The 144,179-nt window shown below is 39.7% G+C and overlaps 3 protein-coding genes and 1 pseudogene across 7 annotated transcripts; 3 read left to right on the top strand and 1 right to left on the bottom strand.

Annotated features, from left to right (window-relative positions):
* The first annotated feature begins 7,521 nt into the window (after positions 1 to 7,521).
* On the top strand, positions 7,522 to 41,923 carry Pnpt1 (polyribonucleotide nucleotidyltransferase 1). The gene is made up of 28 exons (XM_028891518.2): positions 7,522 to 7,710; positions 10,086 to 10,146; positions 10,834 to 10,908; positions 11,535 to 11,640; positions 12,495 to 12,544; positions 13,904 to 13,967; positions 14,252 to 14,299; positions 15,178 to 15,291; positions 15,449 to 15,635; positions 16,259 to 16,310; positions 16,838 to 16,893; positions 19,163 to 19,261; positions 19,593 to 19,695; positions 25,261 to 25,331; positions 26,547 to 26,583; positions 27,400 to 27,466; positions 27,546 to 27,635; positions 28,919 to 28,972; positions 33,497 to 33,603; positions 34,386 to 34,457; positions 34,549 to 34,612; positions 35,158 to 35,241; positions 36,055 to 36,138; positions 37,374 to 37,480; positions 37,588 to 37,643; positions 39,542 to 39,620; positions 40,480 to 40,527; positions 41,657 to 41,923. The coding sequence occupies exons 1-28, from the start codon at positions 7,541 to 7,543 to the stop codon at positions 41,810 to 41,812; spliced, it is 2,361 nt and encodes a 786-aa protein (XP_028747351.1). The 5' UTR covers positions 7,522 to 7,540; the 3' UTR covers positions 41,813 to 41,923.
* Positions 41,924 to 52,735: 10,812 nt separating this feature from the next.
* Positions 52,736 to 110,846, top strand: Ppp4r3b (protein phosphatase 4 regulatory subunit 3B). Of its 4 annotated transcripts, none has more exons than XM_028891543.2 (16): positions 52,736 to 53,171; positions 54,286 to 54,341; positions 67,059 to 67,157; positions 72,525 to 73,148; positions 76,775 to 76,852; positions 78,029 to 78,145; positions 79,089 to 79,205; positions 85,556 to 85,687; positions 87,556 to 87,658; positions 89,585 to 89,626; positions 91,752 to 91,910; positions 96,441 to 96,610; positions 98,412 to 98,551; positions 98,941 to 99,104; positions 100,916 to 101,118; positions 109,295 to 110,846. In XM_028891543.2, the coding sequence occupies exons 1-16, from the start codon at positions 53,030 to 53,032 to the stop codon at positions 109,388 to 109,390; spliced, it is 2,442 nt and encodes an 813-aa protein (XP_028747376.1). In that variant the 5' UTR covers positions 52,736 to 53,029; the 3' UTR covers positions 109,391 to 110,846. The 4 variants fall into 4 exon arrangements, with proteins under 4 accessions (XP_028747376.1, XP_028747374.1, XP_037064811.1 ...); XM_028891541.2 differs by having other exon boundaries at positions 98,920 to 99,104; XM_037208916.1 differs by lacking the exon at positions 89,585 to 89,626 and having other exon boundaries at positions 98,920 to 99,104.
* Positions 59,517 to 59,652, top strand: LOC114708334 (annotated as a pseudogene).
* Positions 110,847 to 112,942: 2,096 nt separating the features above from the next.
* Positions 112,943 to 138,344, bottom strand: Cfap36 (cilia and flagella associated protein 36). 2 transcript variants are annotated; one of them, XM_028891546.2, is made up of 10 exons: positions 138,057 to 138,344; positions 136,074 to 136,138; positions 135,021 to 135,122; positions 126,223 to 126,337; positions 122,384 to 122,471; positions 119,942 to 119,993; positions 117,270 to 117,372; positions 113,863 to 113,912; positions 113,564 to 113,713; positions 112,943 to 113,110 (listed from the first exon to the last, which is right to left on the bottom strand). In XM_028891546.2, the coding sequence occupies exons 1-10, from the start codon at positions 138,169 to 138,171 to the stop codon at positions 113,009 to 113,011; spliced, it is 942 nt and encodes a 313-aa protein (XP_028747379.1). In that variant the 5' UTR covers positions 138,172 to 138,344; the 3' UTR covers positions 112,943 to 113,008. The 2 variants fall into 2 exon arrangements, with proteins under 2 accessions (XP_028747379.1, XP_028747378.1); XM_028891545.2 differs by having other exon boundaries at positions 113,863 to 114,002; positions 138,057 to 138,342.
* Between the last annotated feature and the right edge of the window lie 5,835 nt (positions 138,345 to 144,179).

Raw genomic sequence — 144,179 nt, 5'->3', positions numbered from 1 at the left:
GTTAATTGCCTCTGGTGATAAGCTCTGTCTGAGAGCACAAGGATAAAAGAAAGCAACCTGGCTTCCCTCAGTGATGGACTATACGCTGTAAACTGGAATAAATCCTTTTCTCCTCCTAAAGTTGCTTTTAATCATGGTGCTGGGGAACTGGGCCAGGTGAGGCCTGATTAGGGAGGTGCACCTGTCCTAACGCGAGCCTAGGGATAACAAAACCTCCCTGACAAAAGAGCAGAGGTCTGAATACAAGCTGCACAGACCCTGGAAACGGAAATGGAGAAGGGACAAATTCCTCCCCAGAAGGTGCAAGACCTGGGGAAAGCTGCTAGAGTTTGAGGCAGATTCAGGGGGAAAGCCTCTACCTTCAGAAGCAGAAAAGCTGCCACTGTGGCATCAGGAAATGCTTCTGGGGCAGAGGGAATAAACTGAGACCAAACTGAGAGCTGTCTGGGAGAAAATCTCGCTGAAGGAACTGTGGGAGAGCTGTTTTAAGTGCTTTGGTTTTTAAGTGCTGTCTGGCTAAGGAAGGTGCCCACCTCAAAAGCATGCTGGTGGGGCAGGTGCAAGTCTGATCTGGGGCCAGAAAAACGTCTATTCAAGCCAGTTCAGGGCGAATGGAAATCTTCCCATCTCCCGTGGTTGGCAGCTCAAAATGCTTGGTTCAAACCTCCTGGATGAAAACTTTGAAAGCAAGCCCAGTAAAACAGAACAGGAAGTTGACTCCTGGACCTGAAAAGAACTATGGGAAATAGAGTCCATAAAGGTAGCCTGTAACAGCGGACTGATATAAGAGAAATGCATTTTGGGAAAGGTAGTTTTTCTGCTAAAGATGTCGACAGTGCCTGGAAAAAACATTTTTCAGCTCGAAAAAATGTTCATAGTAAACTTAAAATACAACTTTTAAAAGATTAAGAAGGAGCAAAATCATCTATGAGGTTGTCGAATGTTAGTTCCAAGGAAAAATCATAAGAATACTAAACTTGGAGCTGTACAGGTTTTTGTTTTTTGTTTTGTTTTGTTTTGTTTTGTTTTTGTCTACTTTGGGAAAATACCTTATTTTCCCTAATAGCTGTGTTACGGTAGTTGGATGACAAAAAGCTACCTATAAGAGGAAAGAAAACACTTTAAAACCCTTAAAAAAGCAAGGGAAAGCAGTCTGTACACTGAACATTGTTTTAGATATGAAGAAACTTATGGGCAACTAAAAAGTTCTTTGCCTTTTGAACAAACAGCCTGCAATGAATGATTCCTCTTCAAATCTAATAAGGGGACAAGGAAACAGGCATTCAAAAAGGAATAACTGCTTTATAGACGGAGATCAAGCTTCAAAAAACCCAACTGTCTTACAAAATAGAGTTGCTTCATAAGAAAACAATGTTAAATCAGGATGTTTGCTTAGTGGATGCACTAATGTTTGTGAGAGCAATCTGTGTTAAATAACTCACAGTTAGAGTGTATCACAGCTACTAACAATAATATTAGGGGTTGAGAAGTTAATGAAGAATATGAAACATGAAAGCACATTTACGTTCTTGACTCCTTTGAATAGTAGCAGTTTTGTGAAAATATTGGGCTGATAAAAATCTATCGGAAACACCAGCATTGTTAAAGAACGCATGGCAAATGCAGCTTTAACTCCCGGTGGAAAACAGTCTGCGAGTTGCCAGCTGAGCAGTTCAGAAACAGAATGTTCCTTACAAGGCTTTTCTTCTCTTTTCTTTCCTTGTGAGTTTGCTGTAAACTAAAATAGCTCTTAGCAGAGTTTTTAGAAGATCTGGAAGGCATAAAGTACTGTTTAGCAACAGAACTCACTAAATCCCAGAGTTAAGAGAGCCATTAAAGAAATAGACTCTTGTTTCAAAAGAACTCTCAGAACTATCAAAGCTAATTATAAGCTCTGAATTTTAGAAATGATTTGCATTCAGCCTGTCTAGTTAAGAGACTCTTTCTAATCGTTATAGTGATAATAATTAAGAGTAAGAAGTAGAAAATTATTCTGTCTTGTTACATCTCTTCTAAGTGTTCAGAAATCTTTTAGGTGTGTGCTAAGTTACATATATGCTAATGGTAGCCCTATAGAGTTTGCTTAATAGTTCTTAGGCATATAAGTGTGTAAAATACATCTATAGAATTTAAGACATGTAGTAATAAGTTTGTAAGAGGTAAAAACATGTAGGAAATGGCCATGATGTAAGTTTAAAGAAGTATATAAGAAATACATTTGCTAATATAGTTTTATAGAGTTGTAAGAAATAAGTATCTGTTAATATGTTATATGTGAGTTTGTGAAAAAGTGTAAATATTGAGTGTGAGTCTATGCTTAATGTATATGGTGAAGGAACCTGAGACACAGAAGATAGTATCCTAGGAGACTGCAAGCTGGCAGTCTGAGCAGGTTTCAAAAGCTCTAGAAGCCACTAAGAAGCTAAGAATGGCATATGTCAGAACCAGCACAACAACCACAAACAGGCATCTGCAGCAGAGATCCACTGGAAAACTAATGCAATACAGAAAACCCTGAGATAGCAGCAAAAACAGCGCAGTTTAAAATGCTACTGTAACTAAAAATGTCTCTGGTTTGAGAAGGAAAGTTTCAGAGATGCTTGTCTGAGCTAAAATTGCTAACGGCAAAAAGGTTTGGGTTGTAAAATGTTTCCTCATATTTGGAAATAGAAGTCTAGTACCAGAATTTTTTTTTGAACTTTTTGAACTTAAAAAAATGAAATAAAACTACAAAAAGGTTTTGGTTATGGATTTCTTCATATTTGGAAGGCTGATACCAGAATTTATTATTTAAATTTGGGCACTTAAGAAATGAATAATAGTGATTTCATTGCAATGGGACAATTTTGAATTTACTTATGGTGATGACCTAGGAACTGTTTTATGGAACTGTGTATGTTAAAATGGAATTACTTATGGAACTGGTTTTGTGTTACAAATGGAACTGTTTAAACAGAAAAGTTTGGGTTTTCTTTTAACTAGGTTTGAGTTTTGTTTTAAAAAAATTATTTATAAATATATAAGGAGTAGTTACAATTGAATTAAGGTTGAATGTATGTTTGCAGAAATTATGTTAGCCTATTGATATTAATGCACCCTGGTTTGGGAAGTTAAGGAAATATTTAAGTTTGATGTGAAAACATCTGAAGCTTTTCTTCTGTTCTGTTAGCAAGAAATTCAAATGGTTCTATAAAGAGTTTAAGTTGTAAGACTGAGAAAATTGTAACTATTTATAGTACCGTTTATGTTAGTTCAAATGGTTCTATTAAGAGTTTGCTTTGATTTGTAAGTTTGTGAGAATTGTAACTATGTACAGCAATATTTATGTTAACCTGTTAATGGTAATGATGAAGCTAAGGGATTCTGTAAGTTTGCAGTTGCATTAAGAGTTTTTGGTTTAAAAAGGGCTGGATGCAGCTAAAGACTGCTGTAGTCACCTTGAACCCAATCAAAAAGCAAAATGCCATCTTTATCATCCTCTTCTCCCATATTGGGAGGTGTGACCGCTATGGAGATTGCCGTGAGCTCTTAATGAGGAGTTGTTTTTTATATATTAAGAAAGGGGGACCTGTGAGAACCCATTTTCAAGTTTCCTAGTGGCTGTACCCAGCAGGTCCGCATAGAGAGGATGATTTGACCATGGGCCTGAGTGCAGGTGTCTGAGATGGTCTGCACTTGGCTGTGCTGGAAGGAGGTCTTTTGCTCCACCCCTTGGTGTCTCTATAAAAACCCTGGCCAGAGACAGTCGGGGCCCGTTGGAATAGGTTCCAGGCCCTCTTGAGGCTGTTCTGTATTTTCTGTTTATCTCCACATTCTAAACCCTTCTATCTAATATTTCCTGAGGCTCATACTCAAGAGCGCTCTGGGGAAATGTGGGGGTGGTGGGTAGCCTCCCCCGGCCCCAGTCCACACTATCTCCCCCTTTTTTGTTTTTTAATTTATATGTCTGGAAATCATGTTGAAGAGATCTAACAGGGCTTGTCAGTCACTAGAGGGTGACTGGAAGAAGGATGAGAATGAACACAACAGCTAGAAAAATGCCCAAATTGCTAATAAATCACCAAAGGTGTTTCCTGTCAGAAAGGAATTTAAAGAATTCATACATCTTTTCACTGCCAAGGAAGCTGAGAGAGATTGTAGCAGAGCCTCTGAGGAAAGGGCAGCCCAGCCCTTGAGCTGGAGAATTCAAGGTCAAGGGCAAGGTATGTGAGCCACACCCTGTAACAGATAGGGACTGAGGATACTGGGAGAAACTGGCAGCCAGGTCCAGCTTTGATATGTTAATTAGGCTCCTTAGCTTATTGTCCTGAGTTTGAAACTTAACATTTCACTCTTTTTGCTGACAATAAGTGAATGGTCAGGGAAGAGGAAATCCATCCATGACTACATTCTGCTGACATTGGGGTGTGGCAGTTAGGGACCCAAAAAGTGGGAATGTTGACCAAATCCAGGAAGAGCAGTTGTTTCACTTGTCCAGGCTCTTTGGGAATTTCTGGAGCTGGGAAGACTGTTAGGCAACAGCTGGAGCAGTGTGTCTTTAGCTGACTGGAAATCAGCTGGGACAGGTGCATAGTAAGCAGTGTGCCGTCTGTAACCGACTGGAAATCAGCTGGGACAGGTGCATAGCAGGGCAGAACATAGTTTTTTTCTTTTAGATGTACATTTGAAACTTCCAGGTCCATGGTCCTGGTAGCTGAGGGAGGAGAGTCCCAAGACCAGGAAAGGGAAGAGGTCCCGAGTTCCCACCCCATAGGAACAGGCAGATAGGGAAACAGGCTACTGACTGACAGTACTTATCTAGAGTCTATTTGAGAGGTGGATCCAAGTAAATTCCCTGAAGCTTACAAGAACCTTTTCCAAGTTCATAAAAAGTTCCAGATATGTTGGCATTACCATTGTTTCTAATCTGTACCATTGTGTGTAAATTCACACTGTAGCCAGGCAGTGGTGGCACTCGCCTTTAATCCTAGCACTTGGGAGACAGGGGGAGGTTGATCTCTGTAAGTTCAAGGCCAGCCTGGGCTACAGAGTAAGTTCCAGAACAGGCACCAAAGCTACACAGAGAAACCCTGTCTCGAAAAACCAAAAGAAAAAAAAAATCGCATTGTAGAAAAGTCAGTTAACTGATGTCTGTAAAGAGCTGGAGTTGATTCATGCTTTTGAATCCTAGCAAAAGCTGTATCTTTCGGTTAAAAAGTATGAACATTTTTTTCCTCTGTCCAGAGAGCCAGATATAGATTGAACAGATCACCATGCAGTACACACCACCTATGTCTGCCTGGGGAAAGGACAGGGCATCTTACTCAGTACTGAGTTCACCAGAATGACACATGGGACAAAGGGTACATGTGCCAAGCGTACATGCAAAGACACAGAGGCATGAGAAAAGTGGAACATTGCAGGGCAGTATGTTCAGTTTATTTGGAGTATAAAAAGGAGATAGAGATAAATAGATTGGTAAATTAAAGTTCCTAAAAAACCAAGTAGAATACGAAATGTTTATACACCATGAGAAACAGAAAGCTACTGAAATTTGAAGTGAGACACCTTGTATTTGAGATCAGAAAGCACCACCTGGCTGTGATGTAAAACTTTGTAAGATTTTGTGTGTCCTTGCACTTCTGTGGAGATCAGAGTTCAACAAGCTGGAGTCGGCCCTCTCCCTTTATCCTGTGGATTATAGGAATCAAGCTCAGACCATCAGGCTTGGTGACAAAGCGATGAACCATCTTGCAGGCACCAAAGCAGTGTTTTAAAGTTGAATAGGCTGTGTTCTTTCTTAAGAAAACTCTCTTGCATGCCCCAGTGTCCCCTGATACTTTTAGTTACAATGTTAGTAAATGTCTACAAATGTACAATAAGATGTAGACTCATTAGTCTTGCAGTTTTTGGACAGTTATCTGTCCCAAGAAAAAGTAAAAAGTAAAATAAATGTATATAATTTCAAACCAAACTACAAGCTAATTTATACTTTGATTAAGCATATCTTCATGCAATGATGTTTTCTTTAGTAACGTTGCCACACAAAGAACACGGTTATATTATTTTGATGTAGTTTAATTTGACTATGAAAGAAAAAAAGATAAGAGAAAAGGGGATATAAGAAACACTGCTAGTGGATTTAGATGGAAGCACCTTTAATATTCTCCAAGAGTCATAGAGAAATTCCTTTTAAATTACACTGTAGCTGTGGAACATAGTTAGGAAAACTATACTTCCAGAATGTGAAAACCTCAGAAATCAGTTTCAGTTGCTACAATCACAAGAATTTAAACTTTGTTATGTTTCTGTCTTTGTGCTAACCCTAAAACTACCTAGCATAAACATACTGTGAAAAAAAGCTCTGGCACAGATTTCAAAGCTTGTATTAGCTTTTGAGTCTATGACTCAATTACTACCATTCCAATCATTTTAGACTGACATAAGGAGGTAAAGATAGACTCCTTCGCCATTTTTTATGCACCTCTCCAACATTTACAACTGAACAAAAACTAAATTGTTCCAGGGGTTCTCAAACAAGAGCTAGTTTGTTTTATTTTGTTTTGTTTGCTTATGTATGTGTATATGGTATTTGTGTGTGTGTGTGTGTGTGTGTGTGTGTGTGTGTGTGTGTGTGTGTATGCGAGTTGACATGTGTGTGGATACATATGTGTATACAGGTGCACGGGCATGTGGTACGCACGTGACATCTGCCTGTGGAGGCCAGAGATTCACATACCCTGTCTTGCCTAATAAGGCTCTACTGATATTTTGCGGTTGGGGAGTCAGGGTCTCTTGCTGAACCTGGAGCTCTCAGGCAAGTCTAGCAAGCCAGCTTGGTCTGTGGATTTAATATGAACCTCCAAGAGCTGGAATTACAGGCGGCTGCCACTGGGTGAGAGGGAGATCTCTTCCAAAGCCCTTCCATAGATACGAAGCTAGTCCTTACTTAACCGAACCAAATAATCATGTTTTGTTCAGTACTAATTTTTTTAAACCATAAGCAGGGCTTTTTTTTTTTTTAAGGTTTACTTATTTATTATATATACAGTGTTCTGCTTGCACATATCCTTGCAGGCCAGAAGAGGGCACCAGATCTCATTACAGATGGTTGTGAGCCACCATGTGGTTGCTGGGAATTGAACTCAGGACCTCTGGAAGAGCAGGCAGTGCTCTTAACCCCTGAGCCATCTCTCCAGGCCACTAATTTATTGTTACATATATTTATTAAATACGTTGTTCTAAGACTTTCTTTTAAACTGTGATAAGAGAGAGAGAGAGAGAGAGAATTTAAAGGACTTTCTTTAATTCTGTGTAATTTTTTAAAGCTATTTATTTTTCAAGTGTAAGGTCAGAAAAAAAAGGTGGGGGGGAAGAAAAGCTGAACAGAAACGCATCCTGGTGGTTTGACCCTCTCGGACCTACGTAGAAGGCCGAGGCTGGCTTCCCTGGCGGTGTCTAGGCTCCCCAGAAACGAAACCGCGACGGGCCCCGCCCACACGGCCCCGCCCACACGCCGGCTGGCCAATGAGGAGCCGCTCGGGCCGCGCGCGCGGGTGTCATGGCGGCCTGCAGGCAGTGCTGCTCTTACCTGCGGCTGCGGCCGCTGGGCTGCGGTCCTCCCCGCGCCCTCGGCCGGCCCGGGCGGAGTCGGGCGCTCACCTCTTCGCAGGTGCGAGAGCTGTGGAGCAGCACCGGGTCGCGAGCGGTGGCCGTGGACCTGGGCCACAGGTAAGGAACAGCGTGACTTGGCGGACTTTTCACGCGGTGTCCCGTCCCGCCAGCCTTGGAGGCCAAATCTCCCAGGGTGGGACTCCAGCAGCCTGAGTCTCTTTTAACTCTCTACTCCAAACCTAAGTTCGAGATTTCCTCCTCCGGATCCGAAGTCTGTCTCCCTGGGCCCTCCCCTCTCCCACGCTGGCCGCTGCCCATTGCTTCTTGATCCAGCCCCGAGCTCTGTGGTGGATTTCCTTCCGAGTCTGAGCTGCCTGTGCCCCTGACACCCTTTCTCTGTATTTTCTGAAACCTTGGGCTCTGAATTGGGAAACCTGCCACCTCGAGGTACCCCATTGTCTGTGTGCCCAGCTCAGTTCTGCCAAAAGCGAGGCTAGTGGGAAGGGACCGTCGTTTTGTTGAATACCAGTTGTATGATAAACACAGCCCTGTTAAACCTGTAGTGAAGGTACTATTGCCTTCATTTTGTAGTTAAGACAACAGAGGGTCAGAAAGGGTAAATTTCTCAGAATTAACAAAGCTAGGGCACCTGCACACAGACACACACGAGAGAGACAGAATGAGAGTGTGTTTTTTCCCTGAAGCTCTACTTTCTGTGGCAGGCAGCTGCCCCTGCCCTTCCTTGGCATCTTTCCCATCTCACCAGGTCCTGCTCATTGTGTCATTCTTCTTATTTATTTTATTTTCAGAGTATTTAGGTAGGCATTCATTCACATGGTTTGACATATTAATACTTCAGAGCTCTTCCCCCAGTTCCCATAACCCCCAGTTTCAAACCCCAGAGGCCATCCATGTAGTATGGGTCCTCTATGCATTACATATAATATTGAAAAGTAAATTGGTAAGAGACAAAGTGAACAACAACAAAAAAATCATGAATTCAGTAGTTTTCTTGGCAACCACCAAAAGTCCATGTTCCCGAAACATAATCATCCCGTCTTTCTGCATTATCAGAATTCATTGAGTAACAACAAACTCACACACTGTATCAGTTCTGTTAACCAAAATTTGCCAAGTAGTTCTACTTTCGTTGTCAGTTACTAATATCAACTGTCAGAGTACACCTTACATCCCACACTGTAATAATAACTGTGTTTGTATATATGTAGGTGCAGGGTGACTACAGAATCAACTATGCTGAGTATTCAAGGAGTTGAAGAAGACTTACTAGACAAAAGCAAAGAGCTAGGACAGATAGCGGCTGCTGCTGTAGTCTCAGCTGGACAGCTGCTGGAGGCCCATAGGGCCCGGCCACAGGGTGGGGCTCAGTTGAGGAGTTGAGGGTCATAACTGAATTCAGATGGGTGACATACAGATATATAGGCCTGCAACAATTTGAGTGGCGCATGCCAACCAGCTCAGCTGGAGCCTTAGGAACAGTCGGTTCTCTGCTGATGAGACAGCACACCCTGGGCTCATCACTAGATGTCCTTCCGGGGTCCAGGAGAGAGAGTTGCACCCTTCATTGGTTGGCCGAGTTTGATGAGTTCTTGGCCCTGTTTTTTCCTTACACACCTTTAATATACCTGTGTGCTCATATATATGTTTGATAAGTTTGTAGGTCATACCTTTTTGCTTCTAGAACTAAGTTATGTACACACCTGTGCCTTATGGATGGTTCTAGACAGGAGCTGGTGTCTGCTTGCATAAGTTACATCTTACGTGTTTGGCTTTTAATGCACATCAAAAAAGACATTGTTTAATCCAAATTTATGGAGATTTACTCCTGCAGCTTTTTTCCCCAAGAGTTTTAATTTTTTTGTTTTAAAAGAGCTATTCCTAAAAGGAATAGTGTCTATTTTGAGTTTTTACTTTTGTGTATAGTATGTGGCCATCCAGCCATCTCCACACCTTTGATTGAAAAAGACTATTCTTCCACCATTAAATTATCTTGACACTGTTGAGCATGAAAGTCATTATTAATAGTATTATTATTTATTAAGTTTTAAGTTAGCATTCACAATACTGTTATTTATCAGAAGATAAAAGTCTTTATTATTTTTAATATAGCATAACAAAATACTATTATATATCAGAACATGAAAGTATTTGTAGTCAATATTCAAAAGTGTATACTTTTTCCAGAAAGTAATGAGGGAAAATTTTAAGGTATTTTAATTAGGGAAGAGAACAGTCCATGTGTTAAGGTTTCTACAGCAAATGAGTTATGAGATGGGACTACCATTAGTAGTTAGGAATCCTGTTTCTCCCTGACCTGCTTACCCGTCCACCAGGTGAGTCCTTTGCCTTGGTTTCTATCATCCAGCTGCACTTACATCTCCTGCATACTTTGGCTTTTTTTTTTTTTTTTTTTTTACTAAGCTAAGACATGTACTGGTGTCATTTTGTATTAATTTTTTATTTTTAAACAGAAAATTAGAAATATCCTCTGGAAAACTGGCAAGATTTGCAGATGGCTGTGCTGTGGTACAGGTAAGAAACTAGTCTGTATTTTAAAATCAAAGTGTGGCTGGGTATCTGTGTGCCATCATAAGTCATCATATGGTATTAGGAATTAGTTCAGCTACAACTAAGTATTTCTGTGTCAGAACCATGCATGCTAGGCCAGCAAAGTCAGTGTTGGATCTATTAAATAATCTTTAGGAACTCTTCCAAACTTTGGCCTTTATTATATTCTGTTAGTAAAAATCTATTATGCTTTTGTTCTAGAAAAGGTGTTTTTATTATGCTTTTTATTCTTGAAAATTTTTCTTTATAGTGTAAATTTCCTCATAAAGAGTAAAAAGTGTGATTCAATTCATAGATGTGACTAAGCCATTAGCCATTTCTCCATGTGAAAACCTCAGTGAGTATTCTAATACTGATCATGGTCAGATAGAAAGGATTAATACTGCACTGGTTACAGTCATGGAAGAAGAGCTCTTCTGTTGAGCCAGGTGTGGTGTTGCAAGCCCTTAAACCCCGCACTCTGGACCTCTGTAGGCAGAAGAAGGTGGATCTCCCAGGCCAAGGAGGGCCACGTAGTGAGACATGATTTCAAAGATAGAGAGAGAGCTTTCATTGAGTTTATTTGGAATGGGGATTCATTCAGTTGCTGTTTACACATTAATGTCTGATTTCAAAGAAATTTACTGGTATTTTTGTATGTGTTCAACCAAGTCAGGCGATACTGCAGTAATGGTCACAGCGGTCAGTAAAACAAAACCCTCACCTTCCCAGTTCATGCCGCTGGTGGTAAGTATTTGCTTATTTATCTGCCTCCAGAATAGTATGAATGTAGCATTTGTAACACCCTGTCAAGTGTCTGAAGTTAAAACTAAACTACACAACAAAGGATTGCCCTTACATGTTTGAGACTGTGTCAGTTAAGAGGATGTGAACTGATGGCTAAGAGTGAACTTATTTCATTTGTCGAGGTTGACGAGCTCGTTGGAAGTGTGCAAGTATGTTGCTGTTAAGGAAACAGTGATTTGTTGTCTTTGTGGGTATTCTTCCAGTTTAAGTGTGCAATTATATGTTAAGTGAAGAATTAAGTAGGATTTTTGTGTTTTTCTGATATGCTAAGCAGAAGGCAATTGTGTCTCACAGGGTTAATGCACAAAGTGGGGAGGAAGGGGCACTATTGACTGGATCAGGGTGAGCTGCTGTGGAAAGTCACCTGACTGCCAATGAAGGGCTTGTTTTCATCAGAGTTGAAGCACTCTATATACTCTTCTTCCCCTGAGTCATTTAAAAGAATGCTAAAAGCAAATTAAATATTATCTTCCTGTCCTCTAGACTATGTTGTCAGCACCTCAGGAAGTTGGTGCTCATGTAGCGGTTCTTGGGATGTGAGACTTAATTCTTCACTGCTACTTCAGGTTGACTACAGACAGAAGGCTGCAGCAGCAGGAAGAATCCCAACAAACTACCTTAGAAGAGAGATTGGCTCTTCTGACAAGGAAATTCTTACAAGTCGAATAATAGGTAAGATATTAGCAGGGGTGCTGCCCTTCTCCACGGGACTTCTTTCCACCTCTGCTCTGCAGGGTCTCCTAAGCTTCCTTTCGTCCTGTGTCTGTGGTTGTTATTTACTGTCAGATGTATGCTTCATGAGAGGAAAAACTTGTGTCTTCACTATCAAATTCTTATACCTTGTGTAGAGGCATTCAGTAAATACTGACCATGTCTGTTCTCTGTTAAATGTATCCCTTGTGGTTTTTCATTTTTATGTTCAACTTAGTAACTCCTAAAAGCATTGTATTTATCAGCTATTGAAGTATGTCTATCATTTTCCAGGTCTTTTTTGAGAAGGAAGAGGCATGAGTATGTGGGTGGGTGGCTGTGGTGGTGGAGAGAGGTGGGAGATGGAGGGGTGGTAGTGGGTGGTGGTGATGGTGGTGATGAAACACTAGGCTATTCACATGCTAGGTAAGCACTGTCCTACTAAGTAAAGTCACCAGCCTAATAATATTCCAGCTCTTTGACATCTACAAATATTATGGGATCATTGGTAGTCTACAGCTTTTCTACCCAATGATTGCTAGCTTGTACATTTTTTTTTTTTGCTTGTACATATTTATATACATTCCTCAGACAAAGTGAACCAAATGAAGGTTTTCTTTGTGTCTGCTATTGATCTTCAGCCTCTTCCTCTGATTTGTTGTTAGGTAATTATCTGTATTAATGAAAGTGTTTATATTTATCGGTGTTTTTCTTAACACGTAGTCTTTTTGTTTGTGTCTGTGACATATTCAACAGCTGTCTATTAGTTCAGTAGTTTTGAATTCTAAGGCAGCTCTGCCAGGGCCATTTAATATTTTTTTTCTTTGTTTTGACAGATCGTTCAATTAGACCTCTCTTTCCAGCTGGCTATTTTTATGATACTCAGGTAAATTCTGCTTTGGTTTGTTACCAGATAGTATATTTTAAAATTATTTAATCCCTATAACTTTTTAAAGAAAGCTTTATAAAGGATTTTTATGGTACTTTATGGTACTTAAGTCACTTTAAAAGGCAGTACTTTGAAAAACTGTGTGATTGGTGTCATTTTGAGCTAATGCCAGAGTTACGAGTATGAGTAAGGGACTGTTGGGAACTCTCTAGCAAGGCTGAACAAGAATCTAAAAAGTTCTGTGTTAGGAAATAAATGAGTGTATATACAAGTGTGATAGTTATGGGTGTAGCCAGACTAGGTGGCTGGATTTTGTAGGTCTAATTTATAATAGTCCATTAGGATAATCAACATAACTATTTGTTTTGATTTGGTAAACAACATCTAAATCTCTATAGCTCAGTCTGGGTTTGAACTCTGTGCATAGCCTAGGCTAACCTCAAACACATGGCAGTCTGTCTGCCTTGGCCTTCCAAATGCTGAGATTACAGCAATGAGCCATCATGACCAGCTTATCACAATTAACTTTTTTTTTCTGGTTTTTTCAGGACAGGGTTTCTCTGTGTAGCTTTGGAGCCTATTCTGGAACTCTCTCTGTAGACTAATCTGGCCTTGAACTCACAGAGATCCACCTGTCTCTGCCTCCCCGGTGCTGGGATTAAAGGCATGTGCCACCACTGCCCGGCTCACAATTAATTTTTATAATACATCTTTGTTTCTAGGTCTTCTGAACTTCTATTATATTTTATAATACTTTTTGAGTATTCTTTTCTTTCCTCAAGGTGCTTCTTTTCTTTCCTCAAGGTGCTCATATTATTAGTTAGGTGTACTTAGAAAGCCATTTTATTAACTGCACTAGTATACCTTTGAGAGGACCTCAGAGCCTCAAGGAAATTATTCTTTTAAAAATTTAACATAGGTACATCGTTGCAATATAAACTGATAATAATACAAGTACATAGCTAACATTTACAGCTACTGTCGCATATCTAGTATTGTCACAAGTTCTTTACATCCCACATTTCTGGAGTTCTACAGAACTCCTCAGGAAGATGCTATATTGTTTCTCAAAGAAACAGATCTGAATATGCGACTTGGTAGTAAAAGTGAAGCCCTGGGTTCAACAATGCCTGGGAGACACACACACCACATACCCTTAAAAAGAAAATGAGGAAACTGAAATTTTGAATGCCTAGTGTCAAAGATTTAGTTAAATGATATCTAACTTTAAGGGATTTAGATATTGATCGTATACTTCTTATATTTTAGGCCAAGTTGCTAATTTAAATCATAATCTGCCAACATCAGTGGCTGTTGTTGTTGTCTATATGTCTAATTTGTTTCCCTTGTTGCCAGGTGATTTGTAATCTGCTAGCAGTAGATGGCATCAATGAACCTGATATCCTGGCAATTAATGGTGGTAAGTATAAGAACACCAGCCAAAGTGATAACTGTTGGGTTTTTTTTTTTTTTTTTTTTTTTTTTTTTTTTTTTTTTTTGGTTTTTCGAGACAAGGTTTCTCTGTGTAGCTTTGCGCCTTTCCTGGAATTCACTCTGTAGCCCAGGCTGGCCTCGAACTCACAGAGATCTGCCTGGCTCTGCCTCCCGAGTGCTGGGATTAAAGGCATGCGCCGCCACTGTTGGTTTTTTTTTAAAGCAATGAAATACTGTAATTTCATTTTTTATTTTTCTCCTTTTTTAAAGCTTCTGTAGCTCTCTCCTTATCAGACATTCCTTGGAATGGACCTATTGGTAAGTTACAATTTGAAAGTATGAGCTGCTGTTTATATTCTTTCAGTGATGATGAGCATATTGTTGGTGCTGATTTATTACTTCTTGGGAAGCTGAACTAGATAGCATTCTAAGATTCTTGCAGGTCTTTCAGGCCTTTTCATTCTTGCTTTGGGTTTTGTTACTAGTAACTCTGTTATAGTGCTATTGGTTTTATGGCCTAGACTTCTTAGTTTCCTTTCTTTGTGAGATCTTTTCTTTCTTTTCAGTGGGGAATTACCACAGTACATACTCTTTCAAGATAAAACAAACATGTTTATGACTTAAAACCCTATAAGTGTAACCATACAGTCTGCTAATGACTTAAGTTTGTAACTGTCAAGTGTCCTCAGTACTAGCAATGGGCTAAGCACTGAAGGAAAAACGGCTGTCTGGGTAGCAGCAGTAGAAAGGTTGAAGAGGCTCTTCTTGCTTTTAGCATGAGTAAGGGGAAGAGAGGGAGATTTAGTTACAAAGAGTACTTATTAGAATGGCAGAGACAAGGTGCTTGAAAAAATGATATAAAAGGGCAGGTCTTCTTAAAGTAGCCAGTGTGTAAGGGAAACGTCAGTGGGAGAGAAGTGCAAGCGTTTGCTTTGGGTGGAGTAGTCTGGATATAGAGAAGAGCAAGAGCGTGATCAAAAGGTGTGCAAAAATCATTTGACTTGAGGGATTCAGAGCATCCCACTGAGCCTACCAAGGAAGATGGGATAGGGTTCTTTCTGGACTTCACTAACATGGGAGAAATAGAAATTTCATTCTGTTGTCAGAAAGACAGTGGATTGAAGCTGCTACTAGAATAATACTGTGAAAATTGCCAGTTTTAATTAAATAATTGCTAACATTTTAATATGTTTTAGGGGCAGTACGAATAGGAATGATTGATGGAGAATGTGTTGTTAACCCAACAAGGAAAGAAATGTCTTCTAGTACTTTAAATTTAGTGGTTGCTGGAGCACCTAAAAGCCAAATTGGTAAATAATTTAAATATTTTCATTCTGGATTTTACTTGCAAGTTGTACTTTCTTCTTTTGTTATTTGTGTCTTTGTTTTTCATTTTAAAATCCTCTGCTGGTGAAAGGTCCTCCAGCAGCAATCGTCTCCTTCCTCTCCTCCTTCCTCTCTACCTAGTCATGTTGGAAGCCTCCGCAGAGAACGTTCTCCAGCAGGACTTCTGTCATGCTGTCAAAGTGGGAGTGAAGCACACCCAGCAGATAATTCAGGGCATCCAGCAGTTGGTAAAAGAAATTGGTGTTGCCAAGAGGACACCCCAGAAGATATTCACCCCTTCACCAGAGATTGTGAAATATGCTCATATGTAAGAACACCTGTGCAGATGGGACATTGTCACCAGGCTCAGTTTCCTCTGAGGAAATGCACTTTGCAAGCTTCACATGTAGCCCTTAAGTCATTACTGTGAACATCTATCTGATACCGACAGGGGGTAAACCCAGCATATGGAATAAACTTAATCCAAGACATAAATTTAAATCTCAAGTGAAAAGGACAGACATTTGTTGTTTAAAAATCAGATCCTTTATCTCTCCATGTCCAGGGAAAAGAGAGTAAAACATAGGATATTTGAATATCTAGGAAACGGTTGGATTTCTCAAAAAGAACCAGCCCCATGCCTAGGGCTTACAATGGTGCCTGGCAATGCTTAGAACAGGAAGGCACTCGGCAAATGTGAATGAATCTGAGGTGGAATTAGATGAGCAGTAAAGAAGGAGGGAGTGTCATGCCATGTGAGTGACTTGCCTGAAAGATGCAAAGAAATCTGTTCTGGGTTATAAACATGTAGCAGTAACATGCAGCAGCATTTAAGTTTTGTGACATACTAATTATTTAGTTTGTAGTTCGTTGCTGTTTAATATTTGTTTCAGTTATAAGAACTTCATAGTTCTATTATTGTTTTGCCAACATTTATTTTATGCTTAATAGAATCGCCATGGAGAAACTCTATGCAGTTTTTACGGATTATGAACATGATAAAGTAAGTATACCTTAAGTTTTGTGTGAAGATTACTTCTGTTATAACTCATTCAAACTCTGTTGGTGCATGTCAGTCCTATTTGTCTTCACGAACTCTCTGGCCAGGCCTGAGGCTGTGGCTCAGGAGTAGAGAGTTGTCCTGTTCCTGAGACCCGTGGTGGACTGGCAGCACTGCAGAGGGAAGACTCTCTCACAAACATTCATAAAGCGGTTCCTCCTGGAGAGCTCACACCCACACCCCACCTGTGTCTTGCTTCTTTTCCGGTGCCTTTCTTCCTCTCAGCCCTACTGCTTAAAAACTCTCAACTTCAACTGGACTTTCCTTTGTAAAGCTAAGTCAAAGCCTACCTGTTTGTTTCTCTGTTCTTTTGTTAAGACACATTTTAAGGAAATGTGCAAATGTAATTTAAACTAATTAAATCAGGTTTTAATCTTTAAGGAATGTTCTTACAGTGCGCTCCTTGTGTAGCATTGAAAACAGAAATGAGAATGTTTCATATTTATATACTAACATCAATGCTGTTTTAGATTTCTAGAGATGAAGCTGTTAACAAGATAAGACTAGATACAGAGGAGCAACTGAAAGGGTAAGTTCTATTTTCATTTTTAAGGGGGTTGAAAGAAAAACATTGTTGTTTTTTTAAACACATACATTTGTTTTCAAATTTTAGTGGTAAGACCTTGACAAACTCAGTTATTCTCATAGTTCCTCAGTTTTATCTTGAATCTGTAATAATGACAAATCATGGAGTGACTGCCATGTTAACTTCTAGAATGTGGCTAACACTAGGCTTGAGTATATAAAAAAATGTTCCTTTCTTATCTGCTTCAGGGTTTTAATGTGCTAGTCCTTTGCCTGTCATTTGAAAACCTAAAAATATATTTTTTTTAATTCTTGAGTCAAAAAAAGAAAAGGCAGCTGGGCACACACCTTTACTCTCAGCAGCTGGGCGGCAGAGGCAGGGGGATCTCTGTTAGTTTTAGGCCAGGCTGATCTGCATAGTTCCAGAACAGCCAGGGTTGTGTAGAGAGACCCTGTCTCAAAAATCAAGAAAAAGAAAAAGCCAAGGAAGGAGAAAAGACCCCAGGTTGGGCTCTAGCTCAGCAGTGTTTGCCCAGCATGCATGAGGCCCTGTGTTATTCCTCCAATACTAAAAGCAAAAAGTACTTAACAATACATTCTTGAGTCTATCTGTGACATAATACCAATAATATCTGGTTTATATATATTAAATAATATTTGCATCTATGCCTGGCACATACACAGACATCATTTAACACGCTACTGTTGTTATTCCTAACATCGTCTGGAATCACAAGAGGTGGTTAACTCTGCACAAATCACTAAGCAGAATATCTTATTATAGAACATTATTCTTATAACAACTTAAATATGAGGAAATATTGATGTACAGTTCTTAATAATTTTTCCACCAAGAGAGAAGTGCCCTCTTGTGGGAGTATTTATCCAATTTTAAAATAAAAATTCTTCTGCATTTATGTTAATGCCATTACTTATCTTCAACATAGTTTAGGTTTTTTTTTTAATCAAGGGTAAGAAATTATGGTCAGCAAGATGGCTCAGCAGTTAACAGTGCTTGCTGAGCAAGCCTGGAAACCTGAGTTTGACCCCTGGAATTCACAAAAAGGTGGAAGAAAAAAACTGACTCCATATAGCTGTCCTCTGACCTCTATACGTACACCATGGCATGAATGCCCGTACACATTTCTCATGCTCACATATGCAGTAATCAATTGATCAATAAGTTTTTAAGAGAATGGAAATGAGTCAGAGGTAGTGGTTCAGGCCTGTAAGCACCCTGGAAGCTAAGGCAGTCACATTGTGGATTCAAGGACATCCTGGGCTACACAGCAAGACTGTCTTAAAAAAGCAAAACTAACAAGTATTTTAAACTGTGAGTGTGGCTTTGTAGAAACCTGTCTCACGTGTGAACCCTGGGTTCTGCCCAGCACTACCAAAAAGCTCGTTGTGTGATGAAATACAATACTATCTCTTTCTGTGGCCATCTTTTATGTTCAGATTACTTTAAAATTATACATTACTTAATAAAGCAAGAGACTGGTCCATGGCATTACTTAAAGGCAGTGTAACAACATTTAAAAGCATAAGCCTGTGAGGCAGGCAGATGAGTATCGTGTCACCGCTGGATGGTTCTCTAGGGATGTGCTGTGTGGTCTCAGGCGGTGGCTGTTTGTTTCTGTTTCTTGTGGTCCTCCCCTTGCCAGGCGAGCAGCCTCCGTAGCCTTCAGCCCCAGCCCTACTCTGCTTTAAGCCTTGCCTGTCTTCCGTTTTCTGGGGGGTTTGTTTGTTTGTTTGTTTGTTTGTTTGTTTGTTTGGGGGGGTGGTAATAATAGACTCTTCCTTATAGGCTATTATGGAAGTTAGAGGTATTTAAAGCAAAGCATGCCTGTAAAGAGCCTGGCCCATGAAAATAGTTGGTAAGTGTTAGTTTAAAAGGTAGCTGGGCAGCTGGTAGGGATTTGTAATGAAGAAAACTGTTTCTCAATTTACAGATTAAAAGTTCACAAAGTAAAAGATAACTGAAGGTCAGCTATTAGTTAACCCTCTTCCTAATGTGGGTGTCTGGATTGGTCAGGTAACACGACAGAAGAGAAGTGGATCATAGCATGTCGTTCTGGTAAAAACACAAGCTAAGTTCCTATGACTGGCTTAAGAGCATTTGATTTATGTGCTTTGTTTGCCCAAGAAATAAGTGTTCGGACATCTCCCCTGGTTTGTCCACAATACTTGATTTGATTCTGTGAACCTTGGAGAACTTATCTTCCCAAAAGATAAGTTTTTTATTTTGTTTTGATTTGTCTTTTTTCTATAGAAAAATTTCCAGAGGTCGACCAATTTGAAATAATAGAATCCTTCAATGTTGTTGCAAAGGAGGTTTTCAGAAGTATTATTTTGAATGAATACAAAAGGTAAATATACCCTCTTGTGGTAGAATTGAAGCAGGTGCTGTGCCTGCAAGTTGCCTTTGAAAGTAGCAGCTGACTTAAAGGAGGGAACTGGTTTGTTCATTTTATAAATGAGCATCTGTTGGCAAGTGTATGGATTGTGTGGCTGTGGCTCTCTCTTGATGTATAAATCACACCTCCGGACACTGATTTGGTGGGACTCAGAATGGAACCCAAGTATTTATATTACTGTTTACAGTTCTAACAAGTTACTGTAGGCAGCTGGTGTTGAGAATTTAATAGCAGAGATAATTACTTTTCTGACTTCCTGTACAACTTTACTACTTTATTACAGGTGTGATGGACGAGATTTGACTTCACTTAGGAATATAAATTGTGAGGTAGATATGTTTAAAACACTTCATGGATCAGCATTATTTCAGAGAGGACAGACACAGGTAAAATGTGTTTGAAAGTTATTTGTTTAATTATATCTTCAATGTAGATACTGTAAGTTTGGGTGTGTGTGTGTGTGTGTGTGTGTGTGTGTGTGTGTGTGTGTGTGTGTGTCCTTGTTTGAAATCAGGGAATCTCTTTTGTTGTTTACAACTACATTTGCATAGGAAGTTGGACTGTGAGCTTCTACTCTCTCCACTCCCCATCTCTCATGCACCAGAATTACAGATGCATACTACTGTGCCCAACTCTCTTTGTTTGGTTAGTTGGTTGATTGGGGGTTGTTTGTTTGTTTGTTTGTTTGTTTTTGATTTTTCAAGACAAGGTCTCTGTAGCCCTGCTGTCCTGGAACTCGATCTATAGACCAGGCTGGCCTCTAACTCAGAGATCCACCTGCCTCTGCTTCCCAAGTGGTGTGGGCCACTGCCACCCATCTTTTTTTTTTCTTTCTTTCTTTTTTGAGATGGGGTCTCGCTGATGTATTGTATTTTACTTTGTTGTGATAGTGTTACTGTAGCCTCGGTTGGTCTGGAACTCATAAATAAGCCTTTGCTTTCTGAGTGCCTAAAGTACGGGCATGCATCACTATGCACAACCTCAATATGTTTATTAATATAATTTAAGTACTTTTAAGGCATAATTTCAATGTAGTAAAGTATACATTTTTAGCATATATGGAATTTTTGTGTGTAGTTTTTTATTTGTCTTATATTGCTCTTGGAGCCCTGCTGCATGGTCTGGGCTGGAGCTCCTCTGCAGCACAGGCTGCCCACAAACTTGTGTTCCTCCTGCCTTGCTGCCGAGGGCACGGCTTAGCCCGATGTCTAAGATGTTTGATTTGATATGTTTAAATGTATACACATGGACAACAGGTGCCACAATTAAAATTAATTAATGTGTAACGGGCAGTGGTAGCACACACCTTTAATCCCAACAATCAGGAAGCAGAGACAGGTGGATCTCTGAGTTCTAGGCCAGCTTGGTCTACAAAGTGAGCTCCAGGACAGCTAGGACTGTTACAGAGAGAAACCCTGTCTCGAAAAACCAAAGGAAAAAAAAAAGAATTAATATATTGGTACCAGTTCATAGCTCAGTGTTGGGACTTCGCTAGTATGTGAGAAGCCCTGGGTTCAGTCCCCAACACCACAAAAAGAAAGCACACAAGCATGATAAGCACACAGTAACTCTAAAAGTATTCTCTCTCACCTGTCTTTGCAGCGCCTTCTTCCTGCTTGCCTTCCTCCAGGAAACTGCTTTTATTGCTATAAGTTCACTTCATTTCCAGGACTGTTGAGTATTTTAATTTTTGTTTTAATATTAGAAGTAGCACAAAACTAAGTTACTCAGTCTCCTTGTTCTAGGGTATGTTGTCATTGTTCATCCATTCATGATCCTTTGTTTGCTTTCTACATTCACTGTGAACCTGTCATAATCATTTTCTTCACAGAGGTACCTGCTCTCTGGTATTTACATTGGTTCCACTGTTGACTTGTTCATTTACCCATGTACTCATTGTTTTCTGGGGGTACAATGTTTGACGCCTCTCTTCCTCACATTAATCACTACTTAAAACCTAATAAGTACAAAGTTGTATTTTGTTGCTTTGGTTTGTATTTCCCTGCTTCCTAGTAAGACCTGTGTAAGAACCCGTGGGTGGGATCACTGTCTGAGCCATGCCCAGGAGGACTGCACACCCGTTTTCCTGCAGATCATCTCACCTAGAGTTGTGTGACTTGAGGCACTGGATCAGGTCAACTTCTATCTTTCTGTCCAGATTTCTTGGCCAGCTTTTAGGTTGATTTATTTCTCTGTTTTTAATATTGCTTACAGTACTTTACTGCTGTTTTGAAATAATGTCTTAGATGTTTTGGACATTAATCCTTTTCAGTAACAAACCACACTGTATGCACATAACTTCATCTTCATCTGCATTACAGTTTTATTTTAGTAGCCTCTGGGTGTATAGAATTAGCCTGGAGTCTTGAGTTCTGATGTAGCATGAATCTTAAAGAGTCTTATTAATAAAAACAAACCCGGAGCCAGGTATTGGGGTGAAAGCTGGAAGATCAGAGAAGCAGAACAAGCCACAGCTACCTTACCTTGCCAGTTCCTCAGCTGATCCTGTTTCCTCAGACTGGAAGGAAGCCTCTGAGTCCTTATCCAAATGGCTCTTAGCTGAACTGCTTCTCGAAAGCCTGAATGCTTAACCAGCCAAAAGCTTCTAGTTTCTGGTCTTCACGCCTTATATATCTTTCTGCTTTCTGCCATCACTCCGTGGGATTAAAGGCTCACTTCCTGGGATTAAAGGCGTGAGTCACCATGCCTGGCTATTTCCAGTGTGGCCTTGAACTCACAGAGATCCATGCCTCCAGAAGGCTAGGATTAAAGGTGTGAGTGCCACCATTTTCTGGCCTCTGTATCTAGTGGCTGTTCTGTTCTCTGACCCCAGATCAGTTTATAAGGGTGCACAGTATTTGGGGGAACACAATACCACCACATTCTGATGTGGTTAACCCATCTCCTTTTTACTTCTTTTTGAGCATCATTCTTATTCCCAGAGTGACAAAATTATGCACCTGTTTTTTTCTTTCTTTCGGGTATTAAGTGCTAAATTTAGACAGTTAATTTATCTTTGATCATATTGCGGTATATGGTCTATAGGGAAACCAATTCACTAATCATTTATTTTTCCCACTGATTTTTGATAACTTATATTCAAAGTTTATACCAGCATTTTAAAACTATACTCTCTTCATTGTTTTGTGGATTTTCTAGGCCAATATCATTTTTGTTTTCAAGCATTTGGGGTACACCTTAATGTCTGAAATACATCTTCCCTATTTACATACCATTCCCCACAAAACTGTTTTAGCTTTTCATGGTACATTGGTTCCTTCATTTGAATGTTAGAATTATGCCAGTTTCAAATAGTCCTTCTAGAATTACATTGGAACTGCACTGAATTAAAACACTCATCTGAGAAAGAAATGGCAGTTTTACGGTGCTAACAGAGGATGTAGCGTCTCACCTTCGATTCATTTCCTCTTGTGCTTTCCAGTGAGACATTAAAGATATGTCCAGTTACATGTTCTGGATAATTCTGTCGCCTCTTCTCAGTCTCTGCCTTTTAACCGAAGTGCATGGTCAGTTTATGCTTAATCTAGTGACTAATGTGATCAGCTTTAGGCCCGTTGCTTCATTGTTGGTTTCTCTTTGACCCATCTCTTTTTTTCCGTTCCCCTTGTCGCCTTGCACATTCCCTAGAAGTCCGTTTAGTTTATCCGTTTGCTTCAGCGCTGCACCTGTGCATTATTTCTGTGGTGATTACAGAGATAGTAGACATCTCTGCTTTCTCTGAGTCTCAGAGTTAAAATAAGGAAACTCTGCACCCATCTCCATGGATTTTCACCCACTTCTATCCTCTATGCTCTGTTGTACCTTTCGCTCACAAGGCAGTACTGTAACTTTGAACAGTTAGATGCATTTAAAAGAGAGAAAGGGTAGTCTTTTATTTTTATACTGACCCACATGTTCGCCATTTTTGACATTTTTAATACCTTCAAAAATGTGTCAGTGCTACATCAAAGAAAAGAGTCGTCCTCCTGGAGGAGTTTAGATCAAGAGTGAACCCAGATTTGAATTCTCCACTTCCCCTGTCTTCAATCTACCACTCTTGTCAATGGACTTTGCTCTGTATTTATTGAACAGCAGAGAAAACATGATGTGGGAAAGGAGTGAAGAATCTCTTAGTCAGTTCTTACCAGGAGTTCACAAGGGAAGAAATTACATCCGCTGTTGCCACAAATAGTTATTGTGGATACTTGTTTTCTTTAAGGTTGCTTTCAACCTATTGGCTGCCGTCAGCAAATGATCATCACGGTGCACACACACACACACACAGGAAGGACAGCTGAGGCAGAGTACGGTTAGTTCCATTGCTTTCTTCAAGACTATTTAAATAGGCTGAGTGCACTGTAGAGAAACAGATTGAGTACATCATTTTAAATGGTCTCAAAGCCTATGATAGACTTGGTTGTGAGGTTGAGCAGAAATTCAGTTTCTAAAGGCAAGAGTTATTTTCAGAAAAAGCTGTTTTAACACCTGAAGATCCAAGCAAGTCTTTCTGACTAGACTGACTTCAGTATTGTCCTGTAGGTCTTCAGACAGACTCTTGGTTTTTGTTTTTGTTTGTTTTTTTCTAATCTGAAAATGACTCTGCTTTTGCCATTATATTTAGTCCTTTTTCTTGGTATAGAATTATATGGATTGGATTGGTGGTGGGAGTGTTTACTCTTTTTTCTTTGAGCACTTAAAGATGTGGTATTTCTTGTTCTTTATTTTTTTATCGGATAAGGACTCATCCAAATCATTCCCTATATATTATTTATTGTTTTTATGTGAGTGTGGTCAAGATGTGTTCTTTGTCTTAGATTTCAGCAGTATGACTATGAAAAGGTGCTTTTCTTGGAATATGTCATACTTAGAATTTCAAGCTTCAGTCTACAAATGTGTCTTTTCATTAAGCCTGACCAGTTTCAACTATTATTAGTTTTTCAAATATTACTTTTCTTGCCTTACTTTCTTCTCTCTTGGAGCTGCAAATGCATATTCTAGACTCTTTCATATTACCATACAGGACCCTGTGAATGTGTTCCCTTCAGAGTGGGTGACTTCCATTTTCCTTTCCTTTTTATCTCCCTCTTCCCTTTCTCCCATGCTTAAGATCAAATTCAGGACCATGCTAGTTAACTGCTCTGCAGTGAGCTGCCTCCAACCTCTGGATAATTTGTATCTGTCTGTCTGTCTGTTCTCTGACTTGGTCATTGTTCAGTGCCTCAGTTATAAATCTAGCTGCAAGAAATCTTTGACATGAATCAGATTTCAGCTAAGGATCCTGTTCCATTCCTTGTGTTTTCTCTTGAGAATGTTTCCAGGTTGCTTCTGATGCTGAACCTTGGGAATGATACACTGTTGAGTTCTAGGCTGTGATTTCAATCTACAAAGAGTTTTTGTTTTTGGTTTTTTTTTTTTTTTTTGGACCCTGTGTTGAGGCTTCATTTATGGAATAACATTCTTTTTTTTATGAATATTCCTTCTTCTTTCTCCCCCTCAGCAGCCCTAGTGAGCCATACTTAGGCTATGTGTTAGCCTTTTGAATTGTTGAGATTTACAATGAGCTTGAGTATTTCAGGGTGAATGTACACTTCCTGCAATAGCTGCCATTGCTAGCATTGTGTAGTATGTATTTATATATTACACTTTTTTCTTTTAAGAAAATTAAGTTTGCTAGATATTTTTAGTTTGGGGCTGGGAGTACAGCTAGTATGCAAGGCCCTCAATTCAATCCCCAACACACACATGCGCGCGCGCGTGTACACACACACACACACACACACACACACACACACACACACACACACGGAAAGAGAGAGAAAATGAACAGACCAACAAACTGTGTACGCATGTTTGTATGTATGTGTACTCATTTATGCATGAATATTTACTTTTGGTTTTAATCTTTGTTGTTAATATTTTCAAGCTTAAAGAATAATTTGTTCTTTTCGTAGGTACTCTGTACTGTTACATTTGATTCATTAGAATCCAGTATTAAATCAGATCAAATTATAACAGCTATAAAGTAAGTTATATTTTTATGTTATATTTTGTGTTTTCACTAAATAGTCTTTTTGTGTGCACTAGTACTTTATTCTACTCTCATCACTAGCAAACCCTTAAAGGGCATTGCTGTTCTGTTTGTTTGCTCTTTTGAGATAAGGCCTCAGTATATAGCTCCAGCTTGGTTCAGGTTCATAGCAATCATCCTGCTTCAACCTTTTGAGTGCTGGAATTATAGATAGGAGCCCCCAGAGCTGACTTGGTTATTATGTTTATAGCCTCTATCTCTATATACTTCATTTTCTGTCTACACAGTTAGAATTGCAAAGAAATCTTCTTTGTTGGTAGACCATATTTTCTTCTGTATCGTTGGTTTGGAACACATTTACAAAGCATTCATTCTGTAATGTGATTTCATTTAGCTCATGTCCCTAGAAACATTCTCCGGGACCAACTTCTCAGGTAATCTTGAATAAATTTTGTTTTATAAAAGAGAGGACAGATCCATAAGAGTGAAATCCTGGGTGCTAAAAATAAGCCACAGACTGTTAATGAACACTGTCTGGTTTCAACTGATACTATAATTTTGTGTTCCCTCCTGTTCCTCCAAACTCACCAGCCCCGCTGCATCATCATCTTGAGACTTGTAGCCTTCCTACCTAACTGATGGTAGTTAGTAACCCCTAATGTTTTCAGAATTGCTACCCACATCCCCAACTCTCATGTACATAATAAATTAACAGTGTGCAGACTGGAGGTGTGTAGCTCAGGTAGTCTCCATCACCACCTGAATCTTGCATAGTGGCGCACACCTGTAGTCAGCACAGAGGCTCAAAGAGCAGTAACCCAAGGCTTGTCCTTGACTACATAGCAAATTGGATACATGAGACCCTGTCTCTAAAAAGCAATAATGTGACTTTTTTTCTTTTGAAGGAAAATTGTTTTCCACAATCAATCTAGAATCCAGTTGTAAGTCCCAGTTGCAGGCAAACGTCTCGCTCTCAGCTACTCAAGGGGCTGAAGCAGGAGCATTGCTTAAGTGTCTGCATAGTAAGAGACTATGCGGAACAAAGCAAAGCCCAGCCATCCTCTGTGTTTCAAGTGTTACGTCTCAGACCAACACTTCTTAATACTTGATTGTTTTTCTGAAAGCATAAAGAACCATTTTTAGTGGCTTATGGAAGTAAATTTGCTTATGTCCATATAATATTTTTAATATTATTCCTTTTTCTTACAGTGGGGTAAAAGATAAAAATTTCATGCTGCACTATGAGGTAAGATTATTTTTTCTCCCAACATTTTTATTGTGAAAAGTTTCTAGGATATAGCAAAACTAAAAGAACTTGATAGTGTGCTCACTCCCTTGGTCCTCCCATTAACATTTTATCATTTATCTGTGAAGACTGATTTGGTAATTATTTTATTGCTTAGAAAAGAGATGTAGATGAGTAGCTTTCCAGTGAGTAACTCTCTGTTTCCAGTCCCCACATGGTGGTTTATATAATCACCCCAACTCCAAATCTAGCACCTTCTTCTGGCCTCCATAGACTCCAGGCACACACATACACAGACAGACATATAGGCAAAACACTCATATACATAAAATAAAAATAAATAGATCTTTAAATGAAATAAATTTTCATAACCATTTCCCACCCTCTAATCTACTTACACAATAGAAATAGCTAATTTTAAATTTTTTTTAAAAGTAACTTTATTTTATGTGCATGGGTATAAAGGTGTCAGATCCCCTGGAACTGGAGTTACAGAACTGGAGTTGTGAGCTGCCATGTGGGTGCTGGGAATTGAACCCGGGTCCTCTGAAAGAGCAGCCATCTCCCCATCCCCACAAATAGCTAATTTTAGTAATGTGATACATACTTCAGATTTTTCAGACATCTTCCAGACAGATAGATAACATTGATAGATGATAGATACGTAGGAGAGAGAGAGAGAGAGAGAGAGAGAGAGAGGGAATACTTTTTAGAATAAAAGTGAGATTCTGTTGTTTTGTAATTTGTTTTATTGTTTTGGTAATGTATCTTAGGCATCTTTCCATGTCACTTATGTGTGTGTATTTTGTTTTGAAGTTTCCTCCTTATGCAACCAATGAAATTGGCAAAGTTACTGGTGTAAATAGAAGAGAACTTGGGCATGGTGAGTACAATTCTCAGCTTGTGTTATATTCTTAGAGAGACTTAGTGCATTTTGCTCATTGTTTTGTATTCCGATTTAGGTGCTCTTGCTGAGAAAGCTTTGTTTCCTGTTATTCCCAAAGATTTTCCTTTTACCATAAGAGTCACATCCGAAGTCCTTGAGTCAAACGGTACGATATTGCAGTATTTCTTTCCTAGAAAAGACTAGAATCCCTGACTCAGTCTTCACCTGCCTAAGACTACATTGTCATGATTACTACTACAGAACTTCAAGCCTGCTGCAGGAGAAAATATGTTAAGTTGTTCATGCCGTTGTCTTGAATCTGTTCTTAGCTACTGAGTTATTTTGAAAGCTCTTTAAAAACAAGTATTTCTCTCTTTGTATGTATTATAATACACCTGATTTGGGTAACTGTTTTTTTGCAAACAAACAGCAGAGCAAGTTAAGCTTGGAGAGGAATCCATCAGACAAGGGTAGCTGACACATATTAGAGATGAATAATAAATAAGTAGGCGCCTAGAGAGAAACAAGGCTAAAAGGTCAAAGTTAAATAGAATAAATTAGTCCATGAGTCAAGACGAGGTATCATCATGAGGCAGAATGGGCAGAGTTCTTCAGGGTCTAGCAGTCATGTCAGGTGGTCACAGATTTTTAAGGCAACAACAAAGTTAGCTCAGAATGAAGACTTTTCTGTTCTTTACTAGTTGGGGCTGGACTTCTGGTCCAATGAGAGAGCTAGGGCCCTATATCTATACCTTCTGATTAAAGCAACAGAAATAGCACTAGTCCTTCTGGGAGGTTTCTGTGCTCAGAATCTTTGCAGCAAAATGGTACATTAGAATTCTTCATAGTAATGGGAATCCTATGCAATACTCTGGAGAAACTTAAATTTAAATTTAAGTAACTACTTTTTGGCCAATGGCTACCATATTGTACCATGTTGCTATGTACTTTGTAACTTAGGAGATATTGACTTGAATGTTTTATATTTTCATTTGTTTGTTTATGTATTGGTATGGTCATAGGTATGAGTCGCGGGTGAGTTAGGGTTGGCAGAAATGTGTGTGTGCAGACACACAGAGACCAGAGAGAAAATCATGTGTCCCGCTCTCTCACTTGCCACCTTATTTCTTTGATTCAGGATTTCTCACTGATCCTGGAGCTAGGCTGGCAGCCAGCAAGCCACAGTGATCCCCCTGTCTCTGTACCCCGTGGCACTTGAGTTCCATGCACATCTGGCCACACACCCAGCCTTTTTGTTATGAGTACAAGGGATTCAAACTCAGATCCTCATACCTGCACAGCCCCTTAAGTGATTTTACAAAGAAGGAAGACTACTGACTGTTTATGTTCAAGTATAATATATTATAAGGAATTGACACTAGTCATTTTCTATATTTTAAGAAATCAATATATTACAATACAAGTGGTTCTTTTTTTTTTTTTCAATAGGGTCATCTTCTATGGCATCTGCATGTGGTGGAAGTTTGGCATTAATGGATGCAGGTAAAAAAAAAAAATTATGTCCCCAAACAGTTAGTACTTTACATATATATTTTATGAGCACAGAATATGAGATTTGTTTAAGTTGGATTTAATGAGTCAAAATCAGATTATAGATTACCAACCTAGGCCAGACACAAAATAATTACAAAGTAGAACATCAGAAAGACATTGGCTGAAGTTCTTATTTTCAACTAAAAGACACTACATATTTATAAATTTGCTTTGGTGACCCAATGAACTTTCTCCCATTCCAAAAGTGGAAACTTCTAGAATTGATTCCAGTCAATAAAGCAGTTTCAATTAGTAAACAAAAGAATTTTGTTTTAGAATCCATAAGGCAAAGTAATCTTTGAGTCAGTTTATAGTAGCCATGGAGAGAGTAGCACTCCAAAAATATGCTCAGAATTGTAGGAAGGTATACTGAAAGTAGCCTGATGCAGTCCCCGTCTGTGACCCTGAGAGAAAAAGAGTTCACATTTTAGGCTTTCAAGAGCACTGTCTGGCAAACAGGTGCAATGCTACTCAAAAAGAAAGAAGAGAGGGTTTCTCTGCTAAGTTGTCAAATTCTCAATATAGATATGAAATATAGAAAGGAGAATGTCTTACTTAGGGTTTCCTTCTATTGCTGTGAAGAGGCACCATGACTAAGAAAACTCTTATAAAGGAAACATTTAATTGGGGCTGACGTACAATTTCAGAGGTTTAGTCCATTATCATCACGGTGAGAGGCATGGCATCCAGGCAGACCTGGTGCTGGAGAAGGAGCTGGGAGTTCTCTGTCTTGATCCATAGGCAGCAGCTGTGTGCCACACTGGGTACAGCTTGAGCATAGGAGACCTCAAAGCCTGCCCTCACCGTGACACACTTCCTCCAACAAGGCTCTCCTAATCGCACCACTCCCTATGGGTCAAGCATTCAAATACATGAGTCTCTGGGGCCATGCGCTATTCAGAGCTCCACAGAGGATAAACTAAAGAGGAAGTGAAGCAGTCGTGTGAGTATATGCTAATGTTACTTAGAAACATTAAAGCAGGCCAAAACAAACACTGCTAATGACCTTTTCCTAGTTTCTAGTCAGTAGAGGTAAATGTAATACAACTTTCTATTGTTTTCTGTTCTGTTCTCTCATTGGCTCTCTTAGCCCAGCTACATCACTTCCTCTTCCTACACAGCTCTGTCACTTTCTGTCTGTCTGTACAGACCTCCAGACCTCTATGATTGGTACTGGGATTAAAGGCGTATGTCACCACGCTTGGCTCTGTTCCCTAGTGTGGCTTTGAACACACAAAGATCCAGCCTGCTAAGTGATGGGATTAAGGGCATAATGGCTTTCTTTTTCCTCTGATTCTCCAGGCAAGCTTTATTTATCAAAGCACAAAATATCTAGGAACAGCATATACACTATATATTAATTATTTTTCTGTTGCTGTGATAAAATACCATGACTAAAGCAACTTATGAAAAAGTATTCAGCTGGGCAGGGGTGGCACACACACCTTTAATTCTAGCACTTGGGAGGTAGAGGCAAGTGGATCTCTGTGAATTGGAGGCTAGCCTGGGCTACAAAGTGAGTTCCAGGACAGCTAGGACTATTACACAGAGAAACCCTGTCTCGAAAAATTAAAAAAAAAAAAAAAAAAAAAAAAACCCAGAGTAAGAAAAAGAAAGGGTTCAAGTTGGCCTACAATTACAGAGGGTCAAGGAGCTGAGAGATCATGTCTCAACTGCAAACACAAAGCAGAGAGAGAAAACTGGAAATGGGGGCCAGTCTGTGAACTCTCAAAGCCTGCCTCCATTTATAGACTTCCTCCATTAAGGCCTAACCACCTCCCAAACAGCACCACAAACTGGGGACATTCTCATCCACACCACCTCAATGTCCTAAACATTTTTGGACCCCCAGCTTGGGCTAGAGAGATGGCTGAGAAGTTAGTAGCATATACTGCTCTTAATCAGGACCTGAGTCTTATAACATCAGCTCTGAAGGGTCTGGCTCCAAGTAAAGCACACACATACACATGATTAGAAAACAAATCTTTAACAACAAATCTCCGGCCTTCAGATATAACCAAGTGAAACGGTGCTTGCTGAGCATGCAGGAGCATTTGTATTAAGCACCCCGTCACCACAACAGACAGACAAACAAACCTAAGAGCAGGTTATGGAAAGCTTAAAGGATTCTATGTTTTAGTTTTATTTCTTTAACTAGATTCTATTTCAGTAAAGAACTCCTGGAAACAGTTTGTCTAAGCAGACCCAGGCTCTGGCCAAGAGATCCAGGTATAAGGAATAGACAGTTAAGAAAACATTGTAGAAGCTGATGAGATGGCTCATTGGTTAAGAGCACTTGATACTCATCCAGAGGACCTGGATTTGGTTCCAGCACCCTTATGGTGGCTCAGCCATCTATAACTCTAGTTCCAGGGAATCCATTGCACTCTACCGGCATCCACAGGCAGCAGGCACACACCTAGTATACTGACATACATTTGGACAAAACACTCATATACATAAAGCAAAATAAATAAATCTTTAAAAAGAAGACATTATTGCAGTAATAGTTAAAACCAGAAGTATAGATAAGATCACCTAGAATGAAAGGAGCTATCCATCACATTGCTTTATTCTGAAATAAATTCCAAGTGGTCAAAACTTAAACTTTAAAGAAAAAAAGAGAAAAGCAAAAGCTTTTACCAAAACTTGGAGAAGAAATGTCTTTCTAAGCAAAATCTAAGAACCATGATCTCATAAACTATAAGAATTCTCCGTAAAAAACCTCATTGTTATCAAAGTGAACAAGCCAGGCAATAACACATTTTTTTGTTTGTTTTTTGTTTGTTTGTTGGTTGGTTGGTTTTTCGAGACAGGGTTTCTCTGTGTAGATTTGCGCCTTTCCTGGGACTCACTCTGTAGACCAGGCTGACCTCGAACTCACAGAGATCCGCCTGGCTCTGCCTCCCAAGTGCTGGGATTAAAGGCGTGTGCCACCACCGCCCGGCCAATAACACATTTTAGTTTAATAACAAATCTTGGAGAGCTCCTATAGCATTAAGACAAGAAAAGGTTTTCAAGAGTGCATACAAATCAGTATGAAAAGACAAATAACAAAGTAAAATAAAATTGTGCCACATTAACATAAAAAAGAAACCAAATAAAATTTTAAAAAAATAACCATTTTTCAATTAGCAAAAATAAAAGGGGAGGATTAACAAGAATAATCAAGAAAGACTTGATGAGTTAGAGGCAGGAAGAAGAGAAGCTCAAAGCCAACCTTGACTATATAACAAATTTTGGCCATTCTAGGCCACATGAGTCTCTCTCTCTCTCTCTCTCTCTCTCTCTCTCTCTCTCTCTCTCTCTCTCTCACACACACACACACACACACACACACACACACACACACACGCGTCAAAGTTTGACAGTTTGAACAAGTATAAATGCCCATGCCCTTTGACTAGGTACCTCCTCTATGGCATATTAGAGTAGATGGTTCAGTGCAGTGCACTGATGACCTAAGTTTGATCCCAGGATCCCACAAAGTGGCAGGAGAGAACAGACTCCAGGGTTGTCCTCTGACCTCTACATGCACACAGTAGAACACATGTGACTGTACTTAAATACACAATAAAATAAAAATTTAAAAATTTTGTTTTAACTGGAAGTGGTGTAACATACCTTTAATCCCAGTACTTTTGAGACTGAGGCAGACAGATAGATCTTCAAGGCCAGCAGGACTACACAGTGAAATCCTGTCTCATTTTATATAGGGCTGGAGAGATAGCTCAGAGATTAAGAGCACCAACTGCTTTTCCAGAGGTCCTGAGTTCAATTCCCAGCACCCACATGGTGGCTCACAACCATCTGTAAAGAGATCTGGCACCCTCTTCTATATACATAATAAATAAATAAATCTTTAAAAAAGTTGTTTTATATATGGGAGCCATGCATGGTAGTATATATTTCATACTTATAACCATAGCACTCGGGAGACTGAGGCAGGAAGATATTATCTCAAAATAATGAGGAAAACATATATGTACTCTTTTATATTTTATTTATTTATTACATATATGAGGATTAGTATGCAGTAGATTTGTTGCTAAATAAAAAGGGCAAGGTACCAGATAATGCATATATCATGTTTCTCACAAATAATATAAAGATTATGTTTATATGTACAACATTTATAATTGTATACAGAAATTTCTAGAAAACTATTCTAATAGTACTGCCATGGGGAGGTGAACTGGACAGGGTTTGAAGAAGGAACCAAAACCAAAATAGCAGAGCACAGATAACTTCAGAGTTTGCTCTCTTAGGTTTTTGCCAAGTGTGGTTATTATCTGTTGCTTCACAAGTCATTATTAAAGGATCAAAAAGAAATGAGATGGGGTTTTTCAGCTCGATTTGGTGACTTAGAGAACGCCATCTCCTTACATTAAAATCATGTCAGCAGAATTTCAGCATGTTTCATGCTACCACATGTATTATACACAAACCTTCTTGTTGTTTTTTTAATTCTAGGAGTCCCAATTTCATCTGCTGTTGCGGGTGTAGCAGTGGGATTGGTAACTAAAAACAATCCAGAGAAAGGTGAAATAGAAGATTATCGTTTGCTGACAGATATTCTGGCAAGTATATTCCCAGTTTGAAATATTTACAAGTATATTTAAAAGTATATGCTTAGACCAATCATGGTGGCATACACCTGTATAGGCTGAGGCAGAAATATCAGTAGTCATAATCTAATCTAGATTACATAGCAAGTTCCAGACCAACATGGGCCATGTGGTGAGACAAAAAAAAAATCAAAGACATATAGAAACTTCAGCCTAGAACAGTGGTTCTCAACCTGTGGGTCCCAGCCCCTTTGGAGGGGGTCAAATGACCTTTCCACAGGAGTCAACTAAGACCAATGTATTACACAGATATTTACATTGCAATTCATAATAGTAGCAAAACTACAGTTATGAAGTAGCAACGAATAATTTTATGGTTGGAGTCCCCGCAACATGAGGAGCTGTATTAAAGGGTCACAGCATTAGGAAGGGTGAGGACCACTAGAAGAATGTTTGTACTTGAGGAGTAGACATGCAGTGTTTATTTCTTCTGTTTGCCTTGGATTTAAAGGATACCTATCACTATATGCTTATCTAAAATGGCTCCCTTTGGGATAATTCTAAGTTAATTTTTATGTATTTATTAGGAACAGGCATGAGCTAAACATAAGATGATATTTCCAAAGACAAGCTTGTGCACTGGAGCAGCAGCCAAGCAGCAGAGGCGGCTCCGCATTTAACGTTAGAGGACGTGACTTACCGTAGCCAGAGCTAGGACTTGACGGTCTCCTACAGAGGCTGTGGGTGACTGTGGGTTCTCTAAAACTTTACCATGATCTCTTGAACTGTTGAAGGGAATTGAAGACTACAATGGTGACATGGATTTCAAAATAGCCGGGACAAATAAGGGAATAACTGCATTACAGGTACACCTTGTTTCATTTTTAAGTGTGTGAATAATGGTGTGAGCCACTGTTTATGTATTTAGTTTATTCATTTTTGGCTGTTCTGTATTAGGCTGATATTAAATTACCTGGAATACCAATTAAAATTGTGATGGAAGCCATTCAGCAAGCATCAGGTAAGTCAATATGCCTTATGCTGCCCTCATTTCTGTCTGGTCTGTTAGTAGGACCTAAAATTCCCGCTAAGCTTACTATAAAATACCAGTGTGGCCAATGGAAGAATGTTTGCCTGTGATGTATTGGGTCAGGTCCCCAGCACCATCAAAACAGGAAGAGTGGAGCCCTGTAACTTCACGTGATTAAGTATTAATTATTGATCACATGACAGACTACCCAAACTTTTTGAAAAAAAGCAATGAAATTTTAATTTTTTATGAAGCAAGCAGCTTTCTGAGCTAGGAGTTTGGAGAAGTACATGAGGCATAGAAGTGACCCTGAAGATGATTGGAATATGAAGAGCCTCCGTTCCGAGCAGAGCTGTGATTGCACACCAGGGAAACCGAGAGGGGAACTGGTCAGATCACACTCACTGTGTCAGATCACACTCACTGTGTCAGATCACACTCACTGTGTCAGATCACACTCACTATGTCAGATCACACTCACTATGTCAGATCATCACTATGTCAGATCACACTCATTCCATTGCTGCTTCTTCTAGTGGCAAAGAAGGAAATACTACAGATAATGAGCAGAGCAATTTCAAAACCTCGAGCATCTAGAAAAGAAAATGGACCAGTTGTAGGTAAGACATTAAACTTATTACTGATAGCTTGATAAACGTTAGTGTTTAAACATTTATTTTTCTTAACAAAATAAAATATTTAAGTACTTTTATTGCTAAATACTTTCAAAGAAAAAACTCCTTTTACAATCATTCACTTATTTGTGTGTGAGTGTGGGTGGGCATGCACATGCTACACTGTGTGTCTAGCAGTCAGAGGACAACTTGTGGGAATTGACTCTCCTCTTCTACCACAGGAGTCCTGGAGATTGAACTCAGGTTATTAGGCCTCGAAGCACATGCCTTTACCCACTTAGCCATCTTACCAACCCTAGAAAAAAGATTTAAAATGTTCTTTCCGCCAGGCGGTGGTGGCGCACACATTTAATCTCAGCACTTGGGAGATAGAGCCAGGCAGATCTCTGTGAGTTCCAGGCCAGCCTGATCTACAGAGAGAGTTCCAGGACAGGCACCAAAACTACAGAGAGAAACCCTGTCTCAAAAAAAAAAAAAAAAAAAAAAAAGAGAAAAAGAAAAAAAAAAAAGAAAGAAATGGAAAAGTGAGAACATATACATTTACTCAGATTTAATCATTACACTATGTATACATGTATCAAAAATCACAATAAATACATAAAATTTCTGTGTTCTTATATATCATTTAAAAAATAAATTTGTTTATATTGGAAAAACCAAACTTTAAATTTGAGAACATACTTATGTACATTTTCCAATAATTTTAATAACAGTGAATTTCTTCTGTTTCATAATGAAAGATCTGTACATACGTTTAGGTTCATATGTCTTTACATGATTGTATGCATTGCATTTCAGAAACAGTTAAGGTTCCATTGTCAAAACGAGCAAAATTTGTTGGACCTGGTGGATATCACTTAAAAAAACTTCAAGCTGACACAGGTAAGAGTTAAATACCAAACCATGTAAGTTTGCTATTTCATCTCTACAGTGTTACTCCAAAAATAGTATCTAAGAGATAAGGGAAAGATCAGAGGAAAAGTCTAAGATACCTTGCCTGTGAGTTTTCTGTGGGACTCTTGTCAGTCACTGAATTTTAATGTTCAGCTCTATTGAAGAAGAATAAAGCGGCATGGTGGAGCATGCCTGTGACCCCAGTTTTTGATGACAGCCTGAACACAATGTAGCAAGACACTATCTTAGAAAAGAGAAAGGATGACAGAATCCATCATACTCCCTTCATAATTAGACTTGAACATTCCCAGATAATTTTTAGTTTTTATAACTAAATAACTTAGAGGTTATTAAGCCCTCCTACTTCTTCAGCTTTCACTTAGTTTCATTTAGACTTTTTTTGTTTAAAGAGTATATGCAGAGACCAGGTGCATCCAGGGGCAGAGGCAGGCAGCTCTCAGTGAGTTCAAGGCTAGCCTGCTCTACATACTGAGTTCCAAGCCAGCCAGCCAAGGCCACATTTATTTGAGACTTTGTTTCAAAACAAACAAAAACAACAAGAGTATTTGCAGAAATGGTCACATTTTAACTTGTTTCTTCTAGAAGCAATGTTGAGATGACCAAATAGTTATTTTGAGCATGTTAGAAGACAATAAGCGGAATTGCCTTAGCCAGTGTTAAGAGTAAGAAACTAAAAAAAAAAAAAAAAAAAAAAAAGCGGGGCGGTGGTGGCCCACGCCTTTAATCCCAGCACTCGGGAGGCAGAGCTAGGCGGATCTCTGAGTTCGAGGCCAGCCTGGGCTACCAAGTTGAGTCCCAGGAAAGGCGCAAAGCTACACAGAGAAACCCTGTCTCGAAAAACCAAAAAAATAAAAAGAGTAAGAAACTGACATGTTCATTCTAAAGGATGAAAACAAAAGTGTTCTGCTACAATTTCTAGTCATAATTAAAGAGCAAAACAAAAGCCATCAAAACTAGGTCTGCTGTGTTAGGACATGGTTCAGTGTTGTATCCATGGGACCCAGTACCTGGCAGGAGAGTGACGCCTTCGCTAAGGGACAGTCACTGACACAGAGAACCCAAACCAGCTGCTCCCAGGTCGCTCCTTAGTCTCACATTTGCTTTTTAGATTAGTCTCCGCTAGCATGAGCTTGTTCATTTTAATGTGTTACCTCTTTTTTGTCCCTCCCACCCCTCACCATGATGCTGGGTTTATTCTAAAGGTGTAACAGTTAGTCAGGTTGATGAAGAAACCTTCTCCATATTTGCACCAACACCTAGTGCAATGCATGAGGCAAGAGACTTCATTACTGAAATTTGCAGAGATGATGTAAGTATAGATCTTAGGATAGTTTTTCTTTTTCTTTTTTTTTTTTTTTTTTTTTTTTTTTTTGCTGTTATCTTTATTAACCTAATGATTTATTTTGCACTTTACAGCAAGAACAACAATTAGAATTTGGAGCAGTTTATACTGCTACAATAACTGAAATCAGGTAATTACAAATAAACAATGGGTTCACTTTTTACTGCAAGCCCAGAATCACTTTGTATTTAGATACATGCCAATAACCGTGTGTGTGTGTGTGTGTGTGTGTGTGTGTGTGTGTGTGTGAGAGAGAGAGAGAGAGAGAGAGAGAGAGAGAGAGATTGTATGTAGCTGGGAGTGACTCTGTTTTCTCTCTTTATTCTTATATGTGTGGATGTTTTGCCTGCAAGTATGTCTACCCACCATGCTGTGCCTGAAGAGGCGAGAAAAGGATGTTGAATCCCTCAGGACTAGAATTAGATGGTTGTGAGCCACTAGGCAGGTGCTGAGAATTGAACCTGAGTTCTCTGGAAAATCAAGAAGGGCACTTAGCCACTGAACTTCCCTCCAGCCCCACCTCCTTTTTGTGTTTTATTGTGTTTATTGTCTATGTGTTTGGATGTTTTGCTTACATGTATATCTTATTACATCATATGTGTGTCTGGTACCTACAGAGGCCAGAAGAGAGCATCAGAGTTCCTTGAACTAGTTACAGATGGATGTGAGCAGCTATGTAGGTGCTGAGACCCAAACCCAAGTCCTCTGGAAAAGCAGCCAGTACTCTTAATTGCTGATCCACCTCTCCATCTGACTCTGGCCTTCTGATCCTCTGGCTTCCACCTCTGTAATGCTAGGGGGTCTACACCCCCATAACTTGTTTTTGTAGTGCTGGGGACCAAACCCTGGGCCGTGGGCATGGGAGTCCTCTACCAGCTGACCTACATCCCTAGCCCCATGGAATTCTTTTCTATTTTTTAAGCTAATTTTATTTTCTGTGCCATTGTAGTTTTCAGTTCTATAATAGATTCTGCCAGAATTTTTTTCTTAAACTGAATTTTTTACCATATTTTATTTTCATTTTTTTGAATTTCAATTTATTTTGAATTTTTGTGTTCAAAATTTACATTTTCTACCAATTTTATTTTCCCCCAAACTGTAAGCCTAAAACATATAAATTAGTATTTCCTTTTCATTGTTATTGTTTCTGCAACTATTATATGATAATTTAATTAACACATTTTCAAATCACTTTCAACTTCAAAGTATTTTTACCAAGTGAAATTATCCCAAAATGCCACTTCTTTAAAAAAAATTATTTAGAATATTTCTTCAAAGTTTTTTCAAATTAATGAAAGGGAATGGGATAATCTGTTTAACATTACAGGTGAAAAATAAGCAATACAATTGATTGTTTTCTGACTAGAGAAAAAAGGAAGAGAACTTCACGTAGCCGTCCATTCTTAGGTCCAGTTTGCCCTCCCTCTTCTACGTGGCACCCAGACATCCAGACATACTTACGGGCAAAACATTCATACATACTAAATAAGTCTAAAGTAATAAAATCTTATAAATATGAAGAGAAACACAGGTGAATATGTATCTAAAAACTTTATCTTTCTTGGTCATTTGAGTCACAAATATTTAAATATAGGGCATAATTTCCTATTGAAAGTATTTGAGCTCAGGATATGTGACTTACTATCAGCACTCTTGAGATCCTAGGTTCAATCCCAAGTACTGTGAGACAGGAAGCGGGAGACAGACAAAGGGGAGAGGATATGAGAGAAGTATATTTGTTATATAGTCATAAGAATGTATCCTAGAAGCCAGGCATGGTGGTACACACCTTTGGTCCCAGCACTCAGGAAACAGGCAAGTGGATCTCTGTGTGTTTGAGGCCAGCCTCGTCCTACATAGTGAGTTTCAGGACTATACAGTAGATGCTATCTCAAAAAAAAACCAAGAAGAATAATATATCCTAGAATGTAGTCTGGACTCATTTGACACCCTGCTCCGGAGAAAGCATCAGTTCTGTTTGTCAGTACACATACTTACTGTTTTAACCAAGCTGATCTCTTTTTGTAGAGACACTGGAGTAATGGTAAAACTGTATCCAAACATGACTGCTGTGCTACTTCATAACACCCAACTTGACCAACGAAAGGTAAAAGGAAGGACGCATTTGTGTGTGTGTGTGTGTGTGTGTGTGTGTGTGTGTGGTGAATGTGCATGGTGTGAGTACACATGTGGATGCAGGCATAGCGTGTCCTGCTCTGGGACGCCCCATCTTACTGCCTTGAGATTGGTCTCTCACAATCTGCAGTTTGTCACTCCTCATCTAAGCCGGTGGCCAGCAAGCTCCAAAGATCCTCCCTCTCTTCATCCCCTATAGTACTAGGGTCACAGTCACATGAATAACTATTCCTGGCTTTTTATACAGATGCTGGGGGTTTGAACTCAAGTCCTCGTTTTTTTGTGCGGCAAATGTCCTTATCTTCTGAGCCATCTCCCCAGACCAGACTTGACTTCAGGAAAGGCGCAAAGCTACACAGAGAAACCCTGTCTCGAAAAACCAAAAAAAAACCTAATATAAAAATTACCTAAACTGTTGAGAATTGTGTATTTTGCCTAGTAATAGTTCAAGTACACCAGCCACTAATGTTTGTAATGATGAAATGTAAAGAAATTGAACAGCCCTCTTTAAAGGACTATAGTTTGAATATTCACTTATACTGCTTCAGCTACTCATATGAAAGGACATTCTTGGCATATAGAGTGAGCCGCATCCCTAGCCCACATTTAACAGGACACACTAAATAGACGTTTGAAGGGCTGCACACTGAAGTAGTTTTCTACAAATAGTTTCGGGTGGTTTTCATTTTCTTCTGACTACTTTTATGTTGTTTTCAACCTTTGTAATTAATAGATTTTATTAGAAAAACAAATATAGCTGTTCACTTGGGGAAAGGTGTTCACTTCTGTTGTTACTAGATAATTACATATAACTAACTTTTTTTTTTTAGATTAAACATCCCACTGCCCTAGGATTAGAAGTTGGCCAAGAAATTCAGGTACTTGTGTTCGGTTCTTTAAAGGTGTGAATTTTACTTAAAGTTCCAATTAGTATTTTTGAAGGAATAGAATAAGCACCTTTGGCTTATATTTCTGTACAGTGTTTCTTTTAGAAGTCACAGTGGCTTAACCAGACTTGCTAAGGATTTAGAATAAGATCCTTTCCCTCAAGGAGATCACAATTTAGCTTTTTTAAAAAAAAATCCACTTTAAAGCTGTGCAGATTGTCATTTGGAAACAGACTTAATAAGGTGGTTGAAAGCCTTGTCATCTTTTTTAGTGGTTGAGACTTTGTACTTGACATTAAATTAAATTTTTTAACTTAATAAGAATAATGTCGTTGGGGTCTAGAATTCTGATACTAAAACTGGCCCTATCTTGTAGTCCTCTATCAGTGAATCGAAGTTGTTGCTGATCTGGGTGTGTTCTGGTTACACCTGAGTAAGGCCATGAGTTTATTCCCATTCCAGGCTCTTATTGTTTAAGCATCTCTGGGTAAAGATGAGGCCCAAGATAACACCACTCCACATAATGTTTGCTTTACATCGAAGGGGACTTCATGCCTGTTGCACTTTCCCTTGTTTGTCTTCTTCATGGAAAACTGTGCTCTAGTGCAGTGGTGCCTGAGTCATAGGAAAAATACAAAGCCCTATCTGAACTGTGACTTTGGTCTTAAAGTATAGGGACCTAGAAACCATAAAAAGGCAGTTTTAGAAGACTAATTTGAAAACTAAATGTCTGCTCGCTCTCTCTCTCTCTCTCTCTCTCTCTCTCTCTCTCTCTCTCTCTCTCTCTCTCTCTCTCTCTCTCTCTCTCTCTCTCTCTCTCTCTTTTTTCCTGTTTGGTTGATTGGTTTGTTTTAGTCAGTAGCTCAGACTAGCATCAAACTCAAGCCTCCTACGGAGTTCTGGGATTATAATAGGGCACTATGCTTTGATTCTTTTTTTGGTCTTTTTATAACAGCTATTTAACCAGATTGTATTTATTGAGTGTGTCTCTACATATTACTGAGCTGTGCTTTTATTAGACACATATAAATATTAATTACTGACTTATTTGGACAACGCAAATTTAAATGTCTTTGAAGTTACATGTCAACTTTAAAGTCAATCTGTTTCTTTAACATAGGTCAAATATTTTGGCCGTGATCCAGCTGATGGAAGAATGAGGCTTTCTCGAAAAGTGCTTCAGTCTCCAGCTGTGACTGCTGTCAAGACTCTGAGTGACAGGAGCAGCGTTGTCATGGGAGAGCCTGTTCCACAGTCGTCCAACTCTTCCCCTTGACCCCTTTTGGAAATGGTCTTCAACAGTGACATTCTGCAAAACATTGTAATAGTCCTGTTTATGTGTAGATTATACATGATTTAAATATAATTATTTGTATGAAAATGCTCATTTCTATAGAAGGATTTCTTTGTCTCGCCAGCCAGCTCTTAAATCACAACATGGAGATTTATTATCAATTATGAAACCTTGGCCAATAGCTTAGGCTTGTTTTTCGCTAACTCTTATAACTTAAATTAACCCATTTCTACTAAACAGTGTGCTGCCCCATGTTCGTTTACCTAATCTACATACCATCCATCCTGCTTTCCTGCTTCCTCCATGTCTCCTCACAACCCCACCCTTCTCCTCAGCATCCTCTGTGCCTAGAAAGCCTGCCTAGCTATTGGCCGTTCAGCTCTTTATTAAACCAATCTGAGTGACACACCTCCACAGTGTACACAAAGATTATTCTACAACACATTTCATGTGCCTTTTTTATTTCAGGAGCAACCTATATTTGCTTATTTTTATTTAGATTATAAATCAATAAATATTAAAAATAAGCTATTTTTATATCTTAGGAAAGATTACCTTTTTGTTCCTGTAATTGTAAACTACTGAAAAATAATAGACCATTTATGCTCTCCTAAGGATCTTTTCCTGTACCTTCTTTCTCTTCATATATAGTAATAGCCATTTTCCCTTAGTCATCTTATGGCTCACCATAAGTCATCTTATGCCCAACAACTGTGCTTGCCTACTCCTATTTTACATACTAAAACTTGCCATTTTGAAAGCCAGAACCTTTTCTTCAGAGCAATTACACATTTAATTGGCATTGAGGGAGCTAATTTGATTCAGTTTTTAATGGTATATCTTTCAGTTACAAAGCCATAATATAGTGGTATGAATCTTATAAATGGGATTCTTGCTAAAACAGGGTTTCTCTGTGTAGCCCTGGATGTCCTCGAACTTGCTCTGTAGACCAGGCTGGCCTCAAAATCACAGAGATCCCAAGTGCTAGGATTAACCACGTCCAACTTTTTTTTTAATTACCTAAATATAAAACATTATGAACCCATTAGATAACACTAGGTCGTTCTTTGTGTATGTAATTGGCACTGAGTGGATATATATTCTTGGTATAAGAGGTGGGGGAACCAATTAGATGAATGATATAATTTCTAGAAATAGCTGTCAAGTTCATTGTCGTAATTTTTTTTTTTCTTTAGACAAGGTCTTGCTGTGTAGCCTCAGATGGCCTGAAACTGGGATCTACCTGTCTGACCCTAGAGTGCCACAGCCAAGGCATGTGCCACCATATCCAGCTGATTGCTGTAATTTAAAACATGCGATTAGTCCACAAAAAGTAAAAACTACATAATTTAGACTGTCTAATCCTTTTACAAATCTTATAAAAACATATGTGAATTCTTACTCAGGCAGGGCTAATTCATAAGACATTAAATATGTATCTGTCCAAGCCAAAGACTTTTAAGATACATTTATACATAAGTCAACAAACATTATTCTGTGTGAAATAGCATATTAGACAGCATTGATACCCTTTCTAAAATAGGGACAATTAATGGAAAATTAAAGATCAAATTTGATTTCTATATTTGATATACTGTTATTTAGTAATAGTAACCAACCACCATAATCCTTAGTTTAAGGGACAATAACCATTAGTGGTTGGATTTCAGAATTATAATTTTGTTTTCTTAAATTTGCTCTTATTTTTCAAAGGGACCTTAAACTGCTAATAATTTGGAAAAACTGAAGCCAGTTCTTAGAACTCCAGAGGAGTACCAGAGTTAAATGGGCAGCAGAGGCACTTCACCTCTGCACAAACCAGGAACCACCATTTGAGCCAGAACTTCTCTCTGTCTTTATTCAAATCATAGTAGTGTTCCAGAATTTCTTGTTTGTTTGTTTTTGTTTTTTTAAGACAGGGTTTCTCAATGTAGCTTTGGAGCCTGTCCTGGAACTTACTCTGTAGACCAGGCTCCAGAGATCCGCCTGCCTCTGCCTCCTGAGTGCTGGGATTAAAGGTGTGTGGGTAATTTCTAATGAAGGTTTTGTTTTGTTTTATTTGATTTTGTTTTTTGGAGACAGGGTTTCTCTATATAGCCACGGCTGTCCGGGAACTTGCTCTGTAGACCAGGCTGTCCTTGAACTCAGAGATTTGCTGGTGTGTGCCACCACCGCCAGGCCCTCTAATGAAGTTTATAATCTGGGGCTGTCATATGCCAAAAACTAATTTATAGTACCCGAATACTGGTATTTGCAAATTGTTTTTTATGACCTTTTTATTGACATACAATGAATTAAGTGTTCTGATTTTTTCATGTTTGTTTGTTTGTTTGTTTGTTTTGTGCGCTTAGAAGCCGTTGTGCATGTGTGGGGATCAGGACGACTTGTAGAAGTTGTTTCTCTCCTACTCTGTAGGTTCCAGGAAACAAACTCGGGTCATCAGACTTGACAATAATTATTGCACCTTTACTGAGCCATCTTATTTGCTCAAATTATGGTTTTTATGTGATTATTTTTCTCCTCTTCCAGAACATCTTAAATCCCTGGATCAGCAGCTGCCTGTGTTCAGCTCAGCCAGGCATCATGTTCACTCACTCATTACTGTGGACTAAACACTAACATGTGCAGGATATCAGCAAGCAGAGCTGAAGTGTGAAGAAAGCTGGCAGTCAGTGTACAACATCTGATGGAGTGCAGGTGCTCTCAGTTAGAAAGGCGTTGGGGTAAGGGGTTGGAGTGTCTGTCCTACTGCTGCAGTGTAGACTGTGAGCAAGATCAACCTGGGGAGCCCAGATCACAGTCTACTGAGGGAGCCAAGGCAGAAACTGAAGCAGAGGTCATGAGGAATGCTGCTTACTGGCTTGCTCCCCATGGCTTACTCAGTCTATCATCTTTTTTTTTTTTTTTAATAAATATTTATCATTATCATCATTATATATATATATGGTGGGGTTTTCAAGACAGGGTTTCTCTGTGTAGACCAGGCTGGCCTCACAGAGATCTGCCTGCCTCTGCCCCCCAAGAGCTGGGATTAAAGGTGTGTGCCACCATCACCCGGCAGCCCCGATTGCTACCTTATAACATCTAGTGAACTGGGCCCTGGCACATCAAGCATTAATCAATAAAATGCCCCCATAGACTTGACCATAGAAGCATTTTCTCACTTGAGACTCCCTTTTCCCAGATGATCCTGGCTTGCATAAAGTTGACCAAAAAATTACACACACACACACACACACACACACACACACACACACACACACACCCCAACCAGGACAGGTGATAAGAAGTTACTGTTTGAAATGAAATGGTCGAGAACCACTTCACTGAATAGATAATATTTAAAAAGAGACCTGAATGAAATAGAGGAAGGAGATGTGAAGACATTTGAGAAACAGAATTTCAGATAGAGGCCTTCACTTTCATTTGGTATTCTGTATTCAAAAACAAAAATAACGATTTTATAAACCAATTTCACATAGTATAGTCTTTTGCTTTGTATTAAGAATACAGATAAGGGATGGAGAGATGGCTCAGAGGTTAAGAGCATTGACTGCTCTTCCAGAGGTCCTCAGCTCAATTCCCAGCAACCCCATGGTGGCTCACAACCATCTATAATAAGATCTGATGACCCACATTGTGGAAGAGAAGCATCTCCCTCGACTTGTTCTCAGACCTCCAAATATACATCATGGTACTTGAGTACCACTGCCAGGTAAATAAATGTAATAAAATTTATTTTTTAAAAAAAGAATATAGACAAGTGGATATAGCAGGTAACATTTTCAAAACATTTAATCAAGCAAACATATGCTTGGTTATTTCCAAGGAATAAACAGAATCATGAACAGTTTAAAAGGCTTTGACAAAAACTTTCTCATTAAACTTGACAATAGGAAAGCCAGACAGTAGAAATGGAAAAGAAAATAGACTCATTGAGAGTCAAAGATAAAAAAGCAGTGGTTAAGTCTCATGGGTGGATAGAATATAGGGTTGAAAAAGAAACAATTGTATTGCCAGTTTTAGCCTGAGGGTTGTGAAGATAATAGGTTCTGATAGCAGTGGAAAACTTGCTAGATACAGTGAAGCCATCAACCAGCATAGAGATGGCTGTCAGAGGAAGCAGCTGGAGACTGCCGTATGGTTTTTGTGGAGTCTAGCCAGAGAGAGAGGGTATCTAACCAAAGAAAGCATTCCATCCAAGTCAAGCTGGTCAGCAAGTGAAGTCACTGGGGTTGTATACAGGATCAATGGGCAACAGACATGAAGCTACCCCAAAAGAAATTCCTGCCCCAGTGGTGAATCTTGTGACCCTCCCCTTCTCAACTGGAGAATGTTAATAGGCCCTGAATTCAGTCCCTGGCAACACACACCAAACAAAAAAACCTGCCTCTTAGGACTATAGTGCTACAGTATGATGTACTGTTTCCTTTGGAAACTTAATGTAGTTACTAATTAATAAAAAGTGGATAAACACTCTAGTAAAGGGTCCTTGCAGTATAGCCCTAACTTCCCTGGCACTCACTATCAAACAGGCTGATAACAACTTGAAGCTATCTTTTTGTCTCTGCTTCCCGAGTGTTAGAGTTGCATGTATGCATCATGGCTCTGATTTTTGTTGTTTCGGGCTTTTGTTTGTTTGTTTTTGTTTTTGAAAGTCATGTTAGGGGCCAATGAGAAGGCTCAGCAGATACAGGCACTTGCCACCAAGTCTGACAACCTAAGTTCAATGCCTAGGCCCATGTGATGGAAAGAATTGATTCCCCCAAGTTGTCCTCTGACTTCACACATACTGGCAGGTGATTGCACACATGCTCAATAAATATAAAAAGGTTTAAAAGAAAAGGTTGGGCCAGCAAGATATTTTGTGGGTAAAGGCACTTGCCATCAAGCCTGAGTTCGATCCTAGAGACCCACATACATTGTAGAATATTATTTTAAGATGTGTTACATTTGTTTATATTGTGGAACATTTGTTTAATTATGCAAAGCTGTGTTGCATTTTTTTATGTTGCATTTGTTTTAACTCTGTGAAGATGTGATTCTTTGCCTGTCTAAAGCACCTGATGGTCTAATAAAGAGCTGAACTGGCTAATAGCAAGACAGGAGAAAGGACAGCCAGGGTTGGCAGGCAGAGAGAATAAACAGAAGTCTAGGAAAAGTAGCAAGAACAAGGAAAGGAAGACACCAGGGGCCAGCCACCCAACCACACAGCCAGCCATGGAGTAAGAGTGAAAGTAAGATTACTGAAGTAAGAAAAGGAAAACGCCCAGAGGCAAATGGTAGATGGGATAATTTAAGTTAAGAAAAGCTGGCAAGAAACAAGCCAAGCTAAATGCTGGGAATGTATAATTAAGAATAAACCTCCATGTGTGGTTTATTTGGGAGCTGGGTGGTGGGCCCCCCAAAGGAACAAAAACAACCAACAACACACATAGTATAAAGAGAATACTGACACAAGTCCTGACCTCCACATATGTGTAATGGCACATGTATGTGCACATACACACACTAAATAAATAAACATGCATTTTTAAATTATGTGATAGGTGTAACAAAAGTTCAACCCCAGAACACACATAAAAAGCTAAACGTGGTGGTTTGCACTTGTAATCCCAACACTGGGGAGATGGAGACAAGTACGTGGTGCTCCTGACCAGCCAATGTGGCCTTACCTGAAAACTCCAAGCTAGTAAAGAGACTGTCTCAAAATGAATGACACTGGAGGCCTCTACACACACACACACACACACCACACACACACACACACAGGCATTTCATACAGTGATGAGTTGGTCATAGGGGCAGGCACCTGTAACCCCCAAGCTCCTCATAGTAAAGCTGTAGAATCTTTTGAGTCCAAATATTTGACCCTAGTTTGGGTAACAGTGAGACCTCTTCTTAAAAACAAACAAAAAGTTGGGTAGAGAAAACAGGATATTAACTAAAAAAAAAAAAAAAAAAAAAAGGGAAACTTTCTAAGAAGTGGAATTTGAATTGCTTCTTAATATAGAGAAGTCATGTGAACCTGACTTAGGGATGACAACAAAGGGGAGAGGCAGATTTGAGTAGAAGCTGTGTCATATGTGGATGAAGATAAACAGGATACACAGTGAAAGGTTTAGAAATTTTTTTCTGTATGTGCTAGGAGCACTGAAAAACATCATGTTTCATGAAAACTACATCGAGCAGTTGCCTGCTAATATTTTTTAATTGTGGCTATAAAATTCCCATAATTGCCAAGAATTCATAAACTAGAAGAGACGATGCTAAAAAATAAAACACGGGCTAGAGAGATGGCTCAGAGGTTAAGAACACTGGCTGTTCTTCCAGAGGTCCTGAGTTCAATTCCCAGCAACCACATGGTGGCTCACAACCATCTGTAATGAGATCTGGCACCCTCTTCTGGCCTGCAGGGATACATGCAAACAGAACACTGTATACAAAATAAATAAAAAATCTTTAAAAAAAAAAAAAACACAAAATGTGTAGATAATTAACATAAATTTTAATAAAATATTTGAGGGGCAAACATCACCAGATGCCAAGAAAATGGCTTACAAAACTCAGTGTACATAATGTCCTTAATTTTGCAAATATAATAAAAAATTAGAAACAGGCTGGAGAGGTGGCTCAGCAGTTAGGAACACTTGGCACTCTTGCAGAGGATCGGAGATAGGTTCCCAGCACCTACATGGTGGCTTATAACCACCTGTAAACCACAGTACCGGGGGATCTGACACCCTCTTCTAACCTAAGCAGGATCCTGAATGCATATGGTGCACACATAAATAAATCGTTAAAGTATTAGAAACAACATTGGAGGCATGGCCGTCAAAAGTCCGGAACAAAATAACCACCATTATTCAAAACTCTGGTGGTCTTATCAATGAGATTAAAAGGGGGTGTCAGAAAAACAAACATTTGCAGATGATCACCCAAACCACTTATTACAAAACAATTAGGATTTACAAATGAGCATGTCAATGATGCTTCATCAGGAAATAGCTGTCTTCTTCAGGAGTCCAAAGCTGCTATGTGAAGAGCTCCTCTCCACTTTCTCAGCAAAAGCCATCACATTTCCAGGCTTTGAAGAGCTAAGCCAGCAGTGTTTGTCCCATCCCTGTAGTCCACAATAGGGTTAAATATCTGCTCCCAAGGAGTACAAGTCAATAGTTATAAAGCCCTCTAACTGAACACTTTGAAAACCTAATCCAAAGTATACTCTGACTTCCCAATACCACATGCTAGCTGATTCAAGTGTATAATCTGCCCTCTTTAACAGGCCCAGCAAGTCCCCACAGATTGTGCTAAGATTTAAACTTAATTACCATTCTCTTCACAGCTAGAAGAGAAAATCAGAGCAAATATAGTAAAGGACATTTCAAGAGGGAAGTGCTTGCTTTCACAAGGACTTACGAGCTGCTTCTACAAGGTCTGAGGGTCCAGAGGTGTCTTGAATACCAAAATCCCTAAGGGGCTCTCATCCACTTTTTTTTTTAATTAAATATTTTATTCATTCCACATACCAACCACAGACCACCCCCATCCCTCCTACCACTATCCCCCAGCCTTCCCTCCCCAGACCACCTTCCCATCCCCTCCTTCAAAAAGGTATGGCCTCCCATGGGGAGTCAGCAAAGCATGGTACATTCAGTAGAGGAAGGTCCAAGGCCCCTCCCCTGCATCAAGGCTGTGTAAGGTGTCCCACCATAGGCAATGGGTTCCAAAAAGCCAGTTCAGGCACATGGATAGATCCTATTTCCACTGTCAGGGGGCCCTCAAACAGACCAAGCTACACAACTGTCTCGCCTATGCAGAGGTCCCAGTCCAGTCCTGTGCATGCTCCACAGCTGTCGGTCCAAAATTCATGAGTTCCCACTAGCTTGGTTCACTTGTCTCTGTAGGTTTCCCCATCATGGTCTTGATGCCCCTTGCTCATAGAATCCCTCTTCTCTCTTTGACTGGACTTCCGGAGCTCGGCCTGGTGCTTGGCTGTGGCTCTCTGCATCTGTTTCCATCAGTTACTGGATGATGGCTCTATGATGACAGGATATTCACCAATCTGGATTACCAGGGTAGGCCAGCTCAGGCACCTCATCCACATTTTAAGGCTTCAGGTTTTCCTAGTGAGAGCCTTGATTACATAGCAGAGACTAGGCTGAGCATTCAAATATCTTTAGATAGAGCTCCATGACCCTCAAATCCCATGTCTACCCTTAAACTGCAAGAAATAAGTTGAGCTGAAGACTACCCCTTGGGACCTAGATTTAGCCTCTGAAATACCCTGAGTATCTCAATTGCAGTCTCTAAGTATTTCCTTCATATTTTTCAGGTGCCTGAATTTTTGCACAGGCAACATGGTTCCCCTCCTTTAGAATATTTGTACCTCAATAGCTGGCGATCCGCATCAGAATGGCCACATTGTGCCAGACTACATAAAACCATTTCCAAATCCAATCCTACTGCTTGTTTTCTTAACTTAGTTAAATCACCTGTGATGGCTATTCTTGGTTGTCAACTTGATTACATCTGGAACTAACAAAAACCCAACCAGCTGGGTAGGTACATGTGATGGTCAGAATGAAAATGGACCCCACAGGCTCATAGGGAGTGGCACTGTCTGAAAGGATTAGGTGTGGCCATGTTAAGAGGAAGTGTGTCAATGGGGGTGGGCTTAGGGGTTTTATAAGTTCAAGCCAGGCCCAGTGGCTTTGTCTCCCTGCTGCCTGTGTATCCAGACGTACAACTCTCAGCTGCCTCTCAGCACCATGTCTGCCTGTGCACTGCCATGCTTCCTGCCATGATGAGAATGGACTGAATCTCTGAACTATAAGCCAGCCCCAATTAAATGTTCTCTCCTATACGAGTTGTGGTCATGGTGCCTTTTCACAGCAATAAAACCCTAAGACAGTACATGTAGGTACAGAGGGATTTTTTTTCTTAATTAAATCATTTGAAGTGGGAAGACCCACATTTAATCTCGATCTTTTGAGGTGCGAAGATTCACCTTTAATCTGGGCCACACCTGCTGGTAGCCTATGTAAAGGACTTGGAAGAAGGAAGGTTGTTCTCTTCGCCTCCATGTTCCTGCTCTTGCTTTCACTGACAAGTCCAGTCCTTCTCTAGACCCTACTTCTTTGTGATCCTGGCATATATGGAAGACCAGCTGAGACATCCAGCCCTGTGGACTTGAACTACTGGATTCTTAGACCTTCCATTGGTATATAGCCATTATGGGACTAGCTGGCCCACACTCTGTAAGCACACACGAACGTGAGCGCGCATATGAAAAACTTTCTCTAAAATAAGATAAACCATGAAACCTAATGGAAAAGAAAAATGTTCAAAAATTATTTAATATTTCAAGATAGTGACAGCCGCATTAAACCAAGTATGTTAATAGGCCACACACCAAAAGCGGGCCCCATTCTAGCATCACACACCTGTGTGAGGGCGCTCTAATGGGGAGTGATAGAGTCAGTGTTTCCTGGAGAAAAACTCAACAGCAGGAAGCAGGAGCTGGAGACCTTGCATTGCCAAAGTTTCTCTGTCCTTTTATTTTTTTATGTATAAAGGTATTACTTATAAAAAACAAATGACATCGGGGGCTCGGTTGGACTAGAACTTTTTGGGGTAGATCTCCGATGCTGTCTTGAAGTATTAACGGAGCCAAAAACACTCTACAGAAAATGCTCTGGGAACCCTGATACTCCCTGTCATAAAGGCTAAATGGACTTCCAGAATCTGTCCAGTGGCGTTGTCAAGGCCTTTCTCCTGAGGAATGGCCAATTGAAAGATGCTTTGAAATAACCCTGGGAGTGTCCTCTAACATTGGGGAAAAATTAAAAAAAAAAAAAAAAAAACGGACCTATGGAAAGCTCTCGATAGCCTTTCCAAAATAACTATTTTCGCCAGCCCAATGTACGTTTGTCCATGTAAGTCACAGCAATGCCCAGCACACGGACACCTGAAGTCCCTTCATCATAGACAGTGCCCGCTCTGCACCGTGGGCTGGCCCAGGGCCCGCAGACGCCCCTGTCTCAGCGTTCCCAAGTGCAGCCATCACAGGCAGGTAGCGCGCCGGGCTATGTGTTGAGGAAAGCAATTATAAATCAAATTATTTTTAATCAAGCGCCTACTGTACGTAAGATCCGCCTTTCAGCGTGCTGGTGAAGAGTTCACACCTAACCAACCTCGTCAAGTGTGGTGAGGACTACAACTCCCAAAATGCACCGGGGGTCAACATGTGCGCTTATCCCATGTTTTCCAGTCGGGGCCGAGCTGAGGCACCGTGTCGAGGACGGAGGGGCGGCCTGGGCCTCACGGTGAGCCGCGAGCGTCGGCCCCACTGAGGACCCGCAACCTTCAGCACGCCGGCCGAGCGCCCGCCTCGCCTCCAGCCCCGCAGCTTCCTGACGCGCAAACGCAGCCTCTCAGTGGCCGGCGGCGGGGCGCTTCCGTGCGGCGCCGCAGCCGCCTGCTGCTCACGGCGGCCCCGGGACGCGGCCACGCGTGTGGTGACGGGCCGCCCCCGGCCTCCCGACTCCTCAGCCCGCCTCTGCCCTTCCCTCGGCGCCCGCCCGGAGCGCGCGCCCGCCGCCCCCGCGGGCCCCCGGGAGCACGCCGGCGGCGCCCCCGCTCCAGACGCCGTCCCGCGTCGCGGGCAGAGGCCTCGCGAGAACCGCCCGCCCCGCGAGATCCCCGAGCCAGGGGCCGGGCCGGAAGAGGAGGAAGTCCCTCCTGGGCCTTCTCGCCACCGTCACGTGGTCCTCGCGAGAGCGCCGGGTCTGGCTTCCCGGAAGTGTGCCGGAGCGAGGGGTGCCGTGCCGCGGGCTCGTCGGCCACCGTAGCCCCTGCCGGGACAGCCCGGCGAACCTGCTGGAAGAGGAAGAGAAAGGCAGGGAGAGTCGGGTTACAAGATGGCGGGTCTGTAGTGGTTACCGCGGCGGCGGCGGCGGCGAGCGAGCTCTGCGGGCACCGGGGAGGCACGGAGGCTGTGCGCACGGGCGGAGGAGCGGAGCGGAGGGCACGAGCGCAGGGCTCCCGATGGCGCTCGTCACCCCTCGCGGCTAGGCCCCGGGAGCCATGGTGAAGTCGGGCCTCTCCGGAGCCGCCGCCGCCGCCGCCGGCTCTCAGGAGTGAGGGGCACCGGCGAGGGAGCGAGGAGGCGGCGGCCCGGGCGCGGCCAGCGCCACCATGTCGGACACACGGCGGCGGGTGAAGGTCTACACCCTGAACGAAGACCGGCAGTGGGACGACCGCGGCACCGGGCACGTCGCCTCCACCTACGTCGAGGAGCTCAAGGGGATGTCGCTGCTGGTGCGCGCCGAGTCGGACGGTAAGGACCGGAGGGAGCCCTCGGCGCCGCCCGGAGCCTGCCCTCCACGGTAAAAACAAACCTGGGCCCGGCGGCGGCCCGGCAGACGAGGACGCCGGTGCCTCCGCCTCCGCCCCTGCCTGCTGGGTGAGGTCTAGAGTGGAAGTCGGCAGGGGACCAGATAGGCATCCCGCCCGTGGGATGACACCCGCTCCCCTCCTTACGTAGGGTCTCGTTTGTGTCTGGTATAAAAGGGTAGTGGACCTGTTCCGAGTGCCTCAGAAACAGGTTTCAGATGCTGCAGTCGACAAGAACTGAGGAAAACTGAAACGGACTGTTTCTTGGAGCAGACGGTTGCCACGATACAGACACGGGCACATACGTCTTTACTTTTTGATCCCTCCAGGTTGCCTTTATAGAAGAGTGGGAAAAGTTCCACTCTTCTGTAAAGGGTTCCACGGTCTCAGCAAGTTAGAAAACCAAAGCAGACTTTGAAGTTGTATATGTTGATTGCAGAATTCATAGAAAGCATTTTAATATTAAAAACTGACAGCCATAACTGCAACAGCTATTGCCTGTACTCAAGAACTACCCAATTGGAGCAACTGATATATGTAGGTAATAGAATAACAATCTTAGATTTATTTTCGGCAATGTTGTACCAATGCAGAGTCCCTTTATTAGTCAAAGGCATTTATTTCTACATTATGAGGGGTTTTTTTGATGTTGTTCATTGTCATAGGAGAAGGATAAGTGTAATTTGTATAGTAAGTCTCTTCAAGGTCCTTGTAATTTGTTGTGTTAGACAGGAAACGCAATGAAACAGCTTTTGTTAAAGTTAGTCTTCAAATGGTCTCTTAGGCCCAAATGGTCCATTAGACCCTAAAAGTTTTATTTTAGTGTTCTCATAGTCTGAATATTGGTTTCACATAATTTTTTCCTCTAAAGACATGGAGATGGTAAATATGTAGCCTAGATCTGTGGAGAAAATATACATTAAAATACATTTTATAGCTTCAGATGTTCAGCTAGTGAGAAGACGTGAAACATTTGTAAGATGTGTGCTAGCTATTGATGAAGGCTTTATTTATAATTTGAGACTTACATCCTTTTTTTCTTTCTTAAACTCTTTCAGGATCTCTACTCTTGGAGTCAAAGATAAATCCAAATACTGCATATCAGAAACAGCAGGCAAGTAGTTGTTAATCTTTAAATTGAAAGACTGAATCTGTCATCCTGAAGTAATGTGACAGAGATGGGAATAGTTTCCATATGAGGAAAAAAGCCTGGTGACTAAAGTTAGAGACCACATGTGTTCACCTTTCAGGTTGGTAGGGTTTAAGACTGAAAAGTAGTTTTTATATTGGCAGTTTAAATTGTTTTTTAGTTTAGCCACTGTTTGTATTAGAAAACAATGTATTCTTTGGTCTTGTTTAAAGTAAGCCAAGTCTCTGCTATATGCTCTGCACTGAACTATTTGTTCTGAATCACATTTGAAAGAAATGGCTTAAAAGAATGCTCAAACTCCTCAGTTACCACCATTAAGAAAAAAATTCAACCGTGGTAGGGCATACCTTTAAACCCACCACTTGGGAGGCAGAGGCAGGTAGATCTCTGAATTCGAAAACAGCCTGGTCTACAAAGCAAGTTCCAGGACAGCCAGGGCTACATAGAAAAACCGAGCTGGAGAGATGGCTCAGCGGTTAAGAGCACTGACTGCTCTTCCAGAGGACCCAGGTTCAATTCCCAGCACCCACATGGCAGCTCACACCTGTCTATAACTCCAGTTCCGGGGGGACCTGACACCCTTGCACAGACAGATAGATATGCAGGGAAAACACCAATGCACATAAAAGAAAAAGAAAAACCAAAATCAAAGGGGGATACTTTTAAAGCAAGGAAAGCCTGTGTGTGGTGTGAAATTGGAGCCTATTAAGGTTTTTTTTTTTTTTTAAAGTAGCGTTTAAGTTCTGCTTTAATTGTATGTGTATTTTTTAATAAAATCAATTGATACTCTATAAATATACTGGTAATTAACATTTTCTCTTAATATTATTTATCACTTTGGAAAAGGAAATCTGTGTTGTATTAGTTTTCCTAATTAGTTAACATGGAGATAGCACTGAGTCATTCTTTATTTGTGAATGTTTTCATTTTCATTATGAAATATTATCAAAATTGAATAGTGTAGAGAATAATATAATGGGCTCTGTTGTAGCACCATCAGATTTACCATTATTAACATATTATATCATTTTCAGTCTTTTTGTAATGTTTAATATGAGTAGAGGTAAAAAAATCTGCTTTGTATCTATCTCATTTTATCCATTCTCTATTCCCCCTGTGGTAACTCTGTACTAAAATTACTGTGTATTCTTTCCATACATGCTTTTATACCTTTCCTGCGTATGTCTTTTGTGTGTTCTTAAATTTACACTATTGATACCATACTTCTACATGTATTCTGAAATTTGTATTTTCACGCTTTTTGGAAGATTTGTGTTATTGTAGGTAGATTTTAAAAATGCTGTATTATATTCTGATGAATTGATATATATCAACGAGACATTTGGATTATTTCCTCTCTGTGTGGGTGCGCGCACATGCTTGCATGCGTGCGGTATGTAAAGTCACAATGACAGACTTTGTAAGGAAAAGAGAAATTATTTTAGGTTTATAATTACAGCATCAAGTCTACCTTCAAGGTCTATGAAAATTTGGATGCTATAAACACTTCACATAAGAAATAAAATCACATTTATTGCAAAGCTTACTAATCTTAAAAATTTTAATGTAAATAATTATGCATGCAGTACATTCTTATTTCCTTGAAATATTTTAGTATTCAACTGGTAGCTTTTTTTCCTCTTAGACAATTTTTATATGTGTCTGTCTTTTGGTGAATAATTCAATTAAAACATTTGTCTTGAATATTTGAATGTTTCTCTGTATCTTAGATATGTTTAAGGAAATTTAAACAAATGTGATTTCTAACTCAACTAGGCTGATAGTTATCTGTGTTTGCATGGAGTTTTGTGAGCTTTTGCTTGTTGGTGGAGAAATACTAACATTTTGCCATCTTTCTTTCCCTACCTATATGAATATAAAATGATTAGGACATTGCTAAGTGTGACTCCTAAGTCATGAGCAGTTCCCTACACATTTAGTTGTAATAACAATTCTTAACTTGTGTAAGTGATCTTTTAGCTACTATTACTATTGAAAAGATCATATTAGCCAGATGGCGGTGATGCACGCCTTTAATCCCAGCACTCAGGAGGCAGAGCCAGGAGGATCTCTGTGAGTTCAAGGCCAGCCTGGTCTATAGAGCAAGATCCAGGACAGGCTCCAAAACTATACACAGAGAAACCTTGTCTCCAAGAGGAAAAAAAGAAAAAGAAGAGGTCATATTTATAAAACAGTTCTCTATCACTTAAAAAATGGGCAATGGTTCTTTTAATACTTAAGAATTTTGAAGCATACTTTCATGTATAATGTTACTATCTAGAAAACCAGTTCCTGATAAATTGGATTTTTTTAATACACTTAAGTAATGCAAAGTATTGGAGAAAATAAATTTTAAAGATTTATGGCATCTGAAAATGTTCTCTAACCAGTCACATTTAAGTAATGTAGTTCAAGGCTGCATATCTTTATGACACTTTCATATACATCCCCTACATGCACACACATACATCACTCTAAGAGTTATAAGAGAATTCTTTGGTAATGAAAGGAATATGGAAAAGCATTGTGTGAATACAGGAGTGAAAACATGTAAATGGAGTCACCTGTTTTATTTTCTTTAATCTTTTTTAAATTGGGAGGACCTTTCTAGTGGAAGTCATAGAGCCATTTGGAGTTAAATTTAGTTTCTTTGTAATACGTGCAGTTTTTTCCTATTTTAACCAAAGTCTTGCTCAGGTTGCACTTTTTATCAGGTTACACGAGTTGGAATTTTAATACACCATTATTTTTATGTTTACTAGAATTATCACATTATCAACATTTGAGATTTTAAAGATTATTCTAGAAAGCTGCCAAAATTTAAAAAAAAAATGTTATTCATAGCTGGGTTTTTAATTAAAAACATGAGCAAATGGCTTGTTTATAGAATATTTTTCTATATTAAAATATGTTGAATAAATTCAGATAATTATTTAATATTCACAGTTACAGTCCTAAAATTATCGAACTGCTTAATTGTTTGCTCAGAATACATTGGTTTCCCTTTCCCAAAAGCAAAGTTCTGGATTAATGGGCTTGCTTAAAATGTGTTAGAATAAGTCGTTGTCAGATAACTGAAGAGCTGAAGGCTGTCAGTGACTCACAGTATTTCCTACCCTGTCTAATACTGAAAAGGGGAGAGACGGAAAGGAGATGTGTTTCCTTAATACACTGACACACTAGGAAGAAAAGAAAATGTTTATGCAGTACAGCGTGAAACAAAGTGTCTGATACATGTTTCAGAGTTTAGTTACTTAAAATCAATCCTGCTGATCTTGACGAAATCAGAAGTCAACATATTATAGTATTCCTTTTTTTGTTTGTTTGTTTTTTTGTTTTTCGAGACAGGGTTTCTGTGTGTAGCTTTGCGCCTTTCCTGGAACTCACTATGTAGACCAGGCTGGCCTCGAACTCACAGAGATCCGCCTGCCTCTGCCTCCCGAGTGCTGGGATTAAAGGCGTGCGCCACCACTGCCCGGCTATCATAGTATTCCTATATAAATGCATATTTAACATAGTTTTGTGCTCATGAGTCTAAAAGATTAGTCCTCACCCTGGTGAAACAATAGAATAATAAGATACCTAATACATTTTTTAGCCTAGACCTCAGTGAAAATGCATGTGAAACAGGTATATTACAACACGAAATACTATAAACAGCAAACTTGTATTCCACAGGTGTGGGCAGTAGAAAATTAGAGACAGGAGAAAGTGTTAGAGGCTGGAATCTATAAGAACTTCATTCTTGGTAGAGATGGTAGTCGCTGAAATCAATAATATACCTGCTTGAATTGCAGTCTATTCACAGAAGTTTTTGTTTGTTTGTTTTTTATTTGAGAGTTTGGTGTACCAAGCAAGAGTGGGCCATTATCAATTCTTATTGGAGACCTAAAATGATGAAAGTGATACTGTGTTTAAGGAAACCAGTGTGACAGCAACATGAGTAATAATGAGAGGAGCATGGTGGGACAAAAAAGCTTTGGGTGGGAAAACCTTTTGGAGTAATTGTGATTCAAGAAATGAAAATCTGGTAAATAGACTTGAAGCAGAACTCTGGTATGTTTTCAAGGGACTACTAGAGGACGTGGTGAAGGATTGGCCATCAAAAAAAAGAAATCAGGCCACTGCCTGCTGACTGTTTTGTGTTTTTATTATTATTTGGTGTTTTGGGCCAGAAAGTGAGGGTTCTTTCCAGAAAGTGAGACATTGAGCAGGCTTGCATTCCTCTTTTAGTGTGAGGCTTGGTAATTAAATAAATCTTTTTTATGTGCAGTGTGTTGACATGGGTAATTAAAAATGAGTGTTTGAAGTCTCTCCTACCTCTAGTCCATATGGTTTGTATTGCTAACAGTCATTACCATTTTCTTTCTTTGTTTTTGTTATTGGTTGGTTGGTTTTTGAAATAGGGTCTCACTCTGTAGCCTTGGCTGTCCTGGAGCTCACTGTGTAGACTGAGCTGGCCTCAAACTCGTAGAGATAGGTCTGTCTGCCTCTGTCTCTCAAGTGCTGGGATTAAATGTATGAGCCACCATGCCAATCACCTTCCCATTTTCTTATAGTCCATCGTCTTCCAGTGATGCATATGTAAACAGACTGTGTAGGCATACTCTCCCTTGTGTAGGCACACATGACAGCATTCTGTGTGCTGTTCTGGGCCTTTTTGTTTTGTTTTTTTAAACTTGGACTTTAAAGCAAGTGAAATAAATGAAGTCTTATTTATTTCACTTATTGATTTTTATCTTCGTGTATATATTGTAAATGAAGTCTTAATATTAAGCATCTGGAGCTAGTGGTAGGGTTTGAGTTAGTAAAGCAGATCCTCTCTAAGAATCATAAAATGAACTTTTTGCTCCAGCAAGGGACCACCCCCTTGGTAGAAAGAAATTATGAACAAAGCTTAAGTCAGCTTTGTTGAACTGCCCACAGTATTCATTGGCCCAGTAATTAGTAGGCTGTTGTTTACAGGCTGCTCCTAATCTTCTTTAGGGTTGTTTTGTTTTTTAAATTAAGTTTGAAAATTTTTGAAGTGGCTTGGTTTTGGTTCTGTTTGTGGTGTGTGTGTTGGGGGGTGGGGTGTCAAATCCAGTGCTAAGTAATCACTCTGCCATTGACCTACTTCCCGGTCCTTGGAAGAATTTTCAGATTACCTGGCAGGGGCGATACCATGATCACAAAGGTGGTTTTCTCAGGATGAGGTTTATCCATTGCACTCCAAATGTGCTGACCCCTGCAGTTTCCCCAAATGTGATAAAGGGGACTTGATTTGTACTCTTGCCTGAAACAAACTAACAAAAAAATGATCCAAAATACATTATATCAGTCTTCAGATAAATGAAAGAATATTTGGGGTTGGGATCATGCTGTAGTCCAAGCAGACAGTTGATTAAGGGGACTCGGAGATGTTGAAAGAGACAGATGAGTTTAAACAAATTTATTTATTTTATGTGTGTGTTTTGCCTGCACCTGCGGAGGCCAGAAGAGGGCCATGTGGGTGCTGGAAATTGAACCGGGGTCCTCTGGAAGAGCAGCCAGTGTAACATCTCTAACCCCTAAAAGGTTTTTTGTTTTTGTTTTTGTTTTAAGATCTTAAAGGTTTTTACTTTTATGTACAAAGATTAGCACAATCTTTTCCACTGGGTAGATGGCCTTGAATAATCCCACTCAAAGAAGTCAATGCCCTACATGGAGAAATGGCTCAGGACAAATTATAGAAATTATACCTGAAAGGATAGTTTTCCTAAGTGGATTTTAAAGTTAGAGTTGAAAGAGCTGGTGAAGGATTAGGCCCAGATAATAAGAAGAAAAGGACTGTAATAATTTTTGCAGTGCTGAGGAATCAAGTCCAGGGTCTCATACAGGTTAAGCCAGTTCTGTGCTATTGAGTTGCACCCTGGCCAGGTATTTTTGTTATTTCTTTGAGTTGATTAAGCATCACACGTGCTAGGCAAAAGCTTTACCTTTGAATGATATCTCAAATCCATTTTTAGCTTTTAGCTTTGGGACAGAGACTTGCTAAGTTTCCAGGACTGACTTTAAACTCATTGTGGAACCCAGGCAGACCTTTACCTTGCAATTATCCTGCCTCCTACTCCTCAGTAACTGTAGTTACAGGTATGTGCCAACAGGCCCAGTTGTTGTAGTTGCTTTAATTGAAGAAAAACAAAAACAAAAACAAAACATAATAGTTCAAAAAATTTAGAGTGTTGGCTTCAAAGTTAGTTATGTGGGGAATAGAGTACTGAGTGTATAAAAAAGTTTTTGCCGGGCGGTGGTGGCGCACGCCTTTAATCCCAGCACTCGGGAGGCAGAGGCAGGTGGATCTCTGTGAGTTCGAGGCCAGCGTGGGCTACCAAGTGAGTTCCAGGAAAGGTGCAAAGCTACACAGAGAAACCCTGTCTCGAAAAACCAAAAAAAAAAAAGTTTTCTTACAGATTGTTGTGGCAGTCGACAACTTTACTTCCAGCACTTGGAAAGCAAAGGCAAATGGCATGCAAAGGTGTGTTGAGACCAGCCTGGTCTACCTACTGAGCTTCAGGCCATCCAGAGCCACACAAACCCCTGTCTCTCAATAAGAACAAAAGCAAAAACCAAGAAAAGGAAAGGAAAGAAATTGATGATGTAAGGGCACTCAATTACTTTAATTCAGGTTTTGTTGTTTTACCCGCGCATATTTTTTAGGAAGTCAGAGTCAGAATGATTTGAGCCTTAGATACCTGCATAACCAATTTGGATTTTATTCTGTAGTTGTAGTGGTAATCCAAAATGGAATATTTAGTATGAAGCATGAGAGTTTAAAGATTTATTTGTTTATTTTTAACTGGGGGTGGGAGGCAGGCAAGGGCATGTGCACATGAGTGCAGGTGATCGATCAGAGGTCAGAAGTATGGAATCCCTCTGGAGCTGGAGTTACATGTGGTTGTGAGCTGCCCAACTTAGGTGGTGGGCACCAAACTCAGGTCTATGCTCTTAGCCACAAAACCATCTCTCTTGCTCTACATGAGGTTTTAAAAGAAACCTGCCTCTTTATTGGTTTTCTCAAAAGGAAATGATAGTTGATGTCTAGTAAGTCAGTGGTTGAGTCCCAAAAGCTATGTGACCCTCTGAGTGAAAAGTAACATTTCTGTGAGAAGTCTTTTCTCATACTGTCAGTTATTGTTGCCTAGCTACTTAACCCTAACAAAACAGATCAAGTACAAAAGTTGAAAACAATATAAATAGAAATGAAGATAATGGTCAAACTTACATTTAGACTCCTATTGTTAGCAGTCAGCAGTGTGACAAACTGGGAACTATGATGCTGTGACAAGAAGTTAGGACTCCACAAAATTTTTAGGTATTAAAAAATATTTTAGCCAGGCAAAGTTGGTGCACACCTTTAATCCCAGCTCTCAGGAGGCAGGCAATTGGATCTCTCAATTCAAGGAGAGCCTGATCTACAGATTTTGTTCCAGGACAGCCAGGGTTTCTACACAGAGAAACCCTGTCTTAATAATAATAATAATAATAATAATAATAATAATAATAATAATAATTTTCTACTATTTGCAGGGTTACTATGCTCTAAAAATACTGATGGTTAATAGTAAATGGTTTACCATTCAAACATTGAACATTTTGCTTATTTCATCTTCATATAATCCTTTTGTTTCTTTTGTATGTGTGTTGTATGAAGTAATTGTTGCTTTGAAACAGGGTCTAAGGATGTAGTCCTAGTTGGCCTAGAACTCATATAGACCTGGCTGTCCTTGAAGTCACAGAGATCCACCTGCCTCTGCCTCCTTAAAGGTGTACACCACCACACTCAGCTTGTATATAAGATATTAGTAAATTAAGACATAATCCATGTTTTGGAGACTGTTATTCATGAATCTTCAAATGGGTTGTTAAGATGATTTGGACTAAGGGGAAGATGGAGAACCTGAGTGGGTGCCCAGATGCATTAAATGGATCTGACTATAGTTGCTCTCCCTTTATCTTTAGAACTTTCTTTATTACCTGCCCCCACACGCCCCTTAGGATTGGGGTGTGTGTGTGTGTGTATGTGTGTGTGTGTGTGTGAATGTATGTGTATGCATGGGTGCAGGTATTGCAGAAGACTGAAGAGAGTGTAACTCCCCTATGGTTGGAGTTACAGGCACTTACAAGCTATGCCATATGAGTGCTGGGAACCAAACTCTGGTCTTATGCAATAGCAACAAGTGCTCTTAACTGCTGAACCATCTCTCTACACATCTCCCTTCTACTAGTTTTTAAAAAGGGTTTGAAAGCACATCTGTAGATGGTATAAGCAACTGAAGCACCTCATAAAATTTGAAATAATTTTGATGGCAAATTTCCTTTTTAAGGTATATAATCAAGAAAAGGGTAGAGCAAAGATTTCCAAAATGCTAGCTGGGATTGCAGGCACACCCAGCTTATGTGTGTGCTGGTTAGTTTTTGCCAGCTTGGCACAAACTAGAGTCACTTGGGAAGAAGGAACCTTGATTGAAAAATTGATTCCAGACTGACGTAGGCCCTCTGCATTATGTGTGTAGCTTGGTCTTCTTGTGGGACTTTTAACAATGGGAGCAGGGGTGTCTCTCTGTCTAACTGTTTTGCTGTCTTTTGGGACCCTATTCCTCCCTCATATTGGGGTTTACCTTTCCCAGCCTTAATACAAGGGGAGGTGCTTAGTCTTACTGCAATTTGATGTGCCATGTTTTGTTGCTATCCATGGGAGGCCTGCCCTTTTCTGAAGGAAAAGGGAGGAGGAGTGGATCGGGGGTGTGGGGAGAAGGAAAGGAAACTGGAGTTGGGATGTAAAATAAATAAATAAATTTAAAAGAAAAGGGAAAATTGATTCCATCAGTTGCTTGGTGGGCATGTCGTGGAGCATTTTCTTGATTACTGATTAATGGAGAAGGGCCCAGCTCACTGTAAGCATTGCCATTCCATGGCAGATGTAGGCAGATAAACTGAGCAAGCCAATAAGCAGCTTTCCTCCATTATCTCTGTTTCTGTTCTTACCTTCAGATTACTGCCATGCATTTCTGTTTTGGCTTTTTGGCTTCCCTCAATGATGAAAATGAATAAACTCCTCTTCCAGTTGTTTCAGTCATGTAGTTTATTATACTAACAGAAAAATGACTAGGACAGTTTGGTTGGGGGGGGTGTCAAATCCAGGGCTTCATGCATGCTAGACACATTCTGTCAGATGAGCTACATCTCCAGCCCCATTTCTCATTTTTTTAATTTAATTAATTACTGAAATAAATAATTAATTAATTAGTGTTACAGGGTCTCACTATGTAATCCTGACTGGCCTGGAATTCACTATGTAAACCAGGCTGGCGTCAACCTCAAAGATCCACCTGCTTCTGCCTCCCAAGTGCTGAGATCAAAGCCTTGTTGGTTTCACCTATGTTTTTAAAACAAAAATTTACTTTGTATCAAAACAACCCTGTTCGTTTGTTTTATTAGATTATTACGTAGTGAATTTAATGTTTGACGTGTATATGTGTGTATTTTAATTAAATCTAAATCTTAGAAATAATTACAGAGTTTGAAAACCTTTTAAAATTAAGGGCACAATTGAGGATACTCTATGAATAATAAATAAATAAATCAGGTTATTCTTTCTGAAAACTGCTGATGGGCCACGCTTCCTAAGCCTCCCCATACAGTACCAACAGGAACCAAATATTCAAATGACAGAGTGTATGAGGGACGTACCACCATATTCTGCTCCCTGGTACTCAGAGTCTCGGCCATACCATAATGCAAAATGCGTGTAGTCCAACTTAAAAGTCCCTAGTCTTTTACAGTCTTAACACTGTAAAAGTTAAAAGTCTCTTCTGAGACTCAAAGCAATAACTTAACTGCAATTCCCTATAAAATCAAAAAGCAAATGACATATTTTCAGCATATAATGGCATAGGGAGGAATGAGAGCGTAGAAAATGCTGGACCAAAGCAAAGAAACCCAGTAAGGCAAATTCCAAATTGTCTGGTAGTGGCTCCACTCCTCCTCCTCTGCTCCCTGCCTGTCCCTTGAGCTGGTTCCACTCTGTGTGCAGCTTTCCTTGGCAGATATTCTGATGTCTCAACATTTGGGGATCTCTAATTCAAGTAGGGCTGCACTTGCACAGTTTCATGCAGTGACCTCTCGGGTTCCGTGAAGGAAATCCCCTACCACACTCAGAGGCCCTCTGAAACCACCGAAGGTTCTATGGCTCCAATTTCTCTGTGTCCTTCATGACTCTAAAGCCAGCATCATGTACTTGACACTGCCAAGTTCAGCCACCAACTTGAGATGAACTTTGGCCTCCTGGAATCATATCTGTAGAAGCTTTTGTTTGTTGTTGTTTATAGGACTTAAACCACAGCAGCAGCAGAAAACCACCTTGTGATCTCTTTTACAAGTTTGACATTTAGCTGGGTGGGATCTTGCCTCAGTGGCACCTATGGTAGTTTGAATGAGAATGATCCCCATGGGTGCATGTGTTTGAATGTTTGGTTTCAAAAGCCTACCTCATTCTCATTAGCTTTCTTTCTGTGCCATGCTTATGGATGCTTATGGAGCTACTGCTCCAACACTATGCCTTCCTGCCTGCCTGCTGCCATGCTCCCCCCTACCCCCGTAATGACCGTAAACTCTACTGTCCTCTGGAACCATGAATGCCAAATTAAATGCTTTCTTTTATAAGTTGCCTTGGTCATGGTGTCTCTTCACAGCAATAAGGAAAGTAACTAAGACAGTACCCTGTCCAGTACAGCTCAAGCGTCTCCTTAAGCTTCTCATTTCTTTTTGCAGAAGCCTTGGGTATAACATTAAGTTTCCTAGTGTTCTTTTTGTTTTCAAACTCTACGTTCTGTAAATCTTTTTACCCTACTTAACTCTTTTTCATTGCATTCCTGCTTAAGAGTGTTACTGATAAACATGAAACAGAGTCAGTATTAGTATTAGGCTGTCTTGAAATCTCAGGAAAAGGAATTAGTCCATTACCTTTTATTTATTCATTCGTTTGTTTGTTTTGGGGAGGGGGTTGTTTTAGAGACAGGATTTCTTTTTGTAGCCTTGGTTATCCTGGAACTAGCTCTGTAGACCAGACCTGGTCTCTTGAGTGCTGGGATAAAAGGTGTGTGCCACACCACCTGCCGTTCCTTTTTAATTTAATCTCAGGCATGTTCTCAGGACAAGGACATAAAGCAGCTACACACTGCCAAAATATCACAGAACTGGTCTCTAGCCAGTTAATATTGTTCCTCTCTGAAACCTCTGGGCCAGGCCTCCACAGCCCACATTGCTCTCAGCACTACACTTTCAGTCTCCTACTGGGAAGGTCCGTAAAGCTCTGCTTACCGTGTCAACTATTTTTCTAGTCCAGCCCCTCAGAGTCTTCCGTATTCTTCGGAAAAATGTAGTCACATGGTTAGGTTCTTCATAGCAGCAGTTCATTCCCTGGTACCAGCATACGTATCTGTTGCTTTTCTGTTTTTGTGACAAAACACTATTTCCAAAGCAAACTTACAGAAGGGTTTGTTTGGACTTACACTTCCAGAGTCCATGAGAGTCTATCACTGTTCGAGTGAGGAAGCATGGCAACAGGAACAGCTGGGACCTCAGGGCTCACATCTTGAACCACAAACAGGAAACAGGAACAAACTGGAACTGGTACAGATGTTGGAACTCTTAAAGCCCACATCCTAATGCCAAAAAGGCCATACTCCTAAGCTTTCCCAAATACTTCCAACTGGACACCAAGTATTCAAGTGTCAGAGGCTGTGGGGCACATTTACCATTCAAAGCACCACACATGCAAACATTCAACACATAAAACAAAAGTAAATTTCTTTTTTTTTTCTTTTTTTCTTTTCTTTTTTTTTTTTTTTTTTTGTTTTGTTTTTTTTTTTTTTTTTTTCTCAAGACGGTTTCTCTATGTAGCTTTGGTGCTTGTCCTGGAGCTCCCTCTGTAGACCAGGCTGGCCTGGAACTCACAGAGATCTGCCTGGCTCTGCCTCCCGAGTGCTGGGATTAAAGGTGTACACCACCACCACCACCACCACCACCACCACCACCACCACACCACCACCACCACCACCACCCGGCAAAAATAAGCATTTATATATATGACAAAATAGGATTAAACCTAAATTTGTCTGAAGGTATTTGCATGCTTTTAATCATTTAACAACCAGTTAAAAAGAAAGGGTCGGCATGTAGGTTGTTAGTGAATAGAATGGCTGACTTCTTCTGGACAGCAGAAAGTAGATGATTGGAAAGTCTACAATCTTGCCTAAGAAAGGTTAGCTAGAGCCTCGTAACCTATTTTAGCTTATTTAGAAATTGCTCAGTGTCTTTGTTTGTTTGGAGACAGGGTCTCTCTGTGTTGTTTTGGTGCCTGTCCTGGGTCTCGCTCTGTAGACCAGGCTGGCCTCTAACTCACAGAAATCCGCCTTGGCTCTGCCTCCCGAGTGCTGGGATTAAAGGCTTGCACCGCCACCACTCCCCGGCATATATGATACCAAAGTTTCTCTTCCATTGAGATAATAGTACGAAACTTTAAAGGTGTAGCAGAATACTTTATAGATGTGCTGTCGCTTGAATGTATTTTAACTGCCAGTTCTCTTGAATTTTGTTTCTATTTTATAGATATATCTTTTCTAGTGTGGTAATGAGAAATCTTTTTTTTTTTTTAAACAGGATACATTAATTGTTTGGTCAGAAGCTGAAAATTATGATCTGGCTCTAAGTTTTCAAGAAAAAGCTGGCTGTGATGAGATCTGGGAAAAAATTTGTCAAGTAAGGTTTCTTTTTATATGTCTTTTATAAATAAGATTATACACATTGTTCATTTTTTTTTTTTTCCACTTAAGGAGTATGTGTTAAACTATGGGAAACATTTTTCTGGTGCTGGGGAATATGACCCAGCTCCTAATTCATACTAAATAAATGTTTTGCCACCTTTAATCCTAGCACTAGAGAGGCAGAGGCAAACGGATAATTTGAGGACAGCTTGGTCTACAAAGCCAGTTCCAAGAAAGCCAGGGCTAGACAGAGAACCCTGTCTTGAAAAAAAATAAAACAAAGGAAGTGCTCTGCTACTGACCTGATCCTCAGTCTTAGATTTTTTTTTTTATTTATTGCATCTGATTATTTCACTTTAAATTAGGAGCAACAACAACATTATCATAATTTTTAAGCTTTTTTTTTTTTTATGTGAATGTAACTCAGTTGTTAGAGAGTGCTTCCCTAACACACAGGACACCTTGGGTCCAGCCCCAGCTTGGTAATCCTAGCATGGTGGTGAGCACCTGTAATCCCATAAATCAGGAGGTAAAAGCAAGAGGATCGGAAGTCTAAGATTATCCTCAGCTTCATAGTAAGTTTGAGGCCAGCCTAAGCCATATGAGGCCGTGTCTCAGAACAGAGATTGGGGCATGAGGAATGTGCTCAGTAATGTAGAGTAACTGTAAAACTCCCTCCCAGACAACCCCTGCACTCAGCTGCACATAATGCAGCGAGATGACCATCTCCTGTTAATATAGAGTATTAGTTGCAGTTAATAAATTAGTGTTAAATATTATTATTAACTAAAACTCATGATCTGTTTTGATCGCAGCTGTTTCTTAATGTCCACTTTCTTTTCCTATGATGCCACATTGCACCACTCATGACTTCTCATGTCTTCTCTTTTTAGGCTTTTTTTTTAAGCTGTGATACATAGTAATTGGAATTTTAAATTGATTGTTTCTTTTTTGTTTTTAATGACAGGTCCGTTTCAGTGATTACCTAGTACAGGTCTTTCTTTTTTTTTTTAAAGATTTATTTATTTTTTATGTATTCATAGGAGGGCGCCAGATCTCATTACAGATGGTTGTGAGCCACCATGTGGTTGCTGGGAACTGAACTCAGGACCTCTTGAAGAGCAGTCGGTGCTCTTAACCTCTGAGCCATCTCTCCAGCCCCAGGTCTTTATTTCTAATAGGTTGATTTTATTATTTGGCTATTATTGGTCTCACTTACTTGAGGTTTTCTCTATGATTCTGTTTGTTAACACGTCTCACTCAATGGCCAGGCCGGCCTCAAACTGCATGAGCTACCATACCCAGGTCCTTCTAGTGATTCTTAAAATTTTATAATTTTTTTGGTAAATCTGACCATAATCATTTTTGTGTGGCTTTTGTTTTTTTGGGGGGCAGGGTTTGTTTTCATTTTTGTTGTTGTTGTTTTCTTTTCTGTTTTTTGGGTTTTTTTGGTTTGGGGTTTGGTTTGGTTTTTTTTTTTTTTATTATTATTAATTTTTTTCAAGACAGGTTTTCTCTGTGTAACAGTCCTAGCTGTTCTGGATCTCACTCTGTAGACCAGACTGGCCTCAAACTCACAGAGATTTGCCTGCCTCTGCCTCCCAAGTGCTGAGATTAAAGACATGTGCCACCACCACCTGGCTCTTATATGGCTGTTTTTAATTTGTGCCACATACTTCAAGAAATTGTAGCCAGGCATATTGATGCAAACCTATTTTCCCAGCTTTTAGAAGGTGAAAACGAAAGGATCAAAATTTGTGGTCATCACAGGGAGGGAGAGTGAGTGAGTGTGTGTGTGTCTGTGTGTGTGTGTGTGTAAATAGATAGATAGATTTATACGTGTGTGTATATATATATATTATATGAATGAATTTGAGGCTAGCATAGAATACATGAGTCCCTATCTTAAAAGCACAAAGAAAAATTTAAATGAATCTTGCTATTCCCTCTGACATGTAGCCCTGACATGAGTCAGCAAATTTTTTAGCTGGAAATGGACAGTTTCTTTTACATGATATTTGTTACTGAGCATTATTAATATACATTATTAAATAGCAGAACTCTGATATACAAAAATCCAGTATAGAGTGTTTCATGTATTCATGCAAAGTGTACATGGAGTAAAATTGAAATTGTTACACTGTCATTTTGCCTTTCTGTTTTTCCTGTCTTTAAATCTGCAAATAAATTTTATTTTGTTTCTCTCTTGTGTATTCCTTTAAAATCTAACTGTATTTTTAGCATATTAAAACTCTATATATTAGAATTTAAGAACTAAAAATTATCTGAATTGTTAACCTTTCATATATTTTCAGTAAATACTTGCTATTCTGCTCTTAATTTATACTTTAATCCATGAGTGAAACTTACTAAATTATAAAAAAATATGGAAACATTTATGAAGCTGTTTGGAATATTTTAATGGCATATGGAAGTAACTTTTAAATGATAAATTTCAAAAATTAGAAAGATTAACACCTTTTTAAGAATTGCAATGTTGGTTTTTCTATCTGCTGTAACATAGCTGTGCATAGTAATATTTTTCAGTAAATAGCATATTAGATTATACCTGTTTATCATCTCAGCCCTTTCTGTTTACTATATGGTTTGGAATATACATACATATATGCCTGAGACTTCATATATTTGTCCTAGAAAAATTTTTTAAGTATTACATTTATTTGCTTGTGTGTTTGTGTATGGTATGAGCACATGTACCACAGAGCTTGTGTGGAGGAGCACAGTGTGGCAGTTCTCTCCTTCCACCCTCTTGGCCCCAGGGATCAAACTCAGGTCAGTAGGTTCAGCAGCAAGTTCCTTTACCTGCTGAGCTATTTTGCTGACCCTGCCCTAGAAATGTTTACTAAATTGTCTTTTACTGTTTCTTTTCAGATAGTTCTGAAGGTTCACAAGACCACTTTTAGATAGAATAGTTGATTGAAAACATTCAAAAGAACTCAACAAAGATGTTTTCTATCTAGTTACATTTTACTACTATAGTAACACACACAGATTAAAGCCAAACAGAAAAAGCACATGGGGCAAAAGTTTGAGGAGAGTTCCATACTTGGGTTTCCAAGTGTATGGCAGGCAGCATGTTAAGTGTTGTCAACCAGAGCAGCTTACTCAAGTATTTGTGTCCAAGGTTTTACTAGAGATAAGTTACATCAGGTTGACTGACCTTAGACTCCAGCTTCTCCAGAGGTCAAGGATGCCTCCTAATCCAAGGAACGCACCGTAAATCACATTGTCAGCCTGGAATAACGCATAGCCCTAGGTCCCCACATAATAAGTCACCTCTTTAAGATATAGGATAATACAGGTGTATAGGAGTTGCCCCTCAGGACCTGGACAAACCTTTCTTTGGGTAGGTCAATCCCTCAGCCAAGATGCTCTTCCACTGGAGTGATCAGCATATTTGAGGACCTGAAGGCTAGTGAGATGGCTCAGAGGGTAAGGATGCTTGCCACCAAGTCTGACAACCTCAGTTTGATTCCCCCAGAACACATGGTAGAAGGAAAGAATCAACTTGGACAAGTTGTCCTCTGACCTCCACAGTACCTTCCCACAAGGAAAAAGTCAAACAATTCTTTGTAATGATTTTATGTGTGTTGATGCTTTGCCTACATGTACGTCTGTGCACTATGGGCATGTGGAGCCATGGGAGGCCAGAAGAGGGTGTTGGATCCCTGGAGACAGACTTAGAGATGGTGATGAGACATCATGTGGGAATCAAACCTGCATCCTCGCTGCTCTTAACCACTGAGCCATCTCTCCAGCCCTGCAAAGCAAATTTTTAAATGGTCAGATCTGACTAAGCATCTACATTTAGTATAATACTTAAAATGACAAAACAGTAGAATCATTGTGAATATGCCAGACATTTGAAGGAGCCAATATAGGATAGACATATTAAAACATGGGCCAGTGCGATGGCATTTGCTCTGTAAGTATGATAACCCAAGTTTGATCCCCAGAACCCACGGTGAAAGCAGGGAACCAACTCCACACAGTTGTTTTTTGACCTCCACAGACACACCATGGCACTGGCCACACCCACTAATTATAATCATAAATAAATATAAAGAAACAACTACACTCTTCTATAAAATTTGGGGGTTTTGTTTGTTTGTTTTATACTAATTCTGTTACTATTTCCTCCTCGATTTACTACAGTCTGTACCTCACAGTAACTGTTGAGAACTTTCCTGATGACCTTCCTGATCTCAGTCTCTGGGACCCCCCACATGGTAGATGAACGGAACTGTTGTCCTCTGACCTCCATGTATGCACTGTGACAGGAACACATACCCAAAATGATTTGTTTTTTAAACATAGCGGTTTAACATAGAATTGACTCAACATGGACTTGGTGGTACACACCTTTAATCCCAGGACTCAGGAGGCAGAGGCAGGTGAATCTCTGAGTTCAAGGTCATCCTGGTCTACAAAGTAAGTAAGTTACAGGACAGCCAGAGTTGTACAGTGAGACCTTGTCTTTAAAAAGGGAAAGAAAAAAAAAGAGAAGAAAAGAAAAAGGGAAAGAAGTATTGGTAGGTCAGAAGTGGTAGCACATACTTTAATCCCAGCACTGAGAAGGCAGGGCTAACCTGGTCTACATAGACGTTCCAGACCAGTTAGGACTACAAAAAGTGACCCTGTCTCAAGAAAGAAACAGAGAGATTAGCCAGGGCCTGACAGGTCTAGATGTTCCCTAGGCCAGTCATTCTCGTTTGCATTACATCCTCAGGAAACTTCAGTGTAATTTCCCAATATATTTGATTATCGGTATTGCAGAATTTAATACATAAAAGTTGAGTCAGCAGTACCAATGTTGTATAATAATATTAAAGTATGATGCTAAATAAAACTAAAAAGTAAAGAGTCAGTATCCTTTCAGGCATCTGGTATAATTGAGCCAGATGTTCTTAGCCTTTGAGGGACATATCATTGGATTTCCCTTACTACGTTAGTCATCTAGTTATTCCTTTGCCCTCTGTTGTTACTTCTCCTCTTCACTTGTCTTCTCCCCCACAGCGGGATTACGAACAAGTGTGCCCACCAGCATGTCCTGCATTTGTTGGTTTCTGGGGCTCCAGTTTAGGTCCTCAGGCTTGTATGGCAAGTGCTTTGCCAACTGACTTCACTGCCCCAGTCCTGAGAATGTCGTTTCTTAACTAGACTGGCCTTGAATTGTACTTGATTGTACTGCCTCAACCTCTCAAACACTGAGATTATAGGTGAGCCACTGTGCTCGGTGCTCATGGTACTTTTACTTAAATTCGATGGTCAGTGATTTGATTTCCAGAGTGTTGAACTATTTTGTATTTTAAGATAACCAGATGTACTTGGGTGTTTTTAGGTTCAAGGTAAGGACCCATCAGTAGAAGTCACACAGGACCTCATTGATGAATCAGAAGAAGAACGATTTGAAGAAATGCCAGAAACTAGTCATCTTATTGACCTGCCCACATGTGAACTCAGTAAACTTGAAGAGATTGCTGACTTAGTTACCTCAGTTCTTTCCTCACCTATCCGTAGGGAAAAGCTGGCTCTGGCCTTGGAAAATGAAGGCTATATCAAAAAACTACTGCAGCTGTTCCAAGCTTGTGAGGACCTAGAAAACACTGAAGGCTTACACCATCTGTATGAGATTATTAGAGGAATCTTATTCCTAAATAAGGCAACTCTTTTTGAGGTAATGTTTTCTGATGAGTGTATCATGGATGTCGTGGGATGCCTTGAATATGACCCTGCTTTGGCCCAACCAAAAAGGCATAGAGAATTCTTGACCAAAACTGCAAAGTTTAAGGAAGTTATACCAATAACAGACTCAGAACTAAGGCAAAAAATACATCAGACTTACAGGGTACAGTACATTCAGGACATCATTTTGCCTACACCATCTGTTTTTGAAGAGAATTTCCTTTCTACTCTTACATCTTTTATTTTCTTCAACAAAGTTGAAATAGTCAGCATGTTGCAGGTAAGTAAATTATTTTTCACAATTCTATTTTCAGGCATTATGTTCTTAATAACTTGAGCTGGTAATAATGACTTACTTAGTTTATGCTAATTGTTCTATTAAACATAGCATGTCTGTCTTTTTTTAAAAAGATTTTTACTATAAAGTGCTTTTTTATTAAATTTATTGTGTTTGTGTATTGTATGTGCATATGTGCTGTACTGTGTGGGTGGGCATGTTAGAGGACGGCTTGAAGGAGTTGGTTCTGCCCTTCTACCAATGTGGGTTCCAAGGATTGAACTTAGATCTTTACGCTCAGCAGCAAGTACCTTTACCCACTGAGCCATCTCCCTGCGCTGGGTCTCATGAAACCCAGGCTGGCCTTGAATTGACAATGTAGCTGGGAATAACTCCTAATGGGACTACACACATGCACCACTGCTCCTGTACCTACCTACCAATTGTTCATTATTCTTCAGTAAAGGGCAAAAGGAAAGTTAAATATAAATATTAGGTTCCCATTATAGTAATATATATATACTGTATATATGTATGTGTGTGTGTGTGTGTGTGTGTGTGTGTGTGTGTGTGTATAGTAAATATTATAGTAAATGGGATCTTGTGTTTTGTTGGTTTCTTTATATTTTTATTTGGCTGACCTTGAACTTTGGATTTTCCTCCTCATATTTCCTGAGCACTGTGATTTCACTATATACATTTCAGGATGCTTTTTACCCCCAGACAGAAAATCAGTATCAGGAAATTGGAAATGTGGTCATACTCTGGAGATGATATAAAGGACGTCAGATTCTCAAATATAGCTTTCAAGTGTTGTTTGACCTAAGGGTTTCCAAATCCACAATAGTAAATCATAACTTTTTTTTATAGTTGAAAAATAAGGTCTGGAGATGTAGTTCAGTGGTAGAGTATGGTTACTTATCAGTCCCCAGTACTGTCAAAAATAGTTTAAATAAGTTATGTAAACTAATCTATAAATATTTGTAAAATTTTGTGTGTCATTTTACATATATTTTATAATTTTATTTATGGAATCTGTGATATTAAGCAAAGCTTTAAGGGGTTGGGGATTTAGCTCAGTGGTAGGCAAGTGCAAGGCCCTGGGTTCGGTCCTCAGCTCCAGAAAAAATTAAAAAAAAAAAAAAAAAAAACAAAGCTTTAAAGGAATTTTATTTTGTTTGTTCATTGTTATTTTTTTAAGGCTGGGTCTCACTAGTAGCTTTGGCTGGTCTGAAACTCACTATGTAGGGTATACTGGCCTTGAACTCATAATGATCCTCTTGCCTCTGCCTTCTGAGTGCTGGGATTAAAGGCTTGTGCTACCATACTTAGCCTTTTATTTATTTATGATTCATGAGAGATACATTTCATGAAATTGTTATGAACTTTAAATTACCTGTTGTTTGTCTGTTTTGTTCTTGTTTGTGGCACTGAGGATCGATCTCATGGCTAGAAAAACACTGCCCCTGGGCTACATCCCAGCCCTGATTTAGAGCCTCTTCTCCAGGAGTTTTGTTACCTAGAAAAGTAGCTACATATACTGTGACAGTTGTCTCATTAAAACAAAAGCTTGTAAAGTTTACAGAAAAGAAAAATGATCTAAAGTGATGATTACTTTCATGATGTAGACAAGCAAGGATTTAGGAGAAAATATTCTAGCTACAGGCTTTATATTGTCAAATCATTTGCTTCCTAACATACCCTGAAACATCATGCTTCATAGCTTAAAGAAATCACAAAAATGAATGCTCTGAAATAGCTGGGGGAGGGAGGTGAATAAGCTAGGAATCAGGAAGCATTCTCCTAATGAACATACTTGATAATCGCCTTTATGAATGGTTTCGGCTGTCACTTCTCAAGTGCTGAATCATGTGCAAAGAATTTAAAGAGAAAATGCATTTATCAAGACCTTAGAACTTTCTCCTTTGAAAATATTCTGAAAACATTTAAAAATCTTTAGTGAAAAAGAATAAAAATTCAATCTGGGAGATCTGTGGGAAAAAAGTTTATGAAAGATGTGAATAGGGGAAATACATATTTACAGATATCACAGTTTTAGAATAACTCACTTGAAATTATATTTCATAGAGGTGGGTTTTGAAATATGCTCGTTTCCTCTAAATGTATCAAGCCATGATATATAATGTCTAAAACGAGTCAGTGAAATACACAAAGAAGCACCATTCTGAGTCACTCATTTAAAACCCTATTTGATCTCTTTACTCTGTCTCTGAGCACCCCCATTGATGCTTAGTACTTTCTAACTAGTGAGGACTGTATCTTCAGATTAGTGCTCCACCTTATTTTGGAGACAGTGTAGAGATCCTTAGTTAATGAATGATCCATATTTTAAAAGACAGATATAGGAAATACATATTTTATATCTAGTGATATCAGTCAGAGATACTACCATTACAAGTTCTTTTAGAATATGTTAATTTAATTTAATAGAAATTATGCTTCATAGAGAAGGGTTTTGAGAATATAATGAAATCTTAACAGCACCATAATTTCACTAGTTGTCTTTTAGCAAATCTCTAAAGTGAATTTTGATATTATATAATTTTACTTTGTAATTTTCTTACTGTAGAAAATATAGGTAAACTGGAGAAAATTACTTGCCTCACTCCAGCAAACACAATTATAACTTAAACATCCCTTCTACATTTTAGACATACAAATTTATATTGAAAAATCGGGCTGGAGAGATGACTCAGAGGTTAAGATCACTGCTTGCTCTTCCAAAGGTCCTGAGTTCAATTCCCAGCGATCACATGGTGGCTCACAACCACTTGTAATGAGATCTGGTGCCCTCTTCTGGCCTGCAGGGACACATGCAGGCAGAATACTGTATACATAATAAATAAATAAATTTAAAAAAAAAAACAGAAAAATTGGAATATAATAAAGTATCATTTTAAAAAAAGAAAAATCATCAAATTTAAATTTATACTGAAAATAAAGGATTATAAAAATATATCCCTACTTGTCCTGGGGTCATAGCTTAGTGGTACATTATTTGTCTAGCATGCACAAGACCTTGGGGTTGATCCTTGGCTCTATATATTCTTTTAATGAGTGCTAGGGAAATTAATACCTGTCTTTTAATAGCTCTGAGTCATCAGGTGTAATTACCATAGTGACTTGTCACTTTATTTTGTCCTTGGCTGTAGATTAAAGTGCTCTGTATGCTCTCACATGTTGAAGACTTGCTGCCTGCCTGCCGCCATAATCCAGCTCCCTTCACTGCTGCACTTGTACTGTCTTGTTTTCTTTGTCTGGTACATACGAACTGACAGTGAGATCCTCAGGTTTATTTGAGTAAATGAAAACTGAGTTAGAAAAGTTGTCAGGATGAAAGTAAATAAATTTATTGCTCTACCTCTAGAGCTTTTGTTTGTTTTGCCTAGTACTGTGTAGTGAGATTTCTAGTTAAGTACATATTAATGGATAAACTTAAGTGGCAGTTCTAAGTTTCATAAGACTGTAAATATATCCTCAGATTTCAGGTTTCATGATGAAAATACTTTTGAATTTTGATCTGATTTTACTGTACTTTGTGTAAGGCATATGCATAATGTAAGTATGCTTTTGCTGATATTTCATAGCAGTTATTTCTTCTCATTCAGGAAGATGAGAAGTTTTTGTCTGAAGTTTTTGCACAGTTAACAGATGAGGCTACAGACGATGATAAACGGCGTGAATTGGTAAGTTATTTGTTCAGTTTCTAAAACTTGTTTTTAAATGTTTCAGAAAACATTTTAAGATATTATGTGTGTCATTCACACACTCACAAATGTCCCTCCCCCAGGAAATTTAAATGCCTTATAGCATGACAGAGCTACAGACATTTGTTATAGTGGTAGGTATTTACATAATGGAGATTCAGAAACAACAACAACAGATGGAAGGAAAACACTTCTAAAATAAATGAATGATAAATCATTTGGTTCCTTAGAAATGTTCACTTTTTTCCCCCCTCTGTTTTTTAAGACAGGGTTTCTCTGTGTAGGTTTGGCTGTCCTGGAACTCATTCAGTAGACCAGGCTGACCCGAATTCACAGAGATCCACCTGCCTCTGCCTCCAGAGTGCTGGGATTAAAGACATGTGCCACCACTGTGGGACAAAATGTTTACTTTTTAATGACTTGGAGTTTGTTTTGCTTTTGTTTTGAGAGGTAACTGTATTTTAGAGGGGAAAGTAACAATTACTGTTTACCAGCGGTTAAAATTTTGTTGTGTTTTTTGCAGTTCCCTTGGTAATCCAAACACAGTTTTTTTGCAGGATGGTTTTTATGCAAGTGCCCTATGTGGCATTTTTTACATTAGGTTTAGAGAAGATCAGTATTTGAGAAATAAAGCTAAGTTTATATTTAATATGATGCTGGAGTTTTGTTGTTGGTTTTTGTGTGTGTGCACATGCATATATCTATGTCTTTATTTATATTTTACATTGGGGGAGTAGTGCACATTATGTATGAGTGGAGGTCAGAGGACAGCCTTGGCAGTTGGCTCTCTCTCTGTCATGTGGGTTCCTGGAGTCAGGCTCAAGTCATCAGGCTTGACAGTAAGTGACTCCACCCACTGAATCATCTGATCTACCCCGGGCTTTATTTATAAAGAGACAAAGTTTATTAACTGTTGCCTAGATTGGCCTCAGATTCTTGATCCTCCTGCCTCCTGAGTGCTGGAAGATAGTATAAGCCAGTGTGCTCAGCACTAGCTTTTAATATAGTTTTTAAATGTAGATTTTGAGGAGCCAGGATATGGGAAAAGATGGTCTTTTAGAAGGATGAATTCTATACTCTGGTAGCTAAACTTAGAGTATGCATTGTTTTGTCTTCATGTTTATTGACTTATCACTTTAATTTTTGACCTCACAGGTTAATTTCTTCAAGGAATTTTGTGCATTTTCTCAGACATTACAACCTCAAAACAGGGATGCTTTTTTTAAAACCTTGGCAAAATTGGGAATTCTTCCAGCTCTTGAAATTGTAATGGTAATTATGGTTTCTTGTGCTTTTGGAGTTGTGAATTTGTCATAGATTCATAATTTTGGATGGTAAAATATTTGCATAGTGCTGATTCATTCATCTCTTACTGAGACACCACAAGGATGATTTCAGTTACCAGATTTTAAGATTTGTACCATCCGTGTTTGTGTTTGTTTTTCAAAGACTTGTCTTTCCTTAAGTGACGCTATGTTTCATAGAATTGGGTAAGTTGTCTTCACTTTTCAATGCAGTTAGTAGAATTAGGAAGTACTGAACCAAGGAACCTAAGCTTCAGTATGGGAGTAGGGTTATAATTCTCAGATTTCAGTTACATCTATTTGATTCATAGACGTTCAGATAAAAAATTTAAATGAGAATAATTTTAGGTATTCATTTTAAAATAAGTGTCTTATGACAATTTATTGTTTGTTTTCTTTGTGTGTGTGTGTGTGTGTGTTTATGTGAATGTATGCCACATGTGTGCCTGTGTCAGCGGATTACAAGTGTGCACCACTACACTCAGCTCTATGCTGACTCTTATGTATAAACTCTGAATTTTTGTTGTTGTTGTTGTTTTGTTTTGTTTTCCGAGACAGGGTTTCTCTGTGTACCTCTGGATGTCCTCGAACTCACAGAGATCCATCTGCCTCTGTCTTCCAAGTGCTGAATATTTCTTTTAAGATGGTAAAAGCCATTAGAAATAAGTACTGAGCTGCTTCCAAATATACCAGTCATAGGGGAAAAAAGGGATATTTTAATTCAGTTTGGTGTCTTAATCCAAAAATTGGGAGGGGATACATCTATCTGGGGAAGAAAAAGAAGAGGTATTGCAGATTGAAGTTGAATGTTAATCTAAAAATCTAAGGGGTTATTCGTGGGTTTGAAAGAGAGGAGGGGAGTGCAAGAATAACCTTAGTTACGTTCTCTAATGTAGCTTTCCTTTTGTCAGGGCATGGATGACTTGCAGGTCAGATCAGCTGCTACAGATATATTTTCTTATCTGGTAGAGTTTAGTCCATCTATGGTCCGAGAATTTGTGATGCAAGAAGCCCAACAGAGCGATGATGTAAGTAATGACGCTATAGTTCTGTGCTACCCATTGAGAAGAGCTAACTGTTGCAAAGAAGTCATAAGCATAATCTTAAATTTAAGAATATATAGGACTAATAGAAGACATTTTAATATATCCCTTAGAAGTGCAGACCAAGCAGTTACCTTGTGTAACTAAGAATTTGTTTTTACTTGTTCTTACTCTGGTCCCTTTTTTGTTTTGCTTATTCTGACTCAGTTCCTTTTTTAAAATGGAATTGAAAATTGAATAAGAAAAATAATTGTATTTCCCCACTATAAAAATATTTATACAAAATGAACTGAAGTTATAGATCTGCCTGCCTCTGCTTCGAAAGTGCTAGCATTAAAGGCATGTGCAGCTAACTACATTATAGATTTTTTTAATGTGTTTTACTTTTAGTCTTAATATATTTTATATTTTTGCTTTCTGCATTTCTTAGCTGTTTCCAGTGTTTCTTGGCTTACTGTTATTGTTTGTTTTGTTTTGTTGATGTTCTTCTGGTTTCTGTTGTAAGATTTGTGTGTGCGTGCATCAAGCACATTCATACAGGTACTACCTGGGGCCAGGAGAAGTCATCAGATTCTTTGAATCTATAATCACAAGCAGTTGTCTGCCACACAATCTTGGTGTTAGGAACTAAACTTAGGCTGTCTACTTTTGCTTTGAGACACTTAGCATGTACATCAGACTGGCTTTGATTCACAGCCCTCTGTTGGACGAGTCCTAAATGATCTTATAATAAAAACTCAGAGCCAGACATTGGGGTAAATGCTGAAAGATCAGTGGAAACAAGCCACAGCCACTTCTCACCTCTCCAACTCCTCAGCCGAAAAGAGAAGTTCCTGTCTCCATGAGTCCTCAGACTGAATGCCTCTGAGTCCTCAACCAAAAAGGCCTAATTCCTGTCTCCTCCCACCTTATATTCTTTTTCTCTGCACAGCCATATCACTTCCTGTTTCAGCCTAGTGCTGGGATTAAAGGTTTGTGATCCCAAGTGCCAGAATCAAAGGTGTGCGCCACCACTGCCCGGTCCTCTGGCTAATTCTGTGGCTGGCTCTGTCCTCTGATCTTCAGGCAAGCTTTATTTCTTAGATTACAAATACATCACCACAGCTCTGCCTATGCAGACATGTGTCACCATCACTTTACATTTTTTACAGAAAGCTTGGAATGCTTCTGTATTTAGACAGTAAATAAGTAATAGTTTGAGCATGGTGTCTCATACCTCAATCTCAACACTTTTGGGGGTCGAGACAGAAGGGTTGCCACAAGTTCAAGGCCAGCCTGGACCTTCTTACATACTCTGTAGAACAAGACTTTTGTTGGTTGTTTTTTTACTCTTTTGGCTCTTTGTTCTTTGACTTTTTGTTGTTTTGGGGGACCCGCCACCCAGCTCCCAAATAAATCACACACAGAGGCTTATTCTTAATTTATAAATGCCTGGCTTTAGCTTGACTTATTGCTTGCCAGCTTTTTGTAACTTTAACATCTACATTTTGCCTCTGGACTTTCACCTTTCTCTTCTGTAATCTTACTTACTCCGTGGCTGGCTGGGTGGCTGGCCTCTAGCATCCTCTTTCTTCCTCTCTCGTTCCATCTTCCTCTTGACCTTTTCCCTAGATTTCTCCTATTTATTCTCTCTGCCTGCTAGCCCTGCCTATCCTTTCTCCTGCCTCGATATTGACCGTTCAGCTCTTTATGGTCAGGTGCCTTAGACAAGCAAAGTAACACAGCTTCACAGATTTAAACATATGCAACATAAAAGAATACAGCATGTCCTTGCATCATTAAACAAGTGTTTCACAGCATAAACAAATATAACACATCTTAAAATAATATTCTACACAAGACCCTGTCTGAACCACCATCCCCCCAAAACTTTTTAATGTTAAGTATGTTAACCATGGTGGCTGTTTTTGTTTGGTTGGTTTGGGGGTGTTTGTTTGGAGGGCATTGGTTGTAGGTTTTGTTTAGATTAATTTTTCACTTATGTGTAGGTAAGTGGTGCATGTATGCTGGTACTTGGGGAGGCCAGAATAGGGTGTCCATTACCCTGCAGCTGGAGTTACAGACAATTTTGAGCTGTCTATTGTGGGAGCCTGTTTTCCTGCTGCTTCGACTTAGCATTTCAGCTGTCCCCAGGCCAAAAGCTTCCATAGGAAACTTTTCTGCCTGATAAGCTCAAAGAAGAGCTTTTTTTTTTTTTTACTACCCGTAAAGCTCAAAGAAAGATTTTTTTCCCCCCGGTTTGCATTCATAGCCCCCAAAGTTAGAAAATTGAGGAGGTTTTCTGTTTAGTTGCCTTACTTATCTTAATTTTTTTCTACACAGTCTTACACTTCTAAGTTTTTACTGCAGTGTATTACTACACCATACTTTATACTTATTTTTCACAGATAGAAATTGAGAAAGAGAAGATAGAAATTTTGATAGAAGAGGTTTTTGCACTGCAGCATCAGACATCCTTCCAGTCCATTTTTTCCTTTTCTCTCGAGGATAAAAAAGCCCCTGCCCCTTATTAATATTCATATTCCATTACAACACCAGACATACTCCTCTTAGCACTGGCAGGACCTGACAACACACTTTCACCAAAAACTCTGTAATAAAACAATTATTTTCCTTTGTCTTTAGTCCCTGTTCATTTATCTTTAGTCCCCCTCTTTTTTTCCTTTTTTTTTTTTTTTTTTTTTTTCTTCAGTCCCTGTTCATGGCGCCATTCTGTGGGGCATTTACCCACGAACCCCACAGTTCCCAGAGTTTTCTTGAGTGCAAGCAGCAGGAAATATTAGATAGAAGGAATTAGATTGTGGAGATAAACAGAAAATAAAGGATAGCCTCTAGAGGGCCTGGAACCTATTCCAGTAGGCCCTGACTATCTCTGCTCCAGCTGATTTATAGAAATGCTAAGGGGTAGAGCAAAAGACCTCCCCCCAGCACAGCCAAGTGCAGACCATCTCAGACATCTGCACTCAGGCCCATGGTCCTAATCATCCTCTCTATGAGGACCTGCTGGGTAAAGCCACGAGAAACCTGTAAACAGGCTCCCACAGTCTGTCATGGGTGCTGGGAACTGAACTCTGATCCTTTGGAAGAGCAGGACCTGCTTTTAACTGCTGAGCTGTCTCTCTAGACTCCTGAACACCAGATGATGCTGAACCCTAGTTTATTATCTCACTGTGATATTCTTAATGCCAGCCTTTATAGAAGATAACTTTGACATTAATATTCCTGTTGAAATTAACATTCTGTCTTTGATTCTTATATGGTTAAAAGGTATTCATCTTAAATAACCATAAATCTCAACTCATACCATAATAATCATGAACAATTAACTTTTAAAAATTCTTAACTCTTAAAAATTTGATTTGTGCCGGGCGGTGGCGGCGCACGCCTTTAATCCCAGTACTAGGGAGGCAGAGCCAGGTGGATCTCTGTGAGTTCGAGGACAGCCTGGTCTACAAAGTGAGTTCCAGGAAAGGCACCAAAACTACACAGAGAAACCCTGTCTCGAAAAACCAAAATAAATAAATAAATAAATAAAATAAAATTGATTTGTTTTCATTAGCAGTATTTTCTTGTTTATGTTTAATTGATAACAGAAGTAGTTACTAATTTTTCAGAATGAAAACTAAGTTTCTGTCCTTGGCCCCTCTCTTTGAGATTAAGGTCTTTAAGATGGCCTTGAGGTCACATGTTCAAGCAATCCTTTCACCTCAGTGCTGCCCACTTTCCCATTTTTCTTAAACTTACAGTCTGAAAAGAGCATTCATTCATTCATTTTATTTTCTTTTATTCCCATACTCTTAAGATAAAGTCTTAAGTTCTCCATTACCATTATGTGGCTGAGGCTGACCTTAAGCTTCTTCTCCTGCCTTTGCTTCCCAAATGCTGACATATGCCACCATGCCCAGTTTATGCAGTGCTGGGCATCAGACTCAGGCTTCATGCATGCCTAGGCAAGTGCTCTATATGCTAAGTATGTCCCCAGCCTCTTCCTGCGCTTATAATGTTCCCGAGCATGATATACATGTACTACACCATCTTATGTAGTTGTAAGTGTATAAGATTTTAGTGTCTGCAGGGATTGGTGGTCTAGAACCAAGCTTGCCTTTTCAGGAACCAAATGGCAACTATATTACTTTTAGGTGGATTTAGCAGTACATTGCAATAGACGAATTTTAGTTGATGAGCTGAGTGCCTTTGGGACAAGATCTTGCCATCCCATATTTCTGTATACAGCATAACCTCCAGATCTGTGGATCACTTGAGTACATTAGGATCTGAGTTTTACTGGGCATATGGGATACAGTTTATTTATAAAAATAATGAGTGTTTGACATGTTCTACAGCTCACCTGACTAATTTCCCTAGGATCTTTTCTTTTGTGATAACTATTGTCTAATCAGTTGTCAGGGTTTTTTTGTTTTTGTTTTTTTTTTTTTTTTTTTTTTTTTTTTTTTTCATGTTTTGCTCATTTCTGGTAGAAGGATAAATCCAGTTGTCACTAAATCTTGGTCAGAAGCAGAAGCCTGGTTGGATTCTTATTTTTGAAGCAAATTGTATTGTACTTTACTGGGTCATATTTGGGTTTGGGCTGTTTGTGGATTCATGCCTCTTTCTTGCTTTCTTCCATAATTGTTTCTCACTAGAATGAAACTAGGATTTTTTTTTCTTTTTTAAAACCCATTTGCTAGCCCTGATAGCCCACTCCTTTAATCCCAGCATTCAGGAGCAGAGGCAGGTAGAGCTCTCTGAGTTGGAGGCCATCCTGGTCTACATAGTGATTTCCAGGCCAGCTAAGGCTGCATAGTGAGACTCCCATCTCAAAGGGGGCAGTGGGCGGGGAGATGACACGGACTTCCACGTATTTAGAGAGAGGGAGGGTGAGGAGAAGTAGTGTCTCAGATGTGGAGGTGTGTCCAAGTTCTAGTTACTTGGATGATTGCTTGAGCTCAGAGTTCAAGATCAGCCTGGGCAGCTTAGCAAGTTCTATCTCTTTAATGTTTTCCCCGAATTTGTCTCATCCATTTCTCAATTGTGATGTTTTGTTTAGCATAGTCCTAGCAGCAGTGGGCTGTCCATTTATTTATACCATTATAGCTGGAGTGTGTTATGGGTACATCATCTAGGATTGTGTAACTGTCTTAGTTACTTTTCTACTTCGTGACAAACACTGTGAACAAGACAACTTACAGAAGAGTTTATTGGTACTTTCAGTTCCAGATAGTGAGTCCATGATCATCATGCAATGGGGCGTGACAGCAGGCAGGCAAGGATGGCACTGGACCAGTGGCTGAGAGCTCACATCACATCACAAGCCCATCTCTAGTGACAACTCCTATACCTTCCCAAACAGTTCTACCATCTGGGGACCAAATATTCAAATCCAAAGATGCTATTACAAAAAGAGTCTAATAACAAATTGCTTAGAATATACTTTTGATGACAGAATGTTTTTCCTTTAACATGACAGTAAGTTTTGTCCTGTAATGCTTAAGATTTCTGTTAAAAAAGAAAAAAAAAAAAAAAAAAGGTGGTTCAGTCAGTAAAGGGCTTTGCCACACAAGCATGAGTACCAGAGTTTGGGTCCCCAGAACCCATGTCAAAAAAAGAAAAGAAAAACCTAGCACCTGTAATCCCAGTGCTGGATTAATGAAAACAGGATGCCTGTGTTAATCAGTGAGAGACCCTGTCTCAAAAAGTAATGTGCAAGCTGGGCAAGGTAGCACACACCTTTAATCCCAGCACTTGAGAGGCAAAGGCAAATGAATCTCTGTGAGTTCAAGACCAGCCTGGTCTACATATTGAGTTCCAGAGTTCCAGGATAGTCAATGACTCCATACAGAGTCATCTCAGAAAAACAGCAATGAAAAAGCTAGAGGAAGATGCTGGACATTAGGCTTCTGTACACAAGTACACTGCACACATACACAAAGAATAAATTTATGTAACAGTAAACCTGATACTAAGTCACTTTATGACATTATTCTCAGATCTTGTGAAAAGTTATGTGCCAAGTTACTGCTTGCGCTTTTTCTAGGAAGAGTTTTCTGTTTAAAGATTGAAATGATCATATGTGTTTGATCAACCTATTGATTTATACCCAGAGCTAAAACCTAGAATGATAACAGTGAACAGTCTCTGTCTCTGTCTCTCTCACAGTCTCTATCTCTGTGTGTGTCTGTTCACTCTAAATATTTTCAGAACTTTGAGAAACAGAAAAAAAAATCTTTTAAGTAAGGTATTATATGCTTTGATTTCCCCCCCCTGCTCTGATTTTGTTCCTTCAGTTGGTGTGTTTGTCTTATGTCAAGGTCTTACAGAAACATATTTTCTTTCAGGATATACTTCTTATAAATGTGGTGATTGAACAAATGATCTGTGATACTGACCCTGAACTAGGAGGTGCAGTTCAGTTAATGGGACTTCTTCGTACTCTAATTGATCCAGAGAACATGTTGGCTACAACTAATGTAAGAACTCACACTGAGATTAAAGGTGTTTTGGCCTTATCAGTCTTAAATGGTTTTATAATAAGATTTTAGAAACAACAAATTCTTTGAAAAGTATTTGTACTTAAAAACCAATGGTATTCTTAAAATTAATTTTCAGTAAATCCAGCATTGTTATCTCTTCAGCTCCTTTTTTGTTGTTAGCTTTTTCATTTATTTGTTATGGGTAGAGGGTATGCATGGAGATCCAAGGATAACTTGCAGGCAGTAGCTCTGTGCTGCTACCACATGGGACCCACAAATGAAACTTGGGCTTGGTCATGATTGACAGTGGTGCTTTTCTCTGCTGAGCCCTCACTGGCCAGGAATATTAATTAGATTAGGAATTTAGTTTTTGTTCTTTGGCTTCTATATGATAACTTGTTTAAAAACTTTGTACACAGCATTATTTTTTTAATAATATTTTTGGTTTTTCAATACACAGTTTCACTATGTAACCCTGGCTGTCCTGAAACTCCCTCTGTAGACTAGGCTGGTTTAAACTCACAGAGATCCACCTGACTCTGCCTCCCAAGTCCTGGGATTAAAGGCGTGTGCCACCACTGCCCATAAAAAAATATAATAATAATTTTTAATAATAGTTTTTAAATAATACTGGACTATATTTTAAGATAGCAAACAGGGTAGCAAATTTTATTTTACGTGGTCTTATCACAATAAAAAGCAAGAAAATTGATGTAAACCAATGAGGTTTTTTTGTCGTTGTTTTTTTTAATTGTTGTTTATTTTTGATTTTTGAGACAAGGTTTCTCTGTGTATCCCTGGCTGTCTTAGAACTCACTCTGTAGACCAGGCTGGCCTCGAACTGACAGAGATCCGCCTGCCTCTGCCAGCCTGGGCTACAGAGTGAATTCCAGGAAAGGCACAAAGCTACACAGAGAAACCCTGACTTGAAAAAACAAAAAAAAAAAACAAAAAAAAAAAAAAAAAACAAAAAACAAAAACAAAAAAACTATTGTAAGTTAGTCAACCCAATATTTAATAAGGCAGTAATCTTCTAAATTATAACTTTCATTTTTTTAAGGAACAGAATTGAATTTCATCTTTTCATTCAGTAGCCTGATAAATTGTTTCAGTAGTTTTTCAGATTTGGATGAACAGTGAAATGTAGGGCATCAGTGCCTCTTCACTACCCCCCACCCCCACCCCCACATACATTTGAGGGATGAACCCAAGACCCTGCACATACTAGTCAAATGCTTAAGCACCAAAGTACATTTGCAAGTCCTCAAGCTCCAATTTTTAATCACCTAAAATATTTACAATTATAATTCCAGGGAAAGGTGACTCAGCAGGTAAGTGCATTGGTCTCTTGCAGAACAGTTTAGTTCCTTGTACACATGTTAGGCAATTTACATCCACCAAGGATTCCAGGCCCCTTTCTGGCATCTACATGCATGTGTGTACACATAGACGCATGTGAATGAAAGTAAATTTTTAAAATCATAATCCTCACAGCTTTCAAGTACCCAGTGCATTGCTGTTGGTTGTGATCACCATGTTGTTCAGTAGACTGATCTATTCTTCATTACACTTCAGACTGCCAGCATCTTTAAAAGTTTCTGAATTTCCTTGGAAAAACTATTTCTACTTTTTTTCACTTTCATTTTTTTAATGTCTTAATGTGAATTATTAGACTTCATATCTGGAATTTAAATTGAAATATATGTATCTAAGTTTGCTTCTTTGACTCTAGATAGTTTAAGATTCTTTTACATTATCTTAAAGTACTGTTGTTAGAGTATGACCTTCACTGCTAATTCTTGAAAATCTTTCTTAAATGCAAAGGTAATAAAGTGGGTTTTTTTTTTTTTAACATTTTATTTCAGAAAACTGAAAAGAGTGAGTTTTTAAATTTCTTCTACAACCATTGCATGCATGTCCTCACAGCTCCACTTTTGACCAATACGTCAGAAGACAAATGTGAGAAGGGTAAGTTCTCCTGTTTATTTGCATACGATGGCCATGAAGTATTACTTGGTGCTTTATATGACAGGGAAGTTATTTCTGAAAGATGTAAAGTGCAGTATGAAGTCATGATTGTCCTTGTTTGAGAGTGTCTTTGGTAAGAACTATTGATGCATAATTTGTGGGACAAGGGTTTTCTTCCTAGTGTATATTTTTTGTTGCTTCTCCATATTTGTTGCATAAGTTATTCTCATGACTTACTAATGACAAGTTCTAGTTTATAAATTAAAGTGGAATGGAGACAAAGATGGTTTTGAAGCATTGTGAGTAAAGAACTGTTTAGGCATTTGTAGCTGTATAGGTCCAATTTGGCAGCAGTTTTTGGTTTAGTAGAGTAACCAACTAAGAGGATGCCATGGTCAGATGTGGCAACGGGCTTATAATTTCTGTACTGAGAGGTGGAGGGAGGCAAGAGGTTCAGGAATTAAAAGACAGTTCTAGCTAACTAGTAAATTCAAGGCTAGCCTGAGCTATGAGTCTTAAAGGAGAGAGGGGAAATCAATCAAGACAATGTTTATGAAATTAATAAAAGTTACAACGTAGGCATACCCCATTTAATTACTCTAATTGCTATCTGATTAAATACCCTAAAGAGAATTTTTACTTACATGATAGGTTTAGAACAGTTACTATATTATTTATGATAGGATAAAATGAACAGATTGTAGAGTATCTATATAATGGAAGACTGCAGTTAAAATAATTGAAATGAATTTTGGTATATCAACTAAATTATCAAAACTGCTAAGGTGGTGGTGGCATACTCATTTAATTCCACCACTCAGAAGGGCCAGAAACTGTTTGGGGAACAGGGGTAGGGAGGTGTTAGGTAAGCTTTAAAAAAAAGAAGGAAAAAAGGAAGCATGTTCCAGAAGATTTTTGTATGTAAGTTAAAATAGTTCATTTTTCATGGTCATTTTAACACTTATACCATATGCAAATATATAGCTAGTACTGTTAGTAGATATATATGTACTGCCTTTGTTGGGATTTTCTGTGTGCCACTTCACTGCCTCGGTCTCACTATGCCACAACCTTAGTTCCTAAGATAATGCCCAAGAGTTTTGTCTCCTGTACTGGCTCTGTTCTTGTGGTTTGTGTATTTCATATTTGATTTAGGTTTACTTCTGTTGAGATCTATTCATACTGATGTCTAGGTTCCTTGGGTATTTTAAATCTGGCATAGATAGTATTCTGAGTATTAGCAGTTTAATCATTCTTCTTCCTGTGTACATTTGTTTCAAGCTTTCCCCAGTTGTAAATAATGTTCCTGTGTGCATTGCATTTTTCTGTGCAAATGAGCTAATACATGCTCTAGAAAGTATCCTTTTGCCAGGCACATATTTTTAAACATAAACACATTGTTAAAGTATGCATTGCTCTGAAGTTTTAAACTTCCCGCATTTTGTGTTTTTTAATGTGATGCAGAAATATATCCTAATTGTAAAATGGTGAATAAAAAGAAAAATATGTGTCTGTCTTACCTGTTTTTAATCTCACCTTTTTATCAGAGCACTTTCACTGTTTCTATCTTCTTTGTCTTTGTTATCTGTGAGACAGGGTTTCTCTGTGTAGCCCTGACTGTCCTGGAACTCACTGTGTAGACCAGGCTGGCCTCAAACTCACAGAGACCCACCTGCCTCTGCCTCCCTGCCCCTGCCTGGATTAAAGGTTTGCGCCACTATGCCTGGCTCACTACTATTATATTTTAATAATCTACCTCTGCACCTAATTCTGTAAAAGATGTATAATATTCAACCAGAGTAAACAACTCAATAGTTATTATGAAATTAAAAAGAAATTATGATTGAGGTTGTTTGTATATTGTGAAATATTAGGAAAATGTAAGATTGTTAGCTGAAGTAGTTGATTTTAATTTTTCTTTTAAAGATAATATGCTTGGATCTAACAAAAACAATACAATTTGCCCTGGTAAGTAAAAATAAATATTTTATGAGTACAAATTATGAGGTTTTTCTTAATCAATATGTTGGGGGGGGGAGTGTGGGTGTGTGTATGTATAGATAAGAGAAGTATTTTTTAACATAAAAATAAAATCCAAGGATAGACTTGCCCTTTTATTATAAGGAAGAAAGCCTACTTTCCAACTATAAATGATGAGAAACAGATTGTTTTCTCTGTAAATTTGTTGTTGTTTTAACATTGCTTTGAGAAATTATTATCTGTAAGTTGATAATTCAGTTCTTATATTTTAGATGTAATTGACTACCATCCCTTAGGATCCATACTTTAGCACAGTGCTATACTTGGTCTATGAGTCTTCATCTTTTACCATTTGCTTCTCTTTAGAATATGCATTCAAGGTATGGGCCTGATGGTATTGAAGCTATGTGCATTTAAAATTACATTCTTTCTACCAGCCTTATCAAAGCCCCAGGAGAAACAACAGAAACCTCTAGGAGAGCTTCCACAGGAGAATGTTCAGAGATTGAATTAAAGTGATTTCTTGACTTAAAATAGAAAAGGGAAAACAATATAATTAATGGTACAGATCACTGTTTTAAAATATCTTTTGTGTGGGTCTTGAAAATGGCTTAGCAAATGAGCCTGGAAACCTGTGTTCCATCCCTAGAACCCACATAAAGGTGGGAAGGAGACATTATCCTTTGACACCCCTCCCACCCCCAGGATTCCCACACAACATCACACACAAGCACAGTAATATCCTTTAGAACTTCCCGTAGAGCCAGAGAGATGGCTCAGCATGAGAGCACATTCTGCTCTTGGGCAGAAGATCTGAGTTCACTTTCTAGTACTCATTTCATAGCTCAAACTGCCTGTAACTTAATCTCCAAAGTATAAGGCTGTCTTCTGGCCTTCAAAGGCACCTGCACTCATGTGCACAAACTCACACAAATATACATTTACTTAAAAATAACACATCTTACATATTTAAAAATAAAAAATATGAGAAACTTTCATGGTTGAGGACTAGTTCTAATTTTGCATCTGGTTATACTGGCTGTTACAGAACTTAGTTTGGAACAAGTAAGACTCTCTTCTTGCACTTGACGTAAAAACAGTCAAGTTTTATTTTGTGTGTTTGAAGGCCATTTTGTTAATTAAAAGAAGGCTGCATTATTTCCAGAAGCAGTCAAGATCCATAAAATGTTTGTGTGGACTACAGAGGCTCTTCTCTTCCAGAAAAACAGAGTTCAGTTCCTAACACCCACATTGCACAGTTCACAGCTACCTGGAATACACTCTCCAGGGAACCCACATCTTCATCTGGTCTTCATGGCATTAACACACATCGGAGAATAGGAAGGATATGTTCAAGTGTGTAATATTCCTGTTGAAATCAAATAGTTATACTAGATGGCATTGATTGTGTTAACTTTTTATTTGGCTAGATTCTGTAATTTCCTCTCAGGGTAGTGTTTCTTTTCTAAAACATTATAAAATGATTATTTATATTAAGTCTTTGGTAGATATTAAAGTTTGATGTACAGTCGTTTCATGAAGCAGAGCATCTTTAGAAGGGTAACCAAAAAAAGTAGCTTCAGTGATCTGAATAGCATGGATTGGTGTATTCAAGGTGGTTACTGAAAACAATCTCAGTGAAAGTTTTTGTTTGATACTTAAATAGCAAAAAAAGATAACATTTTTCTTAAAGATGGCTTTTTTAAAATGTCAAACTGCACTGGGACTGCACAGACAGCACAGTGGGTAGAGAGTCCATGTAGGCTGTCTTCTGGTCCCCAGACCTCAGGAGGTAGGAGAGAACCCACTCCTGAGAACTGTCCTCTGCAACCACACTAGCCTTCCATGCACACACATGAATAAATTTAAAAGAAATTGCATTGAGCCACTTCAGGCAAGAACTTTTGAGGCCTTTCCTCCTTTCATGGATTTGTTCATATTTGCAGTGATAGCACTAAGAATACATTGCGAGGAAATAGTCTACATATATAAAAGTAATATCTATGTACCCCTTTTAAATTATATAAAATGTACTTTTGCTCTAAGATATAGAATGTATTTATTCTCTTTAGGTGTATTATATTTATTCTCACTGGATATCTTTCTTTTGTAGATAATTATCAAACAGCACAGCTACTTGCCTTAATTTTAGAGTTACTCACATTTTGTGTGGAACATCACACATACCACATAAAAAACTATATCATGAACAAGGACTTGCTAAGAAGAGTTTTGGTGTTGATGAATTCAAAGCACACTTTCTTGGCCTTGTGTAAGTAACACTTTAATAAGCATTTTTGTAAAAATGGTTTAAGAAATACTTTTTAGTAGAGGTAAGTGCCAGTTCATGTGAAGTCATCTGCTTTTTAGCAGTGTGTGTGATGTTAATGAGATGGCTAAGAGAACCGACTGCTTTTGCTTCGTGTTCTGTTATCTGAGGGCAAAAGCAAGAGGAGTGGGACATAGTGGTTTCCCACATGCATATTGCTTACATTTAGATTGAATTGAATTATCCTAGGTTTTGTTGGAATACAGTACCATGTGCAGTAACAGCATTGCTTGATGGAACTGTTCTGGTATGTTAGAGCTTCATCAAACTATCATATTTTACATGTGTGTGGGTTGGTGGGTGTGTGTGTGCACACCTGTACCTCAAGCTCATTATGTAGTAAAGGGTGGCCTTGATCTTTCTAATATTCCTTCTTTACCCTTGAGTACTGGGATTACAAACAAGTGCTATGTATCCAGTTTATGCAGCTCTGAGTATTGAACTGAGGCCATTGTGCATGCCAGGCAATTCTACCAGCTAAGCAACAATGCCAGCCTTGTTTGGTACTCTTAATCCCCCTATCCTCCTTTATTTTTAGGTCCTTAAAATGGTCCTTAAAATGATCACACCTGTAATCCCAGCAGTTGGAAGGTGGAGGCAGGAGGATCAGGACGAATTCAGGATCATTCTACAATACATAGCAATTCATACATTGGCCTGGGACATGACACCTTGACTCAAAAGGACAAAACAAACAAGCAAAAATTTAAACAACGCTAACAGCCTGTGGTTTTTGTTTATTTTTTTTTCTGTCCTGTACAAATGTACATAAACATTCATACACATACAGGGGTTTTTTACCTTTATGAAAATTAGATTGTGCTAGTACATTTCAATGTCCTTCACTACTGCAAATTATTTGGTTTTATTTTTTCTTTGTAATGATAGCTAAATAACACTTCATGATATGATTTCCACAAATGTTTTACCATCTAAAGCATAGATTACAGAATTGTATTTGCTTTTTCACCCATTCCCAACTATACTATGTCTAGTACAAAATCTTTTATATGCTATTGTATTTCTGTAAGATTCACAATGATAGGATTGTCAGGCAAACTTTTTGTTGTTGTTTTTCGAGACAGGGTTTCTCTGTGTAGCTTTGGAGCCTGTCCTGGAACTCACTCTATAGCCCAGGCTGGCCTCAAACTCACAGAGATCCGCCTGGCTCTGCCTCCCGAGTGCTGGGATTAAAGGCGTGTGCCACCACCGCCCAGCGTTTCTGTACTTTTTCATATATTGTTTTTAAATTTCAACATCTACCTACCTACCCAGGTTACTTTCCCAAAACCTGAAGCCTTGCAAAAGCTAAAGCATTTGGCATTTTCCCAGCATCATATAATGCCACACTATGGATGGATGGGTGGGTGGGAGGGAGGGAGGAAGAATGATAGGATGGATGATAGGAAAAAGGGGTGGGGGCGGGGCGGAGTAAGGCCTCACTCTGAAGTCCCAAGCTAGCTTGGAATGTATTACATAGCTCTGGCTTATCTTGAATTAATGACAGTCCTCCTGCCTCTGCCCAGTGCTGAAATTATAGTCAGGCCACTACTCCCAGCTGTATTTGCTAATTTTTGGGGGGGAGGGGTGTTTTCAAGATAGTTTCTCTGTGTAACAGCCCTAGCTATCCTGGAAATCACTTTGTAAACTAGGCTGACCTTGAACTCACAGAGATCCACCTGCCTCTGCCTCTCAAGTGCACCACTATGCCTGACAATAATGCTAATTTTAAAAATAGTTGTCCAGTGATGAAATGTGTAGATTTGTTCTAATTTGTATTACCCTGATAGAATATTTTCATATATTAACATAATTGTTGAGGATATCTCTGGAGCTGCCCCCTCCAAACCCCCCCCCTAAGAAAGCCCGCCACACCGAGGCTCCATCCCCAGGGTCCCGCCCAAGACTCCCCCTCGTAGTTCCCCTCTTGGCTCTCCTCTTCCTCTGGAAGCACTCAAGAATGTTCTGCTCAGATTAAACATGGATTTACTAATTCTGCCTGGTCTGACTTACTGCATCAGCAGCGGCGTTACTACCAGGGGATTTAAACTTTTCAATAATTTTTATATATTTTTTGAAATAGTCTCGTGTAGCTCAACTGACCTGAAACTATATGGCTATGGATGATCCTTATACTAATGCCTCTACCCCCAAAATGTAGGTATAGGTCTGAGTCATCATTGTCAGCCTAATTTGCATTTTCATCTGTTGTGAACTGAGGGTTATCTTTTTCATAGAACCTTTTATGTATTACAGTTTATGTTTTAGGAGGAGATGTATCTTTATTGAGACTGGGAAATGTCTCAGTTGAGACTTGCGAGCACAAGGACTTGAATTTGATTTCCAGAACCCATGTGCAGGGCTGGTGGTGTGCACATTTATAATACTACCTCTAGGGAGGCAGAGACGGGAGGATCTTTGAGGCTTGTTGGTTGGCCAGTCTGTCCTAGTTAGTGGGCTTCAGGCCAATGAGAGGTCATGTCTCAAGGTGGATGACACACCTAACACACAGACATTCACATATTGGCACATACACATTTTAAAAATGCTTCATGGTTTATTATAAATTTAGTTTACCTTCCTTCCATTTATGTTTGGAGTCGTCATGCTTAGGAACTTTTCTATGTTGTAAGATAATACAAATATTCTCTTCAGTATTTTTATTATTTGCTTTTTGTGTTTGCTTGTGTAATATATATGGAATGTATTTTAGAATGTGGTATGATAGTTAGCCACCTATGTCAACACCTTCATTAAATAAACTTTTTCCATGGAATGAAAATGCCACTTCTACTATATAGTAAATTAATAAAACACTTGTACCTTATTTCTGCAATATATATTATTTAATCTCATCAGATGAAATGATAACAGTATTGTTATAGTTCTAGAAGATTTAAATGCCTGCCTTTTGAGTTTGCCCCATTAATTTTCATATTTTTCTTGGTTATCTATAGACATTTATTCTTTTTTTAAAAAAAAAAACAATGATTTATTTTTATGTGCATGTACATTTGTGTGAAGGTGCTAGATCCCCTTTAACGGGAGTGACAGACAGTTGTGAGCCATCATGTGGGTGCTGGGAATTGAACTCAGGACCTCTAGAAGAACAGCCAGTGCTCTTAACTGCTGAGCCATCTCTCCAGCCCCCTAGACATTTATTCTTTAATGATAACATAAAAGTTATAATCAGTTCATCTCATTTTGGAATTACATTGGTATGCTAATTTTGAAAGAATTTATGTTTTCATGTTAGGTTTTCCATAAATAGTCCTGTAGATGATTACATATTGTACCCATTACGTTGATAAACCCTGATTCGATGAAATTCAGTATGTAAATCTTTGTATTGTTTTCATCATAACAGAGCAGAGCTGTTGCAGCTATAGTTGGAAAGTCTCCTGGTTCATTCAGCAGCAGCATAGAAGTCTGTGCAGTGTGTGTACATGTTTTGTTTGTATTGGGAGGAGTTGGGGGGGGGTGCGCGTGCACGTTTTATACCAGGCACAGTTTCTTCATTTATGAGTTTATGTCTTTAACAGAGTTAAAATGAGAGATACATAAAATTTGTAAGTCCTGGCTAATGATATCTGTAGAAGAAATTAAACTAAGGGGGAAGTTATAGGGTAAAAAGTATCAACACATAAAAATAAAGGATAAAAGTTGCAGTGTTTGATGTTCTGTAAGCATTTTAGCAATAATATTGCTAATTCTATTTGAATAGTAAAAGCTAATTAAAGAAGGGAATGCTGTTTTCAATATTGTAAAATATGAAATGCCAAGTTATAGTCCTTAATTATTACTCTTGTTTTTTGTTAGCAAATGTAATCTCTGATCTACCATAATTCATACATAATTGGCCAATAAGGAAATAATGTCATAATATGAACATAGTATTGATTCACAAGTGAGTGTTCAAGACAAAAGCATCAAGAGTAGTTGGAGATCTGCATTCTTCATTGAAAAGGTTTTAAATGTTTAGATCTGTTATGTTACTGATAGTCTCTTTGATTGGATTTCAAGAAAATTAAAAGCAAATATCTGCCCCCACATATTCCTACCCTAGAAATGCAATGGTCTGTGCCACACGTTTGCCCACTCAGCCTCCCAATTCTGGGCCTCCTGTACTGCATACACTATCCCTGCTTTAAGTATTACTAGCATTGGCATTCTACAGGTAATTCTCACTCTGGCGTGTCTTCGGTGTTAGAGAATAGGTTGGTGGAATCAGTTCTTTCCTCCCACCTTCAGGTGGGTTATGGGTGTTGAATTTGGTCACCAAGCCCTAATCCACTGAGCCAATCTAATTGTGATTCCTAAACTTTTGTTGTTGTTTGTTTGTTTCAAAGCCCCTTTTTTCATGTACTATTTTACTTCTTATTTTGGAAAAATTTTAAACATTGCTTTATGTCAAAAATATCTGTAAGATAACTTGGGTAAATTCACTAACCCTTTTTAAATTTTTTTAATTAGGTGCTCTTCGCTTTATGAGGCGGATAATTGGCCTTAAGGATGAATTTTATAATCGTTACATCACCAAAGGAAATCTTTTTGAACCAGTTATAAATGCCCTTTTGGATAACGGAACTCGGTACAATCTCTTAAATTCAGCTGTTATTGAATTGTTTGAATTTATAAGAGTGGTAAGTTAATATTAAAGCTCTCTTAGTAATCATATATAAACATAATTTTATATAAAAATAAAATTGTATGTAATCAAATTGAGTTTTCATCCTATATTCCTGAAATTACTTATTCTATTTGTCTTAGAATCTAATAAATTGAAATTTTAAAAGTCACTTTTTATTCTTTCTTGTACATGGTTAGTATGACAGTGGTTTCTTTGAGGTGGGTCACTGTTGGGGATCATATATGGGTCCTTCTATGTGGTAGGTAAGCTCCACCACCAGGTCACTCCCTAAACCACTATTGAAAATTAGGACATTTAAAAGAAAAGTGAAATTAAAGTCTTGTAACTCATATTTGCTCATTTTTCTTGGGAAAATTTTTAGGATCATGTGTAGCATGTTGGACATTTCAAGCAAGACATTCTTGTGATCTATTGTGAAGCAGCAGTTTTCTATCATAGGAGTAATAATGTATGAATGCAAAAAAATTGAAGTTTTTCTTTAGTAGAATTTTATACAAGATGCTTAACAGTAGGATGGAATTTTAAAATTTAAAGGATGAGAGAACCGGGAAGTTAGAAGTAATCCAGCTGCCTTTTGTTACAGTTCAGGAAACTGAGGCAACAGAAATGACTCCTCCTAGTGAAGCCTTAGGACAATTAAAAGCACATGCAGCAATTGCAGCTGTGGCCCAGCACTTTTTTTCTCATGAGAAGAGCGAGAGAGAGTAGTGCACACATACTGGAGATAAGCTGATCCCTACAGTCAGCACAACCAGTTCACCTCTTGTGCATCTAGAAATACTCGAGTCCTTTCATCAAGGAAATGGCCACGTGAAAAGAATGTGAAAAGGGGGAAAGCTAAAATCTCATTCTCTTATTTTGTTTCTTACAAGTCAGATTTCTAATCATTTGTTGTTCCTATATGGAGATTATTTAGCTAACTCAGTTGTTTTTCTAAGAGTGGCCGCTTGCCAGGAGTACAATTGTTGAAGAGTTGAAGAGGACAGAATTTAGTTTAGCCTTGGAAGACAAGCAGCATAGTTGATTGTCTCAGCTGCTCTCTGTTCTGCCTTTTGTGAGCTTTCTATGGACTTAGATCAGTTTTTCCTTTAGCATTTTGGTAAGATGCTGATAAAATAGAGTTTACACCTCTCTCCCAAAGCCTTTGATAGAGTTTATTTTTTTTTTCCTGAAAATTGATGTTTAATATACTGAATCTTCAACCTTAACATGTCTTTGTTCCATTTACAACAGTTGACCAAAGTAGAAAATGTAGAGTTCCAGTTAAGTAGTTTGTCCTGTTTGTATATACAATAAAATGAAAGGAATCTGCTTATTATCTACTTAGATAGGACTTACCCTACTTTGACAGCAGTTAAATAGGAAATCATTAACATTTACTGAACATATAGACTTAACATTTGTTTTCTAATAAGCTCTTAAGGCCTAAATTTTGTCTTTTTGTAAAATGAGTATAACTTATTTCATAGGATTGTGAGAATCATATATAAAATTGTAAAGGTGTTCTTTAAATTATGAAGTAATGTATAAAGCACTAAGACATACACTAAATCCATTGCTTTTCAAATGTTCTTATAGCCCCTAAAGGGCTCCAGTGAACTGCCTCTCCTTGCCCAAGTTCTCTGTGGAGTCCTGTCCTGGCTCATGTATAAGGAATCTAGGACATTTATTTTTAGAAGGTGATTTTGAAAAACCTTTTTTGATCAACTTTGGAACTATTCAAGTTTTTTTTTAAATTTTTCTCTCAACAAGTATTATATTGTTTTATAAATATGAATTTATTGCCTATACAGGAAGATATCAAGTCTCTTACTGCACATATAGTCGAAAACTTTTATAAAGCACTTGAATCGATTGAATATGTTCAGACATTCAAAGGATTGAAGACTAAGTATGAACAAGAAAAAGACAGACAAAATCAGAAATTGAACAGGTATTGTTTAAGTGTATTTTGTAGAAAGCAAAATTAAGTACGAAATTGTCCACAGTTTAGATCTTAACATGTGAAATATTCTATTTGCATAGAATATTTAGTTAGGTCAACTGTCCTTCTTGTCCCTTCTATTATATAACTTAATACTGTATGTAGTAACTCAAGATGGATTCTTAATTTAGTTTACAACATGCATAAACATTTGAAGAGTTCTCTGACTACATCGTACATGATGACTGAGATAATTTCGATGTACTGTACATCATAACTTAAAAGTACATTAGTTCATCCTGGTATTTATCCTTCTCAGATTTATCTGGTCATGACCTTGTAGTCATTAGTCAATATCGGTAATATATTTCTTACAGTGTACCATCTATATTGCGTAGTAACCGATTTCGCAGAGATGCAAAAGCCTTGGAAGATGATGAAGAAATGTGGTTTAATGAGGATGATGATGAAGAAGGAAAGGCAGTTGTGACACCAATCGAAAAATCTAAGACTGAAGATGATTTTCCAGATAGCTATGAAAAATTTATGGAGACTAAAAAAGGTACTAAAATCCTGAATGTTCATATAGTACTGCCTCTCTGTTAGTAAAACTGACAGCCTGAATTTAATTCTCAGCACTGCACACACACACACTCATAGGAATAATTAACCTTTACTTGTTTGGGAAAGTCTAGCCAAGGTTTGTAAAACAAATACAGGAATTGTATGCTGAATTATACTCTGTTTTTAAAGTAATCCACATTTTCCAAAATATTTTAGATGTTTATATTTAAAAATGTTTTCCTTGAAAGATGATATTTTTGGTGCTATTCATTTTGGGTTTAAAAAATTTCAGTTTATACTATTATTTAAAGCAAAGTCTCAATGTGTAGCCTTGTTCTGACCTAGAACTCACTGTAACCCAATCTCAGCTTCTCAAATGCTGTGATCACTGTGTATGCCACTACACCTGTCCTCAGAAATTTGTTGTCTATACTGTCTGAGCAGACCAGTCTTGGCTTTGTTTCTTTACGAAAATGAATTTCATTGAGGATTTTCATTATGATTGAATTGTTTGAGTGCTTATAATTAAGTAACTGAGACTATAACCAGAGATGTTTAGAAAACTCTACCTCTGATATTTACAACCTGAGCAAATTGAGCTCAAAGAAGTAACTTTGCTTTTTGAAAGTTCTGCTTTTATTAAAGTTGCTTAAAGATATAATGGGGGAAGCTGGGCATGGTGGCATACACCTGTAATCCCAGCATTCTTGGACTGAGGCCATAGAAGCACAGTGAACTCAGTCAGGCAGAAGACCCTATCTCCAAAAAAAGCAAAAACCCTCCCCTAACCTCAGCACTCCAGATGTGGAGGCAGGAGGATTAGAAGTTGAAGGTGATCCTCAGCTACAAAGCAAGTTTGAGACCAGCCTAAGGCACCTTAGACATTGCCTCAAAGGGTGAAGGGGTGAATTCTCCTTCTTGTTGTATAGAACTAAGATATTGCTTGTATCTTTTAATTCTGTGTCCTAAAGAACACTGACCTGCAAATACCCTTTGAATGTTGAATAAAAATTTATGTGTTGAAAGGCAAAATTATCTCTTGGACGTATTTTGAATGTGACATATTCTACAGGCATCTCTTCTTATAAAGCTCATTCAGTTGACTTAGTACATTTTCTTTCAGCTGTTCTCCAGTCTCATTTCCTATTCATGTGTGCCATGCATTCCACACAAGGGAATTATTGGTGTTCTAAAGAACATTATTTACTTTTTATTTATGTAATTGCTAGAGCTTGAACTCAGGGCCTTGAGTGTGTTTGGCTAGTGTTCTGCCTCTAAGCTATATATCCCCATCCTAGAACAGGTGCTTTTCTTTCAGTCTGTAGAGATACTGCTCTCAATATTGTCAAAAGAAGCAGAAAGGCCTGCTTAAGTATTTCATCCATTGTTGGGTGCATGCTGTTAGGAAATGTGTTCACAGAATATTAACCAGACTTGAAACGGGTTTGGACACTTAGACTATAAAAGAAATAAGTGGACACTTACACTAGAAGAAATAAGTAAAGGAACGTTGAGTTTTTAGGGAGTGAGTTGTCTTGAGGCACGTGAAGTGGTGACTTGTAAGGGGGTCAAGAACTCAGAGTCAGTGAGTGGAAGACAGTAAGAGAACTCAGACTGTGAATGACTTTCTAAGTAAACACTGAGTTAAAGCAGTATACCTTCTACTGTAAGAAGGTTGGTTCTGCTCTGTGAGGTTCCTAAGGTCCTGACCAACAGGAATATGTATGTACCTTGTACTCTTAGAAAGCAGAGGCAAACTGCTTTGATTTAACAGTATTTAATACAGACTCCATTTTACTTTTGCTTTAGCAAAAGAAAGTGAAGACAAGGAAAACCTTCCCAAAAGGACATCCTCTGGTGGCTTCAGATTTACTTTCTCCCATTCCCCCAGTGCTGCTAATGGAGCAAACAGCACAAACAATAAGTCTGTGGTGGCTCAGACAACACCGGCGAGTTCTAATGGGTCCTCTTCCAAAACTACAAACTTGGCTGCATCAGTAACAGCCACTAAGGTACGTGAAATAAGCACTACACACACACTTTGCCTTTTCCATCTGTAAAACTACTCTGTTGAATCAAGATGATTAGATACAAATTTCAAAGAATGAAAAAGTTATGTTGTTCTCAGAAGCTGACTCCCAACATCATTTGCAAACTCTTAAGGTTCACCTTGCATGTCATAGAAATTTTAGGATAAACATTTTTTTTTCTTCTGTTCTTAGGACTTTTTGGTCATTTTATTTAGCTAAAGTCATAATATATGTGAGCATATTCTCCCTCCCTCCCCAAGCACCAGCTCTATATTGTGGCATTTAAGTTGGTTCTGTTACATCACTGGTCTATTAGTGTTATACTTTAAAATATTTTGTTGAATAAATTATTAATGGAATGTCTTTATACACATTGTTAAAATCCTCTTCAAAGGTCTGTACCAGTTTTTGTTCCTGTGATCAGTGTATGAGTATACCTGGTGCAGTATAGCATTAACAGTGTTGTTAAAATTATTTTTTATCTCTTCACCAGTTGGGTAAGGGTATGTGTGTGATCTCTTTCCCCAGTATGTATCTACTAACAGTAGTAAGGTTGAATTTGCTCTTCGGTGTTTTGTCTGTTCATAGTGCCTTATAAAATTGGTTTATATTTTTCTTAATTTGAATGATTTTTTTTTTCAGTTAAGAGTATTAGCCTTTCTATAATTTTCATAGCAAATGTATTTCTCATTGGTTTAATATTATAAACAAGTTTATATTTCAAACTTCTTCATTTGTCTACCTCTTTTAAACTTTCACAGTTTTCATTATATGAAACCATCCTTTTCCCCCTAGGAAAGGCATAATTAGCTTTAAGAAGTATAAATACAGGACAATTGCTGGTAGATGAACAAATATAAGGATATATTAACATAGTATGAAACCAAACTTGATTCAGTCTGAGCACTAACATTGTTTTAGTTAGGGTTTCTATTGCTGTGAAGAGACACCATGACCTTGGCAACTCTTACAAAGGAAGACATTTAATTGGAGTGGCTCCCTTACAGTTTGAAAGATTCAGTCCATTATCATGATGGGAAGCATGGCAACATACAGGGAGATGTGGTGCTGGAGTAGTTAGCTGAGAATCCTACATCTTGCAGGCAATAGGCAGTCAACTGAGACGCTGGGTGGTATCCTGAGCAGAGGAAACCTCTCAAAGCCCACCCCCACAGTGACACACTTCCTCCAATGCCATACCCACTCCAACAAAGCCACACATCCTAATGTTACAGTCAAACAACCACAAACATTTAAAAAATTAAAAATGAGCACTCAAGAGACAGAGGTAATCGGATCTCTGTGAGTTCAAGGCCAGCCTGATGTACAGAGCAAGTTCCAGGATAGCCAGGGATTCACAAAGAAACCCTGTCTCAAAAGCAAAAAACAATTAAAAAAAAATAGCCAGCATGGTGGCAGATTCCTTAATCCCAGCATTCTATAGAAAGAGGCAGAAGCAGGTACATTTCTGTGCTTTTGAGGCCAGCCTGGTCTACTTAGTGAGTTCTAAGCTAGCCAGAGATACGTAGGGAGACCACTTAAAAGTAAATAAGATAAAAACATAAAGAAGATCCAACTAAAGAGAATGCATGTTTGTTTTTTTTTTTTTCTTTTAAGTCTGAGTTTACTGTTGAACAGAAATATGTAAGTAAGCTCTTCTCAGTGTATCTTCAGCACTGTCGTGAGGCAAGCTCTTGGTTAGAGCTCCATAAAGTTGTATTTCGGTGAGATCCAAGCATTTTCTTTTTTCTCTTTTTCCTTTTTGTTTTTCAAGACAGGGTTTCTCTGTGTAGCTCTGGATATCCTGGAACTTGCTCTGTAGACCAGTCTGACCTTGAATTCACAGAGATCTGCCTCCCAGGTGCTGAGATTAAAGGAATGTACCACCACTGCCTGACTACATTCTGTGTTGTCTTCTCACTAGATAGCATTTAACAGTCTCATAATCTCAGCACTTTGACCAGTTTTCCATTCTGGTTTGTAGCTTGGTTTTTTACAGTGTGTGATATCTTATCAATAGGGTAGACAGCCAATAGCATGGCAAATGCCTGTTTTTTGTTTTTTGTTTTTTGGTTTTTTTGGGGGTGGGGCGTCTTAGAAGCCTCACTACTCATAGGGAATGTAGTTCAACCCTGCTACTAGGACCCCTCCTTAACCATTGCCCTAAACCTCCATATCTCCCCTCTGTCTTAGACTGTATCTCTCCTAGAACCCAGCTCTCTGTACTCTTTTTTGACTTAATGCTTCATTTTTATGTAGTATATCATGAGAGGTAAAACCTGAGACCATACAAGTATGAAAATGTTATTGTTCTAGCCATCTTGATTGACAGAATACAGTACAGAACCAGATTGACAGGCCTCTCTAAGGTCGAAGCTTACTGCTGTAAAGAAATTCTTCTTATTCCTCAGCTCTTTTATCTTTTTCCTAAAAACATTGTGGGTTTTAGTCTTATATTCTGAAATTAAACATTTATTCTTCAGTTTTAGAACATTTTCTATTTTTTTTTATTGGATGATGTTTTCTGATTGATCAGATGAGCTATTAATTAGCCAGCTGCTTTCTTGAGTTTAATTTCTTAACTTCTAGATAATTATTTTCAGTAACATGAAAGTACAAATGTACTTTTTACCTCATTGATGCCAAAATATATTTGTTCTACATCTTCTGGAGCAATAGATAAAACTAGTGCTGTTCTTAGAAAGCAAAGACTCTCATCAGTATAGAGTTTCACACCAAAAAATGATGAATACGCAGAAGTAAATTTAATTAGTTCACAAACTTGTAACAAATAATGGCCATATTTCTAAATAGTAGCTGATTCTTCATCAGTAGTGGCCTCTAGTTTTAGAATCAGTGTTAACTGCTACAGTTGAAGGCTGCAAAGGTATCAGCTACTAGTGAAATTAATATGAATGCTATAAAAACAATATATTTCCATTGTTTAGTATATAGCATCTCATTTCTATGGGAAAGAATGTTTACAGAATCAGTTGAAAGCAGGTATAGTGAAGCATGCCTATAAGCCAAGCACTCTGGAGGCCAAGGTATCTAGCCTGGGATACTATTGGAAAATCCTGTCTCAAAACAACAAAACCAGATTGAGAAACTTGGTGGATGCTAAAACAAACACTACTTCTGCTATAGAATAAAGAAGGAAACCCTATATATTACTTTTAGTAGGCTTTCCAAGTCAGAATGTTTAAAGAGATGAATAACTAACCCTGTTACTGAGAATTACCACAGTTTCTTGTAGTTACAAGCATCATAGCAAAGTGAACTTTACATATATCATTTCTGATTGTACATTTGTCTGCAATAGAATTTGCATTACCCTATTTTCAAGTGCAAATACTCAGTAAAATAGGAACAAATGGATAATTTCTTAACATGCTGTCTAACACCAAAAGTTACGGGTTTTTTTTGTTTTTTAAAGATTTATTTATTTATTATGTACACATTGTTCTGTCTATACATATCCCCACAGGCCAGAAGAGGGCACCAGATCTCATTACAGATGGTTTTGAGCCACCATGTGGTTGCTGGGAATTGAACTCAGGACCTTTGGAAGAGCAAGCAGTACTCTTAACCTCTGAGCCATCTCTCCAGCCCCCAAAAGTTAGTTTTGTACTTAGGAAATATTAGGGATATTCCCACTTAATCAGGAACAAGACAGAATGTTGCTGTCACTGCTATTATTTAACCATGATTGTAAGGTATTAGTACATTTACTGAAACAACCAAAACTATCACTGTATAATTTCTTATTATATGGTAAAATGTTGCATATTTCAAACTATATTTGATTATAATTTACTCTGTTGCAGTGAGAAAAAAAGATTATCCTCTTTTACAGTTAATTTAGTTAATTGTTTTGATCCTTTACTCCTTATGTGTCTGGTGGTTATTGGATTTTCTTTCATAAAAACAAAACAAAACAAAAATTAACCAGGCATGGTTGCACATGCCTATAATCCCAGCAGTTGGGAGTCTGTGGCAACAAGGTTCCAGCTTTGAAGACTGTGTGTGCTATATGCTGAGTTCCCATCTACATGACAAGCTCTTGTCTCAAAACAAGAAAACTCCCTAGAAGCTATGATTACCTACCTCTGCAGTCCAAGCTATTTAGGAGGCTGCCAGGCCAGAAGTATTATGAGTCCTGAAGGTCTCAGGAATTGGGGGAGGGGTAAGGTGGGGTGGGGAGTACTACAGAGGAGGAAGAATGGCAGGTTTTAAAAAGGTGTGAGATAGTTCAATAAGAAAAATTGTTTTCAGGGCTGGAGAGAGGGCTCAGCAGTTAAAAACAGGACCCAGGGTCAATTTCTAGTATCCATATGTCAGCTCACAACTGACTCTAACTCCAATTCCAGGGTATCTGACACCTTCACACAGATAAACATGCAGGCAAAACACCAATGCACATAAAATAAAAATAAACGACCAGGCGTGGTGGCTTATGCCTTTAATCCCAGAATTTAGGAGGCAAAAGCAGGCAGATCCCTGAGTTTGAGGCCAGGCTAGTTTATAAAGCAAGTTCCAGGACAGCTAGGGCTGGCTGTTATACACAGAGAAACCCTGTCTCGAAATAACAAAAATAAATAAATTTTATTAGAAAAAAGAAAAATTCTTTTCAACTAATACTACATATTGGTTAACCACATGCAAGAGAGATACTCAACTCCTAACTCACTTAATACAAACTTAAAAGACCTAAACATAAATACAGAGCTCTCAGAAAACAGGAATAAATAGCCATGACCTTAAATTAGGTAGTTATATATAATACCCAGAGCATATATGACAAAAGAGAAAAAGATGGCATCATGATCAGAAATTACATGGTATTAAGTAAAAAGGATAGGCCACCACATGAGTTGCAAAGCCTGTAAGAAGTTGGGTCCAGAGCATATCAAGGACTCTTACCAGTAATCAAACCCCAAAGGACATACACAGACATTTCTCCAAAGGAAATAAATATACAAATAACCTAAATAAGCACATGAGAAAATGTTTGTTATCATTACTGAGACAAATAAAAACAAAAGCACAGCAAAGAGCTGAAGGGATGGTTCCTAGGTAAAGAAAGCCCTTGCTGTGAGAAGGTCTGGGTTCAGAATCCAGGAACCCACACAAGGTGCCTTTGTTATGCCAGCATTCCCACTGCAATAGGAGGAGCCATGAGAATCCCCAGAAAAGATGGTCCATGAGCAAAGCGCTTGCTGTGGAAGCATAAAGATGATCCAGCTTCAGAATCCCAGGGACTCAAAAAAGGTGCCCTTTGTTATTCCAGCATTCCGCTGCAAGATGGGAGGAGCCATGAAAATCCCCACAAGCTTTAGATCAGCTAGCATGGCATATGCAACAGCAGGCCACAGTCTCTGATGTAAACAAGATAGAATGTGAAGATCAACACCCAAGGTTGTCTTCCTTACTTACTACACACTGCACATGCCCCATGGCAGAAATGTTTATACTCATACACATTCCCCAAAGATTTTTTTTTAAGTAACATAATAAGCAGTTCACACCCACTAGAACAGCTGTATTTTTTTTTAATGGACAAATGTTGGCTAGAATACAGAGAAATTGCAAGCCATATTCATTGCTGATGGGGAGGTAACATGAAATAGCAGCTTTGGAACACAGACTAGTAGGCCCAATTCCCACTCTCCCGAAGCTAAGCACATTAACTATAGGACCCAGCAAGCAGTCCCATTTCTACAGAAAAGTTGAAACAAGCTGTGTGTGTGAGCAGCATTCTGAAGACTGATTGTGAGTTAAAGACCATCATGGACTACATAGCAATCCTGTCTCAGAGAAACACTGAAAATATGTTGATTCTAAAATTAGTATGTGATTGTTGACATTATTATTCATAATGGCAAAAAAAAGTGGACAACACAAATGCCTGCCAACTCATGAATTGGGCCAATAGTGCTATTAGCCAGAAAAAGAAATGAAACAGTAATTAAGTGCTACGACATAGACTAGCAGTCCGTACAATGTATTACATGTTACATGAATTGCTGGGAATAAATCCTTCAGGGGTTGGGGGTGGAAGGCAAGTAGATCAGTGGTTGCTTGTACCCTGGAAAGAAGGAGCTATGGGGAATGGCAGTTAATGGGTTAGGGACGTTACTGGGAAGGAAGGTTGAAGATGTTAGAAATTAGGAGGGATAGTTGTATAACATTTTGACACTAAGAACACTGACTTGTACGCTTGAGAGGGGTCACTCTACTGTGGATTTAAAGCAGTGATTTGCTTTAGACAGAGGAGCTTGCTTAACTTAGTTCTTCCCCACTCTCAGGCACCAGGACCCCACCTACTCCCACCACCACCCTCCACTGACCTCACCATGGTGTTCATTTTTACAGCTTAACTCTTTTGTTACATCTGGGAAGTGTAGGCTTTGTGTTCTGCGAGAAGGCTTGGGGTTATGGGGAGCTGGTATTCAGAGTTTAAATTTTCCAATTTTTCAGTCTGTTACTCATTGCCTTAAGTACCAGATTTTTTGGAATTCATATTTCCTATAATTTCATAGTAACATGAAAGGATTTCTTGGCTGTCAAGAGACTGAATCTGTTTGGCCAGCTTGTCTTCCTCTTTTCCTCAGTGTTATGTTTTTATTGCCTGCTCTGTTCTGGAGTCTTGGGATAAATCAGTTCCATTTGCATTTCTTTATCCCTTGTATATGTTTAGTTCTTGCTTTCTTCCAGTTATGCAAGTTACCTTGCCTCTAGTTTTTCTATTAAAAAAAAAAATGCCTTGGTAACTTTCTTTTTTCTCATTTTCTTTGTAGATCTGTATCTTTTAAATTTACTTTCATTTTAGATAATTTAAGCACATAGTAAATGATTATAAGACTTCTAGGAGCTTTAGTCACTGAACTCTCCTATACAAATGTAACAGCATTGAAATCCGAAATCAGACAATGAAATCAGTATGTCCTAACACTTAAACCATACACCTCTTTGTTTTGTTTTGTTTTGTTTTTTGAGACAGGGTTTCTCCACGTAGTTTTGGAGCCTGTTCTGGATCTCGCTCTGTAGACCAGGCTGGCCTCGAACTCATAGGCTCTATCTCCCAAGTACTGGGATTAAAGGCTTGTGCCACCGCCGCCCAACCCTCTTTCTAATTCAAACTTAAGATGTGTGATTTAGCTAAGCCAGAATTAGGAATTTTCTAAATAATGCCTTCTTTAGTTCATAGACTGATAACTGCTTCTAGATGCTCAGAGTCCTTCTGACTGATATTACAGTGTTTTAGTTATTCTTTGTTACTTTCAGGACTATTTGTGTTTACTTATGGAGCCACTTATGAAGGACAGGTTACTTTGATTGATTTGTTTAGCTTCGAGAGGTACAAAGGGTTTGAACCCAACAGTATTAATAACCCCTTAACCTGTAGGTCATGCATAAATTTCATAGAATTGGTCCAAAATGAGTGCAATCCTGAAAATGCCGTTTTTTGCAGAGTGCCCAAACCCTGAAATATACCTCCTTATTTTTAGCCATTAGCTTTTTGAAACCATTTCTTGTTTTTATTATCTATCTCCAGCCATTTAAATTGTTCTTTAAAAAGTCGGTGGTAGCACATGACCTTAATCCCAGTACTCGGAGGCAGAGGCAGGGAGAGGGGAGTTTCAGGCCAGCCTGGTCTACAGAGTGAGTTCCAGGACAGTCAGAGCTGTTACACAGAGGAATGCTGTCTGGGGTGGGGGTGGCGATTATTCAATAGAATGAAAAAAAAATAATGTATACTTGATAATGAAATAAACTTACGTAAAAACTAGAGACTTCTCAGATGAAGTGAAAGAAATGAACTAGTTTATGTCCAAGGTGCCTTTCATCTTTTCTCCAGGTGTTGTTGGTCTTACTGTTTGAAGTAGGGGGAAAGTCATTTTCCTAATGACATTTTGTTAAAGTGAATTCTGAAGGCTCATGAAAAAGCCAAGAAACAGCAGAACAGCTGAGGGTGGGACTGCCACAGCAGTTCCTCTCTTCCATTCAGATGTCTCAATATCAGATATGCTAGTTAGAAAAATGCCTTTTAATATTTCTTACTGACTATATTTGTTCCGTGCTGTTTTTCATGCTAATTTGGTTTTTTTTTTTTTAAGGTTACATGTGTTAAGGCATGTTTTTCATTCTTCCATAGGGGAGTTTGGTTGGCTTAGTGGACTATCCAGATGATGAAGAGGAAGATGAGGAAGAAGAATCATCCCCCAGGAAAAGACCTCGACTTGGCTCATAGAATTCTTGCTGGGAGACTCCCAACACATGGTCTTACTAAAACGCTGCAGCTGCTCACTGAGCTCAAGTCTGACTCGGAAAGCTTTCTCATGGAACTCAACACACACACGGAGTAGCAGAGACTCAGTTATCAGATAGGAAAGTGTAGTTGTTTAAGAAAAACCAGGCTCCCTGAGAACTTAATTATTTCCTACTGATTAACGGTTTGCCTTTTGGGCTGTCCGAAATCAGAAGAGGAAGAAGAAGAAGGAATGATTGTTGGAGCCTGGGTGAAAGCTTCCCAGCGAGGAAAGTCTCAGGTTTGGGGGAGGAAGGGTTGTTAATGCAGGGTTGCTTCAGGGGGTCCAACCTATAGAACATCGTGAGACTTCAGTACCCAATAACATTGCTTGTATAATGGTGCTGGCCATGTTGTTGTTTTAATCAGCTGCCTCTTTTTAAAAAGAACTTTTTTATGTAAAACGAACTGAGCTGTAATTTGAAATGAAGTTACGTTGTTGGGACCATTTCTTTAAAGATTTCACAGAAGTCAGCCTTTGGTGTTTGACAGGACATATACCCTAGGTAACAGCACATACCAATTTCTCTACACCAGAGACTTCTAGTACATTCAAAAAACAAAAAACCAAGCTGGGTTCCAAATGGATAGTTTTCTTAATAGAACTTTCAAAGTCAGCACTTTAGAGGTAACAGCAGTATTCTGAAATGGTCCTCTTGAAAACTCAGGAGTAGCTAGAAGAGGGTGTTCCCAGTACTCCCCCAGTACAGTCTTTCTGCTTTCTCAGTAAAGTTAGGTCTGGGTCTTCTGGGGCTGCTGACAAATTTATAGAGACCAATAAAGAATGGTGCTGAATTAAGTGGCATTTACTATCCAGAAGCCATTTTATCCTAGAGTCACGCAGCATAGCATGGGAAGCTTTTCCACAGACAAGGGTGTAACATGAAAGCTGCTTTTTTAAGAGAGTAAAAAGCACATTCCATGTACGTAAATGAATTTAAAATAATTGAGGCAAACTATTAAGAGCTTTTATTTTTAGAACAGCAAGTTAATTGTAAATATTTTAATGTTAGTTTGCTCATCTGTGATCTGAGATCATTGCTGAGATGAGAAAAATGACCCCAAACTACAATTGAATGCATTGGGAAAAATAAAAATAAATAAAAATAAAAATTCCAGCTCCAGTCTTTCAATCAGCTCTGTAATGTGTTGTGGGTCCATTTTTCCTGGAATAGCTTAAAAGCAGTTTCCTGTGTTGGAGATTTTGGAGTTAATTTTAATTTTGGCTATTGTTTGGAAAAGATGGGCTGTCTGTGTAGATATGAAGTATAGTTTTTCCATAAAACAGATGTTTATTTTGTATTAAAAATACCACTGTACTTGTTTTACACCATTTGTATACATGTGGTGATATTGATGTAAAATTTGAGAATTAAAATGTGACCCTGTAATTCCATGATTGAGACTTGTGTTTGTTTTGTTGTAAATATAAGTAAATTCTATTTTTGAGATATGTCCAATTTACATTATCTTTTAAAAGCTTACAAAATCCATAAAGACTTGCTATAAACCACTAGGTCAGAAAGTCTTAAAAAGCAAGAGTCAACCATAAATACTGCTTACAGGAGGTAAACATTGGTCAAACATATCAGAGTACCACAGCATGAAGCCATTCTGACCTCTAAACAAAGGTGCACATACAGCAAGCCTCCACTTCATATCATAAGTGACCTGTGATACCTTCAACTAGCATCATTGACTTATATGATAGGCATTCTTCCAAGCAGGTGTTACCAAGCCTTTTCCATCATAGCACTTAGACTGCTTAGAATCTAAGCAGCCCTGACCTATAACACTGTTCTGTTCCTATGTAACTTGAAGTTCAAAGTGTCATCTCTGTACCTTATAAAGACTCCTTTGATTTTTCCTTTCTGAGGAACTTCAAACTTTTAAGTCATTATTATGGGAAAGTGTTTCTTATAGCAGAAATAAATGTTTTCTTAAAATACAAGGGCAACAGTTGTGTAATACATATGCTCACCTTCAAGAAGAAAGGATCCTTGGAAGGCACAACTAGGAAGATTCCACATTAGCCTCTGTACTAAGTGACGACCCTGATGCAGGCTGGGGTGCATTATCTCCACTCAGTTCAAGTCAGAGCACACATGTGTATGCCTTAGGTCCTAAAAATACCTGTAAACATGTACCTAATAAAAAGCTCTTTTTAATAAAAAGTTGTGTGAAACAGATTGATTTTTTTTGTTTTCATCACTGGTTTTTTTGAAGGTTGGAGCTTAAAGTATAATTTTAGATTCAAGCAGATAAGATGAAATTTTAGAAAAATCCCAGTTGAAGCCAGCAAGATTGCTAAGTGGGTAAAGGAATTTGCTGCCAAGCCTGTTTGACCCCTGGAACTCAACACAGTACAAATTGCCCCCTGACCTCCACAGGCACAATGGCATATGCATGCCCATATACATACAAAAAGTCTATTTAAAAAAAAAGAATGTTCAGTAACTAGAAAAAGGTGGGTATAAATTGTAACTAAGTTTTGGAAAGCAAGATCATTCTGATTACCTTTAAGCAAAGAGACTAGAATTTTTTTCCAGGGCCTTATAAAGACCAACTGGTAAGTAGCATTTTCCTCAACAGGTTTAGTCAGTCAGTTGATCCTTTTGTCTGTTTTCAGAACAACATTTATAGAAAAAGTTATAATTTTCTACATCTCCCACATTTATTTTACAAGGCTTGTTTGTCCTTTAAATATAAAGCTCTCTTACCTTTGTCCAAGATACTGCCTTTGGATTGCATCATACTGGGTAAACCTAAAACCACAGTAGTTCTCCTGTCTTGCTGCAGCAGCCACACCTTTAAAAATGGAAGTTTCCAATTCCCCACAAGGCTTTCCACATTACCCTAACCTGCTGTCTGTCACCTTTCATATGCTAGCCCTCCTATTCACACGTGTTCTGGTTCAGTTTCGAGGCATGTGTTTCTAAATTACTGTATACCCTCTTTTCTGTAAACACCTGATCAGTTTACAGCTTACTTGCCCAAGGCAGCACAGCCAGCCTGCCATGTTATCACTGCACTTTCCCCTTTTAATACTGCTCTTTGGGCCTTCGATAGCACCATGAAAGCAGGAACCCTGTCAGTCTGGTTGACTACTATACCCTTGGTGTGTATCATGCTTAGCACAAACAGTGTCTAAAAGGATGAATGAAAGCATGCACTATCAACTAATTTCTTTCTGTAGCCCCTTTTGAAGAGAAAACATTCAAATTCTTTTTATTTGTTTATTTGTTTATTTTGGTTAGGATAGGTTCATGTAACCTAGGCTGGCCTCCAGTTTGTTACTGAGAATGACCTTGAACTCCTGACTCTTCTGTTCAGCGTCCTGGGTGCTAGGATTATAGGCACACACCACCATAACCTGGCTCTATGCAGAAATTTCTGTTAAACTGCCTTCCCTCTTACCCTTTACCTGTTTAAAATAATAATAATGAGCTTATAGCTGCATTTAGAAAAGCAGGTATTTGCTTAAAACTAACAGTCTTTGTTTAAGGATTAAATAATTTATTTTTAAGAAAACTTGGACTTCTGTTTCGCTAACTCTTCATATTACTTATTAATAACTTCTTCTTTAAGTTTCTCTGCAAGCAATCGCCTCTTTAGTAATGTTTGTTTCTCCTCTGCTGTCATTTCTGGCTTCTCTGTCATTTCCTTTAAAAAAAAAAAAACAAAAAAAAATTGGCTACAATTAAAAATTAGCTTCATATGTCTAAAATTCTTAACATGCTTCAAAAGAACAAGAATTAAGGGCATTTTCAGTAAAACTTAAAAATCAACGACCAAGTTTCTTAGCTCTCTTCTTGGAGAAGCACTGGGAAGCATGGGGTATGGACAGAACATTGCAAACATTTGAAATGGCTAAAGTAAGACAGACCACTGACCCTAAGGAACTCAGCATGGGAAGTCAACAAAAATGTATAATGAAATGATTATTTCTACCTCACAGAATTCTCATCTAAACTCTCCTGAGAGATTTAGCAGTTGTCACACTAGCAGATGGTTAATTTGAGTGGGTCAACCAACAAAATTCATTGGAGACTTTGTTGCACAAACTAAAATCTCTTCCCCTGGACTGCACAATCAACACCTTAAGGCTAGCCATACCTCCACCTCCCTGGTAGGTTTTCCTTTTTGGTCAGTATTCTGGATCTGTTTTGCTCTCATGTCCTTTCTCATGGACATCAGCTTATCTCTCTTCTGCTTGAGATAATGTTCTCGTTGCCGTAACTCTTCTGTTCCGAGTGCTGACAAATTCTGGTTCAGATAAGAGAAAGAACTGTCTGTATTCAAGTCCACACAAGTGGCAAAGACATCTACTGGATCAGTTTTAAGTTCCAAGATCTAACAAAGACAAGTGTATAGCTCTGTATGGCCTTGCTTATAGTAAGTTAGCTTTTACTTACTGCTATTGGTCCTTCCATGCTCGAATGTTCTAAACCAGGAATCTTCAGACCTTTTTGTGGGAGGGAGGAAGTTTCAGGCAACAGCTCCATCTTTCTTGCCAAGGGTTGTACTGACTGATTAGCAAAATGCACTTTAACTTCTGGCAGTAAATAGACCAATTAAGATATTATAACTTAAAGAACCACACTATCATGGAAAACATAGACACTTCTTAATTGAAACATCACATAAATACCTCACAACATCTTTGGTTTCCAAACTTGCTTCTAAGCATGTGACTGTACACTTAACAAAACTGATTTTCTGTCTTACAACATTAGTTGTCAACAACAATGACTTGTTTTCGATTACATACTGAAAATAGCTACCAATCACTAAGAAAATGTAACCATTTCTAAAGTAAAGAGAAACTTAGAAGCACATGTAATATAAGCATTCAGTACTTCAATAACTGTGCCATAAGGTATGATTAACATTCTAATTGCTTCTGTAGTCTATTTTCTATAAGAAAATTAGGTAATTTTTTTTTGAAGCCTAACAAGATAACTCAAAAGTTAAATCTCTGGCCACCAAGTATGATGACATATATGATTTTGATCCCAGGACACGCATGGAGGAAGGACAGAACTAACTCCTGCAAGCTGTTCTTGACTACATGCACATAAGTACACAGTGGCATGTATATACATACACAGGTCTCTCAGCCTCTTAGTCTCTTGTGTATATATCCACACACAAGTAAATCATCATTTTTGAGGGGGTGGGGTTTAGGAGATGGTTCCGTGGGAAAAGAGGTGTGAGAGAATGAGAACCCTATTTTGAATCCCCCCCCACACACACTCATTTAAAAAGTTAATCTTGGCAGAGGACATCAACCCCAGAGACAAATGGATCTCAGAGGATTGCTGGCCAGTCAGCCTCGGCAATCAGTTCTAGAATCAATGAAGAGACCCTATCTCAAACAATAAAGTGGAGAGCAACAGAGGAAGACACTTGACCTCTCAACCTCTGACCTCTAATGCTCATCCACATGAGTATTCACATATATACACACAGACATATATAGGCCATACATGCACAACAAAAAATAAAAGATAAAAACGTTTTTAATTTAAGTACATGGGCTATGAAAACAGTGAGACATGGAAAGACATACATTAAAATGATAGAAGTAAAATGGAAGACCATGGTACACATCTCAAAGGATTAATAATCCTGCCAGGTGTGTATAACCAGAAAAGGATCACTGGTGTAACACACAGTAGCCTAAGTTCACTGCCAGGAAGGCTAGAGGAAACCCTTTGCAGGCCTCCATGAAAAGACAAGCTAGAGCAGCACTTCCAAACAGTCTAGGCAGAGGCCACAGAACCTAGGAGGTAAAACAAGTTGTTGCTAATCTTCAGGTTATATTAGAACAGCCATTCTTACTAGAGATTATTTTACTAAAGTAGTCTTGGCACCTCAAACATGGAGCCACAGAACTGGAGAAGGAAGGAGCTCACACACGTAAGCATCTCTATTCAACTCATGCACTTACTCAGCTTTGAATGTGTTAGATATGGACACACACTCTCCCAAGCTTCAAAGAGGAAAGTACGTAAAGCCAAAACACCTTTAGCTTCCCTGATTCTTAAAGAAAGGATTAGAAAGCCTGATGAAACATCAACCCCATCTCTGGCAACTCCAACAGAGAACAGATGCTACTATTTTAGTAGGAACCAAGAGAAGACGGGAACAAAAGGGCAAAAGATAAAAACCAAACACCTTGATTCTTTTAGAAGTAAGACTAGGGTCCCATCATTCTACATGAAGTGATCCCAAAAATCAGACACCCCAATTTTAAAAAGCCCTGAGAAATTAAAAAACATTACTTTTGAAATTATCTACTTGTCTTGCTATTGATGGTAAACTGTATTTTGTGGTCTGTGATGCAATTTTGTCTTTTGTTATTTTTATTTATTTAGAGACAGGATCTCACTATGTACTGTCTGGCCTAGAACTCACTACGTAGACCCCACTAGCCTCAAACTCTCAGAGACTGGCCCCCCTCTACCTGGAGAGTGCTGGGATTAAAGAAGTGCACCACACCAGCTTGTTTTATGTTTTGAAACAGGGTGTCATGTGACACAGACTGGTCATAAGCTCTCCTATGGCCAAGGGTGACTTTGCCACCACCTCCTGAGTACAGGGTAAAGATATGTGTTACTGCCCACCTGAGGTTTTCACTTAGGTCTACCAAGCGATATTCAAACCACATCAGACACAAGCTCTAAACAATATATGGGAGTGTGCAGAAACCCAAAATTAAATCTGGGTCACACATTAAACACAGGAAACCTTGTATATATGGTTCATATGAACTCATTTCAACTTAGGAACTAAATGAGAAAAAATGATCAGATATAATAAAAGCACAGAAGGGAACTTTATAAATGTGTTTCTGTTCTATATCCCTGACCAGTTTTAACCAAGATCTCAGTTTCTTCAAAACCAATGAGTACTGTAAATAAACTAAGAAAAAGGGGAACTTTGACAATTGGACAAATGTCTACAACTCAAAAAGCCAGATTAAAGCCCCCTCCTGCCTGTAACCCCAGCACTCAGCAGGCTGAAGCAGTGGATCTCTGAGTCAAGGCCAGCCAGTATAGAAGAAAAGAGTATTTTTTTTTTTTTTTTTTTTTTTTTTACTATTTTGCTATACTAGAGTCAGGAGGCACATTTCACTACTTAGGAGCTCAGAACACTTTTGAAGTTACTTTCTTGAATTTATTATTTGGAAAAAAAAATGAAAGATAAGGAACATGATGTCTACCTCACATTCTTTATCTTTTCAATTGAAAAAGATATTTAAAACCATAGAAACCTGTGAAAAAATAAAATGAAATCACGATCATGATTCAATTTCTGTTGCAGTTACCTGTTCTCCTATACAGTATAAGAAACTATTCAAGGTGGATGTGACACATACTGAACAAATTCATCTGCTAGCATTTCCTTTAAGGACATAATAACTAAACATCTAGAGAAATTGGCTGTTCCTTATTTTCTAGTTTTAACTTAAGGTAATTTTTTAAAGTAATTTTCAATATTAACCCTGGAGTAACCCTGGAGCTTCCAGCTCACAAATGCAAATGTTACTATATGCTACTGAAATTGTACAAAGGCTGGAAACTCCCTCAAAAAGACTGTTTGTTACTCTCTGAGTTCCAGACTTCACTTAGAAATGTGGAAATGACATTCACTTTCAGCAGAGTATTTATTTCTACCTGCAAACAAACCAAACTTGGAAAGAATTTTTAAGTTCCAAAGTCACTCAGTGTTCCAATGCTTTTGAGGATTAAATGTGTTCTGGAGTAAACATACTCTCAAGGTTTATGCATTAAAGTGCAGTACACCTCAAGCTTACCTGAGGGTGGCTGTACAAAATGTTCACCATCTCCTTGGGAATTACTCAGCTTTGCAGCTTCAGTAGAATACACTGGTGGTTCTTCCATTTTAGCCTCTGATGACTTCAGGATTCCATAACACAATTTAAAAAAGGGAAAAAAAAATTAATGTTGACCAATCAATAGTTAAGGGATCCAAAGATGTTATTTAAAACATTACTATGCACTCAACTAGATAATGAACAGGTTTTCCCAGAATTTTAAACATGTTAATAACATTTTATAGCTCCTATTTTTTTTCTTTATTTTTTTTTATTTTTTGATTTTTCAAGACAGGGTTTCTCTGTGTAAAAGCCCTGGCTGTCCTGGAACTCACTCTGTAAACCAGGCTAACCTTGAACTCACAGAGAACCTCCTGCCTCTGCCTCCCAAATGCTGAGATTAAAGGTGTGTGCCACCATGCCCAGCTAGCTCCTACTTCATTATTACTATTATTATTATTATTATTATTTTACTTATTTTGATGTGTATTTTGCCTGCATGTATGTATGTACACTGCATGCGTGCCTAGTGCCCACAGAGATTGGGAGAGGGCATCGTAACCCCTGGAACTGGAGATTCGGACAGCTGTGAGACACTGTGTGGGTGCTGGGAACTGACCCTGGGTCCTCTGGAAGAACAGCAAGTACTCTTAACTGCTGAGCCATCTCTCCAGTTCCTATACCTCCTATTTTTTGAGCCAAGTAATATTCTGTTTCAAATAATGCAGTACTAATGATAACCAATGCAGTGGGATTTAGGATGTAGAAAGAACTATGCTGAAAGCCACAATTGCTATTTCAACATAATAAAGGGGTCAAAAAAACAAGGAAAGTAAAATTCTTCTCTTTTCTTTGAATACTGAAAACTGAGGGATTTATTTATTTGGTAAAGTGAGCATAGATGAATGAGAAAGAACTCTGAACAGTCCAAGGAGCTTTGTGGTGGTCTCGATGAGAATGGCCCCCAATGGGCTCCTGTCTGCATGCTTGGTTCCCAGGTGGTGAACTGTGTAGGAAGAATCAGGAGGTGTGGCCTTGTTATGGAGGTGTGTCACTGGGCAGGGGAGGGACGTTGAGGCTTCTGCCTGATGCCTCGGGATAAAATATAAGCTCAGCTACTGCTCCAGCCCTATGCCAATCTGCCTGCCTGCTGCCATGCTCCCCTCCATGATAGTTATGACTCTGAAACGGTAAACAAGGTCCCAATTAAATGCTCTTTTATAAGTTGCCTGGTTCATGGTGCCTCCTTGCAGCAATAGAGCAGTAATAAAGACTGTAACACAATTCTAATGGTCTTTTAATAAAAAATCCCGGTGCCAGATATTGGAGTAAATGCTGGAAGATAGCAAAGACGAAGAAAAGGCCACTGCCACGTCTTACCTCTAGGACTCAGCCTGAAAAGCCTTTCTAGGCGAAAGTCATTCCTCAGCTGAAAAGCTTTAGTTCCTGTCTCCTCACGCCTTATATACCTTTCTCCGCCAACCATATCACTTCCTTTTTAGTGCTGGGATTAAAGGCATTTGACTCCCAAGTATTGAGATTAATGGTGTGTGCACTGGGGTTCTTTCTGCAATGGGCAGTGTTAATGTAGAGGGGTGTAACTGGATAAGTGACATCTGTACCCACACTGCAACCCCACCCAAGGCTCAAAGGACCTCCTGGAAGGAAGAGGGGCAGAAAGAATGTAAGAGCCCGAGGTGGGAGGAGTGCTGTGGAGCCCGTCTGGACAGAGCATGGCTGCTGCACCCTGAACTCCCGCAGCTGTGTCAAGTCTTGCACAAAATCAAATCACTATTCCAGCATGCAGGAGGGAGGGACTCGGGAGGCCCCAGCCCGAGCTGAGGAGCTACCGACAGTGAATGACTGCTAAGTGTCATTTCTCTTTTCCCGGTGGTGTAGAGATAAGGAGCCATGATTCAGAAAATAGCCCCACACCAATGCTCATGTAAACAACCCTAATTAAACTCAGTGGGTTATAAAACAGGCACGAAAGCGGGAGGAAGAGGCCATGGGGTGAATACAGTCAAAATACATTATATACATGGATGAAACTGTCAGATAAAAACAAGGAATTGTTAAAAAGGGGAGGATGGGAAGATGGCCCAGTTGGTAGTTACTGCCCATGACATGAGGACCGGAGTGCTCAGATCCCTAGAACAGCACACATAAAAGCCAGTGAGCATGGCAGCTAACCTTTGATACCTGCACACAAGATGGAGATGGTATTCCCTGAGCAAACTGGCTAAGCAGCCAGACTAGCCAAAACAACAGAATCTGGATTCAGCAAGAGACCCTGCCTCTATACAATGTGGAGAAATTGAGGGGCCACCTGACACTAACCTTGGACCTGCGCACATGTACACACACACACACACACACACACACACACACACACACACACAAACAAACACGCATACATTCTCACAAGGCACATCCAGTACCTGTTCCAACTAAAAGGAAAAGGTATTTTCCATCTTTTAAAAAAGGATAAAAAGTAAAATATAAATACTTTGACTTGCTAAGAGGATATGACTACTCTGAGGAGTTCTATAGAAACTTAAAAGTTAACAGTAAAAGACAAGTGTAAACTCAGCAAGAACGGGGCGATGCCAATAGGGTATACTTCTGCTGCATTTACGTCCTGCAAGCACCTGCTTTTTTCGTTTCCTTTCTTCCTCCTGGTCATATTCTTCTTTTGATTTTCTGAAATACAAGAAAGTTAAAAATAAATCTGTTTTGTTTTATTTTTTGAGACAGGGTCTCATTATGTATCCCTGGCTGTCCTGGAACTCACTCTGTAGACCAGGCTGGCCTCCAACTCACAGAGATCAACCCTCTGCCTCCCAAGCACTGGGATTAAAGGTGTACACCACCCACCCAACTGAAGAGTAAATTTCTTCATCATCAAAGAACAAATATGCAGCATGTTACCCTGACATTATTATAGTCTGGACAAGACGTTTCACCACAGAGATGTAGAACAATCATCTCTACAAACCTGCTCTACAGTCACCTCTAACACAGCAAAATAGAGCTATTAATAGACTATATGGATTTACCTAATGAACCCTAGTTGAACAACAATCAACAGATTTGAAATCCTAAACCTTTTTTTTTTTTTTTAAGTTAGCATACAAATGAGTGATCTAAACCCACATTTTAATGGCAAACTCCACAGGAAAGACTCATTCTGGCCAGGAGTGGTAGGCAGATGCTTATAAATCCAATACTTGGAAGGTAGAGGCAGGAGGTTCAGGAATTTAAGGTCATCCTCAGCTACATAATGAATTCAAGGCAAGCCTGAACTATAGAAGATGCTGTTTCAAAAACAAAAACAAACTTTGAATCTCTTTGAAATGCTGTGGAATACTGCTTTTGTACACTGGCTTAATAAAATGCTGATTGGCCAGTAGCCAGGCAGGAAGTATAGGTGGGATAAGCAGAAAAGGAGAATTCTGGGAAGAGGAAGGCTTAGTCAGGAGACGCCAGCCTGCTGTCTAGGGAGCACCATGTAATGGCATACAGGTAAAGCCATGGAACACGTGGTGACATATAGATTAACAGAAATGGGCTGAGTTTAAGTGTAAGAGCTAGTCAGTAGTTAGCCTGAGCTAATGACTGAGCAGTTTTAATTAATATAAGCCTCTGTGTGTTTACTTGGGGGATGTGAGTGGGAGAGATTTGTCCCAACTGCCAGCAGGCTGGGATACAGGAAATCTTCCGATTACATGGAAATGTTACCTCCTTCCTGACAGGACTGTCCCTCATTCTGGCCTGTCCAGTGGTGTCTGAGCTGTCCCGATCAAGTTGTCCTGCTGCCCATCAATCTCTTTAAGCAGTTCAGAGGCACTCTGACAAGGAAACAGCTGAGGCCAACTATCTTACATGCCCATAGCTAAGCTTTAAAAACTAAAAATCTAAAAGTACCAAAAATGGTTTGTGCTCTGTCAGCCCCAGTGGGAAGAGCCTTAACCACGCTGAGAAGAGTTAGGAACTAGCCACAGTAAGGGAAGAAGAAAGGTTGCAGGAGACACTTCTGGACAGTTCCAGGGCAACCAGTCCAAATTACCAGTCCTCGACACAAATACCCTTCCCTTTGCACACATATGCCCCTGCCACAGGGCAGGATCTGGCAGTAAAGGGCTGTGTCCACCACCTACACTTCTGCTTCAGTCTCTACAACCACCCACATCCCCTAAAATTAGGCACTAAGCCTTGGACTCCTGTCATAGTTTCCCACTAGGTCCATCTTTCTAAACAGTGACTACAGACTTCCTTTTCCTCTAAGTCAAGCACATTCTCACAGATTAAAAAGTACATGCTACTATGACTCCTCCCTTCCAAAGCTCCCACAGGAACCAGGGGTAATGGCTTCAGGGGAAATAATAGCTAACCTTTTTTTGGTTAAAGGGTGGCACACCTCATGCCAAGCATCTGGTTGAGATGAGAAGAAGTGATTGGCAAGATACTTATCTGAGATCAATACCTCCTACTCTCCTCCCTTGTAGGTTACCTGTCACTCCTCTAATATCGAGACACAGCAGACAGGGAGAACTCTGCTCAGTTCAGGACACACTCTTCCCTTCCCTAATCTGTGGAGTCTATTGCAGCTTTTTTCCATTGGTGGCTAGTTCCTTCATCCTATGATAAAGGACGCGTGGGGTGAGGGTAGGGAAATCCTCTCAATTGAACTGATCCAGTATAAGTGATATGAAAATATTTTTCTACAATTAAGTATAATACAAATTGGTCATCTAACATGAAAATCCAAACTGCTCTAAAATAAATAGCTTTGCAAAGCACATCAACAGAATGCTCAAAAAGTGTTAAATTTGGTAATGTTTGGATTTCAGGTTTTCTGATTAGGGATGCTCAGCCTATCTGTGATCTGTGCAAGTATTCCAAAATCTGAGACACTTGGGTCTTAAGCATTTGGATCAGGGATACTTTAGCTGTGTATACATAGCTAAAAAAATAAAAAATAATTTTGTTAGTCCTGCTAGTCGGTCATATTTTCTAGTGAAAAGTTTATATCCATTCAGATCACATACAACACTACTAACATTTATTCAAAAGCAGTTGAAGCAGCTCACCTGAGGACCTCCCTCAGGATTTTCATCTCTTCCTGTTCAAGATCACTGACTACATCGGCGCCATCAGTTAAGCAGTCGGGTAACACACCTGTTCAAAACCAAACACCACATGGAAGACCATCAACTCAACTGAAAACACTTCTCACTGTTCTGGTTCATCAGGTATAAATCAGTTTACAACTTATGACTTAAATTTTTTTTCAAGTCTTATCTTTTTAATTATCTTCTGTTTAACTTTCTCACATTTTAGGGACTAAGCCCCATAAAAACCAGTCACAATTTTAGCTAGAAGCATTTCACAGTAATAACTTGTATTGACTATCTAAAATAGCAATGAGTGGGACAATGTGAAGCTCGGTAGTAGGACCTGTAACTAGCATGCACGAGCCCTGGGCTCAAGTCTCAGCACCAAAAAGAAAAGAAAAGCTGGAGTGATGGAGCCGGAGCCATGGCTATGCAGGTGAAGGCCCTTGCACCCTGCCTGATGACCTGAGTTTGAGTCCAGGGATCCACATAGTAGGAAGGGAACTCTACAGGTTGTCCTTGACATCCACATGCACATCATGTCACTCATGTCCTATCTATTTATATATCTATCTATTACTATATGTCTGTCACACAATTACTTAATTAAACAATTTAGAACAAAACTTGAAAGAAACTATCACAATAAAAATAATAGATGTTACAGTCTTCTCTCATTATCTACTACTGATCTCACTTAGCCAGGGTTAATGAAATGCTTTTAAAGGTGAACTATAAGTGGGAAAGTTTACAAAACAAAATGGTGTTTTGTTAAAGGTCTCTATTTGAACTACAATATAGTGAAAGGGCCTGTTACTATGTCAATGATAGCATGTGCTGAACAGTGGGGTATGAAGACCAATAATATGAAGACCAATAACACTATCTCTGCTCTTGATGCATCTTTTCAGATACTGGCAATAGCTTTAAATCATGATTGTGCCAATTTCCACCCCTCACTTCCCCCAACACAAATTCACAGGAAGAAATTTAACTGTTGGTTTAATTTACTTATACAAGGGCTGGAGAGATAGCTCAGCCGTTAAAGGCTAGGCTCACAACCAAAAATAATTTACTTATACCTCCCTGACAAGGGAGGTTGGTGATGAGTGCTCTGTATTCATGTCTATATTCTATAGCACTAGCAGAATGCACCTTTATTTCACCTTCCATTTCTTTATTCAAATGCTCTTTAAAGTAGTTTTATTATTCGAATTCCCTTGATGCTAAACATTTTGGGCTAAACATTCTGTTGAGTTAATTGTAGTTATTTGTAAAGAAAGAGCAGGAAGATGAATGCACCCACGAGAAGAGTTAGACCTGTAAACACATCATCTGAAGTGTAATTTTGCTCAGTCAGAAGATATCAAATCATTCTCCTAGCAACTTTTCTAAGGAGAATTAAAAGCAAGAACAACGCAACAGTATGAAATTCTTTCAAATCATCAAAATGCACTTTCTCCAAATTATTTGATCAGATACAAACAAGAATAAGAAAGCCTTTGAATTTTTCTTACAAGAAATAAAATTCACCAGTGGTGGTGCATACCAGCACTCAGGAGGCAGAGGCAGGTGGATCTCTTGAGTTCGATGCCAGCCTGGTCTACAGAGCAAGTTCCAGGACAGCCAGGGTTACAGAGAAATCCTGTCTCGGAAAACAAAAGGGGGGGGAGGAAATTTCCAAACATCTTGTTTAGAGCACAATGTAAGTTCATAATTAAAGACCGCACTAAAAGTTTCAAAGGGCAAACTGCCCTGTGCTGTGGACTGACAGCAGTCACTATCCTATGTCACTCCTCTCTTCTCCAGTAAATCAAAGCTCTGTGCAGTCATCCGCAGCATCACATCAAGGTCAGATGCTCCCTCCCCTCAGCAGAGTGGTACTTGATTGAGTCAAGCTATCACAATGGTCTCATTCCCTTCTAGACAGTTTAAGAAAGGCCTGAGTGGAAGGCTCTTGGAGGGTTTGCACAAAATGTTATCTTGCTAACAAAAAGAAAATCACACAGAAGGAAACATTCCTTTCCTCACAAAACACTGAGTCTTCACTGGAAGCAGAAAAAAAGAGGCAGGAATGACAGAAATAAAAATGGCAAGTGTCAGTGGCCTTGAAGACATCACCAAGCCACTAGGGTAACCAATTCTGGCCTGTCTCCCTCGGGAAGACTGCTCAATAGTTTTACATCAACTTGACACAAGCTCGAGTTATCTGAAAGGAAGGAACCTCAGTTGAGACAATGCCTCCATAAGGTCCAGCTGTAGGGCATTTTCTTAATTAGTGATTGATAGAGGAGGGCCCAGCTCATTGTGGGTGGTGCCATCCCTGGGCTGGGTTCTAGAAAACAGGCTGAGCAAGCCATGGGGAGCAAGTCAGTAAGCGTATTACTCCAGGGCCTCTGCATCAGCTCCTGCCGCTAGGTTCCTGCCCTGCTCGAGTTCCTGTCCTGACTTCCTTCAGTGATGGACTATGACACAGAAGTGTGAGCCAAATAAACCCTTCCTCCCCATGTTGCTTTGGTCATGGTGTTTCCTCACAGCCACTGTAACCTAACTAATAAAACAGAGACTGTAATGTCTAACTGCTTATGTCATTTTCATTGGGGTATTCTATTATTGGCAATCTGAAGCATACAGCTTATATACAAGCTGCGGAAGTGTGTGTGTGTATATATATATAAACTGAAAAACTAGAGTCCACTGGTCAAGTTCACTATTTCTTTTATCAAGCCTTATCCTCTCAAAACAAGTTTTACAAACACAAAGCAATATCTATCCCACAGACCAGATTAAAGCTAGTTTCAAGAATTCGAGAAGACTTTCCAGAATAAAGCACAGCAGTAAAACAACAAAAAAGAAGCTCTTCCAATGTTATCTACTTTGTGTTGTCCCATTGTGTTGTCCTCTTCAGGGTCAGGGTGGTTTTCTATCTTACCACAGACAACTCTATGACCCGCTGTAAAACACAGCTCAACTCTGAAGCACGGCTAAGCCAGTGGCTGTTTAAAGAGCAAGGCTCAGCTCACACAGCCAATGAGATCTACAGCATTCTGATAGTAGTCTGAGAGCAACAGAAGCGCTACATGTTGGGGCTGGCAGGATGGCTCAGTGGGTAAAGGAGCTTGCCGCCAATCCTGATGTTTGATTCCTAGGACCCACTCCTGAAAAGCTGACCATCCTCTGACCACCACATGTGCACATGGCACACATGCGCCTCCCCTGCGCCTCCCCTCAACATAAACACAAGCCCTGTTTATTGCACATGCCACACCCTTAAGGGTTAACAGCACAAATGAAATGCTGCTCCCACACCTTCCAGAAACAACCAAATGGCAAATCTGGCTGCCAGATTAGTCAAGTACTGGTCCTTGTGGCCCAAGACCAGCAGCTCCAGCAACAGCTGGGAACCTGTCAAAGACCCACTAGGGCATAAACTGGAGCCTGCCAGTTGACTCCAGTGCATCCGGAGTCTGAAAAACATTTCCTTCTAAGGTCTTAGTTGTGACAAGCCAGAGGAGTAGTTCCCTGTCCTCAACAGTAACCATAGCCACTCAAAACACTAAACTAACACATGGCCTGACAGAAAAGCAGGCCTCAAAAAATTAAAGCATCGTTAAATTCTTGTTTTCTTCCGTAGAAATGTCACATGCCAAATTACTAAACTTACATCCTTAAATCTCTTACACTAGCCAAAGACTTTCAAATGTGAAATAATGCAGAAAAGGTAATTACATTTAAGATGGTTAGAATAATTAAAAAAAAAAAACAAAAACCAAACCCTGCAGTTGGTACTCAGATTGCTAACGTCAGCGCTTTACCATTCCTCTCCTGGATTATTCGGATGGCTTGAAGCTGCATCTCAATGTTCTTCTGGACCATCATTGCTTTAAAGATAGTAAAATCCTCTGCTGCCAACACGGGCTGCAAAATGGCCTGTGGGAGGAAGTCCGCAGGTTAAATGAAGACTCGAGATTGAAACTATTTGCCCCTCATTCAAATCACCATTCCCACTGAAAGCAGCACATTAATTCATGCTGCATCAGTACCATGGTTAGATGCCTCAAGTGGACAATCTTAAGATAAAAAACAGCGGGGTTTCACTACATAGCCCCAGCTGGCCTCAAACTCCTAATTCTCCCACCTTAGCCTCCCAAGTATTGGTTTGCAGGGTGTGTAGCTATACCCTGCCAAGATTTTTTTAAAGCCTTTAAAACAGGGTTCTCAGAGCTAATTCACTCGACCCTAGTCCCCCAGGGGTCAGACAGGGCTGCCTCCTCTCCCAGCCGGGGTTAGGTGGGAAACAACACAGCAGTCTGGCTTGTTTTTCTAAAGTTATCACCTCAGGATCTGGGCTTGTTTTCAGTGCAAATGGTACCTATCTGGTTTACATCCTATCTCCTGAAATTTATTTCGGGTTTAATAATTATTCAAGAACTGTAAAATTGTCCCTTAATGAAAGTACCAAGTTAAGCCAGGTGGTAGTGGCGTACGCCTTTAGTCCCAGGATCCAGGAGGCAGAGGTAACAGATCTCTATGAGTTCAAGGCCTGTCAGGTCTACAGTGTGAGTTCCAGGACAGCCAGGGCTACACAGAGAAACCTTGTCTCAAAAGAAAAAAATTAAAAATTAAAAAAAAAAAAAAAATTACCAAGATAAACTAACAAAAAAAAAATGGAGTCTTACAGGTAAAAAATTACATATTAGAGATGGTTGGAATTATGAAAAGTCAAAACCTAAAAGTATAATAAAAGAAGACTGAAGTGGGACTGGAGCAGTGGCTCAGATGTTCGGAGCACTGTCCTTGCAAAGGACCCACATTCAATTCCCAGCACCCACATGGTGGCTCACAACTATCTCTGCAACCCCAGTCTCAGGGGATCTGATAACCTCTTCTGGCCTCTGAGGGCACCAGGCACACATGTGGTACACAGACAGACATACAGGCAAAACACCCTTATTCCTAAAATAAAAATAAATAAATGTTTAACATAATAAAGGTATCTACTATTAACATAACTATTTCACTAACTATTAGTAATGTTACATATAGCCAAGAACAAACCAATTTCCAATTAATAAGCAGAATAAGATTTGAAATGCATGGAAACCCAAAGGAAACACTCAGGTCTTATCAGAATTTAATTTCCAGCTCTACCTAAGATGAATGGAAAAGCTGGCCACACAACACCATGCAGAGGTAACCAAGAGTGTGCTGTTTACTAGAAGGCAATGGCAATATTCTTACCAAGAACATCTTGACCAGAGCCTTCACCAAAAAATTCTACTTGAAAGGGATGAGCCCCTCCCCCAGCAACCAGCTCATACTCTAGATGTACAGCAGATCAAAAGAAAAGGCAAGAACAGTTCTCAGTGACATCTACAAGGAGTGTGCTATAAAGAAAAAGGTACAGTACTTCCTTAAATTCTGTCTGGGGTCCAGGGAAATGGAAAACATTAGCTTTGTACTGAAACCTTTCAAATGGGCAGCTCCTTTCTGAATCCTTTGGGGTTATTCCACCACATAATAAGTCATGGGGCTTCCTGGCCTATTAATGACACTAAGTACTTTATCCTCACCAGCAAACCTTTAAAATGACATTGCTATTCTGTTTTATTTTTGGCTTTTTGAGACAGGGTTCACTCTGTAGCCTATTGGCCTCAAACTCAATTGTAACCTCCTGAGACAGAGTATTGGAATTACAGGTATGAGCCACAATACCCAACTATGGGCACTGCTATTTGTCAAACAGTTTTTCTAGCAGCAAGTTGGAGATTGAACTTGTAGTTGTGATCTTTGACCCCTTAATAATCCAGAAAAATTTTTTTTTTTTTTTTTTTTTTTTTTTTTTTTTTTTCCGCTTATAAGAGTTTATTAATAGATTAAGTGCAGGTGTGGGAGGACGTGAGTGGGGGGGGGGAGAGCAGGTTGGTGCCGTTTAAACGGTGGGGCGTGGCAGTCAGTACTACGCATGTGCGTAGATCATGTAGTGACGCTTCGTAGCAGTAACAGGATCTGTCAGCGGATGCTTGCGGAATGCTAGGCGGAGGTGTGGGAGATGTGGGGAAGTGTGCTGGTATGTGAGTGGGGGGGCGTGTGTGATCCCACTCTTTATTTTTAAAAAAAGAAAAATTGTTTGACTGGTACGACGTTTCTTCAAGACTCTTAATAAGCATATTCTTGAGCTCTGTTTCAGATATAAAAAATTACAATCTTTACAGGATGAGTGTCCACATACCTCCACAGATTCTTAAAACATTAAGGTTTCAGAAACATTGGCATATTAGAGAAGGAAAAGAGTCTTGATATCAAAAGCCTACCTCCAATACAACTATAGGCACCAGTAGCCCTGTGGCCCTGGATAGTATTGAATCCTCAGCACCAACAAAAATAACTGTAACATTTCTATAATACTTCATGGAGTCTAAGATTCTAGAGATTAGTAAAATAGGCCATTTTTTTTAATGTGTCACTTAGAAAAAACTACCAATTAAATAATAAGACTACCGATTACATAAAACATTCTTATTTTAAATATGTTCTGATGTATTCTCTGGGCTTAGAGGAATGGCTCAGCAGTCAAGAGGACCCAGATTCAATCCCAAACAGCCACCTAATGGCTCACAACCGTCTCTAAGTCCAGTTCCAGTGGATCAACACCCTCTTCTGACGTCTGCAGTCTCCACACACAAGGTACACAGACATACACAAAATACAAATTTTAAAAACCACTTTTGCTTCTGAATAAACCAAATATAGTAACAACTGTCTCACAGAGTATTAAATGAATTAAGTAAAATTTTATGATCTGAAAAGTAAATGTAAAAGTAATTGTTCTGTTCCTTTTTAAAGCTTTATTTTTATTATTTGTAATTATGTGTCTGTGTGCGAGTACAGGGATCTTAAAGACTACAGAAGTGAGATCCCCCAGAGCTGGAGCCACAGCTGGTTGTGAGCCACCTAATGGGAGTGCTGGGAACAGGATCCAGGTCTGAAAGAACAGGCTGTGCTCTGAACTGCCGAGCTACCCCTCCTGCCCCAGTGTTCTGTTCTTTAAACACTTGGTAAAATTGATGAACTGTTGACCCAGCTAAGAAAAGCCAGTCTAGGGGGTTTGAGGCCAGCCTCGACTACTCAAGACTCTATCTCAAGAAAACAAGCCAGGCGGAGGTGGTGCACACTTTTAATCCCAGCACTCAGGAGGCAGAGGCAGGCAGATCTCTGTGAGTTCGAGGCCAGCCTGGACTACAGAGTGAGTTCCAGGAAAGGCGCAAACCCTGTCTTGAAAAACAAGAAAGAAAATAAGAGAAAGAAAGAAAAGAGAGAGAGAGAGAGAGAGAGAGAGAGAGGAGGGAGGGAGGGAGGAGAGAGAGAGAGAGAGAGAGAGAAAGAAAGAAAGGGAAAGAAAGGAAGAAAAAGAAAACAAAAGAAAGCTAAATAAAAATCAGTTATCATCATACTTAAGTCAGATGCTTTCCCATTATGTTAAGATATAAAAATAAATAAAAGGGGTTGTCACTTATTGATCTTATAAACATAGACAAGATAATGGAGACACACACAAACAACTCTGCCCACCAACTTGATGACCAGTTTGCCAAAACTCACACTGCGATAATAAGGAATGAATAGATAAGCCTATTCATTACTAAAAGGTTAATCAGTAATTAATAAATGTACAAGACAGAAAATACAAAGTCAAGATGGGTTTACAGGTAAAATCTACCTAACATTTGAAAGAGAAATTAGACTACTTCTCTATAGTCTCTCCTAGAGTACTGAGGCAGAGAGAATATGTATTAACTCATTTCCTGAGGCCAATACTCCCTAATTCCAAATTCAGACAAAGACTTTAAAAGGAAAACTAAAGAAAGGTCAGAGATGCAAAAATGCCCAAAAGAATTTTAGCAAACTTAGTTCAACAATGTATAAAAAGAATTACATAGCATGACAAACTGGAAATTTTTCCAATAATTCAAAGTGAATTCAGCATTTAAAAATAACTCACTATATCAGCTACCAACAGACTACAGGCTACCATTTGACCCTATCAATAAACATAGAAAAGAGCCTTTGACAAAAATCTAATAAGCATTCACATTTTAAAAACATTAAAAAAAAAAAAATGAGCCAGGCGATCATGGTGCACACCTTTAATCCCAGCACGTGAGGCAGAGACGGGTGGATCTCTGTGAGTTCAAGGTCAGCCTGGTCTACAGAGCAAGTTCTAAAATAGGCAGAACTACACAGAGAAATCCTGTCTCAAAAAACAAACAAACAAACACTTTTCAGCAAATGGGAATGGACAGGAATTTCCTCACCCTTGTAAAGATCATCTATTTTCATTTTTTTTTTAAAAACGTATGTGTGTGTGCCTGTGTAAATTCATGTGTATCACACGCACACAGTGCCTGTGGAGGCTCACAAGAAGATAGCTCATATGCCCTGCCACTGGATTTACAGACAGCTGTGAGCCACTCACTCTGTGAATGATAGGAACCAAGCCTGGGTCCTCTGCAAAAGCAGTAAGTGCTCTTAACTGCTGAGCTATCTCTCCAGGACCCAAGACAACCCAATACAAGGGTTATTGGTAAATGCCTGTGACCCCAACTCTTGGGAAGTACAGGCAGGACAATAAGGAGTTCAAGGCCAGTCCGGGCTACATAGTGGGTTTGAAATCAACCCGGGCTACTCAAGACCCCTACCTCAAGGGACAAGGATAAATAAAGACCTCAGTTAAGGTCACACTTAAGAAACTAGAATCTTTCCCACTAAGATCAGCAATGAGGCCAAGATGACACCTCATAATTCCCACAAAACACTGTATACAAGTCCTGGCTAATGGAAGAAGTTGGGTTTTGGGTTTTGGGTTTTTTTGTTTTGTTTTGTTTTACCAACTGGAAAGGAAATAAAAACTCTTTTTGCTTGGGGCTGGAGAGATGGCTCAGCAGTTAAGAGCACTTACTGCTCTTCCAGAGGACCCAAGCTCAGTTCCCAGCATCCATCTATAACATCTGCAAACATCTGTAACTCCAGCTCTAGGAGCTGGACACCGCAGCCTCTGAGTACACTTGGAGTTAAGTGCACACATCCTCAAGCAAAACACACACGCCTACACATAAAATAAAAAGTTAAATCAAAAAGCTTTGTTCATAGATGACAACTGTAGAAAATATAAGGAAAAAAGTTATCTGTTTTGCAGTGTACCAACGGAACAATTAGAATTTGAATTTCAAAATAGTAGCATTCATATTAACAACACAGAAAAGAAATGAGAAGAAACTAAACAAAATTATCTTCTCAAACTTTCTCTATTTGCAAACTCTTTTCAATATAAGATTTTAAGAAATGAAACATCTGTTCAATTTTCTGTAAACCTAAAATTGCTCTAAAATATTCTATTTTTATCTTAATTAACATTCATATAATAGTATTTATCATTATATATGCTTTGGGAAATTAAATGGAAATACTATATTATATAATATTCTCAATAGTGTTAGTTACTAAAAATAAGCATAATTTTCTCAAATTATTATTGCTGTACAAGAAATGCTTCTACAATTATCAGTTTCCATCTGACAAAAGTAAAAGTTAAATCAACTAAAACATCAAAACAAAACAAATTTCTATTCTTTGCTATATTGAAGTCCCTGGCTTTTGCTGTATTAAACTTAGTTATAAACTATATATACTCACACACTCACACACACACAAAATAAAAACCACAAGTTTTACAAGTTCTACATAGCAGAAAAGCAAGCTGTTAAAAGGAGAGCTAGATAAAAGCCCTCTCACAGAATCTGACAGCCTGAGTTTACTCCCTGGAGCCCACATGGTAGGGGAGAGCTAACTCCACCAAGTTGTCTGTGACCTCCACTCACACATGCGCATACACAAATTCAGAAGAAAAACTATCTGCTAGAGCCGTGCTTCTCAACCTTCCTACACTACCAACCTTTAACACAGTTCCTCATGTTGTGGTGATCCCAATCATAACAGTATTTTCGTTGCTACTTCATAACTGTAATTTTGCTACTGTTATAAGTCATAATGTAAATAATCTGATATGTGACCCCCAACAGGGTCACAACTCCCAGGTTGAGGACTGCTGTACTAGAGGGATGCTCTTTTTCTTTTTGGCTTTGTTTTTTTCAAGACAGGGTTTTCACTGTGTAACCCTGGTTGTCCTGGAACTTACTCTGTAGACCAGGCTGGCCCTGAACTTACGAGATCCATCTGCCTCTACCTCCAAAGCGCTGGGATCAAGGTGTGTGCCACCACCACCTGGCTGCTTTTTTTATTTTTAAGAGGGATTGTTTTTCTGGTCTGTGGGGGGGGTGGGTGTGGGTGTGAGTGTGTATGTGGGTGTGTGTATTTACTATTATAACACCTCACCTGATGTCCTGTTTGCCACTCTTGTGGCTTTAATATATCAGAATGCCAGGCCTAAGGATGACAAAATAAGGCAAAAGCATTCTGCAAGTCTCCTTCAGCAGTTCAATTCAATGAAAGCAGCAGCTAGTCTAGAGAATCAATACCAAGCCAATGGAAACAAAAAATACCCCTAAACTACTCTTGCTTCTTGAGCTGGATTTTAGGCACCCCAGATTGGCATACTGGAATCCACATTCTAATTTTCATGTGTGAAAATGAAATTACTATAATGCAGTCAATAATGTGCTTCAAGATGCCTTTCACGCACACTGACAACCTAGCACTGACTCACTGTTGCCATTCAGCAGCTAGTGGCTAAGAGCTTGTTCTAGAGAATAATGCTAACAAACCCATGACCCTGGCCTGTCAGCACAACGCTAATCAACCACCAAAATAGCTACAGCCAATTAACAAGCGCTTCAATTTACTCAGAGACCACTTAACACACACAACAGGCATTATACTAAATGTTTGCTATACATTATCACTTAAGCATCACAAAACCCTTTAAAGGGAGTACTACTGCTTTTATACGAATGTGCAAATTTTGTGTCCTGAATCTTTCAATACTGGCTGAAAGATGATGCGCAAAGACTGGTTTTTCAGTTATACATTTTTTGATTCCTTTGGGCTAAGAAAGGGACAGTGGAGTGTTGGGAAGATGGCTGTTGTAGTGGATAGCTGTTCCAGCCTTGACCTGGAAGTACTACCCCTAATGAGGTTTCTGGTAACTGCTGTGCCTACTTATGACGTGCCCCTGGGGCAGAGCTGAGACAGGAGCCCTTAAGACCTGAGATCTGGATGTGCTGCCTCTCATGGTTCCTGGTGATGCTGGATGGTAGACCAAGCGGAGTCTCCAGAGAACCCAGCTGGACTGCACCTCACCTCTCCCAGATTCTGTAACCAACCCTTTTACTGGCTGTAAGTTACCCCCAAATAAACCTCCTTTTTAACTACGTGGAGTTGCCTTAATAATTTCCCCCAACAGGCTGTTACTATTTTGAAGTAAGGAATGGTACAAAGAAAGCCAGGTGCACGTGTGCTCGGGAGGGCCTGAAGACAAGAGGACACAACGCTGACAACAGAGCAGCAGCAGCAGCAGCAGCAGCAGCAGCGTCCTCACAGGCCATCCCCAAGACCACCCTGCTATAGGAAGCAAAGGGAGCTTTTCAGATCTCTGTTTGGATAAGAGTGACAGCCCCCTCCTGAGCCTCCAAGCAAAGCTTCCAGGCGGACTGCCTGGACTGTAAGTTTGTCCTCCTACTGATGTGGCTGCAGACCTGGGAGGGCTGTGTACTATTTCTCTGCTTTAGTTTCTTCACTGATAGGTGGAAGCTAAATGGTACCAAGAAGATAAAGTGAGTAACACCAATAAAATGTCTAAAACGTCAGTTAGGGAATTGAGGAAGGTGGAACCCTTGTAATCTCAGAACCTGGGAGGGTAAACAGAAGCTTCTAAGTTCAAGACCAACCCAGGCTACATTGAGTTTGAGGCTGGCCTGGGTTACACAGCAAGTCCCTGTCTCAAAATAAATAAAATGAAAACACCTTTAAAAAGCATATCACAAGAACTCTCAATAAGCATTGTTTATAATATACCTATTAGCCACTCAGCCCAGTGTGCAGAACTAAAGAGACAATGAAACAGTTTCATGAAGGGCTAGAGAGACGGCTCGGCAGTTAAGAGCACTTGCAGCTCCTGCACCGCATGGCAGCTCACAGCTAGCCCTAACTCCACTTCCAGGGGCATCCAAGGCCTCTTCTGGCCTTCATAGGTACCAGGCATGCACACAGTATACATACATCCATGTAGGTAAAGCACTCATACACAAAAATAAACAAAAACAGTTTCACAAGAAGTCCCAAAACCTAGAAACTGCATTTGCTAAAAACAGAAAAAAGGCAACTACAGAATTACCAGAGTCCTACAGAAATGAAACCATACCCAGATAAATTCTGTGATCTTAACAACTCTGAGACCAGGATGTTTGTTTTTAATTCCACCAGTTCACATTATTTCTTATGGTGGTTAAAAATGAACACATCAGGTCAATGTTTTTACCTCACACAATGTCTACTTTGTTGATGTCTAATATCACAACTCTTATACCTCCACAATCAAACATACTAAATTTAAAGAAAGCCCTGGAAAACATTAACAGAGTAACACAAAAGCTAAAACCTGTGATGTGCGTGTCTTTGCGAGAGGGGAGGTGCATGCTTCTTGAAACTGATCTTCATTAATTCCAATTTCTTTAAGGTAACTTTCTAACAGCTTTTCAACCTAAAAAGAAAAGGTTTAACTTTAATAATTTACATAGGAAAAATCCAAATGACATTCCACCTGGTTAGAATGCTCTTTGTAATTAACATAAACACTATTATATAAGACATGGACGTAATGTCTTTCACCAATAAACTAACAACAAAAAATGTTTTTTTGCCAAGAATCACATGAAGTTTAATTTCCTCCAGTAGAGGTAGGCCAAGCTTACGAGGGTGAGCATGGTACAGCTCCTCTACCCACTGCCTTTTTAAAATACTCGGAGGCTCCTATAAGCAAGCAAAGCACAAGCACTTGCCTAGAGGCAACAGCTCAAGAATTGAATTTACAAATGAAAGATCCCCATAGCTACAATAAATCATTACTTAGAGTCTAAAACAGAAAAAATACAAAATCATTTGAAAAGATGCTCAGAAGAATTATGAGCCTGAGAACAGTTAGTGCTGCTGGAGCAGGATGAACTGTGATGCTCAAGAATTGTAATGGAGGCTGCACAGGTGGTCTGGCAGATAAGAGCATCTGTTGACATCCAGAAGACGCAGGTTCGATTACCAGCACCCACATGGTGGTTCACAACCATCTGTAACTCCAGTTACAAGGAATCCAACCCCCCTCTTTTGACCTCTGTGGCTCCAGACACATATATGGTGCAGATGCATACAGGCAAAACACCCATAGTAAATGAACCTTAAGAAACAATTTTAAATAAATTTAATTTTAAAAAGCATTTTTTTTTCATTTAAAAAGACAGGTATTATAAAATGCCTCTTAAAATCATAAAAAAAAAAAAAAAAGCCAGCCATTTTAGTCCCAGCACTGGGGAGGCAGAGGCACATAAATCTCTGGGAGATCAAGGTCAACATGGTTTACATAGTGAGTTCCAGGCCAGCCAAGGTTGCATAGTGAGACCCCTATCTCAAACAAAACGAAAATCAATGGGAAAATACTCACTAGCTCTTTGTACTCCTGATGAATTTCTGTATAGGTCAATTTGCTTTCTTCTTCATCATCAAAAACTAAATTTATAAGAGAATAGGACAGTGTAAAAAAAATATTTTCATTAAGTACAAATATAAACATCTTACAAATGAACTTGCAGAAGCCTGTTTTTCCTTTCCACCATGTGGGTTGTGGGATCAGCCTCAGGAGCCATCTCCCCAGGTCCTTTATTTTTAACATTTATGTACTTGCACTTGCCACTTTATATTTTACTGTTTACACATGTGTCTTCTCTTGCTAGACTATAAACTTCTCAAACATAGGATTTCTATCCCCAGTTTCTGGTCCAAGGTAACTCAATAAATATTGAAATGTTGATATCACAACGCTGTCTAGATTAGTCTTCAGATTATCTGGAGTAGAGAACAGCACACTGACAGCCGCACCGCAGGGAACGGTTACCCCGAGTGTTCCTGACGTTACTTGTTCTGTACGACACTGCACACATACATTCAATACAAATGCTACTTAAACTCTTTTCGGACAGTTCTGAAATCACATCACTGCAGCATGTCTGCAAGCTGAGCTTTGTTTCTCTGTAAAAGGGTACCATCAGCCGGGCGGTGGTGGCACACGCCTTTAATTCCAGCACTCAGGAGGCAGAGGCAGGCGGATCTCTGTGAGTTTGAGGCTAGCCTGGTCTACATAGTGAGTTCCAGGACAGGCTCCAAAGCTACACAAAGAAACCCTGTCTCGAGACAAACAAACAAACAAACAAAAAGTACCATCAGCTGTTACTATGAAGGCACACCCACTCTTGACATCTGTGGAAAGAAGACATTCCCCCGCCCCTTTCCATTCAGCATTCAGTCCGTAAATTAAATCAATGGGTGAAATAACCTCTCCTAAAGGAGGTCAGGCTTCATCAATCTTTTAACAGCATTTTAAATTCTTCAGAGGGACACAGGTAAATTACTTTGCTATTTGAACCTCCTTTAAACTTACCTGCAAATACACTTAACTGGTGTATTTTAACAGTTATAATAAAATAAAAGGTTCAGTGGTCAAACAAAATTCTTTCTTTACAAGATCCATGGTATCTCAGGGTCGAAAGAAGTCTTGCAAGACAATTCAGGAATAAGAACCCTCTGTTAGCTGAATCTCTGCCAAACGCACTCAGATACTGCGAATGCCTGGGAACCCATTACCTTTTCTGGCTGGCCAACTCATCCTGGAATAGTATATAAAACATTTCCTTGACTGAAGTGTGTTTGTCTGCAGCTTATACTCACCACAGCTCTACCGCACTGATCTTTACAGATAAGACTAATCCCTCTAACCTACTGGCACACGTTCAGAGGACTGATGGATATTGCTACCCTCCAGGTATTGCCTAGGTAAATAACCACGATAAAGATTGGGTGTGACGTCGTTTGCGGTCCTTTTCTATGAATAGAGTTCATTTTGTCTTTATGATATGAACTCGGATATGAAACGATCAGAAAGCGGCGCTGCAGATCCTCTGAAAGTATTCCACATTTGTATGCCTGCCTCGTTTGTTAGAAAGGTCTTCCTCTCATCGCCTGCTTTGGTCCTGCAGGAGGAATCGCATGCCCTCCTTTGCAGATGAAACGGCCAGAGTGAATTAGTTTTCACTTCGTAGACTGAGCCCACAGGGAGACATCCCAGGGGTCAAAAGGAGCTCGAGGAAAAACGACGCTTCTCCCAAATAACTGGGGAAGACGCTGGTTACCCAGTCCACGTAGGAACGTGCGGGATGAGGTGGCAGGCTCAACATGGTATTAAAGTCTAATGTGTTCGGGACGTGTGGTTCGGGAGTGGGTGGCAGGTACCGGTGCCCACTCTCAGGTCTGCAAAGGAACTCCCATCCCACCCCGGCAAGGGGTGAATGCAATTCCTTCTACAAAATTAACCCTAGGCCCCGGCGGGCAGAGACAGCGGGTGACATTCGGCTTGTCAGGGTCTGGTTTTTACCTTCGCATTTCTGCTCCACAAAGTCCAAGATGGGGATGGACCAATCCGGGCCCCGCAGGAACCCAGCGATGCTCTCCACCACCCATTCCACCTCGTCCTCTTCTTCCGCAGCCATCCCGCCCGTACCGGGCGACGCGGACGCCTAGGCCAGACTCCCCGGCCCGCTCGGGCCTTTCGGCCGCAGGAAGCCGACGGAGAATGCGGGCAGCGCGGCCCGGGCAGTCGCCAGGCCCCCTGGTTAGACACTACAAACCAGTAAACGTAAAATGGTCTCTATGACAACCTACGCAGCGGCCGGAAGTGAAGCCGTCCCCGCCTACGTGCCCGGAGGGGGCGGGGTCAGGGACGTTCCTATTGGCTGGAAGGCGCCGGTAGCGGCGCGAACGATAGCCCTCCGCTCATTGGCCCGCAGTTGCTAGGCCGAGCGCAGGAGGGAGGGCATTGGCTGCAGAGCCTGGGGTCCGCGTTCGCCTTCCCAGTGCTCGGGAGGGCGGAGCTCCCCGGGACCGCATCCCAGCTCATCCCTAAGCGTTTTCAGAGCCTCTGGCCGGAAGCCTATGTACCTGAAGGGTGATTTGAACATACAAAGCTGAGCGAAGCTCCACGAGGTTTACTGCTTAAGTCTGCAGCCCGTTTGCCTGGTGTAGTTCTAAGGATGATAACCCCGATCTTAGGTGACGATAGCTAAGTTTATGGCAAGGACACAAAGTTAATCTTCATTTAAATAGACCTTCATAACCAGTTTTTAAAGAGTCATGAGGTCCCGCTCTGTTCCTACATTGAGGCCATAGGACTCCAATCACACAAAAATCGTTAAAACTAGGTGTGGCCTAAACCTTTAATCCCAGCCAAGGCTAGCCTGTCTCATAAATAAATAGTAAGTCTTGACATCAAATTCAGTCAAAAGCCCTGGCTCCTGAACCTTAGAAAGAGCCCCGCTCCCACCCTCTCCTTTGCGGTCTAGAGAAGCGCAGTTCAGTCTACTAGTGAGAAGTCTCTGCCTCGGCATAGCAACAGACTAGTTTCGTTCTCCCATATCCCTCTGAGAGTGGTGAGGAGCTGAGGAAGCAGAGAATACAATCTGGGGTTTCATCAAAGAGGGAGTGGAGGAGGAGCCAGAACCAGAAGAGTGGCTGGTCAACAGCAAAGGACCAGGTCAAGCTGCGGGCAGGAGCTCATGATGGAAGACCCAGGAGGAACCAAGTGGGTGGGTATTAGGGACTCTCCCTCCCCCTCCCCCTCCCCGTCCCCCTTCCCCTCCCCCTCCCTCCCCTCCCCCCCCCCCCCCCCCCCTCCCCCCCCCCCCCCCCCCCCCCCCCCCCCCCCCCCCCCCCCCCCCCCCCCCCCCCCCCCCCCCCCCCCCCCCCCCCCCCCCCCCCCCCCCCCCCCCCCCCCCCCCCCCCCCCCCCCCCCCCCCCCCCCCCCCCCCCCCCCCCCCCCCCCCCCCCCCCCCCCCCCCCCCCCCCCCCCCCCCCCCCCCCCTCCCCCTCCCTCCCCCCCCCTCCCCCTTCCCCCTCCCCTCCCCCTCCCCTCCCCCTCCCCCGTCCCCCTCCCCCTCCCCCCTCCCCCTCCCCCTTTCCCTTTACTCTCATCCCAGGGACCAGTCTCTGCCCCCTTTTCTGACCTTTCTCTCTCCTCCCTTCAATAAACTGTTGTACTCATTTCACAAAACCCCCAGAGCCCACCAAGGAGCTGGTTTCCAATGCAAGCACATAAGGGTCCTTTTATTGTCAGGTTCAGACCTGGGCCACCACACAGCAGATGGAGGAAAATGTGGCAGTGGTGCAGGCCCAGGAGTAGAGTTTTTACACACACCGGGAATTACATGCTTTGGCAACTAGGGATTGGGTAGAAGGGATATGGGGCAAGGTGATTTTTTGAAACTATTGGTCTAGACTTTGGGCATGAAGCCACATTTGAAACTATTGGATTGGGCTTTTTGGTGGGGACACAACTTGATGTCCATGACCAGTGTTATTACCGTAGGCCATGCTGATGTCTGTGGGCCAGGTTCATTTCTATGGCCCATGTTACCACAGAGGGCCATATAGATGCACGTGGTCTATGTCATATTCTGAAACCATGTTGATATTCATGGTCCGTGCTGCCACCAAGGGCCATGTTGACATGAGTGGCCTATGCAATCACCTGAGGCCATGTATGTCCACGGCCCATGCTGCCACTGAGGGCCATGTCTGGGTCCATGGTCCTACTGCAGCTGGGGACTGGATTCATTCCTGCGACTCATGTTACCACCAGATACCATCCGGATGTCCATGGTCTGCTGCTGAGGGCCATGCAGATGTCCATGGTCAATGCTACTACAAGGGGCCATGTTGGGGGTCTGTGGTGGCAGTCAGTCGACTTCCTGTTGCCTGCAAGATGTAGCACTCTCAGCTCCAGCACCACATCTGTCTGCATGCTGCCATGCTCCCTGCCATGATGGTAATGACTGAACTCTGAAACTGTAAGCAAACCACCTCAATTAAATGTTTTCTTTATAAGAAATGCCGTGGTCATGGTGTTTCCTCACAATAGAAAACCCTAACTAAGACCAGGTCCATGTCTGTGGCCCATGTTACCACCAAAGGCCATGTGGATGTCTGGTCTGTGCTACCACCTGAAGCCATATTGATGGCCATGAGCAACACAGAAGATTGTTTTGTTGTTTTTGTTTTTGTTTTGGATTTTTGAGGCAGAGTTTCTCTGTGTAGCGCTGGCTGTCCTGGAACTCACTCTGTAGACAAAGTTGGCCTCAAACTCACAGAGATCTGCCTGCCTCTGCCTCCCTAGTGCTGGATCAAAGGCATGAGCCACCATTCCCAGTTTAAGAGTCTTAACTCTAAAAGTGAACTTGGGAATCCAAGTTCTGAAAATCCCTGCTATGTTCAGGAAGACTTTCTGTTATCACTGTGTATCCAGAGTTAAAATGAGATCATCACAGTGATCAGAGAAGCTCCTTGTGTCTGGAGTTAGTCTGAGCCCCCAAAGCCCCACATTTTGTAGGGAGACTTGGGTCTCTGAAGAAAAAAAATCTTCATGAGACTGGTTTTTGGAGAATCAGATCTAAAGTGGATTTTTTGTCTTGTATATTAATGTTACCTATCTCCCGAATGAGGCAGTTTCCAGAGAGAAACTTCAGAAGTGGCCTACCCCCAAAGACCAGAGGAAAGATAGTCCAGATGAGTAACTTAGGTGGAGGTTCCTGTCATTCAAAGACAAATAAGGACCAATAATCTGTGTGGACTAGAATATAATGGGTGTTTCACCCCATGCCTTTAATCCCAGCATTTGGGAAACAGGAGCAGGTGGTTTTTTCTGAGTTCAAGACCAGCCTGGTCTACATAGTGAGTTACAGGACAGCCAGAACAACTTAGTGAGACCTTGTCTCAAAAAAATCAAAACAAGGAAAAAAAAGAATATGAAATAAATTGTCCTTAGTGTCTAACACTGTGAACCAGGAGGTACTGGGGGAATCTGTCCCAAGAGAATATAAGGACTGGCAAATTTAATAGTTATTTTTCTAATTCTCACTATTGTGACTAAATATCTGATAAGAAGAGCCTCAGGGAGGAATGGTCTCTGTTGCTTTCAGCTCAAGGAAACAGCCCACTCTGACTGCAGAAGGGTGACAGACAGTCACATTGCCTCCAAAGTCAGCGGGTAGATAAGTGATGGTGCCCAGCTGGCATTCTCCTTTTTATTCAGTCAAAGACCCAGACCATGAATGGTGCCACCCACACTTAGGGTCGGGCTTCCCCCTCAGCTAGCCCTGTCAAGAACTTCCCCTCACAGGCATGCACAGGGCTTTGTCTCCTGGGTGATTCCACACTCTCTCAACTTAACCATGCAATTCATAGGGTGAATTGAGACCACAGCCTCATTCATGACCTTCAGATACCAGACCATTCTGTAAGAGGCATCTGCCAAATAGGGATGCTGCATAGAGAGTCTGCCAATGATATAGTTGTAAGCTTTTTTTGTGTTTCAGAACCTTTGAAGAATGTTGTTGGGGTCTTTAAGGACAACTTTAATATGAATGACCATTAGTGAATTTCTAGCAATGGATGTATTCCAGGCTCTGGCAGAGGGTGGGGCTTGTCAGGTGATATAAGAGTCTATAGTAGAGAGATAGTAAGGACATCTGCGGTCCAAGACAGCCCAGGCCACTATAGAACAGAGCACAGGAATGCTATAAAAAAGCTTCTGGAGTCAGCTGGGCCTGGTGGTGGTGCACAACTTTAATCCCAGCACTCAGGAGGCAAAGGCAGGCTGATCTCTGAGTTCAAGGCCAGCCTGGTCTACAGAGAAAGTTCCAGGACAGCCAGGACTACCCAGAGAAACCCTGTGTGGTAATATTTTATCTGTGTACCCCAATAAAGTTTATCTGAGGATCAGAGGAAAAAGCCAGCTACTATAGTAAACATAAAAGTCAGGCAATGGTAGCACATGCCTTTAATTCTGGCATTCAGGAGACCGAGATTCATCTAGATCTCTGTGAGTTCAAGGCCACACTGGGAAAAGAGCCAAGAACTAACTATGGAAGTCTGGAGGTCAGTACAGACAGATAGGAAGTGACAGAGCTGGGCAGAAAGAGGAAGTGATGTAGCTGGGTGGAGAGAGGAAGTGAGAAGTCAGGCACAGAAAGGATATAGATGTGAGTATACAGGAAGTGGCTCTCTCTTTGGAGGCTAAAGAGTTGGAAGGTGAGGTGGGCTGTGGCTTGTCCTATCCTCTGATCTCTCAGTTTTTACCCCAATATCTGGCTCCAGGTTTTTATTAATAAGACTGTTTGTCAGGGACAAGGACAGAATCTCTAGTTAGTGGAAAAATACAGACCCCCCTCCCATAAGACAGGGAACTAGATCATCTTACAGTCAGGTTGCCTAGCAACAGGACATTGAGTCAGAGCTCTTGACCCTTTCACCCTGTAAACATCCTATACAAACATCCTGTTAGCTTGCCCCACCCTATGCAGATAACAGCTTCTTGCTTCCCACACACACACCCTGCAGGAACTATATAAAACCTCCTGGAGAAAAATAAAGTTGCACCTTGATCAGAATCTTGTCTTGGTGTATTCCTTTGTGTCTCCTGTCCCTATCATTCTGTCCTTAGGGTGGTTGAGTTCCCGTTGAAGCCCTGCTGGCCAGGGCAACTGTTTAGCAGTTTGTCTTGGAAAACAAAAATAAAAACAACAGCCACACAAAGAAAAGGCCTCTGGAGTCTCAAAATGCCTCAAGCAGGTCTGAAGTTTAACAATAATGTCCCTACCTACAAGGGGAATGCAATACCTCAGTAGGATCAAAAAGGAAGCAGTAAAAAAAAAAAGTTGTTTGTTGCACATATGAAGAAGGCTATGGGCCGGAGGGATGGCTCCATGGTGAAGAGCACTAGCTGTTCATTCAGAGGACCTGGGTTCAATTCTCAGCACTCATGTAGAGGTTCACAACTCTGTGTAACTTGTAGCTAGAATTTTCCTGCCTTGCCCACAGTCAGGACAAATCTTTGTCACCCACCAGTCTCACAGCCGCTCAGACCCAACCAAGTCAACACAGAGACTTATATTGCTTACAAACTGTATGGCCGTGGCAGGCTTCTTGCTAACTGTTCTTATATCTTAAATTAATCCATTTCTATAAATCTATAAGTTGCCATGTAGCTCATGGCTTACCAGCATCTTCACATGTCATGGCGGAGGCTGATAGTGTCTCTTCCGCCTTCCTGTTCTTTCTTTCCTCCTCTCTGTTAGTCCCGCCTATACTTCCTGCCTAGCCACTGGCCAATCAGTGTTTTATTTATTGACAATCAGAACAATTTGACATACAGAACATCCCACAGCAGTAACTCCAGTTCTGGGGGATCCTATGCTCTCATCTAGCATCAGGCACACATACAGTACACTTATATACATCCAGGCAAAACTCTCACAAGATAAAATTTTTTTTTTAATTCAAAAAAGAAGGATGTAAACCCGAAAAGGAAAAGGAAAAGAAGAAGGATATAAAAATCAAACTGAGCCGGGCAGTGGTGGCGCATGCCTTTAATCCCAGCACTCGGGAGGCAGAGGCAGGTGGACCTCTGTGAGTTCCAGGCCAGCCTGGGCTACAGAGTGAGTTCCAG

The sequence above is a fragment of the Peromyscus leucopus genome, chromosome 10 (assembly GCF_004664715.2).
Source record: "Peromyscus leucopus breed LL Stock chromosome 10, UCI_PerLeu_2.1, whole genome shotgun sequence".
In the NCBI taxonomy this organism is placed as follows: domain Eukaryota; kingdom Metazoa; phylum Chordata; class Mammalia; order Rodentia; family Cricetidae; genus Peromyscus; species Peromyscus leucopus.
This window is presented reverse-complemented; position numbering and strand designations above follow the sequence as displayed.

What these genes read in the sequence shown, in the direction of transcription:
- Ppp4r3b (XM_028891541.2), top strand. Translation starts at nt 53,030, where the DNA reads ATGTCGGACACACGGCGGCGGGTGAAGGTCTACACCCTGAACGAAGAC. An exon ending in GCACACTTTCTTGGCCTTGT is followed by an intron (nt 91,911 to 96,440) that starts GTAAGTAACACT and finishes TTTTTTAATTAG; the next exon opens with GTGCTCTTCGCTTTATGAGG. An exon ending in CAAAATCAGAAATTGAACAG is followed by an intron (nt 98,552 to 98,919) that starts GTATTGTTTAAG and finishes TATTTCTTACAG; the next exon opens with TGTACCATCTATATTGCGTA.
- Pnpt1 (XM_028891518.2), top strand. Translation starts at nt 7,541, where the DNA reads ATGGCGGCCTGCAGGCAGTGCTGCTCTTACCTGCGGCTGCGGCCGCTG. An exon ending in TCCTTGGAATGGACCTATTG is followed by an intron (nt 14,300 to 15,177) that starts GTAAGTTACAAT and finishes AATATGTTTTAG; the next exon opens with GGGCAGTACGAATAGGAATG. An exon ending in CCCAACTTGACCAACGAAAG is followed by an intron (nt 39,621 to 40,479) that starts GTAAAAGGAAGG and finishes TTTTTTTTTTAG; the next exon opens with ATTAAACATCCCACTGCCCT.
- Cfap36 (XM_028891545.2), bottom strand. Translation starts at nt 138,171, where the DNA reads ATGGCTGCGGAAGAAGAGGACGAGGTGGAATGGGTGGTGGAGAGCATC. An exon ending in CAAAGACACGCACATCACAG is followed by an intron (nt 126,338 to 135,020) that starts GTTTTAGCTTTT and finishes TTCCTCCCACAG; the next exon opens with GCCATTTTGCAGCCCGTGTT. An exon ending in AACCTACCAGGGAGGTGGAG is followed by an intron (nt 113,111 to 113,563) that starts GTATGGCTAGCC and finishes TTTTTTTTAAAG; the next exon opens with GAAATGACAGAGAAGCCAGA.